General features: G+C 42.6%; 1 long non-coding RNA gene across 1 annotated transcript; it reads right to left on the reverse strand.

Annotated features, from left to right (window-relative positions):
* Nucleotides 1-18,523: 18,523 nt before the first annotated feature.
* LOC131381031 (uncharacterized) lies at nucleotides 18,524-73,445 on the reverse strand. Its single transcript, XR_009209444.1, has 3 exons — nucleotides 73,341-73,445; nucleotides 64,808-64,941; nucleotides 18,524-20,448 (listed from the first exon to the last, which is right to left on the reverse strand). It is a non-coding gene; the product is annotated as an uncharacterized LOC131381031 (long non-coding RNA).
* Between the last annotated feature and the right edge of the window lie 70,734 nt (nucleotides 73,446-144,179).

The raw sequence follows: 144,179 nt of genomic DNA on the forward strand, positions 1-144,179 counted from the left end.
TTCCACCAAACTTACATAATTTCAAAATCTACCTGAAAATTCCGGGTTTTTTTTTTCCTGGCTCACCCTCTCTGCTGCAGTGACATAGTGGGTGACTCTGCCATCCCAGAGACTCCTCCAAATGCCCTTCTGACCAGATGATTGGAGTGGAGTGCCCTTCCCTACTGGACTTCGCCACTTGTTGCCCCTGAATGCTCATCATCCCTGGACACTCCCCTCTGTCTCCTGCTCACACAGTTCACAGAACCTAAGCCTTTATTTTTCCCACAGACCTTTAAGCTTCTATATCCATCTCTTAGCTGGATATTTTCGCCTGAATACCCAGATCCCACAGATCAGTGAAGACCACCACGTGAGAGGAGAAAAGAGACAAGATGGCAGCACCCACAGCACGTTTCTATCCTCCATGCTGAGCACGCTGTGTAGTTAAGAAATGTCTGTTGAATGAATGAATGAGTGAATGAATACATGCATAGCCAAGTGAGCTCAGAAATACTCAGAGGATACCTTTTACTGGTCCCTATCTGCCATCGCTGTGACTTTCCCCAGCCACATACAGGGAAAAGTGTAATGTATCTGCTAGGCAGTTTCAAAGCAGATGAAATTAGCCAGACTGCCAAAGACTGCCTTTAGTATAGGTACACTTTTTCAAGTTGTCATCAGTTGATGTATTTTCTCCTCTCTTGTAATGCAGCGTCTAGCTTCCAAAAAACTGTATATTTCAGAAAATGTTCCTGAGGAGAACAGGACTGCTCATACGAGACCACCTCAGCTGAGCTGTTGTTGGTAAGCCTGCAGCCTGCTCTGCTCTCCTGAGCTGCTTCCGCGTTGAACATCTCCACTGAACCCTTGCTCTATACCATCAGGCGGCCGCTCTGGAGAAAAATGAAGGATTTGCTGTATAATGTATTTTTTCAAAGATATTATTTAAGGCACGATTTCTGTTTATAGTCCCAAGATAAATTATAATCACCTTTGTTTACTTCATATTCCTTTCTTAATTAACTGACAACCTATTAGCATACATTTTTTATCCCAGGAGCATTAATTATACATAATTTATATCACAGGCATTTATTTCATATCAGTGGGATGAATAAAACATTTACCTGCTTATAGCTACTTGAGGTTAACATTTTTATACAAAAAACTCACCTGAGACTTCCAATCAAATTATCAGATTTTTAATTTTCTGTTACATAATGATACAGTACTGGTCATTGTAGCATTTTATTCCACTCCAGGCTAAACAATCGTTTAGCAGAGTGCCATGCTGGCAGCATTAATTAACCAATGATACATGCTTTGCTGCACAATCAGATGCAAATAATAAAAGTGTAAAATTTGCTCATAGGAGAGATGGAGTCCTTCCTGGAATTGTGATACCAATATCAGCCCCAGTGAAGTTACAAAGATCTCCAGGCCTTTTGTGTCATAGTTTGTCAGACTGCAAAGGATCATAGAGGTCAAAGGGCACATCATATTGTCGTTTTAAAGGTGAGGATTCTGAGGGCCAGAGAAGGCAAATACCTTGTACAGCCCGATGCACCAGCAAACAAGTGCCAGAGATTTGGACACGGTGCGAGCACACTGGCCCGGTGCCAGGACAGTTCCAACTGTCGACACAGGTGTGCTCTTGTCTCTCAAAACATGGTAAGCTTTGAATGTTTGCATCAGGTGGAATATCGTGCCCAGGTGCTTTAAAATGAGATGTACATAAATTAGTCTTTGGTTCAGAAATGTCACAATCTTTCCTGTATGGGGTGGCTTAGGGGATGTCAACAAGGGATTTTTTTAAGCCTCTCAAAAGATGAATACATTGACAGTAATGCCATAAGAAGCCCTAGTTCCAGCCTCTAGGCTTAAAATTAGGCTACACTTTTCTCTAATCATCATATCCCTTTGCCACCACACTTCTCACTGGCTGTCTTCTTGCTCTGAACAGATGAATTTTCAAGACCACGGATCCTGTCCTCTACCATCTCTGTAACTATTTTGTTCACCAACTACAGTTACCCAGAAGCCAGTGGCAATGTTAGTTAGAATACAAATGGACCTTTTTACCTGAGAAATCCTTTGTTGCTTAGAATGAAATTCAGAGGATTTTGCTGTTTTGTTTTTTTTTTCTTTCAACAGGAGGAAAAACGCACTATACTTGCACAGAACTGAATGAGCTTGCTAAAGATCCGGGCTGTGGATGGAGAAGAAAGGGACTCACCAGAGATCATTAAGCACCTGCTGTGTGACAGAGCCTCTGCCTGGCCCTCGTCCGTGCCATCTCATTTGATTCAATTCTGGGAAATAACACAATTATCCTCACCTCGTAGATGAGAAAACTGAAGTTTAAAAAGGTTAAGCCATTCGTTCAGAGCCACAGCTGCAGCAGGAGACAGTGCTGGGATTTGAACCAAGGTCCATATACTTTTAAAATCCAAGCTGTTTCTATGACACCGCACTAATAATACGGCAGATGGTAACAGGCATTTAGGTAGAACTGCTGAAAAACCCTTTTCCCATGTTTTTCATCTCCTGATTTTGGGGTACAAATGTGGTTTCTTTAATCTATTCTGCCATCTTGCCTGGAAAGAATGTAGCATATTTCTCTTGAAGAAATCTTTTTGCATCACTAATGAGTCAACGTGGAGAGAAAACACTTGGTGTCAATGTTGGGGCACAGTTAGAGTAATCTGTTTCTTGAATCTCCTCTCATAATGTGGAAATGGTAACAAAGGCAGAAAGAAAACCATACAAAGCAAAATATGGGGGTCCCAGAGTTCCCTGGTAGACAAAGCAGCCCAGCCCAGTGAATTCTCCGCAGTGACCCTCGCAGATACTCGCCTGCGCCCAGGGGGCCCAGTGACCCCGCAGCCCCCCTCTGCTCGAGGTCCATCCCGTCTCATGCATCCAGAAGCCAGGCAGCATCCAGGGCTTGCTCACGAGCCATGCCTTCAGCGGCATCACCTTCTTACACTCAGCAAGGAAAGGCTGGACTTCTTCAAAGGCCTTCCTGGCTCCCAGCTCTCTTCGTGTTGTCTTCATAAGAAATCTCATCTTGGGCCCACGCCATCAAATACCCGTGACTACTTCACCACTCCTCATGCATGCGTCCCCTGGTACACAGTCTGAGATGTTGCACTCAATGGCTCCCTTAGGAAATCTCAAATCCACCTGAAGATAATGTGTGTTACACCACACTCATGATCCCTCACACAAAAGGTAATATTAGCTCAGTAAATGATATCCTCGAAATACTTGCTCAAACAACAACAAAAAAACCTTCTCCCACATCCAATCTATTGCCTGTCTATTTTGCCTCCTAAATGGATCTTGAATTCATCCCTGTTTTTCCACTTTCACTGCCATCATCATAAGCTTGGCTGTTAATTTCACTCACATGAACTTCTACAATTGCCTTCTAATTGTTATCACCTCATCTAATTTTTAAACTGTAACTAGAATAATCTTTTCAAGATGAAATCTGATTAGATCAAATATCCATTAAAATAATGAGAACAACATCTCAAAGTTTAGAACAGGAACAGAAACAGAAACCATAAAGAAAAGTTTGATAAAGTAGGTCGTATAAAAATATTTCTGCGGACAAAACCACACTAAACAAAATCAAAAGATAAAATACACGATTGGAAAATTAAAGTACTGATTTTCTTAAACTATAAAGACACTTTAAAATAGTCAAAAAAGTAAAAAAACTCAATAAAAATGGGCAAAGAACAAGAGAGGCAGGTGCACACACAGACTTGCACACACACACTCGCACAAGCACAAATGGCTGTTAAACATTTTAAAAGATATTCAATGTTATTTATAGTAAGAGACAAATTAACAACAAAATATGATACAATTTTTTGCTTGTCAGATTAGCAAAAGTTCAAAAAGGTGAACTTTTCTAGTAATGGTACAGGGAAAACAATCACTTACTCTATTGCAGTAACAAAAGAAACAGAAGAAACTGGCAACTTGATAATATGCGTCAACTCTATATGCATGTATTCTTTGATCCAGCAACTTTATTCCTCATAATTTATCCTTGATATATAATTGCACACACATACACACACAAATGCACACACACTGAGATAAATTGCAGTATTATCATAATAAAACAAGACTAGAGATAAATGAAATGCCTCTCAATACTTAACTTGTGAAGTATATTGTAGCTCATTTCTATAATGGAATAATATGCAGTCATGAAAAAGAATGGAGAAGTTCTATTCACACAGAAATGAAACAGGTTCTCTTAAACATATCCTAAAATAAAAACAATATATAATATAGTATATATAGAAAGAAACTATATACACACACACACACACACACACACACTATATACATACTTGTATATATTGGGAAATATACAAAGAAAATTCATATTGGTGGTTTCACTTAGGAGGGCAGCTGAGTGGCTAGTGGCCTATACTGGGGGAAGCACTCATTTTTCACTGGATTCCTGTGCACCATTTGAACCTTTTGTGTTACATATATATGGTTTACTTATTTGTGTGTGTGTGTGTGTGTGTGTGTGTGTCTATGTGCCTGCATGTGTATGTAGAGTGAGAGAGAGAAGGGAGTGTGGACAATGCTTTTAGAGGTTTGAACATGAAGGGAAGGTAAGCACAAGGGTAGTAGCTGGAATAGGATGAGGCCGAGCAAGGGTTTTATAAGGTGCAGGACATATTGCCCATATTTAGACACTGCTGAGCATGAGACATAGAGACAGTACTTGAAATTACAGGAATGGAAGGTGTCATCAGACAGCTCTGAGGGTGTGGGCAATGAAGGCTGTAGCTTAGATGGAGACAGGAGAAGGTAGAAAGGAAGAAAAAGGTAGATACAAATACACCTCATTTACTTATCTGCAGTTTTAATCTTCTGAACAAGAGGCTATGTCATCCCAACAAGTGAAACCCAAAAAGAACAGAACTCCAGTGAGGAAGGAGGAGGTGACTGAGTGAGGTACAGCAAAAACTTCTTCCACAACACAACTGCAGCCAGAGAATTTCAAGGCCAGAATGTAAATAAACATAATCCTTTCCTGTGGGAGGATCTGACACTTGGGGCACCACTGTTACTCAAGACAAAGCAGGTTGAATACCTGTTTCTGAAAGATGTCTTGGGGGGCACCCCAGTGTGCAGAGCCCCAGACTGGCCCACTAGGTGCTGAGCCTAATTGTGAAGGTCAGGCAGAAAGTGGAGGGGCCCATCTCGCCAGTGCCCTCCACAGGCTCTCAGAGCACCACACTCAGCAAAATTGTTTTGGATTTCAGAGAGGGGACCATTTTCCCTTTCTTTCTTCCTCACAGACTAGCATCCAGGGTCAACCTCCAAGATGGAAAGTTTAAAGGAAGGTTTAGCGGCCGAAGTGCTAATGAGCCTACCCGTTCCTCCTACTGGGTCTTGGACTTTGGAGCTAGCAGGGCGTATTTGTCCATTCTTACATTGCTATAAAGATCTACCTGAGACTGGGTAGTTTATAAAGAAAAGAGGTTTAATTGACTCACGGTTCTGCAGGCTATACAGAGGGCATGGCTGGGGAGGCCTCAGGAAACTTACAGTCATGGTGGAAGGCAAAGGGGAGGCAAGTGCCTTCTGCACGTGGTGACAGGAGAGAGAGAGAAAGAGAGAGAGAAGGGGGAGTTGCTACACGTTTTTTAAACAACCTGATCTCAAGAGAACTCATTCACTAGCATGAGAACAGTAAGAGGGAAATCCACCCCCATGATCCAATCACCTCCCACCAGGCCCCTCCTCCAACACTGGAAATTACAATTCGACATGAGATTTGGGTGGGGACACAGCCAAACCATCTCCTGGGGCTTGCCACAGGTGTCTTGGCCATGCCCCTTATCCAGAGATAAGAAAAGGAGGATCAAATAGGGACTCAGAAGAGGAAGGCCTCTGAGGGCAAACTAGGAAGAGGGAGGTGAGTGGGACAAACTCCAGCCTCTGTCACTGCAGGTGGTCTCAACTCCACACTGGGACTCCTCCTCGCCCTTCTCTATTCATTCCAAATTCCTCTCCCACTCAGCTCTCAGCTCACAAGGTCTCATTGGCTTACCTGCCTATCAGTGCCACCCAAAACGTTGAGCCCTTAGCCATCACACCCATCTTCATTTAGAGTTGCTGCGCATGTCTGCTCACAGTTACATGGGTCTAAGTTTCCTCCCTGCTCACAATGTATAAAAACAATCCTACCCTATCCTGCTGGTCCAGGTCAATTCTCCCTGCCATCTGGTGACTCTTCTTGGCACAAGGAGGCCACAGTGCCTGGTGACAGTGTCAGTGAATCTCAAGTCCCCAGGAGCAGGTCTCCTGCGGTATTCCTGCTGCATCATTGCCCAGGAGCTGCCCATGGGAGGCAGGGCTGCAGGGTCTCCAACTATAGCAGCAGCAAAGCCCCCGGTCAATCACTCTGTCTGAGAGGCCTTTCTCATGGCCACCATAGGGAGAAAAAAAGAGACATCTGTGGATCCCAGAGCAGGGGCATTCTGATGCTGTTTCTGCCAGCACAGCTTACCCAGGGCAAGACAGGATCAAGGGAGGTTTCACAAAAATTTCTATACCCTAGCATGGCAGAAAGCTGCTGGCAGGGCCAGCTCGGAGGGCGTGTGGTCTGTGCAGTCACACGAGCTCTGTACTTGGAAGGGGCCACGCTTGGCTGATGCTCCAGTGGTGCCATCTTGGAACTCTTAATGTTTTTATCTTTGAATTTGTGCTTTGTAAGTAAAATCTGATGGGACAGTGGAGATGTGCCTGTCCCACAATGATACCCACCATGTGCCTGTCCACAAGGTGCTTCCTGGCCACCAATTTACATACAGAGCCCATAATGCCCCATAAAGACAGAATGCTGGGGACTCCACAATGCCTGGGAGGTCAGGGAGACTCAAGGTGATACCAGGTAAGCCTGTTAGGTCCACTGCTGAGTCAGCAGGAGGCCTGTGGCCCAGAGATATCATACTTTCTTTTTTTTTGAGACGGAGTCTCGCTCTTTCACCCAGGCTGGAGTGCAGTGGTGCGATCTTGGCTCACTGCAAGCTCCACGTCCCGGGTTCATGCCATTCTCCTGCCTCAGCCTCCCAAGTAGCTGGGACTACAGGCGCCCGCCACCACGCCCGGCTAATTTTTTTGTATTTTTAGTAGAGACGGGGTTTCACCGTGTTAACCAGGATGGTCTCGATCTCCTGACCTTGTGATCCGCCCGCCTCGGCCTCCCAAAGTGCTGGGATTATACTTTCTGACTGAACCAGAGTTTGTTTTAAAAACAAAAAAAGAGGCAATAGTGTACTAAGAAACACAAACAACTAAAGAACCCAATTATTTCCTTTCTTACTCAGATTACTTCCCTGACATCCACTTTTACAGAAAATAATGACATACAAGTAAAGGGAAAAATGAGGCAACGCACACTTCCTTTCCTTCTTCCTCCAGTAAGCCAAAAGGAGAGGATATTGGTAGAGGTGGATGCATCAAGAGTGATATAAAAACATTTGAGTGAGTTTTGTGTGGAGCTTTCACTGTTTTGATAAGAACCAAATATATACGCACCTACAAACTACAAAATACATATTGTATAATTTTGGTGATTCTACATACAAATTAAATGCTATTATGTTTATATTTAAAACTGGTATTGCGCAATATAAAGATGAGTGGTAGAATGCACACTATTTGTTTAGATTTTTTATTTTTCTTTACTTAGAAAGATATTGAATGGCAAATAAAAAACACCACAACAGGATGAAAGGGAGACACCAGAAGAAAGAAGCTTTATATTTTAGGACCCTTAGTGGCCCCATGTTTTCTGCTTTTTGAACAAGGGGCCCACTTTTTATTTTGCATAGGGCTCTGCAAGTTTCGTATCCAGCCCTGGCCACCAAATCTAAGGGCACCATAGGCACCATGCAGATAAGGACAATGGCGATTTCTGCCATACGGAGAAAGACCAGAGGAGCAGCCGATATTTATCACCTCTTAAGATCCTAAAATTGTGACCTATACCCAAGAGGTGGGACTATCAAGAAAGAAAGGAACTCCTAGGATGATGAAGTTATGTTTTCCGACAGCTAGGCAGAAACTCAAAGGCCAACTTGTTATACAACATGAAAGGATAATTGGAACACCTGAACTGCAGCCTGATAGTCACACCTACCATTTCTTTTCAATCCATTAGGGGCAATGCAGATGGGAATTAGATGTGGACCTTCCCCTCAAACAGCTCATGGTGAAATTGACACAAAGGCATGAGACACGAGAAGATAAGAATTGGCATAAGGATTCCATTGAAAAACGATAATACAAGGGATAACAATCAAATAATTTATTTGAATAAGTGATTTGTCCAGTTAAGAGAAGGCACAAAAAATGTAGCTACTTCCTGATATAATTGCTAAATTTTCATTTTCCTATTTATGAAATATTTTCCACAGATATATCATTAGGGTTGTCTTAGTCTGCTCAGTTTGCTGGAACAAAATGCCATAAACTGGGTGGACAACAGAAATATATTTTTTACAGTTCTGGAGGCTGAGAAGTCTAAGGTCGAGGCTCCAGCAGTTTCAGTGTCTGGCAAGGGTCCGTTGGCTGCACCATAGACTGCACCTTCTCACTGCATCCTCACGTGGCTGAAGGACAGAGGAGCTTCCTTGAGCCTGTTGGATAAGGGCACTTATCCCATTCCTGAAGGCTCCCCGATTATGACCTAATCACTTCCCTCAGGAAACCCCACCTCTGAAAACCATCACATTGGGGATTAGGTTTCAACATGTAAATTTTCGGGGAACAAAAAGATTCAGGCCACAGCAAGCATATGTGAAATAGGCAGTGCAGCCTCCAACGACAGCAGACATCAATTTCAGTGCCTTCCCTCTTCTTCACCAGTAAACATGGATGAGATCTGCTGAGCTGCCTGCTGGGCACGGCGCTATGAGTTTAAAGGAGAGAACTCAATTCAGAAATGACTTGTCTGCTAAGTTTTCTCTGAGATGATAGAATTTAAGCTAAGCCCAGAGGAAATGGGAAAACCCAAATAGGTAAGGAAGTAGGACCATTCTTAGCAAAGAAAACACTTTTCATTTAACAAGAAAACTCTTTCCCTAAATCTAGTATTTTATTTGGCTCTTCCCGCCTCCCTGGGACTCTAGGCCTTTACTTCTCAAAACGTTTGTCTTGAGTCCCTGAGAGGTCAATTCTCTATTTTTCTTGGGATGGCAGTTGTTCTGCTGAACCTGACAAGATTCTAAAACAGAATTTATAAAGTAAGACTATAAGAGCAGATTTTGAAGCCATCTAAATAAATAATATAACCTACGTCTGGCGTGGTGGCTCATGCCTGTAATCCCAGCAGTTTGGGAGGCTGAGGTGGGCAGATCACGAGGTCGGGAGATCGAGACCATCCTGGTTAACAAGGTGAAACCTCATCTCTACTAAAAATACAAAAAATTAGCTGGGCGTGGTGGCGGGCACCTGTAGACCCAGCTACTCGGGAGGCTGAGGCAGGAGAATGGCGTGAACCTGGGAGGTGGAGCTTGCAGTGAGCCAAGATCGCACCACTGCACTCCAGCCTGGGTGACGAGCAAGACTACATCTCAAAATAAATAAATAAATAATATAACCTGAAATCTGTTTTATGTGTTTTTTATCAAAGAAAGAGAAAAGACACACACATGCCTACAAAAAGATCCTCCAAGTAGGAGCAGTGATATCTCTGGGCTGATGGATTATAGAGAATTTGTATTTCTTTTCCTTTCTGCTTTTATTTATGTTTTACTTTTATTCATTTTCAAAATGCTTCACAGTAAACATACTTGTAGTAGTATAAGTTACAAACTCATGTATTAACAAATTAATAGTGATAAATATGAATAGTGATATAACTGTGTTTATTGTGAATCTACTTTTTGCCAAACCTAGCACTGCAGACTGGCATGGTCTGGTGCTCAGTAAAGACAATGGAAGAAATTACACTAACTTGTCGGTTTGCTCAGCCAGCCAGCCATTCATTCAACTCAGAAAAGCACTCAGACCGTTTAGCCATGCAAACTGGTCAGTAAAGAAAAGGGGATAAACTATAAAATGAGTGACTACCAAAAAACATGGTATGCCTTCCCCTCATTCATAGCATTATTTATGTAGTTCTTGTTAAAGGTATTTCAAAGAAAGAATGCGCTTTGTTAATTTTGAAGTCTATCTCCTCTGAATCTTTTCTGGTGTTCTCCCTTCCTTTGCCCAGCTACTGAACTCTAATTGTCTGGGTCATAATCCGGGTCCTAGTCAACAGGCCTCAGCAATGTTGCATGTTCGACCATAATTCCTTTAGTGTCATCAGAGTGCATGGAACATGCATTCCAACATCCCCGCTCCAGCTGACCCTCAGCTTTTCTGACAGAGCCTGCAGCGGCACACTTAACCTCTGCTTAGGGATCATTAATCTTGTCTAGTCTTGTTAGCGCAGTGCTCCTTACAGAATCCGAAGGAACCACTGCCTGCTTCCCGTATCTCACGCCTTGGACCCCTTTCCTTCCCCACTGGGTTCCCCACTCTGCTTCCCTTGGTGGATTCTCACATCCGTGCAAAAAAACTTATAATATTATCAAGAACAATACTTCTAGGAGCTTGCTCCTGGACTTGCACATGTCACTCTAGAGGCTATCAAACTTTTAGGGAGGTTAATATCTACTCAAGTTTTTAGTGGAAATAATCTCATCCAGCTGTTTCAGGCTAATATTTACCAGCTGCTATTTTCATCGTCATTATTCTTATTATTTCCATTGTCATTTCAATTTGATATATATTTAATACCAGGGCACCATTAAAAATGATAACGTATAAAATATGGTCCTTAACTCCAAGGAAATTATGATTTATAGTAAACAAGTAGGAGATATTTTGTTATGCTATTATTATAGTTAGCAGATATATGCACACAAATGTTATAATTTAAGGATGTCAAAACAGAAATGCCTCATATAAAACTATTGAGGACATAAGAATAGCAGTTTTCAATTTTATAAATAAACATGAGATTTTAAAGAGATATATTTGAGAAGTGATATATTACCCTTCTATCAAATGAACAGAGACAGTTACTATTTTTCCTGCAATAAAAAATGTATAAATGTCACATTCTTTTTTTTTTTTTTCTGAAACAGGGTCTCACTCTGTTACCCAGACTGGGGTACAGTGGCATGATCTCGGTTCATCACAACATCCACTTCCCAGGTTCAAGGGATTCTCTTGCCTCCGCCTCCCGAGTAGCCAGGATTACAGGTGTGTGCCACCATGCCTGGCTAATTTTTGTATTTTTGGTAGAAATGGGGTTTCACCATGTTGGCCAGGCTGGTCTCGAACACCTGACCTCAGGTGATCCACCCGCCTTGGCCTCCAAAGTGTTGGGATTACAAGCTTGAGCCACCACACCTGGCCAAAAAAAAATACATAAATGTCTTATTCTAACTGGAAAAAAGTTTGAGGCAAAATTTGGCAAATTAGAAAATCGGCTTGTTAGCTCACTAGCTAATCCTTTCCTCAAATCCTGCTTATTTGTGATTACTCTTCAGGCAACTGTTGAGCCTGGTGCAAACCTTTCTCTAATTTCCCAGATAAAGCCCATCCTCCTTCCTCCACTCCCCACCTCCGCTTTACTGAGAACTCCTTTGCAGCCTTGTTCCAGCATGCAGCAGCTGCATCCCCTCTCTAATTCCCTGCAATGCCTTGCATAGGTCCGCCATGTAGTGCTCAATACCCCATACATGCGTGTGAAGATGAAATGGACCAGTTTTACTTCCACACAATGTAGACAATTAAGTTCTTGTTGGATTTAACTTGGTTGCATTTGCTCATTTCCCCAACAAGATTGTAAGCTGCCTAAGAGCAGGGACCACATCTTATATGCATATGAAACCCAGCTGGGATTCCTGCCTATAGAAAGTGTCCTGGAAGGTCCGGGGAGTGAGTACCATGGCAGTTTCTGAGATTACCCTGTGAACTCTTCGAGGATATAGGAAATGGTTTGTTTTCATGGTTGTTTCCCTGGTGGCTGGCAAGTTACCTGGCTCAGAGATACTCTCCATAAACATTAGTTCCATAAGAAAAGCTCCACTCAATCCAAGCTTTCTTTCAAAGGCATATTCAGGCAACAGTATCTTTAAGTCCCTGGGAGCCTGGCTTATCAGGCTGGAGTCATGGAACCACACCAAGTCCTCTTGAAAAGAAAGGGCTTAATCTTTCCCATGTGTTCAAAAGTTAAACTGAGTTGCCTCTTTCCACTAACTCCTGTTCTTCAGGCAATCTGAAATCATCTTTATTCTCTCTGGACTACAAACTAGACGGTTCTTCAGCCAATATTAAAAAATAATCTCCAAGCTCATTACTAAATGAGACACAAAGGAGCTGAAGGTAAAAATAAAATGATCACCCTGTCCAGATGGCTTGTGAATTTATAGACTAGCCTCAGAGCCCCCTGGACCTGAATTTAAAGTGAAGCAAGTTTACTTACATCATTTCAGCCTCTTTTAAGGCCATTAGTACCATATTATAATTAGCACTTGGTATCGAAAATGTGTTTCGATGGGTGAGTGCAGAGTTTTAAGTGGAGATGAAGGTGTAGTAATGTGGCTTAAGAACCAGCCCTAAGAGGTGTTTTATAATTGGCATTAATCTGGCTCCACAAGCATTTCTGCACACTTCGAGATGGACTCATCAAAAACCAAAAAACAGGAGCTATTCCCATCTATATGAAAGAAGTTAAAAAGAATTCCCATAAGATATTTTAATAGTATTTCTATAACATTTACTATTTTTCCTGCAATAAAAAAATGTATAAATGTCTCATTCTCACTGGAAAAAAGTTTGAGGCAAAATTTGGCAGTTTCCAACTTCAAATAATATAATAGTATTAATGATGAAGTGCAAAGTTGGCCTGAACTCAGGACTTTACTGCCGATGAGTATTTGAGAATAGATTGTAATATATTGCTGTAGTATGAATGTGGAGAAGAAAAGGAAGTTATCTGAAAGTACATAGGTAACAAAATAAATACAGGAAGACATACTTTGGAATCAGACTGCCTGAATTCAAATCCCAGGCTTGCCAATAACGAAGAGCAAATGCTGGCAAGCCCCTTAACCTCGCTGTATCTCATTATCTTGCCTGGAAAATGGGAATAATACTAGTACTGACCTAACCGGCCTATGAGAAGAGAGGAAATTTGTGAATATAACAAATGTAGAAAGGTGCTGGCCCATGGTGAGCTCTGGGAGTGTGAGCTCTGGGAGTGTCAGCTCTGTCGTGAGTGACAATGGGTCATTGCCATGGTGCTCAGTACACAGGGAGGTATAGTGAAGGCACTGAATTGAAACACCTGAGGTCTCATCCAAGTTGTCACTGAATTGGTGAAGACATGTTGGTCTCTGACTCCCTCACTGTGGACCACAGCAGTTCTCCCTGAAGAACGAAATCAGCACGCTGGAGTAAATAATCTCCAATTTCCTTTCCAATTGGTGTATTCTATGCTTTCTTTTGGAAGTAAAGGGCTAATTTTCAGAAATTACCAAAAACTTCAAGGAACCCATATAGTCTTTAATTTTAAAAGTCAACAGAACTCATTTATCACTCTCCCTTTTATCAAAAGGATAGAAAGCAACTCAGGTATTGAGCCTGGTGAGTAAACATGATGAGTGGTTTGCTTTCTAGCCCAAGTGTGGTGCCTTTCAGCTGAAGCTCGGTAACACGCTTATCTCTTTTGCAGATTTAAAAGGATGCATGTAGAGAGAGGTACTGTTAGAGTGGAGCAGTGGCACTAGTGGAAATGTGGTGAATTCACTGTTAATGAAGAGGGAGAGGGAGAGAGAAGGAGGAAGGAGATCACGCCGCCTTCAGAGCTGGAGATCACAGCTTACGTAGAATGGACATATGCTCTTGCCCTATTAGTTATATATTGCTGCATAGCAAATTGCTCTAAAACTCAGTGGTTTAAATCCACAAGCATTTATGATCTCACACAGCTTCTGAGGGTCAGAAGCCTGGCTTAGCTGGGTGGCTCTGGCTTGGGGTCTCCCATGAGGCTGCAGTCAGGCTGTCAGTCAGATCTGTATCATGAACATCCTGGAAGGGCCAAGGATCCATTTCCAAAATGGCACACTCACAGGGCTCGTGGCTACAGTCCTCAGTTCTTCCTGGCTGTTTCTTTGTGGGGGGTGGGGTGGGGGTCTCAGTTTCTCCTCATGTGGGCCTCTCCATATGAAGCCTCCTGGGAGTCTTCAAGACATGGCAGCCAGGTTCCCTCAGAGCAGGTGATCCAAGAGAAAGAACCCTAGATGGAAGTTCAGGCCTTTCACATCTAATCTTGTAACACACCATCAGCTCTCCATGTCCTCTTTGTCCTACAGACCAACCCTGGTACAGCGTGGGAAAGGACAGCACGAGGGTGTGAATGACTGGGATGGAGGCATCAGGACACACATTGCAGGCCAGATACCACACTTGCCAAACAAATGGGAGAGGAAATAAAATCTTTCACTCCTTCAATCTTACCATGTTGTGAACCTCTCACAGAGACAATTATTCTTAGGTTGTTTGAGCAACAAGGTGAACAAGGATACCTTGTAGTGAGATGGGGTTACTGGGTAGAAATAAATTTGATAGAGTTTTCAGAAAGAAACCATGACATCTGTTTTGGAAATCTTTAGTTTGAAATGTCTATTACACTTTTATGCTGGATGTGATTATAATGCCTTAAAATGTATATTCCCTTCAATATGACTGCTAAGTACAAGCCAGTGTGGCCTCATCAAAGAAACTGATTAAAAAATGGTTAAATGTTCGAACATCAGAGGAGAATACGGCTGTGCTGGACTAGTTAGAGATGGTATGTCAGTCCCATGCAAGGCATTTTTCAAAATGAATTTCAAGTGCAATTTTGATTAGACTTTGGGAGTGCAAGGCCAAGTCTAGTAATTAATATTATCTTCCTGGATAACTCAAAATTACATCCCAGCTCTGACTTGTCCCCTGAATTCGAGATTTTTGCATATAATTGCCTACTTGACATACGCTATGCACTTGAGTGTCTAATCGGTCTTAAAACTTAACATTTTCACAGCAGAACTCCTAATTTCTGCCTCCCACCACTACCAAATCTGTTTCTTCTGGAGTTTTCCACATTGCAATAAATGGTACCACCATCAATGTAGTTGCTCAAACTAACAACTTAGGAGTCATTTTTAATTATTTACTATTGTCCGTACTCCAAGTAGATTCACCATTTGATTCAATTGGTTCTACGTCCAAAATAGAGGGTGTTCACCTTTATAGTCACTGAAATAAATGTAGACCAAGCCAAGTTGCTGTCTCACCTGGACTGCTATTGTTGCTACTAACTGGTTTCTCTGATTTCAATTCTGGAATTCTCCTTTAATTCACTCTGTACCGTAATCAGAATGATCTTTTTTTTTTTTTTTTTTTTTTTTTTTAAACAGAGTCTTGCTCTGTCACCCAAGCTGGAGTTCAGTGGAATGATTCTGGCTCACTGCAACCTCCACCTCCTGGGTTCAAGCAATTCTTCTGCCTCAGCCTCCCGAGTAGCTGGGATTACAGGTGCATGCCACCATGCTCAGCTAATTTTTTTGTATGTTTGTAGAGACAGGGTTCATCAAGAAGGCTGGTCTTGAATTCCTGATCTCATGATCTGCCTGCCTTGGCCTCCCAAAGTGCTGGGATTGTAGGCGTGAGCCACCGCGCCCGGCCAGAATGATCTTTTAAAATGTCTAAGGAGAAGCTCAGCTGAGATCCTTGCTTAATCTTCTCCAGTGGTTTTCAATCAGAATACATTCCAAGCCCCACCCCTTGACTGGGAGCTCTGTGTGATGGCCCCACCCTCTGCTCCACTGTCCTGACATCACAGACACCCCGCTGTGCTCACTGTGCCCTGGCCCACTGGCCTTCTTTCCCACCCTCCTGCATGCCATGCTTGTTCCCACATCAAAGCTTTTCCACTTTATCTGGAATCTCTCCCCGGGTACTTGAGTAATTTTATATGCTCTTGATTGTTCAGGTCTCAAATAAAGTATCTCCTAGAGGTTTTCCATGAGAATCTACATATGTGGGCCCCAGTACCTAGCACTCTCCAGCACAACCAGTCTGTGTACTTTCTTCATGTCACTGGGCAGTACTAGAAGCTGCAATTTGTCCCATGGGATATAGATTTTAGGAGAACGTGAATATTTTCTTTCTTACTTATCATCAGTTCCACAGGATCTAATACAATATATACTTGTATTGTATTTAGCATGTAGTTGGTGCTCAATAAATATTTATTAAATCAATCAATAAATCATTATGAATTACACAGCTGTCAGGGTTGGGGAAATCCTTTCCTAACACAACTGAGTGCTTGTATGCGTTCTCTCTAGGTATAATGATTGGATAATGTCTTAGCACTGAGTCCTGGGATGAAAGAGGTGTGGAAGTGGTGCAGGCAACAGGGGTGAATACACACAGTCCTGAGTGGCCATAAAGTCATACTTGTTTCCAAGCTGGAGGTTCAAATGGAACTGGAGATGTGGAATAACACAGGTCACATGAATAAGGATTACAAAGGTTCAGCAGAACACCAAATGCGTGAGTTAGGGGAGCACCAAGTATTCTGGCCAAGAACCTTTGAAAATATTGAAATTTAAACTTGAGGGTTGCTTGGGTTTGATGTTCATTTTGACAACTTTTCTGCTCTTCCTATCCAGTGCCCAGGAACAGTGCCTGATGCATAGTAGGAGCTTAGAGAGTACTTCAGGACTCACATGGAATGACGGAGCTGAACACTAACATCAGAGTCAGCTGAAAGTCTCCATCTGGGGAGGCAAGCAGCAAAGAAATTCCTCAGTGCTCAAGGCCAATGAGTGCTTTAGAATCCAGACTGAGAAATAACAAATGGATGAGATAAGTAAATGTGATGTCAAAACCTGACTGTGGTGTTACAAAAGACATTACAGACAAATATCCCATATAAACATCGACTCAAAGTTCTTCAACAAAATATTGGCAAATTAAATCCAAATACGCGCACACACACACACACACACACAGATGCATAAGTATACATATGCGTGCATGTATATAATGTAGTCACACATACGTATACGTATATGTATACAGGTATATGTATGTGTGTATATATGTCTATGTACGTGTATATATTTATGACACACATACATATACATATATAAAATGAGTACATTATGACCAAGTGAGGTTTAGTTTTGCAGTAAGAAGTTTTTTATGATATTCAAAAATTAATCAATATGTTGGAGTCAAGACAAAGATGCTTACTCTCATTACTTCTTTTTAAACATTATACTGGAGGTTCTAGCCAGTGTATTAAAACAAACAAATGAAAAGAAACAAAAATTATGAAGTTTAGAAAGAAGTAAAAATCCTTTTTCTTTAGATGGCACAATTATGTATGTAGAAAATCTCAAGGAATATAACAATTACTAGAAGTAATGGTTGTTTCGGAAAAGTAGCAAGATACATTCTAAATATATAAAAACAAAGATTAGGCTATATCAGTAAAACCAAACTATATTTGGAACAATTAGATTAAATACATAAGCCTTTGGTAAATCCAATGAACATATAAGAAGAAACGACATTGATGAATAATGTATACTCCAGAGAGACTGTATAATTCCACATTTGGAAAAGCTCTATTAAAACTGCAACTTTCTATTTTATTAATTGTTACCAAAAATTAAAACTGTTAATCAGTCAGTAAAATATGGACTGCAAACATCTACCAAAGAAAGAGGTTGTAAATTAAATAGTGAATAGGACAGAGCTAATTATAGATATGTCGATATATGTAGATTAATTTACACACATATACGTCATACCTCCGTCCAGCTGAGAGGGCCTAGAAGCAGTGACATCCTGGTAGCAATGAGCATACCTAATGCCCAGATCTTGGTTTCCAAATACCACTCTCCAATAAAAGAACCCAAAGCTCCTTAAAGAAATGGCTGATTCTAAAGATGGAGTAAGAATAATACAAACTAAGCCTGGAACATCTTGAAGTGACAAAAGTAAGAAACTGCTCAAAAAATTAAATAATAATAATGATAGATGGGGGCATGTCAAAAGGACACAGAAGTCAACCTGAAAAAGCCCAGTGGTCAAAGCTGGAATACTCTGAGCAACAAAATATATAATAATGGATTATTCCAATAAAATGAGTATGAGTTCATATTTATAAAAACGAATACATGAAAGCATTAAACATGGAACTACAAGAGACAAGTCTCCTTTCAGAAGAATGTTTTTTTAAAGTTCATATCCCCTATGCAAAAAGGTAAGGTTTAATTTCCCTATTCTTGAGTGTGAGCTGGACTTCGTGACTTGCTTCCAAAGAATTGAGTATAAGAATGAAAAAATAGAAACTTTCCTTGTGGTAATTTGGCAGGTGCTTCCTTAACCATAATGTCAAGATTAACATCGCCAGCAATAAGTTAAGTTGATATCCTATATCCATTGATTAGATGAAATGAGAAAGACATTCCCTTTTTGTAGAGTTCTTCCCCAAAACCTATAAGCCCAGTCTAACCAGGAGAAAACATCAGACAAGCAAAATTTAGTGACAGTTTACAAAACACTTAACCAGGATTCCTCAAAAGTTCAAAGCCAGACAATACAAGAAAAGAATAAGAAACTGTCACAGCCCAGGAAAAACAAAGGAGACGTGATGAACAAATGCAATGTGGTACCCAGATTGGAACCTGACACAGAAATAGAATATTAGTAAAACATTTGACAAAATCTAAGTAATGCCTGTAATTCAGTCAATAGTATCGTACCAATCCTCATTTCTTAGTTTTGACAAATGGACCACAGTTATGTTAACATTAGGGGAAGTGGGGTGAGGGGCATGTGGAGACTTTCTCTGTTTGGAAATTTTCTGTAAATTATTATTATTCCAAAATCAAAAAGTCTTAAAAATATACAGAAGCAATCCTAAATACCATATAGCATCTGCCTTAGCCTATTAGGCACTTCTATAACAGAATGCCGTAAACTGGTTGTTTATAAGCAACAGAAATTTCTTCTCCACAGTTCTAGTGGCTGGAAGTCCAAGGGCCAGGTGCTGGCAGGTTTGGCGTCTGGTGAGGCCCTGCTTCCTGGTTCATAGATGGTGTCTTTTCACTTTGTCCTCACATGGTGGGAGAGGTTAAAAAGCTCCTTTTGCCTTATTTGATAAGGGCACTAATCCCATTCGTGAGGGCTCCACCCTCATGGCCTGATCACCTCCCAAAGGTCCCACCTCCTAATACCACCACCTTGAGGCTAGGATTTCAACATAATGGATCTTAGAGGGGTACAAACATTCAGTCCATAGCAGTATCTGGACCCCAGAAGAGACACCAAACCTACTGTGTTTTATAAGGTAAATTCTACCAAATACGCAAGGAACTGATCATTCTTATGTTTTGCAAAACACTCCATGGCATGGAGAATAATGGGCGAATTTCCAACTCATTCTAAGACGCTAGTGTAATTTTGAAACCAAGAGATAAAAAGGATATCAAGAAAGGACGGAAGGAGGAAATAATGAAAACAAAACAGTAAGTCATTATCACGTATGAACTTGTACCTCAAATCCTAAAAAAAAAAAAAAATTAATTAAATTTTTCAGTACATTTAAGGAACAAAACATTATAGAAAACAAGCAGTGTTTAATCCAGGACTTCAAATAAGTTTCATATTTGAGATCTTAATAAATAGGAAAAAAAAACATGATTATCACAATAGTTACTGGAAAAACCCTCTGATAAAACTTAGCATCTCTTCCTGGTAAATGGCTTTAGCTTGAAACAGAGGGAATTTTTTAACCTGCCAAAAGGAATTGCCCAGTAAACCACAAGTCCCCGTATGAAAGGTGAATCATTAGAGACATTCCTATTAAGGGCAGAGACAGGAAAGTGAGGCTCACTATTACAAAAACTATTCAGAATTGTTCTAGAAGTTTTAAACCATAAATGAGGTGAGAATTTTTAAATATATGAAAAAACATAGTACAGCATTTCTCAAAGTGTGGTCGCTGGACCAACAGCATTAGGTAGTTAGAAGAACAAATTATCAAGCCCTACCCCAGACCGCTGGAATCAGAAACTTGGAGTGGGAAATGGCAATCTGTGCGTTAGCAGCCCCCAGGGAGGCTGGGATGTGTCCTGAAGATGGAGAAACTCGCTGTAGTCAATGCTGTTGGTTTCAATGCTACTGGAAGCCAGAGCACTCCAACCCCCAACTGCTGTGAGTGTTGGCTTCCAACACTTTGCACCTGTCCCCTTCTCCTGAGGACTGTGCTCAGCTGAAGGAAGTCCACTTGCTCAGAAATGCCCAGAAGATTCTGCTTTCTTTCTGTGGGAGATTGCTCTCCAGACCCTCGAAGATACAAGATCCACAGATGCTAAAGTTCCTGCTATAAAATGGCATGGTATTTGCATATAACCCAGGCACATTCTCCCACATACTTGAAATCATCTCTATATTACTTATATCACCTAATACAGCCTGTAGCCAATGACTGACTGATACAGGGCAATGACTGACTGATATTGAAGGCAGCCCTCTTGCTTCAAAGTAGCATAACTCTATGATGCTATTTGCAAGCCAGAAGGCCCTGTGGGGTTAGGCTGAGGTTGGGCCACAGCTGAGGCCACACCTGCACAGCTTTCCCCCTGCCCTGGCCTGCTGCCCTCAGTCTCTGACAGGTTTCACCTGAGAACACATTTTCCTGGAACCCACTGACCCAAGAATCCTGTCTCACGCTCGGCTTCTAGGAAATCCAATCAGGCATAGAGTATAAGTTGAGAAGAGGGGGTGCTTAATTTTGAAAACTATCATTTTCCACCTAGAGCTTTTTAAATAACCAACTATGAGACTATTATAATAGCTCATACTTAAATAGAACTTACTATATGCCAAGTCCATATATATGTATATATTTACTCATTGAATATGCACAACATTCCTCCAATGTAGACATATTATTATTATCCTCATTTTATAGATGAAGCAACCAACACACAAAGAAGTTTAACAATTTTCATATTGCCGTACAGTTAAAGTTCTTTATCAATTGAATGAAAGATGCAGGTTCAAGTACAATTTAAGAATTTGCAAATAGAGAATTGAAAACTATTGGAAATTTAAATTCATAATTAAAGTTTTTAAATAAAAAGAGTTTCTCAAGTGTGGACATAGTTGATTATATTTGCAAATCACTCTATTTGGTTTTCATTGCATACATTTACTTATTTTTATAGATAGCTCTGGCAGAAAAAGCAACACTCACCAAATACAGGTATCCTTTGCTCTTCCAATTCTTGCTTTCTAAATTCAGACACTGAATAGATTTAACCAATTTTTGGATTACCCCATGTTATATGAATTCTCCCTACTTGCTATTCAAAACTCAGGATCAAAGAGATTTGGAGAACAGTTTTTTCCGCACTATCTGAACTTGCTATCGAATTCTCACTCTCCAGCTTTAGAAATGGAATAGATTGAATTTGGAGAAAAATATGCATTCCATCCTATTCTCTATGTCTTTACTACATTAGGCAAGGCCCTCATACTAGCTTTGGCTAAGGCAATGTAAGCAGAAGGGACCCAGGATAGCCCTTCCCAGGCTGAGCTTCAGAGAACCTGGTAATCCTTCAGCCTCACCGATATTGTAATGCTGTGCCCGGGAAAAACACACATTGCCTTTGGAGCAGCCTCAGGACGGTGGGACCTTCATCACTCTGGCTTCCCAAGCAGCTGTGCTGAGCTGAGCCCATGCTACCTTCAAAGGACATTGGTATGCGTAAGAAGAAAGAGCATTGCCATGTGGAACCACTGAGATTTTGCAGTTAATGTATTGCCATAGTGTATCCTAACCTATCCAGACTAGCACAGCAATCATTTATTACATCTCAAGTAAGAGTAAACTAAGTAGTGTTGAAAAAATTGTCATTATACTTAAAGAAAGATAAAGTTAGACTTCTTTCATATAATGCAAAAATAATGCCCTAATGAAATTAGAGTTGTCCCTCTATATCTGTGGAGAGTTTCTTTCCAGACCATCAAAGATACAAGACCCACAGATGCTCAAGTTGCTGAAATGAAGTGGCATAGTATTTGCATATAACCCAGGGACATTCTCCTGTATACTTGAAGTCATGTACTACATACAATACCTAACACAATGTAAATGCTATGTCAATAGATATTATACTGTATTTGTATTTGTATGTTTAATTGTTGTATCATTATTTTTATTTTGTAAATTAAAAAAATAATTTTGTGTATATTTGGTTGAATCTGCAGATGTGGAACCCAAGGATACAAATGACTCACTATAAGAAAAAAGTATAAGAAAATATGGAGCCTATTTTAGGTAACATTTTGGTAAAACAGGCATTTTTATGCAAGGTATAAAATACAGACATTAAAGAAAAAAAAGACAAATATGCCACGTAAAAATGTAAATGTTTCTTATGGAGAAAAACAAATTCAAGATTTAAAAAACAATTTTTCAGTTGTAGAAACACCTTTGTTATATACCTGTGCATACACACAAATGCACACACACAATATGTGTATCCAAACTATTTAAAAAGAAATTTTATATATCAATTAAGAACAAAGAATCACCTAGTAAATTTTAAATAATAATAAATAAAGGATATAAATTGACATATTACAGATGACAAAAACAAATGAAAATGAGTAAGATACTATTTTCATTCTTTAAATTGGTAAAAATTTTCAAAGAATTATAATATATAAAGACAGAATGTGAAAAATCAGACTGTATCATGAAGTGTTGCTTTCTGTAAGTAGAATAGGCTTTTAAAGGACATTTTAATTGCATATGTTGATTTAAAAAATACTTCGGCTCACCAGTTCTATCTCTAGCAACCTCTCCCAGGGAAATAGTTACTCATGTTTATGAATATTTGAATACTGTTTTTTGTAACATTGTTTGTAATAGTCCACAATTAGAAATACAATGTCATTAAATGAATAATAAAATTAATTATATTACATCCATATTAAAGAACATCATTTATGTATTAAAAAATAAATTATTAAGACATGTTTAGTGACATGGAAGAATGTCTCATATATAGTAAAAATGAAAAAGCAGTGAGCACAGAGCAATTTTTTATATAAAAAGAAAGGATACATGTATGAGATCACATGTTACCTCTAAGGATACAAAGCGGCTCTTTAAATTCTAGGCTATATGCATTCTTAAATTTATTAAAACGAGACTATATGTAGAGCATTCTATTCAATCAATTGCATACGTATATCCTGGAACACTGTTCCAAAATCTAGTCATTCTCAAGTTTGCAATATTTATTCATACTAATATTTACATATTTTTAAATTGATTAACTTTTATTCTCAAATAAATTTACTGGTAAACATTTATGCCATCACATAAATGAAAGATAAATACACTATTAGATGCAAAAAAGTTATTCAGTTTACAAGAAAATTGTACGATTAAATACTGCGATACATTATGTCATGCAAACATAATAAATCCAAACTTTTTAAAAAATGAATACCTGAAAATAAATTTCTCAATGAAGAACAGAGAGATGTTTCTGGTCAGTCATATAAAAGATATATGTAGCTGGATACTTGGGAGTCTATATCCATACGACAATTTAGTTTTGTTAGTTTTAGCTAGTTAGCACCAAATTAACTTACCTGGGTTGAAAAGGGTAAATTATCTTCTCTGACACTGTTAAATACTGAGATTTAATTGTTATTCTGAAATAATTGAGTTACCTAATAAACTGTTATTTCTGAAACACTCAACAGAGTCACTTCTTCTGCTGAATATGTTTTGTGTTTGCGTGGCAATATCCCAAAAGAAGAGGAACAGCAATGTCTGCCAGTCACTGTTGCCACCTGACTTAGAGAAACACCCATGGATACCATGTATTAAGTCTCTATTGTCTTTTCATGATGTTCCAAATTGTTTCAGCTACTTTATATGAGTTTATAACCAGGTTGGTAAACAATAGTGTTTTAGGTATTTGACTGAACGAGTGAATTTCATCAGCAGACTCACTCCCAGGATCTGAGTGCATTTGTGTGATGAACAATTAAAATAATTGCTGGCCCTGAGACATCCTGTAAAATAGCATGCACACATTATCTCATATAATTCTCACAATCTTTTACATAACTGGAATTCCCATTGTACAGTTAGGAATTAGAGGTTCAAAGAGGTAAAATGCCCTGCCTGGGATCACATAGCAGTGTAATGATAAAAATCAAAATATGAACCTCAAGAATGTTGAATTCCAGAATGTCCTCTTAACTTCTAAATTGGAATCAGAGGCTGCAGCTACACACCCCGATGTCCTCAGCACAAGCAGTCTCATGTCCCCACCATGGGCCTTATCTTGGGGAGGGGAGAATCTCTACTCAGGCACCAGGGCCCCTAGAATGTGCAGGCAAGGGGCTACCTGGCACCACTGTTGAAAGTGCCACAGTCGTACCTTAAGTGAGCTGTTGGCCGGGGCCAGCAGGGTGCCTGTGAGGCCAAGCATGTGTGTGTGTGTGTGTGTGTGTGTGTGTGTGTGTGTGTGAGCTAGTTAAATGTCAACATCAGAAGCCTGGAGGCACAGAAGTCACCCATGAGGAGCTGCCCTTCCTACCTCCTGTTTTCCTTTCCCATCCCTTTCTTCATCTCAATTCCCAACCTGCACACCCATACAGGCAATTCAACCCTAGCTCTGTCTCTTCTTGCATCCCAGTTCAGTGGAAAATCACCCTGAGATTGCCATGGTAAACACATTATACTTTCCGAAAGACTAAACAAGATTAAGTACAAAAACATTCTAGGGCCGGGCACGGTGGCTCACATCTGTAATCCCAGCACTTTGGGAGGCCAAGGCGGGCAGATCACAAGGTCAGGAGTTCGAGACCAGCCTAGCCAACGTGGTGAAACCCCATCTCTACTAAAAATTAGCCAGGCATGGTGGTGCCCACCTGTAATCCCAGCTCCTCGGGAGGCTGAGGCAGGAGAATTGCTTGAACCCAGGAGGTGGAGGTTGCAGTGTGCCAAGGTCACGCCACTGCACTCCAGCCTGGGCGACAGAGCAAGACTCCGCCTCAAACAAACAAACAAACAACCACTCTAATGCCCGGCCTTCCTGGCAGATGCATGATTTAGATATGTTTCCCAAGTATATGATTGAGTTTTCTGCATTTATGTTTCAATAATCTCTTCAATCTCCACCGAAATCATCAATCCCTGTCAGCAATTAATGTACTCAGACCTGCCTACGTATATCTGAATTATCCACTTGCACCCTCTGCATTCTGGACTCCAGAATCTGTCTGAAGTTCCAGGTACTAATTGCCATGGTCTAGATCTAGGCAGGACGCTGAGTTGACAATTCGACCTCGCTTCCTCCCTGCGGCATCCACAGTGTGCTCCAGCCCTAACCCGGACTCCACATGGAGAAGCAGCCTAATGCTCTGATCTGCTGTTGAATTGTGCCATGTGGTCTTTAAAAGGCTTTGTCTTTTTCTTTTTCTCCAAACAGTCAAGATGAAATTGGCTTCTGGTCAGCAACTCGCTTTCTTTCCCTCCTCTAAGGTAGAGTCGCCAAAAAGGATTTTGTTTTGTTCCATTTTGCCTGCAACGATATGGATAGCCAAATAGGACTACAAATTATCTACATTGTTTTTATGAAGAAAAATATATTTATTTTCCTAGCACTTGGAATCATCGCTTGCTAGGGCCAGGGAACCGATGTTGTCCCCTGATTTCTGTCCCCCTCTCACCCTAATTGGAGAGATCTGAGCACACCAGAGGATGTTTGTGGCTAAATTGGGGTATTATGAAAATAGTTCACAAAGCAAGTGGAAAGCTATATATAAAAATGATATTTACTTCTCATTTTAAATGAAGCCTAAGACAAAAGGCATATAGGTAAACACAGCTGCAACATTTTTAGGCATATAATCAAATGCAAAAATAATATTGGAAAACTATGTTAATTATTGTAATTAAATTGTGAACGGTATTGATAGAAAAATATCTTTAAAACATATAAAATCAAAACGGAGCTTATCACATTATGGGAGTTTGTTCTATTATATATGATGTGCCTAGATGGAGGTGCCAGTTGGAAAACTGCCCACAACTCCCCAGCAGTAGAATAGAGGGAAGGAAGGGCTGAGGGACCAGAAAAGAACTCTAGACCTTTGCATAAATCTTAGCCCCAATTCCATGGTTTTAGGGAATAAGTTTGCCTGACCAACTTCTGAAAGTTGGTAGAGAAGAGTCAAAAGGGCCTAGACTTTGGAGTCAAGTTTATCTGTGTTTGAAGCATGGCCCACCCACCTCAACAGGGTGTTTTTAGGATCCACAGCCCCAGCTACAGCGGGAGACAAGGGTCTTGAGACCTATAGAAATCCAAATTCCACTCGGATGACATAGTTATCCTGGGCAAAAGGAAATGTGCCATGATCCCAGCATTGTTTTCCTACACTGTTACTACATGGCTATGAAGTTTTTAGCCTTGCTCCTAAACGTCTGGGGGTTTAAGGAATGGTTCAGCAAACGTGGCTCAACCTTAAAGCCCACCGTGTCCCCAAAGTCTAGAAGACTCTGTCTTTGGCTGCCTTTAATCTTAGAGTTCGCTTTCCTCCTGGATACCTGTGTTCAGAAGACACTTTGGCCCCAACAGAGGTGTCTAAAGCAGTGTCTGACTCTTCTTCTGGTCTACCACGTTCCTCTCAAGGATCCTTCTGAGTGCAGAAGAAAACTGGACATTGACCAAGAGGTTAACGGGTGCCATTTCTCCTCGTTACTTTGCATCATCCAAGAAAAAGAAATGCTTCTTCAAGTTTTCCAATCAATTGCACTCACAGCAAAGGTTGGTTGAGGAGCCACTCTGGAGGCTTCCCATCTGCTGCTTCGTGGAAATGTTTGTACAGGATCTGGGCTTCCTGCCGAGCCCCGTTTCCATCATAAGTCGTGTGTTTCCTGTGCATGTTCTCACTCCACACATTAACCCCCTTTTCAGTTTTCACTTAAGTCTTATCTCTCACTTGATGAGCAATTTTTTCACTGGCTGGATCATTTGCAACAGTTTCACAAATGTCTTTTTCTCATTTCTGTAGAGAGAAATTGGTGAACTTGTTCATTCCTCAGATCTGAGCCACTGCTGAATTCATTTCTCTCTTTAATTTACTCACTTTTATATTCTGGCGAAGAAACCTACGTGCCTTAGCTTGTCTCACTTTTTCTTCATTTTCATCATCTGCACTAGCAGTTGGCCTTTTTTGGGGGGAGAGATGGACAATTATTTCACAAAAAAACTAAATTTTAAATAATTGAATACAAATAGCTGCATATACAGCAAACAGAGACACTCCAAGCCACCCAGGAGTGAGTCAGCTGTCACAGTAGGGGGGCTCAGCCATGGACCCCAGCTGCAGGGGACAAGCAGGTACTTACCTTAGCAAATTATCACAGTATTTGCTGAAGGCCTGCTCGGAGTGGCAAAGCCAGATAGATCTGTTGAACTTCACACCCTGGGCACCTCCATAGCACATTGGAAGTCACGTAAGCCAATCAGCCTCCAATAACCTAGCTGTCAATTGAGAATCGTGATGATAATGATGACTGCTTCACAGTATTGTGATGATTAAATGAAATAATATTTGTAAAAAAAGTTTGGAAAAGTGTAGATGCTCTGTTATTATTTTCTACTGTCTCACAGAAATCCCATTTAGAATATCCCTCCACTCTGCAACCTGCCAAGGTGAATTTGTGGTTTAAAGGTGATACGGTTTGGCTGTGTCCCTACCCACTTCTCATCTTGAATTGTATTTCCCATCATCCCCACATGTTGTGGGAGGGACTCAGTGGGAGGTAATTTAATCATGGGGGTGGTTACCCTTGTGCTGTTCTTGTGATAGTGAGTTCTCACAAGATCTGATGGTTTTATAACGGGCTTTTCCCCGCTTCACTCAGCACTTCTCCTTCCTGCCACCATGTGCAGAAGGACGTGTTTGCTTCTCCTTCCACCATGATTGTAAGTTTCCTGAGGCCTCCCCAGCCCTGTGGAACTGTGAGTCAATTAAACTTTTTCTTTATAAATTACCCAGTCTTGGGTATGTCTTTATTGGCAACTTGAGAATGGACCAATAAAAAAGGCTAGAACTGAATCTATGTGGAGAAAATGTAGTGGGGAGGGGGTGTGCAAACTCTTAGGAAGTGTTTTCACACCCAATAGAATATAATATAGTAACCCTTGTGCTTTGCTGGTAGACACGTAAAATGGTTCAGGTTCTGTACAAACAGTGTGGCCATTCCTCAAAATTTTAACCACAGAGTTACAATAAAACCCAGCAATTCCTCTTCTAAGTGTTTACTCAAAAGAATGCAAACTGAGGACTTGAACAATATTTGTACTCCAATGTTCTTAGTAGCTTTACTTACAATAGCCAAAATGTGAAAACAATCCAAATGTCCGTTGATGGATGAATGGATAAACAAAATGTGGTAAATACATATAATGGGATATTATTCAGCCTTAAAAAGGAATGAAAATCTGATGTGTGCTACCACATGAATGACTCTTGACATTATGCTAAGTGAAACAAGGCCAGACACAAAAGGATAAACATTATATGTGAGGTATCCAGAATAGTCAAATTCATAAAGACAGAAAGCAAAACAGAGGTTACCAGGGGTTGAAGGGAGTGGAAATGAGGAGTTAGTGTTTAATGGGTACAGAATTTCACTTTGAGAAGATGGAAAATTCTAAATCTGGATGGTGGTAATGGTTACACAGTAATAGCAATGAACTGGACACTTAAAAATTGTTAAAATGACAAATTATATGACATTTATATTTTACCAGAATAAAAAATAAATAAAATATTAAAGCTACCTATAACAAACAGATCAATACTGTCATACTAAGAATGCTAGCTGAGTAATAATGTGTTTTGCAAATTAATTGCCTTTTATCACTCTTTAGACAGTCTCAATAATCATTTTTGTGGTGTCATTAAGACGGTTGTGAATTCGTCTGACTTCGTTGTAGATTATAAACAGACTAGAGGTGATTTATTTTGCCTTCATCTGGTCCTTCATCAAAACACTCCATAAATGGTCTTATGTATGAAAATGTCCTCCCTTTTGCACCCTAGGTTATGCCATAACAAGCAAAGTTTTGTGGATTTGTGAGACATAAAAAGGTTTGTAAGTATTTTTCACCATTTTCCTGGATTTTACTAGCTTTCTCCTTGTAAGCCCATGTTAGAGTGTGAGTCATGAGATCCCTGTGGGGTGCCCCGCTTTGAGGAACCCAGCCATGCAGTGCCACATCTAGGCTGCCATCACTCCATCTTTCCTTCCTTCTCTCTCTCAAGACCTCATTGCACAAGTCATATTTTTCAATGTCCTCCATTCTGTTTGTTTTTTCTGTTGATAACGTCTTTGTCCCTCTTTTTTTGCAATTATTCCCAATACAGATAATCTGCAACTCTAGGCACCAGGAGCCAACATTCTTTCAGTGGATAAAAAGGAGTTCCAATACATTTTCTTACTAAGGAAATGGATTGCAAGGGATGGTGAATTATTACAATAGTAAGTGTCCAATAAATGTTTGTCAATTGAAGTCAAACTGTTCTGAGAAATAATGACGAGGCATCATTCTGAGGTTTAATTGAAGAAGACTTGTCTCAAACTCCACTCAAACGTGAAGGAAGGGCAGTATAACCCAGCAGTTAAGACCGTTCACTTTGGAAACAGCCATAGTTGGGACAGAATCCAGTCTTTACCACTGACTAACTAAAGGACACTACATTTTAGAGTCTTCTTCCTGGGCATACTACTTGTGAAGTGAAATCAGGCTTGCAAAGTGCAAGGTCTATGTTTGTTTTGGACATAGTAATTACTATGCTTATGATAATAAAATGGAAAAGTATTTTTCTCTGTGTTTTATTACCAGGAATATTTTTACCCTCCATCTTACTCCTTTATAAAGTATGTTTGTGAATTATTTAAAAATACATTACTACTAACCCACATTTGTTGCCTCTAGAGCCTAAAGCTATAATATGCAATTGGTATTCCCGGAGCCCCTCATCCAAAAGAGTTGAGTGAAGGCCCATGTTGTAGGGTCACACAATTAGTGATTTTATCAGTCTCATCCCAGATTTCTACCACCTCTGGGTCCAAGCTATTCCCTGAGATAGTCTTTACTTGCACATCAATGAGTATTAATGGATCCATGTTTATGGTCACTACTTGGAGGGAATGGGTCCCTTGAATTACAGATATCAGCACGTAGCCCCCAAAGCACCTTCAAGAGGCATCTGAGGCTCCATGAGTATAGCGAATGGAAGGAGCGAGGAGATACGGTTGGTTTCTCCTACCCCCTTCGTCTTTTTAACAATAAGTGTATATTCAATTAAGTAGGCTCTCATTACTCAATTTGTGCGAGTTCAAGTCTGGGCTAAAGTGAAGTGGAAAAATAATACCAGTCTGATTACCTTTGAAGAAAGCAATGAGCTTTGCATTCCTGTCAGAGATTTTCAAAGACTGGTCCAGGACTATATAGGTAGTGAATGTGTGAACTGAGTTTGGAGCATGACTTTTCTTACTCTTGACCAGGCCCCATCCAGTAGCATCTGCAGATTGGGCCCCATGTGATGAATGCTCAGAGTTCAGTGGCTGTCTAAGCAGTGTACGGAGGGGGCTGGAACTTGGTTGGGTGCAATAGGAAAAGGGCTTTATTTTTCCTCCAATTACTGCTTTCAAACACGCTTTGGAGCAGTACTCTTCCTGTTCATGTTTACACTAATTTCTGGCCAGTCTCTTTTATGATCTTCTAATTTGGTAATTAGGACTTACTTTAAGGTTTAGAAAAGTCCATTTCACCTGATTCAAACCTTCACCCCATTCCCAGTTCAGGCCCGAACCAGCCATCAGCCCTGTGCATTGTGAGGGGCAGCGAGCTCAGAACGGAGCGCTCTCCGCTGGTTCGGAGTCAGCACACCTGCACTCCCTTTCACACGCCCACCCAGCTGTGTGTCCTCCGCCGAGGGCGAGCCTCTCTGTGACTCTTCTGTAAAATGCACCCCATTCTGCCCACTCCTGCCACAAGACCCATCCTCAGCGATCCCGCCAGGCATGTGTGCGTGAATGCACGTGCAAAGCTCTCCATCAGAAGGGTGGTGTGGGCCGTGTAAGTCCTACCCCTCGGCCTTGAAGCTCCCTCAGGCTGCAGACTCTGGCCTCCTGGGTCTGAGCGTTAGAACCAGGAGAGGGGTGTCCCTGGGCAGAGCCAGGGGTGCAAACAGCCTGCAGCCATCTGGCCTAGCTAGAGGGCCTTCAGTGCAGAAGGGGATTTAGTCTGTTCTTTTTTTTTTTAACTTTTAATTCCAGGGGTAAATGTGCAGAATGTGTTCTACAGATAAATTACATGCTGCGGGGGTTGGGTGTACGGATTATTTCATCACCCAGGTAATAAGCATGGTACCTGATGGTAGTTTCTCTATCCTCACTCTCTTTCCAACTTCCATCCTCAATTAGGTCCTGGTGTCTGTCATTCCCTTCCATGGGTGCTCAATGTATAGCTCCCACATATAAGTGAGATCACGTGACCATTTAATTTTTCTCTTTCTTCATTAGTTCACTTAGAATAATGTCCTCCAGCTCCATCCATGTTGCTGCAAGGTCATGATACTCTCTTTCGTGGCTGTATAGTGTTCCATGGTGTATTTGTACCATATTTTCTTTATCCAGTCCACCATTGATGAGCATCTAGATTGATTCCATGTCCTTGTTATTGTGAATAGTGCTGTGATATTCATGCTCTTGTCTGGTTTAGTTGCCTGCTCTTACTCCTGAGACTAGCACCACAAAGGTCAGAGTAAAGTAGAAGATGACCTAAGAAAATATACAGAAGTCTTAACTGGATTGCTTTTGTTATGAGATGTTCACTGAAGTCCTTCTCATGACTGACATTCCAATACTGGAGTTTTCCTTGGAGGCAGATGTACAAGTTTTTCAGAAGCCATGGGCAACATGAATACTGCATGCTTCCCAGAAACACATGGTGAACTTGTCAACCCCCTTTTGGTGCCCTCCCTCTCATTACCAGCTCCTGCACCTGCGACTCCACCCCACAGCCTTGTGATGCTGGCTGCTCTCTTGGTCTTGGTCTCTTCAAAGCATCCCAAGTTTGGCTACTTTCTTCAGCATCCGCATAGCCCAGGGGAAGCTCCATATCATGGCCAAGGCTACCACGTGCAGCCTCTTCAACATCCATCAGCTTCTCCCTGCTCAGACTACATGGAGTGGAGGGTGCAGCGGCTGTGCCAGCTGAGCCCAGGTGTATTTGGCCCAACAAGGATAAATCTAGCACCTTCCTCTTTAAGGGGAGGTGGAAGGATTTAGCCCAAGAAGGATAAATCTAGCACCTCCCTCTCAAAGGGGAATGGGAGGATTCATTGCTGCTTCTCTTTTCAAGCACTTATCAAATATATCTAGACCAGTAAAGTTTCATAACACATTTTTAAATATATCAAAATAAGCTTTCTGTGAGTATGTGTGGAATGGACAAATGAATAAATGAAGATATTTTCATGGGTGGAGACATCTCCTGTGCATGTACTCTGTTCTCAAGAAGATCAAAACTTGCTAATGGTAGAAAAAACACGGCATCCTATGGTTCTTTTAGTCATATGAACGCACACTGACATTAATTTATACCCTATTGAATTGCTTAAATATTCCATTGATATATTTCTTGCTCCCCATTTTGATTATCAATATTTTGAAGTTATTTACTCACTTAATACCATGACAAAATTATTGTGCTGATAGGCCAAATTAGAAGTATGAAAAGGATAAAATAGCATACAGAGATAGGCTTGGAGTTCTCAGAGAAGACGGGAGGAGAAAGGCCACTGGCATGTATTGATCACCTAACATGGTAACAGCTGTGTGACATCTCTCTTATCTCTTATAACAATACAGCAAGATGGCTAAATTATGATTGCAGAATCCTGGGCTGCAAGAAATCAAATATGTGACTGTGAGGATGTGGCTGCCTAATAAGTTGCAGAAGGGTTCAAATCTATATATGTTTCAAAAACGCCTTTTGCTTAGTCTTGGTGAGCACTGAGGTGGGAGAAGGTTGTGTTTTTGCATGCTCTGGTACTAAACTGCTCTTCTGAATTTCTGTCTCACTGGACTCATTTTCTTATGAGAATACACAAAATAAATATTTTCCCACTTGACCCTGAGTTCTATGAGACAGGGAATATATGTTCTATAGATCTCAGCTCCCAGTGTTTAGATATTACCTTTGCTGAGCATTCAGTGAATGCCCTGTATCTTTAAATAAATTAATAAGCAGAATTAATAAACAGTATGTGGTGAAGCTCAGTGATACCCAAGAAAGAGTAGCAAATACGTAAGTGAACACCTTGAATGTGATCATCTAAAGACAGGTTTCAGGAAATGCCCATCTTTTAAAATTTTTAAAAATTCTGAAATTTGACACCTTTATTCTTTTGTGAAATATACTGGTGCAAAAAAGAGAGATAGATTTTCATTTGAGAATAGTTTTCCTTTATAAGACAGGGATGAGCAGATTGTGGCAGCTGAATGGAACATCCTGGCAGACTGCATCAGGAGAATGATAACATGAGAAGCAATGTTTAAAACATTCCCCTAAAAACCAACTCTCAAAAAAAATTTTTTTTAAATAATCTCAGAAATGCTGAAATATTTGGAAGATATGAGCAGGAATGAACAACTACCTTCATCTTATTTAAATCTTCCATTTCCTAATTGTTCCTGGTCTGGCTCATAAAGATCTCTAGATAAAGTTAATTGACTTTAAATATGAGTGGTAAGCTCTTTTACAACTTCTTAAAAATATATCTTTTATGTTCCTGGATAACCTGTAATTTTATAATACTGATCTAGAAACCAGGAGCTGCCACAAATGATGGTGCTAATTCTGTGCTTGAAATGGTGGGACAGACATGCAAGGTGACTTTACAAAGGATGGATGATTTGGGTCTCACATCCTTGCTTTGATTGTGCAAAAGAAGTCCTTACTACTTCTCCACCCACCAATTCTGGTGACCGTTCAGGGGTTTGTGGGTCCAGCCTACGTTATTCTCCCCTGCTGGATGCTTCCTGCTCTTGAACACCAGACTCCAGGTTCTTCAGTTTTGGGACTCGAACTGGCTCTCCTTGCTCCTCAGCTTGCAGACGGCCTATTGTGGGACCTTGTGAGTTAATACTTAATATGCTCCTCTATCTATCTATCTATCTATCTATCTATCTATCTATCTATCTATCTCTATCTATCTATCTATCTATCTATCTATCTATCTATCTATCTATCTAATCATGTATCTATGTATCTATCTATCTATGTATCTATTTATCTATCTGTGTATCTATCATCTATCTATCATCTATCTATCTATCTATCTATCTATCTATCTATCTATCTATATCTAATCTATCTATCATCTATCCTATTAGCTCTGTCCCTCTAGAGGATTCTGAATAATACAGTGGGCATGCTGATTTGGGTACAGAAATATTCTTACACTTGGCATTACACTAGTGGGATGTTTCTTACCTTCTGGTGCAAAACCCTCCAAGAGCGGAATTATTAGATATCTTATGATTGTGTTCTTCATCTGTTTCTCAAATTGCTCTGGACTTGATATCACCTGGGCAGAATTTTATAAGGGGCAGCTCTGCCTTCCTGTTTACATATCTGCATATCTGCTCTCTCTCTGTTAATCAGACTGCTTAGATAAAAATTTCAAATACAGCCCCGAAGATTCTGCAATTAGGAGTCCATTAACGATGCTGAGACAGTCCGTTTCAAATCCAACTATCAGTCAGTAATACTCCCACCTCACTTGTAAACCATGTTGAGGACGCACTACCAGCTCTCACCTACCCAAGCATCTGCATTCCTTGCTCCTAAGAAGGCAACAAGACCAGCTTTTAACAAAATAATAACAATAGTGTTCATCATCATCATCATCATCATAGCAATACTAATATGTCCAGGACACATTGTAGGTAAAAGTAGCTTGAGCAATAAAAGCATTCATTATCTGCATAAGATACTCAGAGAGAGGAGAATTCCTTGACTAGTCCATTCTCCTGCTCAGCTGCATTGCCAAGAACTCAGGTTCATTCCTCCTCTCTGCTCCCCATACTTAATGTGCTGATTTTTGTCCTCAAGCTCACTTCCTTTGTGATCACAGGACAGACCCCTGCAGCACACATCCCTATACAGCAAATAAAGTCAGAGGCAAGTTCACTTCAATTTTTAAATGAGAGAAAATTCCCACAAGCCCCCTGGCTTGCATTCTTTCCATGTCATTGGCCATATTGCCAACATGTGGGCATGCCTCAGCCAATCAATCAGCAGTGAGGGCAAAACATTTACTGTGATGGGCTTGGACCAATCATGACACACATGAGACTGGGCACTCTCCTGAAGCACGTGGCTAAAATGGAGGACATCAAACACAGGTAGCCTCTACAAGAAAGGCAGAAGGTCAAGGGAGTGGATCCAGATGCTACATATCTGCTTTAACAGAATCATGCTATGTTTGTATTTCATGATGAAGCCTAAAGCCAGTGAACAGAAATTAACCCCATAAAAGCAGTGCCTCATTCAGCAAATGAGCAGATATTCTTCAGTACCTATGGAATGCAAGACTCTCAGCAAGCTGCTGGGGAAAACATGATCAATTATACATTATATCGAACATGTTTCAATTCACTTATTTTTTCATTCATTTACTCAATGAATATCCATGCAGTAAATAGTAGTGTCCTTATTACTATTGTTAATTGGTAAACTACTTCCTGCCCTACAGAGTCTTGTCATCTGGTGAGGTAAACAAGGCATTCACATTCTTATTTAAACATTGTTTACACAGTCAAGTATAGTGGTATGCTGGGGCTGGCTCATACAGGCTCCTGAGAACCAATTCTATGTATTCCTTTCCAAATTTAGAGTAGCTTACACCACTGAAATTAGAAAATGCTACAAATCAGAAGACACACACACACACCCCACAGAGGCTATCACTAAACATTAACCAGCACGCCACTGGTTATGTGACAACAAAAGTTGAATCATAAATCATGAACTGTGAGTAATACTCAAATGACGAGTAAAACAATGGGCATAAAAAGAAAGCCCAACTAGCATTGGCCCCTCTACATGGTAGGTGCTCAATACAAAAGTGTGCTAGATGGTCAGATTAAGGAAGGAGGGAGAAATTGAGCTACCAAGAAAATTTAGGGGGAAAAGTGTCATTTGGGCTGGTTTTTGAAGAATGGGTGGAATTTGGATAGTCAGAGAAATAGGAGAGGGCTGCTCATGGAGAACAGGATGAAGACAAATCTTGAGGTAGAGAAAGGTCTTACGACTGTGTCCATGTGGCCGGAGTACAGAGTGTGCTTGGAAGGCCAGGGAGTGAGGTTACAGCTTACTCAACCTCTTATGAGCAGGACTATGCAAGTCAGTATGCTAAGGCTTGGAGACGTGGAGACGGACAAAATACTGCCTTAGAGGCAATTCAGCAGAAGCGCCCTGTTCCATATTTGAAGTTTGGATCATTCCAGTTAGTCTCCTGATTGTATTGGTCATTAAATAGCTTAGCTTCATTTTTACAGGAAGTATATTATATTTCTGCATTCTAGCTCACATGGATGTATTGATTACTTGATTAGTTATTGCCTAGTTATTTTACTGCAAGATGAGATTGACAATTTACCCAAGCCCTGTGATACTAGAAAACAGGAAAGAGTAAAGAAATCTCCTCACGTTTTGTCTTCTGGGAAAGGCTTTTTGCAAAGAAACACTTCTCCTCCTGTGACTTAGAGAAGACTCATAGGTGCCGGTTTATTTGCCTGTGACACAGCCAGACATAGACCCTCCAAATTCCATTCATTGCCCCATAAATGATTGACTGAATTATTTGTACCCATTGACCAATCTGGACAAGACACCTGCTAACTTGCCTTAATCAAACTATTTAAGCTTCCCTCCTCCCCTACAGGACCCTAAATTTGGCCCACCCCCAAGTGCTGGAACCACCATGCTACCTGCTCACACCTATACCCTGTACCTGGTTCTTTCTAGCCTTACTTACATTCTGCTATAAAAGAAAATTCGTTTCTGACTTATAGATATTACAGTTGGAGCACTCTGTCTACAGCAGTAGTCTCTTCCCCACTAATTGCAAAAATCCTTCTGAAAAATATCTTTTCTTACCTAAATGCGGATTTGTTTTTATTCGACAGAATTATGTTTTAGTCTGTCCCTCTGTGCCTGAAAGCCAGGCTATTATAAGTCCTTAGTGGTCCCAATAGAGACCGAAGCTCTACAAGATAAACAGAAAACTACTCTATCCAGGGAAAACAGCTCATGCTCAATGTCATCAAAGATGACAGGCAGGTTAAAGCAAGGGGATAATCTCACATACACAAAAGAAATCTAGGAAGTGTTTGCATGTGACATCTAAAGAACCTTTTCTGACTTTGACAATTGTAAGGAACATGTGTTGAGAGTCTTTGAGAAGGGTAACCAGTTCATTAATTTGACATTCCTCCACAACAAATAAAAACAAAAATTAGCATCATTATCTGATAATGAATATATTCATGTGGCAAGAAAAAATGCTTATTGGTACCAAAGATAAAATATAGTCTATGATTTTAGAATCATCAGTTGGGACTTCTCTATGTAAGGCAGTATGATACTGGAACCAATACTAAAGTGGGCTGGCTGAAATTTACAATTGTTTCAGACTGACTTATTAGAACTATATTGATTGAAAAACATTTGAAGTCCTACAAAAGCATATTATATTTTAATTGGCAGCTTGAAGTGCATTTAAATACTCATATAACTAAAAATGATGTATTTTACTAAAATTACTCTGATTTAATTATTAACCTGGTTACATCTACTAGAATATGGTTTCTTATGTCAGTTTAAGTAACTTTATGTATTTGAAATTAATAACATAAAAGAAAGACACAAACAAAAAACTAGATATGAGATCTGAGAATGCAGAGCTTTGCTGCCTCTTTCCCTCTCTTCCCTCCCTCCCTCCCTCCCTCCCTCCCTCCCTCCCTCCATCCCTTCCTTCCTTCTTTCCTTCCTTTCCCCATACAGCTCAGACAGCCACTTTTTGTGGTTGTTGTTTGAAGCAGTGAAGTATTAAAAATACATTGTTTTCATTGTAGTATTTCTAAACTTAGAAAGGAGAACTAACTTCCTCCCAGTCAACTCGGTCATTACCAGGAAAGCTTAGAATTCAAAAGAGTCAACCATCCCTCTTCTCCACTTCTCTAGCCATTAAAGTTGCATGTTTTGCACTGAATTGGGTTGTCAGAAGCCGTATGACATGTTCTTTCATGGCTAATAGAGAAAAGAAATCAGATAACATGTCCTTTATGTCAGTAAAATTTATAGGCCTTAAGTATCAGTGAGGTAGAGTTGCCAGAGTTAGCAAATAAAAATATAGAACACTCAGTTAAATTTGAGTTATTTCTAATTGCCTGTACATATGTACACTGAAATAAAAGAAAATGTTGCATGAGACATATGAATATTAAAACATTAATTGTGGCTAATCTGAAATAATTATATTTTATACTTGTTTAACTATGTTTATTATATGTGATTTGGCTCTTCTTAATAGTTCCTTGCTTTACAGAACTTCCTTACACAATTCCTTACAGTTAAAGTCTCTGTTTCTTTACCTCGAAACATAGCTTCTGCACATCTAACTTATTCTGTTGTTAATTGAAAATTATCCTCAATATTAGCATCATAGACAAGTTTACTGACTATACATTGGCACTCTGAGAATTGCTCTTCAAATTTGATTTGTTCAAGCACAAAATACCATGCTTCATGGTATAACTTATTTTTTCCACACTTCAGGATTATATTGAATTTCCTGATCAACTTCTTGAAATATTATTTTCCGGCCAAAACCAGCAAACTAACATAAAAAAAAACTAACTAACTAACAAACAAACAAAAAAACCATGTTGTCATCAAATTTTATCATCTTCTTCAACCCTACACATGAGTTTCCTAAAATTTGCTTTTGTTTCTGAAATCGCCTTTGGAAGGGTGTTCACATGAGAAAAAAAATATTACGAAAGCAAAGGGAAATTTGTTCTGCATTTTGATTACTTGTACCCGCAGTTGCCATAAAAGGTGAGGCATTTATATCTTTGATAATCTCTATAATAGTTAGTGGAACTATTACATTTTTAAATTATGCAAGTAAATATTTACCTGGCACTTAAAATATTTATTTGCAAATTTGGAATTAGACAGTGCTTCTGAATGGTAGAAGGACACAAAGTGGTTTAAGCTGAAAGATGGATGATTGACAGACAATGTGGAAGGCCATCACAAGGTCTGCTGCCACTCATATATCAGTTTCATTTGAGTTTCTCTCACACAAAAAATGTATTATTGTTTTCACTGGCACTGGTAAAGGATATCACGCACCTCCCATGCTTAGCTCTTAGTATTTGCTGACTTGTATCTTACTTTCCACCATTTTTAGTATTGAACGCACAATTGCATACTACACAAAGAGCTTCAAAAAGACATACTTGTTTGGTAAATATCCACTGCTCATTAAATTTATCATGATATTCACACTTGCCTTTTAGCATTTTGGGCACTCAAAAATACACAAATAAAAATGGATAATAGCAACCGTCACAAAAATGGAAAAAATTAAATTTGAGCATCTTAATGTCCATCTTTGGCAAGTCTGAACTGTGAACAGGGGCTGAATGAACTGTCACAATGGTTGCAAATATGTAAGCTAATGATAAATTACACTCAATATCTGTTATGGAGGGAAACTTCTCATTTTCCTCCAAGGAAGAGTTGAAATTGTAAGGGAGGAACAGTCTCTCCCAAATCAAGCCTGAGCTGATCTTGGAGGAGGTTTGAAGAAGCCCAGCCTGGAGAGGCTGGTGGGTTCCAGAGGTGAGAGTGTGGGCAACTCAGGACGTGAGCTGTGCCCCTGGTCACTGGAGTTAGCTGACTTTCAGAAGCACTGTCACCGGGATGAAGACCGGCAGATTGGCTGTTGTCTATAAGTGAGGGGCTGTCACTGACAGGCTGACTTTCAGGAGCTGGAGCTGTCATTGATTGGCTGATCTTCAGAAGAGTAGTTACTGGAGCGAGGCTGTTGCTGACTGGCTCCTTTTCAGAAGCACAACACAAGTGAGGCTATCAGGGATTGGCTGATTTTCAGAACGTGTGCACTGATGCGAAGTTATCTCTCATTAATGCTGGGCACTTGTTCACTCCTTGGGACTCAGGCCAGAGAGTGATCTTTTCCTTTCTTGAAGGTGAAAAGATGTACTTTTAATTCTTCTCAGTCCCCTCTTTTGGTCTTCCCTCAGCTGACCCTATGGGAAAGACTGGAAGAGGTTGTCCAGATTTTTGTGTGTAGAGATATGATTGTCAGCTAGGTAAATGACTGAAGCACCAATTACCATGGCAGAAAAATAGCTCTATGTGCCAGTTTTTGTAATTTATTGGTAAAGGCTGAGTCTGGGACATTTAGGGCTTCCTGATAAAGTCAATATAGGACACAAGACAAAACTCATTAAATTCACGGCATATCCTGTACATGCAGATGTCCGTCACCCCTTCATAGGCACTGACTACAGAGGATATGTTATTACTTCATGACTCCTTGCCACATGGACAACCACGAGTAGAATGAGCTAAAATGTTAAGATTAGGTCTGATTATTTAACAAATGCAGTAGATGAGATCCTTGTCCGTGTCTACCCATCATTTCCAAATCTATTCATTAGACTCACGTCTGTGCTTTCTTGGAACTTAACATTTTCACACTTCGTGTTTCTCCTGAAGCACATGTGTTTGAGTGGAAGATTTCCAACATGAAAATCTCCAAGATGACACTCCACAAGCTCACATTTGAAGTGTAGGAATGCAGACATTACAATATCTGCAAGTTCTCTCTGCATGGTCTACATAGTGAAGGCTTGAGGGATGTCCAGAGATGGCATTCATCCTGAAACAATATAAACAGGAGGAAAGAGAAAGACCATTCACTTCACCACATCGCATTGTTTTTGAAATCTAATTGTAGATTTAATGACCTCTCTCTTTTTGCCTTAACTATTGCCTGGTAAGCTATTCCACATATTCATGATTCTCTGCATGGGGAAAAAAAAAATAGAAGAAGAAGAAGAAGAAACACTTCCTGACATCTGTTCTGAATTTGTTTTTCTTTAATTTTCATTTATACCCTCTTGTTCTATCATCTGTGTTGGGCTCAAAATAGGAAACCATGTTGACATTTTCCAAACCATTTAAATTTTATGTTCTTTAATTAAAATCCCCCTCTTAACTAGATAGACATCTAACCTGGTGGGTAGATGCCGTAATACTACATCTAAATGAAGACAATTTTTTTTTAAAGAATCTTCTCCCTCCTACAGAAAAAAAAATAGAGATCTTGAAGTTATAGTATTTCTGTGTCATCCAAAGCCAAAGGAGCTTTACCTACTTTTATTTTTGCCCTAAACTTGCCTGAAACTGTTTGAAATAGTAAAATAGAGCTTCATGTCCCACAGCACTGGCACCACAGGCTGCTTGTCATAAGCTGTTTTTCTGTTGTTTTGGGACAATAGTATTTGTGTTGGTCAGAAACCCTGGCTATGCAGACTAATTCCAGATTTCTCAGCTCATATATCCTGTTCACAACCTTGAAAGCTGATGATATAAGCTCCTCTACTCTAAACCACTGCATGAACTACATAAATAAGAGGCTTGTATTTTTTTTATGAGACATAGGGGTCATATCAAACTTAAGTAGAAACAAGTAAAAGGCTCTCTTCAGGTGAGATTTTTAGTGATGCTGGAACCCATGTGTTCAAGACTAAATTATTTCAAAGCAGAGCCATGAACCTCATTCTGTTTGATATCTGTAGGCCCCTCCTTAAGACTCTAGAAAACTGCCTTGCAAATAACTGATGTTCTGTGGTTTTTCTTATTTTATTATTTAGATCAGCATATGTACCTTGTGTATGATAAAGAATGGCAGAATATCTGAGAAAAAAATTAAATTCAGAATATCTGAGAAATGTCTGAGAAAAAATTTACAATTCAGAATATCTGAGAAAAAAATTAAAATTCAGAACTGTAATCAAAATATACTTGTTTTTAAGTACTATGCTAGAAATTAGACCTATAGTAGCAAACTGAGCAGATCTGGTACCTGCCCTCATGGAAACTTACTTTCTAGGATGAAGCTAGACAATAAACAATAAAACCAACAAATACATGCCATGAATCATAATGAGTTCTATGAAGGAAAAATTGGAGTATTACAAAAGATTAATTAGGAAGCTCAAACTTTAGATTTGGTTGTCCAGGAAGACTGCACCAAGTCTATGACACTTACGGTAAGACCTGAAGGATAGAGTGAGAGGAACAGTGTTCCCAGAGGAAGGAACAGCAGGTGTGTCATAATACTCTGTTGTCAAGGCACTGCCCCACTCCCCACTGTCTACAGTGGGAGCAGAAGCTGGGAATGATGCTATATCTTAGGATCCTTTTTCCCATGAGGTTCCCGGTTTGCTAACAAGAGAAACCTACACGGATCTTGAAGCAGAAGTGGCACTGACTCCACAGCTCTCTAGAGCTGGACACGGCCAGACCTGGAAGTGGAGAAGGGCTTCACACAGGTTACTGGGCAGGCTGTGTGGGTACACATGCCTGGCTGATGCAGACTGCGGCAGTTGGTGAGAGCTTTCAAAGGCGCTCTTGAAAATTGTAGCAGTTTCCTGGCAAGCCTGTGGAAACAACCACCACTGGCGTTTCAGGCTAAGGTCCCAGTGTCTGTTCTCGTCTTTCAACTGGAGTGCACCTGACCTTTTCTCCCACGTTCTCCCAGTGTTCATGAAAGCCTAATGCTCATAGTAAGCCCCGTTTTCCCAGAATACTTACCATAACTCAATTTTTCTATACAAACTCACGTTGACATGGCATGGGAAAGTCTTAAGGAGGGAAGGCCCTCCACATAGTCAAAGAGGTCAATACCAGTGAGATGTAAAACAATATTGCCTTAGAAAATAATTCTGGGAAAATCCCTCATTATAGCAGGTCTACTAGCATTGGGCATTTGTAAGTTTGTGTACACGTTTCCACCCACCACACAAGTTTTCTGTTTTTGTCAGCTGTAAAGATCCAACAAGCTTGAAAAGTTCAGATATTGTTGGCCTTTATTACTCTGATCATTCTGAAAACAGGTGAGATGTTAAGTAGAAACAAACAAAAAAATTGCTCTTCACTCCCTCTAATGGTACTGTTCAAGCTCTGGAATGGGCTCTGAGACAAACTGGGAACGTATACCATGTCAAGGAAACTGTTCCACTATTCTCAAAGCCCTGACACAGCAGGATGTTGATTATTTCAAAATTACAAATTAGATTCCAATTAAAATACATATAATTAAGTGATTAAATATGGGGAAGTAATGTCCTGCAAAATATTTACAGTCTACTAACCATAAGCAAATTGTTTAAAAAAGCAAACACACAAACATAGTCCTCCTCTCTAGGATGGACTAAGATCACAGATCAGAGGATTTTTGTTTGTTTTTAATCAACTCTAAGTCTGATTTTTTCCCGATAAGATTGGGTTTTCAAAGGTACCCAGCTCAGGGGATGAGAGACAGAGCAACTGATGATCCTGTCCCTCTAATGATGATTCGCCTTCCCCTGATGGGAACCCCAACTCTGCTAAGCCATGAGGTCAATCATCACAATCTCTTGTTTTTGTTTCTCAAGACATAGAAATTATGAGATACTTGTTTCTATTTTTATAATTTATGTATAGGGAAATTCCCCCTTCCAATGTAGAGTTTGTACATTTGGACAGTACAGAACAATCAAGACAGTAGCTCCACCATACTTGGCCTCCTCACCCTTGCAAATAAACCCAAGGACTTTAATAGGTGGATCTGAAACATAAATTCAAAGCCATCTTTGGAAGAGTGTGCTGAGGCACTTCCCCATCCCAACCAGCAGTCTCTCAAGGTTTCCAATGAAGGAAGACAAATGGATGACATTCGGAATTCCGGCAGGTGTGTCTGCCCAGCCCTGGAGTCACACAGGCCAGGGTCTACACCTGATCATACCAAATTTCCCAGTGAGTTCTTAGGAAAATCCACTGGAGTTACTAATTCTTAGTTTTCTCTTCTGAAAAACATGATGGGGACAATGACACGTATGACACAGTGCTACTGAGAGCAGTAAATGCAGAGTGAGGTGTTTCACACATAGAAGGCATGGAGTCAGTGGTACCTCTGGCACTCAAGACTTATCCCTGGTGAGTCCAGTGTTTACCAGCGGTGGACTGAATCCTGCATCCTCAAATCTGGATGCCTCCATTGCATCTGGAAAGGAGGATGAAAGGAAAGAATCCGACCACTCAGACGTGGACACGTGACGGAAGAGGGGGGAAGAACAGCTAGCCAGAACATCTGGCCTTTAATGCTTGCACCGTTTATCAATCTATTCACATAAAACACGATAAGGTGACTTCATTTTATTTCATCTTTTTCTCTCATTTCAATCTTGGGGCTTTATTGTCCTCTTGCATTTGGTTTTCTTGGTATAATTACTTACTCTTTCTGAACTGCCTGTCCTTTCAAAGTGCTTACTTTGTGCTGTCACAGAAGTACACATTTTTGGCCAAAGTGATGGAATTTGCAGCCAAATGAAAAAGAATATGTGCAATTAATGAAAAAACAGCAATGGACTATAATTTACAGATTATTTGGCAGGAGCTAAAAGAGTGAGACATGGCCCGTTTTGTTCTCAGCCCTGGTTCCTGTAAAGTCTTCTTTCCATTTTATGCAAATAATGTAACAGAGAAAGGAAAACTGGGGATTATAAGTGTGGGAGAATTTCACAATGCCCTTTCACCCAAAGGGACAAATATTTGATGATCTACAAGATCCCGCCATGCCTATTACATGCCCCCAAATGCTACCATATTGAACTAATTCCTCCCTAATTGCTCTGTTACAAACATAATTTTCCATGTAATTAAAAAGACTTGCACAGCATCTTCAAAGATGTTACACAAACTAAACAATTAACTTGATATTAAGGTAAGTTTTCAAGGAATTTGGAGTTTGGGGTCATTTGACACCCATTGAATTAGATGGAAGAAAGATATATACAGTCTTCCAGGGTCTCTGAAAATGATCTTGCCTTAAGAAAAATTGTATGTATGGGTTTCTGTGCTCTGATTGTAGATAAGTTAGTGAGAAAAGAAACCATATATCCTATGAAGTGAAGGAAAGAGCAAAGATTTATGTAGTCAGAAAGATTTCAGTCTCTGCTACATTGCTTATAATTTTGTTATTTAATGTAAATTATTTAACCCAGGTGAGCCTCAATTTCCTTCCTGGTCTATAAAATGAACCTACTAGGTGATCATCAAATCTCACATTGGATACATAGACAGGGCCAGATTGTCCAGCACCCTGCAATGCTTGGATTTTATTCTTAGCACACTGGGACACCACTGAACTCATAAGCAGAAAAATAATGTTTCCTCACTACATTCTCAATAGACTGCTGGATTGGTTAAGTCTTTCTGATTAAAAACAAAAGGATTTAATTCTGGCTAAACGAAGAAATCTGAAAGGATAAAACCTCTGAAAAACCTGCTCTTAGAAAGGCTCTCTAAGCACCTCAACAGCAGGAAGAAGCTGATCCTCAGCCCCCAGTAGTCCCAATTCTTGTCATCCTTGTTCAAGATTCCAATTTGGGAGTCAGCATCTGAGTGCTTAGCTTGGATCACACACCAACCCCTTGGCAGAAGTGTGGGATCAGGGGTGGATCCTCAACCTATAGCCCCACCAAGGCTAATGCAATGGAGGAAAAACTGTTCTCAAGGGACGATGATTTTGTCTTCACCAAAATCAGGACTTTGATCCTCAAAGGGCATAAAAAGCAACTCCAGCTCCACCACAGTTACTGGTTTGGGGGCATCAAGAGTGGAAGAGATGAGATTAGTTGGAAATGGCTGCAGCGACCCAGGCAGGAACCAAAGGTGGCCTGGACCAGACACAGCAGTGCAGGGAAGGACATGAGGAGAGACCTGAAATCGAGTTTCGATGTAGAACCAGCAGCACTTGCTGATGGGCTCCGTGTCGGGGTTAAGAAGAGGGGAAGAATGAAGCTTTCAGGTTGAGGATGGCACTCAATGGGCTGGATGATCTGTGATTCATCCTCATCGATCACCAGGAGTGCCTTATTAAAGGAAAGAATAGATGCATATGGCATAGAACATGCTGAGCTTAATATATGCATATAGGGAACACAGATATGCACGATGCATATGGGCTATAGCATCTGCAAATCTATTTTAATAAGCACTTTTATTAAGCTTAAAAACAGCCTTCTTATATATTTTTTTAGTTTGATGAACATATTTTAAATTATTTCTTGACTCAATGGAACACTTTTTAATTTATACATATTTTGAGGTCTTTTCTTTCTTTCTCTCTCTCTCTCTTTTTTTTTCTACTTAATGGAGCCCTAATCCAATGTCCCTGGGTGCCAGCCCTCTGTGTGCCGCCCCCCACTCCACCCTTGGTAAAGCACATAGCTCAACAGGCAGCGTGAGAAAGAGTGATGGAGGGAGGGAAGGGCACCGTTCATTTCAAGACTAAAAATATCTTCTCAAATTCTAGGATATTGGTTCACTCCTCCTTGAGACTATTAGAATGAGTTTCAAAAGTTCAGAGACTATTTTGGTCAGAAGCCTGAAGTTCTTCGAAATAACAGCGAGCAGCTGCTCCTCTCCGCTCTTTCCAGCTATAAATACAGGGCACTCGGAGACATTTTTGAGTCAGCCACAGAGGGTGTGAGCACTTATTTTCTTTTAAATTTTTCTCCCATTGTGTCATATTTCTCTATAAAGCAGAGGTGGAAAATTAATCGGCCCAGTGGAAATCAAGTTTCTTTTTTTTTTCCCCCAAGGGAGAAGGAGCCTTATCAGCCTTATTGTTCTGCTTTGGGAAGCTCTGGTGTCCCACTGAAAGAGGAAGGGAAAACCTCTCCAAATCACCCTCTGTACTCAGGGGTTTTAAATTATTTCTTGACTCAATGGAACATTTTTAAATTTATACATATTTTGAGGTCTTTTCTGTCTTTCTCTCTCTCTCTTTCTTTTTTTCTACTTAATGGAGCCCTAATCCAATTTCCCTGGGCGCCAGCCCTCTGAGTGCCGCCCCCCACTCCACCCTTGGTAAAGCACATAGCTCAACAGGCAGCATGAGAAAGAGTGATGGAGGGAGGGAAGGGTATCAGTGTGATAGTGGGGAGAAGCCAGGGCCTTGGGGTCTGTGGTACCTGAAATCTTACCCTGGTTCCCATATCTATCAGCTGGGTCACTCAGAGGAGATCCTAGGTCTTGAAGATCCTTTCCTGGAGGCAATGAAGCTGAGGACGCCACCTCCCAGGGCGGTGATGAGAACAAACGTGGCCACCTATGTGAGAGCATCTCCCAGGCCATGTGACACCTGGTAAGGGTGGAACTGAACACATACTGTGTTCCTTACCCTTTTCTCCACGTATGTGAGAAGTAGTGGAATACACAGGCACGTCTTGGTATACATGTGGGCCCTGTGCCCATCAGGAATGCTGACTGCTTTCTGTTTAGACCTCTTATTATAGGAGGGGGGGGCCATAGCTGGACAGAACAGATGCCCTCAGGGAGCCACAGGGCCTGTGAGCAGGTGGACACCATTCACAGAGAGCCCTGCTCAGCTGGTGCAGCGGGCCCAGCCCCCGCCGTGGGGCCTGTACCATATGCGCCTTCGTCCACACTTCAGAGGTGACTCTGGTTGGGCTAACCTGATTGGCATGGCCTCTGTCCCACTGCAGAGCATCCTTCCTGGTCACCAGCAGTGGCTTGTGCCCAAAAGACAAGGAAGGCCTTCTCTGGAGCTGTTTTTAGGGAAGCCAAGCCTTCATGGGACTGGTGAAAGTCAGTTTATAAAGCTTCTCCTGGGGGCTGCTTCCAAGAGCCTCCAGGTTTCCTGCAAATCCCACAAGGTAGAGCTACTTCCCTCCCAGGGCAGGGAGAGAGGGCCACGCTGTTCCTCCTTCAGCTCACCGCCAACAAAGCCACCTGCCATCATGGTCACCGTCCTGGAAATGGTGTAACTCCATTTTCTCTTGAAAGACAACATAGCAAAGCTGTTAGGAGCACGGACTCTGAGCCAGAACAACAGGTTGGAAGCATGATTTTGCCATTTACTAGCTGTGTGACCTCAGGGAAGTAGCTTAACCTCTCTGTGCCACTGTGTCCTCCTCTGTAAATGGCATAATAAGATCTGTCTCATAGGGTTGTTATGGAAATTAAGCAAATGAATGAATGTAAGGTACTTAGGAGAGCGAATAACATAAAGCAAATGTTGGCTATTAGTATGTTTATTTATTTAATTTCAGAGAAAACTGCAGGGAGAAATAACCCTGGATTGAGGTTTTTCTTTCTTATCAAGTTGATATGAGCGCATTTTATTAAGAAAAGCATTATGACAACATGGGATAATGTAGTAAGGAGAAGCCAGCCCAGCCTCCTTCCTGTTGCCCATTGCTATGGAAATCGTGGACACTGATCTTATTATTCCAAATTACATTTTGCAGAAACAATTTTCTAGGTGGACCTTGGTCAAAGCCGGCTGTGTGGATTCACAAAGCAGGAGATGAGAGTCCCGAACTTTCCAACTCCATGCACTGCGAAATCACGACCTCGGCCTGCACCTCCCACCCCTTCCCTGCTCCCCGCCAGATTTCAGCCCTGTGCAGGCTTCTCAGAGGAGCCTCCACTGCCGTGGCTGAGTGCCCTGTGAGGCTCAGCCCAGGCGGGGTGAGGTGGCCAACAGTGACTGCATACTTCCTGGCCACATTTCTAGAAACAAACAAAAAATGGGGGGTAAAAAAGAAAACAAGAAGGAAAAAATGATATCAAAATGCCGAGAATGCAGTTGTTCAAGGTCTTCAGGCGGTAACCCCAGCGAGAGCCTGGGATCCTCATTTCTTCGGCGCCCCTCCAGGCTGCTGATGAATCTCCACTGAAGTCAAGCACTCACACAGCCCAGCGACCCCTCGCTGCCACATATCCCTGGCTCACAACAGCGCTTTCATTTCTTCTTTTGTTTATTTATCCATCTCTTCCCAGGTCACCACATCCCAGACGTGGCAATGCAGAGGCAACAAGCTAAGTTATCCGTGCAGCCAATAGGGACGTTACACAGACAACGCCAGCACGGTGTGGGTGGGTCACCCCAGGGATGCACAGTCACTTAGCATTTACAAGATATTACAATAGCCAAAAGCAGCCACTGAAATAATGAGAAAGAGTTGAATTTTGTTCATAGTCAATATTCGAGGTAAAAGTATGCATTCAAACTAAAAGAGGCTACAACCTCCTCATCTGGGAACTCCACATTTTTCTGCTGCCCAGAAGGGTGAGCACCCATAAAGTAGGTTATGGAAGCAACAGAAAATCAAAAGAACACGTTCTATCTACACATGTGAGCTGAGGGTGTGTGGAATTGTCCGTCTTGAAGCTGAAGCCTTCTGAACAAGTTGAATTCTGTCTTGGCATCACTGAGAAGCCATGGATGGGTGGCATTATCAGAGGTACATGTTAGCAGAATCCTGTGGCTCTCATTATGTTACAAAACGTCATTAATGAAATGCCAAGAAGGTGCAACCCATTGTCAGCTTTGTATTGATATGAGTGAGGGCAAAAATTCCCTTTAAATTCTCTTTAATACTATCTCTTTAGACTTTAATGCTACCCTGTCTCCTATCCCTGCAGGAGCCACGAGCCAACAGCAGGGAGAGGGGGCTTTCAGCAGCTGCCAAACATGACATTTCTGGACAGGCCACCTCACCCTCGGCAGGGGACATCTGGAGAGCAGCCTTTCATCTGTCAGCCTCTGCACGTCTGGCTACCTGCAAGGGGCCTGGAGCTCAGGGTGTGTGTGTGGCTGAAGCCTGGCTCTTATGCCCAGCTGGGTCCCAGCAGCGCTAGGCAGTGAGGGAAATTTCCTCGCTTCCAGCAGCAACATCTGTTCTGGGAAGCTTTTGTCCGTTCCTCTCTGAGATGCACGTATGGCTCCAGCCAGCCTGGAGGAGTGGTCTAATCAATGACAATGCCTGCAATCTGACAAGTGCAGGTCCCCCAGTGGAGCACCTCCTGTGGCTTGGGACCAAAGCATTCCAGGAGCAAAAAACTGCCTGTCATGAGCTTGCCACCTGGCTCTGGGGTTTATGGCATCAAAAAGAAGCAATGCATTCATTATTCACCGATTCACAGGGGGCATCCTTTGCTCCCAGGAGATGTGAGCTCAAGATGGATGAACCTGTCTCATGGGGCAACAATGTGGCCTCCCCTCACTCACAGCTAACCCTGGCCATGGATCCTTGGGTTAGGATAGTCTCCTGCTCTTTTGATGGAGGAAGCTTTTGCCCTAGAAATATAGAAATAATTTTTGGCTATGTGGGAAAGTTAAGTTGGTTTAAAAAATGGAGAGAAACATTGCTTTATCTGTCCATTTATAAGCCCTCAAAGGTCTATTGTGTGATTAAAGAAGACATAGATGAAGTGTGTATATATAAGTATATTCATGTCTGTTTTGTAAGTGCACAAAAAAGACCTAAAAGAACACAGAATGCACTGCGAGCAGAGGTCGATCCTGGGTAGAGAAGGGAATCAAGAGGGTTGCTGATGGTGGTCCTCTACGCTTTTCCCTACACAATCTGTATTCTTTGTTTCCAGTATAATATAATGTGCATATTGAAAATTATTACTAGATGATGGCATGGATGCTTGGCTCATTAAAGTGAGATTACGAAGCAAAAGGAATATGAGTCTCTGATTTGGGGAACTCTGTGTTGAATTTCTACCCCTCCCCATTCATCCAGAGTTACAGTGAGCTGGACTGTCCTTGGCTTGGAGCCAAGTCTAGGTTTGACCATAGCTCTACCACTAGTAGGTGGCATGTAGACTTTGAGCCTCACCTTCCTCCTCAGTAAAATTGAGATAATAAAATGTACTTCACAGGTGTGTTAGCATGGGTTAAATAACATAGCTTAATTTTCTGGTGCCAAAGAGTGTTTCCGCCAGTGTTGCCATAAAGCACTGCCACCCTCCCAACCTGACTGTTCAGGGAGGGCCACACACGCCTTCACATCGGCTCCTCACACAATGCACTGCAGCCCACCTGGCTCATGCTGATTTTCCCACCAGTCCCTGAGCGACGCGAAGGCAATGTCTCTTTCTTATCTCGGTTTCTGCAGAGCCTAATTCAGTGTGGGGAACTTATTCATTGACAAATAAGGAATAAAGACTAAGTGACTATGTCAATGGATGATTAAAAGAGTAGACAAAGAAACATACAAGTGAATCAATAAAACATTCAGGTCTACATGTTTAAAAGACTATTATCCTTTAAAAATACATCTTTCATTTATGGAAGATGAAGATGCTGATGATGATGGTGGCTGGAAAGGAGCTGGAATCTGGCCTAAATAAGGAAAGTGAATCTCTTTGCCTTGGCAAGCTCAAGTTGGAGTTGACCACAGATCCCTTTCAACCAGGGTTGTTCAGGATGACCCTCAGGAATGATTGCTTGGGTCAATGCTGGAGATGTGCAGCTTGATTCTAAAACGGGTCAGGAGATGGAAGGTTGCCCAGGCCCTGTCCCTGTAAGGTAGAGAATAAATGCTTGTCCTCGACCAACAGGCACAGACAACACTATCTCTCTCCCTCATGTCAGATGCTTATGATTTCTTTGAGAACAGCAGAGAGTTCAGATGCACAATGCAATTCTGTCATAAATCTTGCTAATTCAGATTGGGTAGGGCATTAGTCATTAAGCACTGGTAAATGACCAATTTTCTATCACAGCTGCTTGCAGCTATATTTGAATGCAGAACAGGGGCTTTCAGGCCCACGTAGCAATGAAATTTGCAGTTGCTGGTGGTAATATTCGAGTGGCATCAGACCTCCTTAATGACCAATTTGGACAGAAATCTTGGCAACTTCTGGTTCTTCTCTGGACAACTAAGGAGAAGCAATTGCCATTTAATTTCAGGGATTGACTTTTTCAACTCTTGTAAACTTTCCTTCTTCTTTACGCTAACTTGGAAGCAAGAATCGGCATTTTCACACACTGCTGTCTTCCCCTAGTGCCAGGTAGGAAGTGATTGGGAAACACGGAGGCAGCTTGGGAAAGGAAAAGGGGGCAATCTGTTGCATAGAGGTGGGCACACATACAATTATCTGATGATCAGAATGTTAATAAAAATATTCTTATTTTGACGAGCATGTTACTTGATGGGAGAAAAAAAAAAGTTCTTTCTCTGAAAAATGGAATGAAATTATCACAATGAGAAGAAAAACTGCCTTCCCTGCTGTGGGTGAGGTAGGCCAGTAAACGTGTTTTCACCTTCTGCTGCTCCTCCTCCCAGAAGACAACGAGAAACTATCTTCTACCAAACTGCATTTATTAGATAAAATTTGTTTTCCCATGAGATGAAACATTGCATGGTGGTTAAAGCAGGGATAAAGAGTTGGACCTGTGGTTCTCAACTGAGGTGGTTCAGCCCCCAGGGATGTTTTTGGTTATCACAACTGGCACAACTGGGGACGGGGACAAGCTCCTGCAGATATCCAGTGAGTAGAGGCCAAGAAGACTGTTACATACTCTACAAGACACAGAGCAGCTCCCTCTCTTTTTATCTCTCTCTCTCTCTCTCTCACACACACACACACATGCACGCGCACACACACCCCAAAGAATCATCCAGCCCAAAATGAACAGTGCTAACTTGAGAAGCCCCTAGGAAGATAAGCCTGATTCATATCCCAGCTTTACTCCTTATGAGCTGTGTCATCAGGGGAGCACATTCCTTGACATTGCTAAGCCTCCGTTTTCTTACCCTGAAAACACTGAGTGTTAGAGAACTTCCCTCTCAGAATTGCTGTGAAGGATAGAGGACATAATGAAAGTCAAGGAGGGCTTAGTACACTGCCAGGCAACCGACTGCATGCCTCGCAGGGGCAGGTACTTGGAAATATTTGTCAAATGAGGAAACAAGACTTATCACACAAGGGTAAGCACACAACAAAGAAACTTGAAGTATCAGTTATATTGCCTTCCCAAGGGTGAATCGATACTGTCCGAAAGGCTCTGGATTCTGGTCTCCAGCTTTCAGCTTCTGACGCTTATGGCCCTGGAGGAATCAGGACCTACCCTTTTATCTAACCGGAGTCAAAAGCAGAGGAACTCATTCCCTAATTCCAAGCCCTTGCCCATTTGGTATTCTAACAGCGACTTTGGTAGCTGCTTTTAGGAAGTTGACGGGGGCAAGAGCTCATCGAAATCAGCAAAGCTGTGGGCTGCAGGGCATCCAATGGTCTCTCTGCTGCCAACACTGTCCTTGAAGCACTCACCAAAGCCCCAGTACCACACATACTTCCCCTGTGTTAGAAAGAAAAGCTAACTCATAAGCCACCTGAGAAGACACCTGAGTCTTGAGCGAATAGAAAGGGCATCTTGTAAGGTTGTTCACTGCAATGTCATTTATCACAGAAGAAAAAAAATGGACACAACCGACACAGCCAACGAAAGAACTGATTAAGTAAATCATATCAGTAGCTATTCTGAAAACGATTTTTTACACAGACCACTATTCGTTACACATTTATGAATAAAACACATATTTATTATGATCTGAAATTTGTAAAAACAATTATAGAGATGTAGAAACATGAATAAAAGATACATAAATAGAGGACAGGATGGCTAGATAGATAGAAACATAGATGACAAGAGACACAGACATATATAAATAAGCGAATGTATAGAGATTACTAGTAGTTATTTGGGGATGATGAGATAATGGGATTTGTATTTTCTTCTTTAGAGTTTTTGGTATTTTCTAAATTTCCTACAAAATGAGCACATATTACTTTTACAATGAGGAAAGAAAGAATTAAGGCATAACTGTTATGCTATCGGGAAAGATGCCCCTGTGAACATGGAGTTGAAGATGTGTGTCTCCTCCTCATTTTCTGGAGGATGCTGGGATGAGGTAAACAAGTGACCTCTGAGAGAGGAAGGGCGTGAGGAGGGAAGAGAGAGACCGTGAGGAAAATAATAAAGACAAAGCAATAAACAAACATAAAACCACACCAAAGTGCATATGGTCAAAATAAATGGATGCTAGTCTTGGCTGTCCTGGTTCCTGGTTGTGTGGCCTTCAGCAAAAGTTTCCTCCAGGTCGGGATTAAGAACAGCGCTGTTCACTTTGTTGTTAAGCTTAAAGGAGGATTTCAGAAATGTCAAGTAAACTGGGAAGTGCTGCCTACAACCTAAATGTTCACTTATTATGTTATAAGTGTTATTTCTTGGAAATAGTCTAATGAAGAAAGCTGAGAGCTGCGTTCAAATTCAGGCTCTGTACTGCATTAGGGGTATGACCTTGACCCAGTCACTTCATTGCTTTAGGCCTCAGTTTCCCTATTTTCAAAATTTGATCATCACGCAATTCACTAAATATGGTAGGTTCAAAGCCACTACATATAAAAAGAACTGTGTTCTTTAAATCAGTATACCTTAAATTTTTACTTTTAGGCCAAAGATGATATTTCTGAAATGAAGATCTATGGTGACTATGTTTAATGGGCATGTTTGAAATCTTTACAATAAAAAAACAAATATCATATATATGTGAACATGTACAGTAAAATATATCATGTAAATGTATATAACCTCTTGATCGAATAACACCTGCAAATGTACTTTAGCACAAAGGTCTTGGGGAGGTGCCGCATTGATTACAGATGGTACACAGAAAGTTGTATGGTGTGAAAATGAAAATTAAGGCAGATTATCTGAGATGTACACTGATAATCATGTGAATAGAACATGATATACAGAAAATCTAGGTGGTCTCTGAAAGCCTGGGACATCAAGGGGCAAAGTGTAGATGATCTCAGATAAGCTTTTTCCAAAGATGCCAGAAGGAAAAAGATAACAGGCAGGGGTTTATGGAGCAAGCAGGATGAAATTTGTGTTTCTGATCATCAGATATGTTCTAGAATGCGGAGGTGGGAAAATGATAATGGCTTAGTCCCCATGTTTGCAGGCCTCCTCTTCACGGGAGGGCAATGAGGCTGTCCCCGAAGATACTTCAGAAGCTCAAGAACAACATGCGTGTAAACAATGTGTCCTGCTGGCTCCAAACCAGCATGGAAATAAATCACAGCCACTTTGAACATTCTTATTAAATACCATGAGACTCTAGGACACCCTGCTTCTGCAGGGCCACCTTTCCTAGCAAAATCTCCAGAAGCTCGTGGGTGATTTTTAGTGTTCAAAGTTCACTCTGGAAGCTCCCATCTCATTGTTGGGGCTGGAAACCAGAAATACACCTTGCAGTAGAGGAATCGTCATGACCTCCAAAGCCAGTTCCTTCCAAGGCATCCCGGGGGGATGCATCTGAACCCCAAACTCCTGCTCTAAGCCATACTTTATTGGACCAGACACTGTGGTTCTCTTCAATTAGAGACAGAGAACAATCTTGCCCACAGAAGCTACCTCCACATGCATACCACACCGACACCAGCCTGGGCTCCCAGCAGAGCTGCTTCTGAGAAGGTTTGGGCACTTACCTCCTCCTAGATGGCAATCTATATTGTCCTTGTAATGGCAGATTCTCCATGGGATTGGCCCACTGGTTGTCTCTCTATATCCCATGATGCTTTTATTTCAGGAGGCTCATCAGACTCTTCTTCCGGGAAGCCTTGGTCAGAGCCACCCTGGGCTGACTTTCACTGCACCAAGCACCATGCTAAGACAATCAGTAAGTTTTAGTAACTGAGCCTTGGGAGTAAGGTTGGGCTTTCAGTTTCTGCTTTCTCAAAGGATCCTGGAACTCTGCTGTGCACGTTTGCTCACCCGCCCTCCTTCTCCCCCCACCCATCACAGGTCAGTGCTGTCTCACACAGGAGAAGGTGCTGGTTTGTCCTTTCCTGGCTTGTCCTCTCTGGGTAGACTCACAGGAGCTCTGCATTCAGTGATCATGTGACGAGGATCAGGAATTTCAAAGAGGAATTTCAGCACTGCCTGCACTGAAATAATCAAGTTAGACCTCACAAGGAACGGCAGGTCGGGCAGAACATTAAGTGTCAGGCAGCATGACAGCCCACACGCAGGGCACGCAGCCTGGGACTGAACCAGAAGAGGGTCTGCCATTGAGGGCTTAGCAAGGGGAGTAGCTCACGATGAGATGAGAAATGACTGTTTCCGGTCAGGTCCAACAACCTCCCGGAGGTAATCACAAAGTCATTCTAATACCTGGACTATAGAAATCCAAATTTCGTCTCCATCCTTTGGAGCTAAATTTCTGACGCCCCTTTCAACAAGATGAGAACCTGCCACTTTGGTCAGAACCAGGCCTGGGGCCTCACTGTGAAGGCTGAACAAGGATGACCAGAGCCGGGACCTTGGACACACTGGGAAGTGACCTTCCAGCAGTGTGTCAGCCCCAGGGGAAGGAGGAAAGAAAGCAGCCGGGGGAGGCCTTGGGGCAGAAAAGAGATGGACATGGAGGCCATTTAAAGCAGGGGAGAGACTCAAGGTGTGAGAACACAGGCCTGAGGTTCCAGGTGGATCTGTTAAGGTCCGTGGTTACAGCCCACTGCCCCAGGTGAGGGAGGAAGCTACTGAAGGATGTGGAGTTTTTTAGGGAACTACCATGCAGGTTTTCCCTCGATCACCCCTTGATTGACCTTACCATTCTCCTTTCAGGTAAACTGAAAAAAAAAAAAAAAACCATAATAGAGGGATACTCACTCTCCACTCCGGTACATATTCATATTTCTTTTAGACCCTTCTCACAGGATCCTACATAGGGAAATAACTTCAGACAAAACTTGGAACAAGACTCCTATCTTCACATAGCTGCCCAGCAGCACATAGGTAAGTCACCTGAGACCCAGAGAAGTCAAGATTGTTTGTCTAAGAAATCTAATAACTGGCCAGGAGCAGTGGCTCACGCCTGTAATCCCAGCACTTTGAGAGGCCGAGGCAGGCGAATCACGAGGTCAGGAGTTCGAGACCAGCCTGGCCAATGTGGGGAAACCCCGTCTCTACTAAAAATACAAAAAAAATTAACTAGGTATGGTGGCAGGTGCCTGTAATCCCAGCTACTTGGGAAGCTGAGGCAGGAGAATCCCTTGAACCCGGGAGGTGGAGGATGCAGTGAGCCAAGATCACACCACTGCACTCCAGCCAGGGCGACAGTGTGAGATTCTATCTCAATTTAAAAAAAAAAAAAAAAAAGGAAACAAAAAAAGAAATCTAATAACCCAAGTCGGCTAGGACAATTTTCTTTATACCACATGCAAATGTTTCTTCCTCCCAGAAAATGTACCTAACCAACAATTAGACTTTGTAAAGAGCTACATGAAACCCCCAGCCCTATTCTCTTATTTCTCATTGTATCCATTTAGAGGTTGAATCTGTGAAATCAAAATATTTCTCCTAGCATTAAGAGAAAGGGAAGGCAGATGTTAATCTCAACAAGATTTCAAGTAGTCCCTAATAATCCCTGGGCTAGGTGCTTAAAAAGCTAGCATAAGTTATCCTGCTCTTGGACTCCTTCACATTAAGGAAGTGTCTATCCCTAACTTCTCCAACTTCTCCCTTTCTAGGAGGAGTTGGAAGTTAGCATGGGGATCAGGAAACCCACACCCACATCTAACACTTGCTTCTCTCCAACTCTTTGGAACAAATCTTACATGTACCACTAATCCATGAAGACTTTTGATTTCCCTTCCCTGGGATAGAATTGGTATATAGAAGACAAAGGGGACCAGTTCGGCTCACGGTCTATGAAATCCTATAATTTGGAGATAGACTGGATGCTAATTTCTCCAAATTTTGGCTCCTGATAATCACAGCTAAATTTTGAAATGCAAAACTAAGCTATGACTAATGCTTTTCTCTCTGACTTTCTCTAATAAGAACACTGCTAGTAGGAGCAGGGGAGAAACATGGAAAGAAGGAATTTTAAAATCGCAGAATTTTATTTCAAATACTACCCCCAATGCTCTTGTGGAGACTGCACTGTCATGAATTTTATATTTTTGCGTGTTCTAATGATCTCCATAAATAGAAGTTGAGGAACATTCTAATCTTCTTGAAATAAGGGGTTCTAGTGGAGAGATCTTAAGAGTCAGTCTGACCAAAAGTCAAGCCTCAGTTTCAACATTTGTGAGTCCTGTGGCCTTTGACTAATTGTTTACTCTAAATTACAATTTCCACAACCGTAGAATGAGTCATAACTGATTTTGCATTTTTATGAAGATCAGAGATAATATATTCAATGCATTGATGTGTAGGTAGATTGATAATCACTAGTCTCCTTCTTTCTCATGTTTTCTGAATTTCCTGAAGACTCAAACCTAGTCTCATCATTCACCTCCTGAGACCTTAAAGAAGCATTCTTACTGGATTTATTGATGGTGCTTTTATTCTTAGATTGTATTGCGCCTGAAAAACTCCAGACTTGACAAATTCACCTAAACATGATGAGCACATTTTTTACCAAATATCTTTTTGATGACGCTGTTACAGAAAGCATGGCCTGTTCAGTTTCAGGGGGTAAAATGTGTCCCTTTCAATGTGGAGAACTGTCTGAGGCCCTTTCTAGGACTGGCTCTGCATGTGCTGAATGATCCACACCAATAACAGGATCTGGTTCTAGAAGGTCTCCTCCACTTCTGTGGAAGAAGCCCACCCATTACCCTTGTCATTCAGCATCTGTTGTCTGAGTCAGGGTAGAGAGCTGTTACTCCATGGGGACAGTCACAATACTTCTCCCAGCCTCCCTGCTGCGGGATGCTCCATTGTGCCCCACTAAATGCTAATGAACTCAGATTTCTGTCAACACCATCTTTACCCTCGTGTAGTTCACCTGCTCCCCAGGACCCAGGAAGTAACAGCCTAGCTCTCCAGCTAGGCATTGAAAGCCAACACCTGTTCACAACTCATCCTATCTAAAGCTCCTCTTATTTCCCCTTCTGGCAGCTTACACTCTTGCCCCAGTCCTTAGCTCAGGCTAACCATTTCCTTTCTTTTCATTCTGGATCTGAATCCTAATAAAAGATGAAGACGCAGTTCAAATGCCTCTTCTCCTTGAACCTTAGCTTTCCTCTGCAGTTCTAAATGGGCCGTTCTCCGCTTCCCTTCCACAGAAATGGGCTCAGCCTGTCTGTGGCCCTGGTCACTGCGTGTCTAACATCAGAGTGGACTCACACTCCCATTGTCTCAACCTCAGTGGTCTGGAAGGAGCTGAAGGTAGACTTCATGTGTGAATCATCTCTGTGGTCCTGCTGAGATCACATGGCATCCCAAAAGACTGTTGGATGTTTAACACGGTGGGCATTGGGACAAGTTTATCTATTTTAAATACAGAAACAAACCATTCTGATTTATTTTTAAATTAATTTTCCAGTGTATATATACCATGAGTATAGTAACAGATGTTCCTTGGATATTCCAAAATGTATACTCATTAACTATATGTAAATTCAATTGTTTTTAAATTGTTTCCTGCCCCAGTCTCTCATTATCATGTCATTCTTGGCCATTCCTAAAGGCCCACCCTCACCCCATTAACCAGAGGTTAAAGGTCAAGGACGAGGTGAGGATTTCTGCTGCATACATTACTTCATAATTTATTTTTCTTGGTAATAATTTAAAGTGATTTTTATCTTACATAATGAAATGGATGTAAATATTAAAACTCCCACAGAATCAAAGCAGCTTTGTCTTCACAAACACATCCACCAAGAACCCTTTAATTCGGAACTTATGTTACATAGTAAGTCATTAAATGATAATAACTAATATTTCTTATTCTTCATCTTAACTATTTTCACTGAGGCTTAATTTGATGGCACCTTGGGGTGCCTTGTTGGTATCTTAAACTATTTCTCTAGCTATTATAGAATGAGCATTAATCACGGAATCAAAACTTGTGGTAAGCTTTATAATTCATCAGTGGTGTCTTCCCTAGGAATTCAGCTAAGAAAGGATATTTAGTGAATGTATTAATCCGTTCTCACACTGCTATAAAGACATACCTGAGACTGGGCAATTTATAAAGAAGTTTAATTGGCTCATGGTTCTGCAGGCTGTACAGGAAGCATAGAGGCTTCTGCTTCTGGGGTGGCCTCAGGGAGCTTCCAATCGTGCTGGAAGGCAAAGCGGGAGCAGGTGTCTTACATGGAGAAGCAGGAGCAAGAGAGAGCAGGGAGGGGCCACAAGCTTTTAAACACCCAGATCTCATGAGAACTCACTATGACCGGAACAGCACCGAGAGGAAAATCCACCCGCATCATCCACTCGCCTCCCACCAGGCCCCAACTTTAACAATGGGGATTACAATTCCACACGAGATTTGGGCAGGGACAAGATCCAGGCCATGTCAGTGAGGAATAATGATTCATTTGTACAGAGTAAGCAGGCTTCGTTACAAGTTCTGCTACACTGAACTCCAACTGGTTTTGATGGTATGACTGTTCCCACTGGAAACGAAGTCTGTTCAAGGTTCTTGCCCCGAATCTCACAATTAACAAGCTGTAGAAATGAGATTTGAACCCAGGTCTGTCATTCCTCTGCTTTTCCTATGGCCCTGGTTGGCCTTCCTAATTAAAGCCATAAATCTGAGTCGGTCAGGGAAGTTGCTTTACTTCTTAAGTCTAATCTGTTTCTTGCACTGTTCCTACATTCTTCCCTCACCTTGTTAAGGGGAACAGAAAGACTTCTGCCTACTCCAGTGTATCTCTGATGAAAAATGAGAACTTTGCTCAGATCCTTTCTAAAATGAAAATATTCCAGCCAGTGTTCACACGCAGTTACACTGTTGAGAGATCATCCCACCTCCCTAACAGTGTGAAAAGCAATTTCACACATGCCTGTCTCCAAGCGGCCTGTTCCATGGATTAGCCAGAGAGAGAACACCTGCCTGCTCCTCCCGCGTGGCCAGGGGTCATCAGACACAAAATGGATGTGATCAACACTCGAAGCCTTGTGAGGAATTCAGCTGCCCCTGGAAGACCTGTTTGCAAATGGTCACCTGCTTTGCATTGTTTACTTGAGCAGCATCATTTTGTAAAACGCCGTAAGAAAAGATGAAGGAGTGATTGCCCGCCCTACCTCTGCTGCTCCAGGCCCACTTCCTTGGGCTGGGATCCGGAGATGGGGCAGGGAGACCTTACCTTCCTTCTCCCCAGCCACGAGTCCTCTCCCACCTGATCATCCAAATCCCATCTACTGAGGATGAATGGGACCCAAGAGGCATATTTCTAAACTGCTGCTAAAAGAGGTATTTATAATGGATGGAATTTTCACAGTTGCTCTATGTAGGTCTGTTTAAGATATGAAAAAGCTGTTTGAGTTTCATTTGGCGACAGAAGCTGGAGCAATAGAAACCCTCTCAGGTCACTTCATCTATCCCTCTGCCAGCACCTCTTGTATATTGGTCTTTTTAAATGAAACAAGTGGCCGCTACTGCCCGGGAAACTCATTCCGCTGTCTAATAAAGTGCCACGGGGAAAAATGTTCCCTAGTTTCCAACTGAAATGCCCCTCTTCCAACTTGATTTTGTTAACTCTCAGTCAAAGTAGATTTCCCCATAAAGTGATTTTTCCTTACCGCACACACGTCTGATACTTCCCCCAACTGTAGGGCAAAACTTCAGCTGGGCCTGGCAGCAACGGTGGGGCAGGAAGAAGGTGCTGCTCCAACTGCCACCGATCTGGCCGAGTGGCTGCGACACCAGGGGTGTGGCCCGGCAAGGCAGCATCACCTGAGGACGGACTCGTTCCCAGCAAGGACTTCTCCAAGGAAACCAGGCTTGTTTTTCCGAAAATTAACTCTGAAACAAAGGGTCTTGCACATGTCTAAGGTTTTACTCCCCAGTGGGGGAGTGGGCTGGGGGCCGGCTGCATCCACATCCACTGCAGCTCGTTACAAATGTAGACTCCACCGGGCACGGCGGCTCACGCCTGTAATCTCAGCACTTTGGGAGGCCAAGGAGATTGGATTACCTCAGGTCAGGAGTTCGAGACCAGCCTGGCCAACATGGCAAGACGCTGTCTCCACTAAAAATACAAAAATTTGCTAGATGTGGTGGCAGGAGCCTGTAATCCCAGCTACTCAGGAGGCTGAGGCAGGAGAAACGCTTCAACCCAGGAGGTGGAGGTTGCGGTGAGCCGAGATCGCGCCACTGTACTCTAGCCTGGGTGACAGAGCCAGTCTTTGTCTCAGGAAAAAAAAAAAGAAAAAAAAGAAAACAGGAGAGAAAGAAATGTGGACTCTCAGGTCCCAGCTCACAACTACTGAATCTGAATCTGCATTTTACCCTGGCTGCACTGGAATCGCTTGGGGAGCTTTAGAAATTTTGGATGTCTGAATCCCACTGCCAGAAATTCGCATTTAATTGGCCTGGCATGTGGCTATGCATGGGGATTTTTAAAAGCTCTAATATTCAGCAAAGTATGGGAACCACTGCTTTAAGACACACCTTCACCCTGCAAAGTTCTTCTAGTAGTCCACCAACCACACCAACCTTCTTGAGCTCACACTGGCTGCACCCTGCTGCACACCCCCTGGCCTTAGCCCACTTTGCACAAGGAAGCACAGTGGGGGCTGCTGGGGGATCCAGCCTGGCTCTGCCTTTTATAGCTGTGCTGCCTTGGCAAGCTTCCTAACTCACAGAGGCACACTTATCTTTTAAATTAGATTAATAATATTACCTGCCTTTCCAGGATGGAGTGAGGGTAAAATGAGCAATGCAAAAATATGACAGACTGGACAAACCCTGTTACCTCTCCTCTGCCTTAAGAACTATTGAACTCACACTCAAAAAAAAATCCATAAACCAAAATTGTCCCAAAAGGGAAGGAGGAGGGATTGACTGTCAGCCAGTATAGAACTTCAGTCAACTTCTGAAAGATGACACGGCTGGACACCCGTTGACAATTGAACCATCAGAGGAAACTGATGCGGAGAATACCCACAGGGAGATGGTGGGATGCAACCTCATCCTCCCAGAACATCCTCTTGGAGGTGCTGGCCTGAGGGTCCACAGGACCAAGAGGGGCATGAGAAGTGGAACTGGATGTTAACTACAGAGCCCACTTCCTCACCCAACCTGCCAGGGAGAAGCTGTCAGAGTGGGTTCAGTTGGCCTCCCAATCTCTTCTTATGTGGATGATCAGTCAGATTGCCATGTCTCATGCTGGTACCTGTTGTTGGACTTGTCCTGCAATTCTGGGACCCTCATCTGTTTCCCACTATATAGTGACCTCCTGGAGAACATGATAAAGCTGTTGTCATCTTGCTAAGCCCACTTCTCCACAGTCCACTCAAATAATGTTTTTGAAGAAAAGTGATTTTTCTAATTTGTCTTTCATCCCCACTCACAGCGTGGAAGCTTTACTCCTGCCCAGTATATAAAGCATGCAAAATTGGGGCTGCTTTTCCTCAAACGTCTAGCTTCCACACTCTTCTTCTGGCCCTACTATTCATACATGCCATGCCCACATGCAAGAAATCCTACTTTTTAGACACACCAAATAGAAAAACTCAAAGTAAATGGATATTTTGCAAATAGCCAAACCATGGCATAAGGGAATAGCTAGCTGGTCATTTCTTACGAGGTGGCATTTTCTTTGTAAATTATCCTCTACCCTTAGTTTGCTCCTTACCAGTTTGAAACCTTAATTTATCATCATCAAAATAGAAAGGTTGTATCTTTCGTGACAGTCTCACATTAACCAAGCAAGCAAGACTGATTTATAAACTAGATGCCAATCCATGGCTGATCCACCCACCTTTTATGTGCCAATTCTGCCTCTGGATATGTTAATGCAGTCAATTAATGAATTCACTCAAGTTCAAGCTAAGATTGGCAAAGCGGGAGCTATTCTGATCTGTGAACGTGCTCTTGACTGTCTGCTGCTCCTGACCTGTGTTGATTTCATGAGACAGTACCACAGAGTCACGCACCACACATATCACGCTTTGGTCAATAATGCATCACATATAATCTTATGGGACAGTGGTCCATAGTGCTGCACCTTTACCGTACCTTTTCTACGTTTAGATACACAAATACTTTCCATTGTGTTATAATTGCTGACAGTATTCAGTACAGTAACATGCTGAACAGGTTTATAGCCCAGGAGCAACAGGTTTATAGCCCAGGTTTATAGCCCAGGAGCTATGCCACATAGCCTAGGTATATACTAGGCTATACCATTTAAGTTTATGTAAGTGCACGCTACGATAAAATCATAGAGAGAGGCATTTCTCAGAATGTATCCCTGTCATTAAGTGACTAATGACTGTAATTCTACTGCTAGACTTTTGGGTGGGGAAAGAAACACCTTGCTGTAGTCCCCAAGCACCAAATTAATTGCTATGCTCTAAATGGCTTACTCTGTATTTTTACACTTATTTTTTTCTATTGGAATGCACTTTCCATACTTACCTATTTGACATGTTTACTTGGGTTTTCGCTTCCAGCCCAAATGTTACTCCTCTCATATGCTTTTCTTGAATCCCATAGGCAGATCCTAGGAACATCCATTACAGTTTGCTCAGGTTCCCGTGTGAGAACTTGTTCTGTGAAAGATGTCATAGGGCATTGAGTTCTAAAGCAGTAGAAATAAACAAGGCACCATCCCTGATCTCAAAGAACCAACAGATTAGTGGAGGAGACAGAAATTTAGATTTATGATTTTATCTAGCTTTGGTCTCTGGAAACAGTTGAAATAAAAAAACCTCTATTTTTTGTCCAATTATGTAAGTCAGAGTACTCAGTTGCAAGACAAACTGAGTGTGGCTGAGTTAGACATAAAGGGATTGTATTAAAATGTTGCAGATTAGCTTGCAAAATCACTGAGAGGGTTTGAGCAGCAGATTTACAGGTGGTTCACTGGGAACAGTTCCCCTAAATCAGGCCACAGAACTGGTCTGCTGAAGACAGCCCTGTGACCCAGCAGCAGGCTGCATCTTGCACCTCAATTCCACTTACCTGGTCCCTGTATGCTGGCACCAGCACCACTGCCCAAGTAAGCAACTGGGCTACAACCACCACAGCCACACGATGGCCACACCACGGAATCTCTGTGGTCCTTGCCCCACTGAGGACTTACAGCCCATGGCATATTTGTCTGGTGGTGAGTTCCAAGTCTGTACCCAAGGTGTATGGGAGGTTGTCAAAGCCAAGTACCTGGCATTTGAAATTTCAGTGATAGGAGGTGGCTTCTCTGTCCCATCAAGGCTCCCAGGGCCCCCGTAAAAGTAGCAAAGATCTTGAAACAGAGAAGATATGCTCAGGTGCTGGCAGCCAAAAATATGAGATGGATTCATTATGATAAATACCTTGTTGAAAAAGCAGGAAGTTTGGAGGAAGCTCTTAGCAATAGCCTAGGCCAGTGTCTGCCTGATGACAAGACCTCCATAATCCCTTAGATTGGGGGAAAAAAGTGAACAGGGAGAATGTAGAGGCTCTATCTTTCTCCTTTTCTTTAAAAGGAACTTAACTAGAAATGCACATAGAAGTAAGCAAAGGTTGTTGATGAACCTTTAGAAAGTATTTATTATAAGAACCTTTCTAAAACACTTGAAAAGTATTTTATCCAACTACTTGGCCTTACAGATCAAACTGGCGCCTTGAAAGGCTAGGGTTGTATTTCCAGGGATGCATGGCTGGTTAGGAGGCAAACCCAAATTAGAACCTAAATCTCCAGCTTTCTATCCAGTTATCTTTCTACTAATTCGTTTTTCAAAAAAATGTACACTCTCTAAATTACCTCTGAAAGATTCTTGGCACAATATAGATTCCTGGGCAGGTTGGACTATGGCTGGTCAAAATGGTATCAAGTGTGTTCCATAACAGCTACGTTTAACTATCAGACTCTACAAGAGGTAATTAAATATTTCCCAGGAAATTTCTAAGGTCCTCCAGGACATTGTTTTTATAAGACAAAAGGTAAGAGTTTAGGTTAATTTCACTTCCCATACATGTAAGTTTAGAACTTCAACAATTTTGCTTTCCTCTGGCCTAATAGAGATCTGGACACTCCGGTTGGTTGATTAGTACATTTTAGGGGTTCATTTTGGTTGAGGGTGAGATATAAAAAGCATGTGTGGGACAGTTTTCTAGCAACTAATGCTGTACACAGACTGGGTGATAGATGTTGCATCTGAAGACAGCATTAGATACTCAGCTTTCAATCTCTCCTCATGAGCTCTTTAAAATCCAAGCTGTGAAACAGCAGCTGGGGCTTTATGTTCGGCCACTGCAGCCAAGCCCACACAGAACTGGGACGGGCATATGTGCAAACCTGGGGAGGGCTGCTGTGGGTGGGGGCCAGGCTCTGCTGCATGGGTCACACTCCAAGTCTGTAACTTCTGCTTGTTTTACAGGACCCTGAGCGTCAAAAGGAGCTACCTCTCTGTAATTCAGAATGGCAGAGCCTCATGGGAGGGGATTAGAGAGAAACAAACAAATGCTTCCCAATGACTAACAGTCAAAATGAGGAAAAGGCTTTCCTCACCTCTGCAGAAGGACAGAAAGTTTCAGGGTGGAAGCAAACTTCTCCAAGCTTTGGAAGTCATCACATGATACCATGGATGTTCCGTGGGAAATTCCCTTGGAATTGTTTCAAAACCAAATTTCCCACTGTCCCTCTAAACCCATTTTTTCTCCAGGATACTTCCTCAGTGGCTGGTGCCACCTCCCATCCAGCCTCCTTTGCTGGTGTAGGGTGAACATTAAAAATCACGCTTTTCAGACTGATAGAAACACTGATTATGGTTATTTCAAATTCCTAGAGAACTGGTATTTCTTGGAGTCTATAATTCTTTTGCTTAGCAAAATACCTTAGTGGCCTATTTTCTAAGTTGAAATCCCCAAGACTTGCACCGGAAAAGAAAGGATGAATTACTCAACAATACAAAAAGAGAGGATTCCAAGTAGCCTTGGTACCCAAAGAGGGAGTACAATGCCTGGAAAAGGAAAACCAGAGAAGACAGGAACAGATAATGAGTCATGAAGAGCATTTTTGTAGATAGTGGTGAAGCCAGAGGTACAAATTGCCATGAATAACCATCAGAAAGAGTTGTGCTAATAGCCTTGTGGCATTCTGAGACAAAGCAGGTCTCTTGGGGACAGATACGAGGCTGGAGCCAAGACAGCACCTGGACAGGGAGGGCAAAGCTCCCAATGCGAAAAGGGCAGGTAGGTAAAACCTCAGAAGAGACTTTACTTGCCCCTGTGAATGAAGCAGACACAAGTCATTCTAGGCAGATGGGTCTGATTAGAGGGACTGAGAGGACCATAGGGTGGGGCGCAAGACTTCTGAGTGGCAGCTGTTATCACAGTCATGAGCAGCATCTGACTCTGATTGGCACCTCCACATCCTGCTGTCAGAGTTTCTAAACGAAGGAATATCCACTGGACTTCCTTTGCTTCATCCTGTTTGCTGTGGAGTCCGATCTCCTTCCAGATGGCACTGGCATGTGCAGATAGAGTTGTACATTTTTCTTGGGAAGAGTGATAGTTATTGAATCCTTCTCAGAAAAGCTCCATGGGTAGAGAATAGGTACAAAAATGGAATGCTAGTCAGAGAAGTATGTGAAATGTTCAAAGAAAATTTCTAGGCCTGGACTGTGTTATTTCCTAGCGCTATTGTCTAATTTTCAAAAGGTTCAAAAACACAACTCTCACACAAATATGAACATAATATCCAAGTTCTATTCAGCTCATGAATTAGTGAGGAAGCCACTAAGATGTTAATAGGGGTTCAAAGGAGAATTTGAGGAGCTGGATACTTATGGAGAGTTTAATATGAGGATATTAGGAAAAGATTGCTTAGGTGAGAGACACAATTGATTGATATTTTGTGAGGTCATAAACCGTATTTGGGAGGAGGTTTCCCCCAGTGGATGGTAATTATTTGCATCTCTACCAGATGAAAATCTGTAACTTTGCCCCTAACGAAGCTGTAAAATAGCTCAGTCAACAAAAAGTCAAAGACGCAAAACCAGCTCTGCACTGAGAAAATACTTACTAATCTTCTTTGCCTATTTCCTAACTTCAGATAACTTTTCTGATATTAGAAAGTTCTCAGACAGCTCCTCTTAGGATTCTCAGGCAGAACTATATTAACATGAACTACAAAAGACAGTTCACGGATCCTATTAATTTCTCAATATACCTTAAAATAAGGGTAAGATGAGGGAATAAATGTCTCAGTGAATGAGACTCCAAGAAGAGCCTAGACAACATTTGGCCAAATTAAAAGAACAGACTGCTCAGTGGCACGTGTGTGAAAGGATATTTCTTCCCCTTCTGTCGCATATGGAAAGACTTCTTAGAGTACAAACTCCCATAGGAATGCATTCTTTTGCTAGTTCTCTAGTGGATGAAGAGTAAAGCTGATATTTTTTCCATATAAGATGAGTACACTAAGCTACACATCTAGAGGAAATTGCCCTATTCATATATTTTTGTTTTCTCTTTCTGAGCTTGCCCAAAGGAATTTGGCAGTCTATCATCATAAAGGAAGAAAGTATTGGGTTCTAAAATGCTAGCTTCTGTTTCTTTTTTTATTTTTTTAAATAAAGTTGTTTTACTATCTTACCCTTCAGAGGAAAGTGTTTTCTCAAACACAGGTGATATGGTTTGGCTGTGTGTCCTCATCCAAATCTCATGTTGAATTGTAATCCCCATGTGTCAAGGGAGGAACCTGGTGGAAGGAGATTGAATCTTGGGGGCAGATTTCCCCCTTGCTGTTCTCGTGATAGTGAGTGAGTTCTCACAAGATGGTTTAAAAGTGTGGCACATCCCCCGCTTGCTTTCTCTGTCTCCTGCCACCATACAGGACATGTCTTGCTTCCCCTTCACCTTCTGCCATAATTGTAAGTTTCCTGAGGCCTCCCCAGCCACGTGGAACTGTGAGTCAATTAAACCTTTCCTTTATAAATTATCCAGTCTCAGGTAGTTCTTTCCAGCAGTGAGAAAACAGACTAATACATCAGGTATCAGCATAATCTTTTATTTCAGGAGACTATTTTAGCAGTTTCATTTGTAGCTAGTCCTCCTGCACTGAAATCTTAAGTAGACCTATATAATGGCCATGCATGAAGAACTCTTTTGTATGACAAGGAGTGGCCGGCCGGGTGCTGAATGGACAGCTGCACCTGCCCCGCCTGGGGGAAGTTTGTCAGTCCACAGCTCTGGCAACCTAGCAGGATCTATGCTCTGCTCAGGCTAGGCTGAGATCATCCAGTCCTGATCCCACTTCCGTGAGAAACAAAGCCAGACTCAGGGACCAAATCCACCCAGGGAGCTCTAAGAGTTCTCGAAGCTTGTTTGCTTGCTGGATGAGCAGTGAACAGGTGTTACAGCAGCTTCCTAGGAGCTGCCAGTGCTCCCATCCTGGACTCATGACCAATTTTGTGATCTGACCCAGCTCACCAAACAATCTGAAACTTTTATACTTCATTCCCTTTCCTGCTCTAGGAATGAGAATCACTGAATACATTAGCCAAGTATCTGTATAGCCAGACTTTTCAGTATAACAAGGTTTCCAAGTCCCAGTCACATTTAGATCAAGGCGCATAACGCAACAGATTTCTAGGTCTAACTCAAGAATTTTGATGATCTATTACAGTTTGTCATAATGAGATTTAGCCTTTACTATAATTTAGGGCAAGAAACACTGAATTGGAACCTCAAGTCCAAAATTGTTGTGTAGAGGAAGCTCTCTCCAATCACTTTATAGAATGCATTGATTGCTGGAAATATCATCTTACTCATTCCATGTGTTTCTAGATTTCAGTTTTCTAAGTGCCATAAGCCTACCTAATTTTACCATGGGGCATCTGTAGATATATTTCTACCATGGAATAAAAACTTCCATAAATCTATCCTGTCAGCTGTAGATGCCATTATAGCTTGAGGGATTTTTTTCTCCTTTTCCTAAGCAAGTTAATAATATTTAAATTGTTTAAATGACCCTTTTCCTGTTTCCAAGCAGAAATTCAGAACTTATTTGTGTATTAAGTTAAAATTCAGGCAAATAATGCCTTAGCCTGGCATCTCTAAATCTTCCACTTAAATGAAAACTGATACCTTCAAGGTCATAAAACCTCTGCCTCAAGAGAAACAAACCAAGAAGCCCTAATGATGCCCATTCAGAAGGCAGGACCTTGGTCAGGGCATGAAGACTCGAAAAATCAAATCAATACGGCCACCAGAGTAATACAGAAAGTGGGCCAAAGAGAAGTGCCGGCCTGAACTCCTCTGTCGGGGATTATACGAGCAGTTTTGTGACCATTTTAAACATTTCTCACATACTTTTGGCTTTGTGGAAACACATCCCCTCTCTTTATATTCACATCTGTTTCCCATGTTAGAATATAAACATATTCTAGAAGTATACAGAAATACTTTTCTATACTTCCATGTATTTAAGATTTGAATGCATTCAGTTGCAGGCACCAAGTGTACTTTAGGAAGGCACAGTTGATTCTTTTTTGGTGAAAAGTACTCACATTAGTGTTTCCTAAGAAGAATGTACAAGGAGGAATGTATGAAATGAGCCTTTCTCTTGCCATTTGGGGCTCAGAGTAATAGTAAACATGTTGTCACTTTTAGCCGAAAAACAAAAACATATGAGAGATGATGGTGAAGGGATGACTTCAGAATGTGTTATCTGAGGTTTCTATTTTATTCCCCAACTCCTATACACATGTGCATGGGCGTGCATGCATACACACACACACAGAAACACACACCTGAGCTGCATGTACAAAGCTGCAGAGAAAAGTTTGGGAGATTGGGATGGTGGGTCTTTGGAATCCAGGAAATGAGGGCTGGGGATTCTGGAAGCCTGTGGGATCCATGTGGGCCTTTCCTGAGAGTCGGGAAGGAATGTGATCTTGATTGACAGGGCCAGACGTAGGGGCCTCTGTTGGACACTGACTTTGGCTGCAGATTCTCCACAAGTGATGCTGAAAGAAGGCTGGGATGTCTGTAGGACATGCTTAGACTACTTGACCTGAGAGGTGTTCTGGTATAATTAAGGAAAAAGACCATGGCACAAAGAGAAAGAAGGTGTTTTTTCATGAAATATTAGCAAAGCCGAGAATGGCTAGAGATGGACAGGGCAGTGTGGAGGGGCTGGCAGGGTACTGGGGAGATGGGAGACTCTCACATGGAGGCTGTGAAAGGCGGCTTAGATGGGGAGCTCCTGGATGCTGTGTAAACCCCAAGTCCTGTCAAGATACACATCATCAAGTCAGTAGCTGCTGCGGAATGCATCTTGTGCCTTCACCACTTCAGAGCCAGCTTTTGGGGAGAAGGTGACCCTGGGCCTCTGCTCTTGGTCTCCTCTCCTGTCCTTTCCTTCCTTGACCCCCATGCAAGCCTGCTCAGTCCTTTGTCTCTGGGGTGATCACATGAGTACACGATTGTTGTCCAAACTGGGACCTTCTAGGGACAGCAAGGGAGGCATGATGAACTATGACGTGAGACCGCAGCAGGAGCTGGACCTTATCAGGCAAATACGCAGCCACTGATTTTTGCTCCAACATGAGTTGACGCCAGTATTTTAATCTTTCACTGGAATTTTTCTTTTATAGATTTTCTTCATATTACTGCAATTTTAGGAATTAGAGAAAAGATGAAAAGATATCTTTGGTGACATAGAAATTCCCTCTACTCCTTAGAAGACAAAAGAATAATTTCCCTAGCTCTAACATGTATTTATTATATGATTTGTGGAAATTCCTATAAACTTTCTGTAGCTCGATTTCTTCATTTGCATAAGGCAGTAATAATACTGAATGATACTAACAAGAAAAGTTGTGAATATTTCATGAGAAAATTCATGATGAAGGGGCTTTGCCAAATGTAAAATAGCTCCTAAACGTCTATTGTTTTAGTCATCATAACTGTCATCATTATCAGCTTCTACTCTAACGAAAGCTAAGGGACACTCTGAAACTACATGCTGAATTATTGATCTCTGTTCATATTCATTTTTAATGTCATCAAATTGTTGATAATATAACATTTAACCCTTTTAACTTCACTTGAACAAAGGGTAACAGGGAGGTGTGAGTTCAGAAAAGAGTGGGCACCCAACATAGACTGACTTATGATGAAATCCACATTCCAATATTTATGAGGCATGAACATTTTCCAAAGAGTGACATGGGAAAATTTGTTTTCTTGATTTTATATGTTCAGCGCTCCAAAATCTAACATGGCAACAGGGTAAGTGTGGGGGCATCATTGAACAAACATGCATGAAAATGCATTTACAATCTCATATCTCAAAATACGACATGATGAAGTTGTAAATGGGCAATTTATTCTCAATTATAGAAAGCGTTGGAGAGATTTTCTTTTGTGATTTTAGAATAGTGGAGTGGAGGAGAGGTCCTGGGAACAAACACTGCAGGAGGAGGTCTGTGCCGGGAATCTATGTCAACCCACACTTTACGACCAGGGGAAGTGATCTCAGACTTCTGGGTGTGACGAGGAAACTGGCTGAGCTAGATTATCTCTAATATTCTTTCTAACACTCTAGCATCTTGTGATTATTCAAGAAAGGAAACACGATTAAACGTAGAGCAAAACACAGCTTAAAACCCCATTTACCATCACGTTCTTGAGTGACTGAGGAGGGAAGGAGAGCCTCTCCATTGTACGCTCCTCTTTCATGTCTTAATGATGATAATGTGACGATGATTATGTTGATAAAACATGCTGAGAAAACCTTTTTGTGTATAGAATAAAATGTTTTCTATGGCATTTTTCTTTCCCAGTGAGAATTGATTTGAATCATGATGCCTTACACACAATTTGCTTATCTGTAAAATAGTCATAAGAATGAGATGAGAGATTTGGAGTCAAATAGAACTAGTTTCTATCTGCCAGACAGAACTCTGCCAAATTCCAGAAAGTATCCTTATTTTCTCCATCTGTAAAATGAGATGATTACCTTATCGTGGAGCACAATGGGCGTATTATGTGCAGAGCACTTAACTGGATGCCTGGAACACGGTGAGGCTTCAGGCCACGCATGCTTCCTTCATTCAAACTGGCACTCACTGCTGCACACTGGCCCTTTTTGAGCACCTCGGTGCAATGACAAAATGAACAGTCATTGCTTTTGCTGTCAGAAATCTTAAAGGCTAGTGTAAGGATATTAATTAAATAATGGCACTAAGAAAAATATAAGTGAAAACTTTCATAAATACTCTTATCGAAGGAAAAAAGAAAAAATGGAGGTCCATAAAGGAACAGATGACAAAGAGCTAATTTGGTCTAGGGAGTTATGAAGTCTTCTCTGATGAAGTTGTATTTGATATAAAATCAGAAATAAAAGAACTAATAAAGTTGATGTGGAGAAAGAACATGAATAGCTCTGCATGCAAGCAGAATAGGAGGTGCAAAGATGCGGGGCAGGAGGTGACCTTGGGCAGGATGACTGGGGCACAGTGAACAAAGGGTAAGTAGCAAATGACGAGGCTGCATATGCCTGAATCACAACCATGGGTATGGTTCAAGTACATTCCTGCTGTGTTAAAGAAAGCAGGGAATGAGCTAGCTCAGGGATTGGTAAGGTTTTTCTGCACATGGCCAGGTAATATGTATTTTAGGTTTTGCAGACAATGGTCCCGGTCACAAGTATTCAACTCTGCCATTGTAGCATGAAGCAACCGCAGATGATACATCAACAGGTGGGTGGGGCAGTGTTCCAAAAAGCTGAACCTTGAATTTCTGATAATTTTCACATGTCAAGAATTACTGTTCTTCTCTTGACTTTTCCCAACCATTTGAAAATATAAAAATTATTCTTAGCTCACAGTCTATAGTTTGCTAAACTGAGCTAACTAATTGTTGGATTTTTTTCTCTAGACATTTCATGTTATGTCCAAGACACGCCAAGGACATAGGTAGGAGTTGTAGGGGTGAGTACATACCAGTGCCGGCTTCCACTGTGCCCGCAATCTAAGCTCTGATCTAGCCAAAAAGTCCGAAAGAATTAACAACTGGCTAATTGAATGAAAAAGTGAATCAAATATGAACTGAATGAATGAATGAAGTGAGTGGTTACAGGAAAGAAAGTCTGCCTGCGTCCTAGGAGCAGATGAACTGGATTCACCTTACCCATCTTCTTGCACTTACATTTGCCGGACAGTTTTTACAAGAAAAGCCTCACTTTGCCTAGATAATTAGAAACATTTTGTGACTTAAGAGGGAAGAGAGGCTGGCCTGAATGTTATTATGGGGCATGGGGACATTAAAAAGGATCCAAAAAATAAAGGCTGCTGGTCTGTGCTGAGAGAGGCATCTTCCAATCCCCCCAAAACTGAGTTCAGCCACGTTGACATATGCAAAAGCTTCACCATTTTATCTTTCAAAGAAGAAACACGTCAGGGTAAAAACAAGAAGCCTAGCGGTTCAAGAAAAACGGAAAGAAAACACACAATTGCTCTTAGTCTGTCATTTCCCCCACAGAGTAGTAAATAAGAGCTTTGATACATAAAAGCAGTTATCAAACAGTAACAAATTAGTTCTTCACCATCTGTGATCCACGAGAGGGGGTGACAGTTTTAGTGCAAGATTTTAGAATATGAAATCGACTATTTATGAACTGGGTTCAGAGTCTCCGTGTCTACCCGGCCTCTTCAAGCACAGCCACAAGAAAGCACTGAGGTTTTCAGCTAACAAAAGCCATCAGTGGTGGCTCCTCTCTTTAAAATAGGCTAATTACCGCCTGACATTTGTAAACAAGATGTTTCCTTCCATACTGCAGCTCACCATACTCACATGCTTTCAGTTCCTTTAGAGAAACCAGCTTCACACAAAAGGCTGGTTATCAAAAGACCCTCAAGGCACAGGAAGTGCAGCTCCCTGGCTACCTTGATCTGGGTTCTGGCCAGATGCTCCTTGATCAGCCAGGATACTGTGGTGCCCCAAGTCTTGCCTTTGGGCTCCTCAGTAATGTTACTAGAGCCCACCACCTTCCTGTCAATCAAGCCAGGCATCCTCAGTTCTCCAGGATCGTCTGTGTTGCTTGGCTGTGGCTGACTTCAGGCAGGGCCCAGGCAGGTTTGACCAAGCAGTGGGTCTCCCAGGTAGCAGGGAGCACCTCATCCCCCTCTTCCTCCCCTATCCTACCTGAATCTTCACTGGAGAAATCAAAGGGTGCCAGACCCTGATCCTCAGCCAGGGCTGGACCCGCAGTGCCGCCTTCATCTTACCTCATCCTGTTATGTGAGTCACTTCTGAGAAGGGTTGCATGTCCTCAAAGCAGCTGCTGATTCCTACTTTGGGATCTGGGCATAGAGTTAATAAATGAAAGTATATGGTTTTCCAGAAACTGAAGGGGAGAAAACACCACCGGATGTTCAATCTAATGCCTCTTCTATAAGACGTTTCCTCCCTCCATGAGTTATTGTAGATTTCCAGTACAGTTCCTTGCCTCTATCTCTTGTTATCCTCCTCCTTTTATTTCTCCTTTGTTCTTTTTGCCCAGTGGGAGCAGCATGAAAGTAAGTAAATAACAATTTACAACAGTTGCTATTTACTGTAACATTATAATAAGAAAAAAACCAGGTTTGCAATCAGAAAGAGGGTGGTGTTCAAGTCTTGCCTTGGTAATCGCCTCAGCGTGTGTAGCCAGCAAGTGACTCCAACGTTCTCTGCCTCCATTTTCTTGTCTGTAAAATAGGAATGGTCAAATAGATCAAATGAGGGCACATATATGAGCATGGTTATTACATGCCTGGCACATAGAAAGTGTTTGTATTGATCCATTCTTGCATTACTATAAAGAACTACCTGGACTAGGTAATCTGTAAAGAAAAAAGTTTAATTGGCTCATGGTTCCCCAGGCTCTAGAAAAGGCCTGGCTGTGGAGGCCTCAGGAAAGTGACAATCATGGAAGAAGGCAAAGGGAAGGCAGGCATGTCCTACCCGCTGGAGCAGGAGGAAGAGAGAGGAAGAGAGAACAGGGGAGGTGAGGAAGAGAGAGCAGGGGGAGGTGAGGAAGAGAGAGCAGGGGGAGGCGCGACACACTTTTAAACAGGCAGAGCTCATGAGAACTCACTCACTATCATGAGAACAGCAAGGGGGAAATCTGCCCCTGTGATCCAGTGGCTTCCCACCAGGCCCCTCCTCCAACACTGATGATTGTAATTCTACATGAGATTTGGGTGGGGTCACAAATCTAAACCATATCAGTGTTCAAAAAATATATAAGCTAAATTTGGTTGGACAATGAGAGCCTATTTCATGTGAGCAGGTGACTTAATCTCTCTGAAGTTCAAGCGAGATCCTGTAAATGGGAACCTTTTACAAACTGCAAAGTGCTATACAAGCAAAAGACAGCGTGACAACTCTGCTAAGTCATTTGATACCTTACAGTATTGATACGGAAGTGGGGCAGGGAAGTGCTGGGAAGGGCAGGGCATGGTCCCTGGCTAGGGCTCCACCCCTGGGCCTATGCCCATTAAGCTAGGTGAGGACAGGCACTCCTGTTTTCGAGCCCAAATGTCACATTTCCCAAGACCACTGTGGCCCGCCACACCCCCATCCTGTGCCTATAAAAACCCCAAGACCCTAGCAGGCAGAGACGCAAGTGGCTGGACATCACAAGGACACCGGTGGAAGAGCACACCGACAGACGCTGGCAGGCCACTGACTGGCAGAACAACGTGGAGTTTGGCCGGGGCAGGCGGGGGAAAACCTGGGCAGCTGAGCAGCTTGACTCCAGGGGAAAACCACCTTCACCTTCCCACTCCATCTCCCTTCTGGCTCCCCCATCTGCTGAGAGCTACTTCCATTCAATGAAACCTTGCACTCATTCTCCAAGCCCATGTATGATCCAATTCTTCTGGTACACCAAGGCAAGAAACCCCAGGATACAGAAAGCCCCCGGTCCTTGGGATTGAACGGTTAAACACAAGCCACCTGCGGATGACTAAGCTGAAAGAGCACCCTGTAACACACACACACCCACTGGGGGTTCAGGAGATGGAAACATTCATCACTAGACACTGCTGTGGGGTCAGCCCCACAGCCTGCCCATCTGTGTGCTCCCCTAGAGGTTTGTGCAGTGAGGCACTGAGGAAGCTAGCCACTCCCCCTGTCGCACACCCTGCCTGGGGAACAAGGGAACTTTCACTGTTTCAATATCAATGAGAGGTCCATATCTGACGGTTACTAAGGCCATTTCTTACAGTTTTATCAGCTGATGGACCCAAATGCACATTGGTGATGACTTGTAAAATTCCTTAAGAGGTTTGTGACACTATGACTTCTCCACATGGAGACTTGCAATGATTTGTTCTTTGACCACTGTTTGGCCAGGTGCTGGCTAAAGAGATATTCCTATGCTGGCTGGTTGACACACAATCAGACTATTGGAAGAGGCCTGATTTTCAGAAACTCTGTCTGGAAACTGGCTGGCTGCAAATCCAGCACAAAGTGTACTTTTCTTCCTCAGCTCTGAAATTAAAGGGTATCTCTGTTATTTATTTACAATATTTATTTTGTACTAACATAATTCAAACCAAATCAAACTCAAACCCAGAAACAATAGCCTGATGAATTTTTAAAGAAACTTTCCAAAATAAGTCAATGTTCTTGGCTTGGGTTACGTTTGAGAAGTTTCCACCCCTCAGGAAGAGTTTTGATTTGTTTCTTTGCTTGGTGAATGTTAGAAGGCATTTGGTAAAAGCCATTACACGGGGGATTCCATTGCCTCAAATTGGAGATGCCGCTGACATCCAAAAATTTAGAGAAATGAATCATAATGAGAATTATTTATTAGGCACTGAACAGTTTATTGTATGCCAGGCACCAGGTCATACATAATTAAAATATTTTAACTCTAATGTTATTATCTCTATTTTACAGATGTAGGAACTGAGATTCAGATAAATTTTATAACATGTTAGATCATACCATAATTAAGGCAAAAATAAAAACGAAATATTTCTACTTCATACCCCATGTCCTTTTAATGAATACACCAAAAAACTGTTAGAGTTAATAAATGAATTCAGTAGTTTCAGCATACAGAATCACCATACAAAAATCAATTAGTCCTATACACACTAAAACAAACTATCCAAAAAATAAATTAAGAAAACAGGCCGGGCGCGGTGGCTCACGCTTGTAATCCCAGCACTTTGGGAGGCCGAGGCGGGCAGATCACGAGGTCAAGAGATCGAGACCACGGTGAAACCCCGTCTCTACTAAAAATACAAAAAATTAGCCGGGCGTGGTGGCGGGCGCCTGTAGTCCCAGCTACTCGGAGAGGCTGAGGCAGGAGAATGGCGTGAACCCAGGAGGCGGAGGTTGCAGTGAGCCGAGATTGTGCCACTGCACTCCAGCCCTCTCAAAAAAAAAAAAAAAAAAAAAAAAAAAAAAAAAAAAAACCCATTGAAATAATAAAAAAAAAATACTTAAGAAACATTATCAGATATTCTGTATTCATGGATCAGAAAAATCAATATTGTAAAAATATCCATACTATGCAATGGAATCTATACATAAATAATCTCTATCAAAATTTCAATGGCATTTTTAAATGGAAAAAATAATCCTAAAATTAATATGGAAACACAAAAGACCCCAAGTAGGTAAAACAATCTTGAGAAGGAAGAACAAAGCTGAAGGTATCACACTTTCTGCTTTCAAATTATATTACAAAGCTATTGTAATCAAACAGTGTGGTATTTGCATAATGACAGACACATAGACTAATGGAACAGAATAGAAAGCTCAGAAATAAATCCATGCACCAATCTTCCACAAAGACACCAAGCATAAACAATAGAGAAAGGATCATCTTTCAGCAAATAATGCTGGGAAGCTAGATATATACATGCAAAAGAATAAAGTTGCATTTTCATACCATACACAAAAATAAACATAAAATGAATTAAAAACTTACCTGTCTTTTCTTTTCCTGATACCCTCCCCTCATTCCTGAACTGAAGGAAACTGAGCCCCTCCATGCTTTTGTGACCTCATCACTGGGAGTGTTTATTTGATGGTTGATTTTGCTGTACCTGGAACCTCCTTTCCCATTTTCTAATCATTTTGTAAGGCGTGCTGACTCTTTTCTCTTCCGTTTTCCTTTCCCTGGGAAAATACAATGAAAAAAGGCTGATTGGTACTGAAAGGAAAAAGAAAGAGTCGTATGTAAGATCTGAAATTGCAAAAGTTTTAGAAGAAAAAATAAGGAAAATCTTCTTGACAGTGGTCTTGGCAGTGACTTTTTGTATACGGCACCAAAAGCACAAGTAACAATAGCAAAAATAAACAAGTGGGACGCCATCAAACTAAAAAGTTTCTGCACAGCCAAGGAAACAATCAGCGAAATGGAAAGGCAACCCACAGAATGGGAGAAAATATTTGCAAGCAATATATCTAACAAGGGGTTAATATTCAAAATATGTAAGGAACTCATACAACTCAACAGCAAGAAAAACAACCTGATTAAAACATAGGCAAAGGACACGAATACACCTTTTTCCACACAATACATACAAATGGCCAGCAGTTATATGGAAAGGTGCTCCACACCACTATTCACCAGGAAATGTAAATCAAAGCCACAGTGATGTGTCACCTCACACCTGTTGGGATGGGTGTTATCAAAAAATGAAAAGGTAATAAATGTTAGGGTGTGGAGTCATAGGAACCCTTATATATTGTTTGTAAGAATGTAAATTGATACAGACATTATGGAAAAGAGTATGGACATTCCTCAAAAAATTAAAAATAGAACTACCCCATGATCCATCAATTCCACTTTTGAGTATGCATTCAAAGGAAATGAAATCAGTAGCTAGAGAAGATGTCTGCAGCTCCATGTTCATTACAGCGTGATTGACAATAGCCAAAATATGGAGAAAATCTAAGTATCTGTGAACAGATGAATAGATTAAAAATGTGATACACACACACACACACACACACACACATACATGTATGTCATGGAATATTATTGAACCTTAGAAAAGAAGGAAATCCTGGCGTTTTGCAACAACACTGTTGAAACTGGAAGATGTTGTACTAAGTGAAATAAGCCAGACACAGAAAGACAAATACTGCATCATATCACTTCTATGTGGAACCTAAACAACTTGACTTCTTGGAAACAGAAAGTAGGATGGTTACCAGGGGTTAGGGGACAGGAGAAATGGGGTGATATTTATCAAAAGGGCACACACTTTATGTTATAAGATGAATAAGGGTCGGGCACGGCAATGCCTGCCTGTAATCCCAACACTTTGGGAAGCTGATATGAGAGGATCTCTTGAGTCCAGGAGTTCAAGACAAGCCTGGGCAACATAGTGAGATCCCATCTCTACAAGTTTTTTTTTAAATTAGCTGGTCATGGTGGTATGCACCTATAGTCTCAGCTGCTCTGGAGGCTGAGGCAGGAGGATCACTTCAGTTCAGGAGTTTGAGTCTGCAGTGAGCTGCGATCATGCCACTGCACTCCAGCCTGGTCAACAGAGAGAAACCTTGCCTCAAAAAAATAAATAAATAAATAAATAAAAGATTAGCATTACCTAGAGTTCTAATGTACAGCAGGTAACTACAGTAAATAATAATGTGTTATGTACTTGAAATTTGTTAACAGAGTAGATTTCAAGTATTCTCACTGCAAACAAATGGTAACTATGTGAGGTTTTACATATGTTTATTAGCTAGATTTTGGCAATCATTTCACAACATATACTTATATCAAAACATCACATTGTACACCTTAAATATATACAATTTTAATTGCCAATTAAACCTCAATAAAACTGAAAAACAGAACAAAAGGAGTTCTTCCCACTTAAATTCATCACTCTTCTGTCCCTCATGCACACACATGCTAACATCATGTTTTCCTTTTTTTTCCCCCTCATGTATTTCCTAATGAATATTTTCAGTTAGCTCTAGTAGACACTGTGAAGTAGTCAAGGTTCTTCCCAGGGACACTGTTCTTTTCCCAGTAACTTATTGGGCACCATCTTGCCTGTCTTTAATATACTTTTCATTCAGATGTATTTACATCAGCCCTCAGCATGCTACATGCATCTGAGAAAATTCATTGAATAAGGTATTATATAACCAATTATTATGTGTAAGAGAATTATTTTCATCATAATCTCAAATCAACATCCCAACTAAAAAGTCCATTCAGAACCATTAGAAATGCATTGTGTGAATGAAACAAGTGAAAAAATTAAAACGGAAAATATGATTCAAATATAAACACTACTTCACTTAAAAACCAACAGAACCTCATTCTCACTTCTAAACTAACTCATTTTCACTTTGCTCCTGTGGTTACTAAGAGACATGATTTATTGTAAAGTGTATCTTGGGGCTGCTTCCTGAGCCAGAAAGAGAAGTTGTCTTTGACATTCCTTCCCCTTCATTCTACTTTGAATTAAATACCAGACCTGTCGATTGTACTCCTCTACAAGGGTCCACTTCTCTCTGCTGTCACTACCCCAATCCCCACTTGAATTCCCATGTAGCCAGTTGATAGACTCTGCTTCCACTCCAATCCAGACTCCCCGTAGCAGCATAAGCGAGCCTTCTAAAACACATCTGGACACACTGCCCCTGCAGGAAACTGTTTAGTGGCTTCCCCTTGCTCTTAGGTCATGTTGCATCCATGAGAAGGGCCCCCAGGTTCTTTCTCACCTAGCCTCTACCTCCCTTGCAAACTTCATCTCTCGCTGCACACTACCCCACCCTCTAAGTTTTAGCCAGAATGAGCTTCCTTCCTTCTTTTCTCCCTTTCTCCTTCTCTTCATTCCCTCCCTTCCTCTCTCTTCCTTCATCTTTCCTTCCTTCAATTTTTGTCAGAGCAGAATGTGTCTCTTGCCTTTTCCTTCAGCCTGGATTAGCCATGCCTCCTAAAGACCTAGCCAGCTGAGATGCAGCTTCCAAGCTCTGGACTCGAGGTGTCCTTCTCTGGGGAGCCTTCCCTGTCCCCTCCTCTAGTGAGGTGAGACACTGTGGACCTTCTCTGTCACAGCATCTGCCTCGTATGATGGCCTTTGCTTGTTTGGTTGCTTGTCTTCCCCACAGACCCAAAAACTCCATGAGACAAGGCTCTGTGGCTTTCTCACCATCAGCGTGCTACATCTACCTGTAGGAACAAATGGATTTTAAATGCATAATACCATTTATAAAAATGCGATGTGCTATCTAACTTGAAGGTACACCACCAGCAACCCCAGGGAATTTGGGATGGAGCTAGAATCAGAGCCCTTCTCTTGAGACTTCTCATTCAATAGTCTTGTAAGTTTGGGTGAAAGAAAGGAGCCTGTCATCTCGGATTGAGTCTCAGCAGCATCATATTCAAGCCAAGTGACTTGAATTAAATAACTTCTTAAGCCTCTGTTTCTTTGTCTGTAAAATGGGGGTAATAATACTCACCCTGTCTACCTCTTAGTGATGCAAGGGGGATCTATTGAGATAATGTGAAAAGGCATTATAAATTTTAAAATGTTTTAAAAAGGTAGATATATATTGGTTAGAGAAATAAAAAGAGAAAACAATATCAGCAGCCCCCACTCTATGGAATAATAGCTAACACTTAGCATGTGTCTCCTCCAGCCTCCTCTTCCTTCCAACCACCCCAGGCTAATGAGGTGTCTTCATGTCTACAGCAGTGTGGAGGAAGAAAACTGATGGGAAGAGCTCAAGTTTTCATAGACCCACACTTGCATGGCAGGAAGCCAATACAAAAACAGCCCAGCAGACACCTCGCTAAGTCACCATGTTGAAGAGCAGTGATGGTCATTATGGTAATGGAACAGCAGTGGATTAGATTCCTGGAGCTGCCATAACAAATTGTCACAAACTAGGTGGCTCAAAACAACAGAAATGAATTCTCTCACAGTTCTGGAGGCCAGAAGTCTGAAATCAGGGTGTTGGCTGGGAACTTAGGGGAGAATCCGTTCCTTATCTCTTCTGGCTTCCAGTGGTTGCCAGCAATTCTTGGCATGCCTTGGCATGTAACGGCATCAGCTCAGTCTCTGCCTCTATCTTCACTTGGTATTCTCACTCTCTCTGCCTGTCTCTGTTTTCACTTCTTATAAGGACACAGGTGATTAGATTAGGACCCACCCTAATCCAATATGACTTCATCTTAACTAAACACATCTGCAAAATCACTACTGTACTTCCAAATAAGATCACTGCTATGGACTGAATTGTGTCCTCCCAAAAGTCATATTTTGAATCCCTAACCCTGTTGTGACTGTATTTAGAGACAAGGCCCAAGGAGGTTATTAAGATTTAATGAGATTGTAAACATGGAGCTTTGACCCTGTAGTGCTGGTGCCCTTAGAAGAAAAAGAAATGCCAGAGCTCTTTCTCTCTGCCATGTGAGGACACAGCAAGAAGGCGGCCATCTGCAGCCCTAGGAGAGAGCCGTCACCAGAACCCAAGCCTGGTACTGTACTTCCAGTATCCAGAACTATGAGAAGTAAGTATCTGTTGTTTAAGTCACCTAGTTTGTGGCATTTTGTTATGCAGCCAGAACAAACTAATACAATCACATTCTGAGATTCCCAGTTGTCATAGTAATACTGAGTGTCAACTTGATTGCACTGAAGGATGCAAAGTATTGTTCCTGGGTGTGTCTGTGAGGGTGTTGCCAAAGGAGGTTAACATTTGAGTCAGAGGACTGAAAGGCAGACTTACCCTCAGTCTAGGTGGGCACCATCTAATCAATTGCTAGCGTGGCCAGAATAAAAGCAGGCAGAAGAATGTGAAAAGGCTAGACTGGCTTAGCCTCCCAAAATACATCTTTCTCCCATGCTGGATGCTTGCTGCCCTAGAACACTGGACTCCAGGTTCTCCAGCTTTGGGACTCAGACTGGCTTCCTTGCTCCTCAGCTTGCAGATGGCTTATTGTGGGACCTCACCTTGTGATCGGATGAGTCAACATTCCTTAATAAACTCCCCTTTCTATATACATCTATCCTATTCTGTCCCTCTAGAGAACCCTGAAAAATACACCAGTGAACATGCATTTTGGGAGACATTAGTCCGCCCAGTGGTGTTGGTGAGCTCCACTAGCTTTTCTTCTTCAGAGACTTTGTTTAAGAAGGCAGAGAAGACAGTAGGTTATTTATAACGATCTTCATTGACATTTGGAATGGAAAGCCTCATTTATCAGAAAAAGTACTTTATAAGGGCTTCCTTGTTTCTCAGTAATGAAAGACAAATGAGAAATCTATGTAATAATGAGAATAATGGTTGTTCTTATTATTATAGTTCAACTGATTTGGGGGATAAGATTTGGTTTAGAAACGTTTGCCTTTCATGTGTTTGCAGTTTTGCTGGTTTGGAAATGTTATTTTTGTTGAAGTCTAGTGCTGCTGCCTCTGCACATGCACTCATTATCCCATTCTTGAATGGACATATGGCACAGAAAGTTTAGAAAATACTGCCCAATTTGTCTAAATACCAATTCATGGCCTCATTCACCATGGGGCCCATTGTGCTGGGAGAACACAGCTGTATAACCTTATCAACACTGGCCAGAGGAGTGCCCATGAGTTCAAATGCTAATCCAAAGCCTATATTTGCCTTGGCACAAGGTTGCTGCACATTTGGAATGCGCAGGTTGGTGAGGGGCTTTGAAATGGTTGGAAGACAGAAGGTGAGAAAGAGGGTGTTCCTATATCCCTGATCCCTACCTAATTTCAAAACCTGTGGCCAGCTTTCCTATGCCAGGAAATTGGAAATGAGTATTTTTTTCTGAAATCTTTTTTCCCATTCCCAGCTGATTCCCATAGCTCTTATTTCTGAGGTACAATAATCAGAAAATTACTGAACTAATACTTTCCTCCAAGGTGAAAGTGGTGTTCCTTTCTTAAATCCTATCTCCCATGCATCTTGGGAACAGGAGAACAAACACAGAGAAATCAAGTCTGGGACTGCCTGCTCTTCATCCTGGATCTGCAGAAACTGGGGACTGTGGAGCATTCAGTCAATTTAATGAATGAGTCACTTCTAGCAAACAGTATGTGACAAAGCACTAGAATAATATAGAAAGACCTCCTCTCCTTAGGAATTTATTAATTCAATCAGTGAACATTAATTGAGCATTTTCTATGTGCCAGTGACTATGGTCCCCAAGAAAAGATTGAAACCATCGTTCTACCAGTAAAAGAGCTTATAATTATGGGAGGAACAAACAGCTTTATTCTTTACTACCTCTTTAACCTGGGGCAATTTACTTAACTTTCTGAGCCTCAGTTTTCAAATCCATACCATCAAGATATCGATAATAATAACAACAACAACAGTGTAGTACGGAATTGTTATGAGGATTGAATGGATTAAAATTAAAATAGCAGGTAGGACAGTTTCTGGAGAAGGAGTCGGAAGGCCCCTTGGAGGGATACATGGCATATGATATCCCACTAAAGGTATAATTGTGCTCAGGCAAACATGATGACAAAAAGTAGGTTGGTGCAAAAGTAAATGGCAAAAATCACAATTACTTTTGTACCAACCTAATGAAAGCAGAAGGTTTCTATAAGGACATGAGATGCAACTGAGCCCAATATTATCACAAGAGTTGACCTGAGTGTAGGGCATCTGCGAACAGGCCTCAGGGTGGTCCCGCTAATTCACAGCCTCAGATGACCTGTGCTTCCTCACCTCTAAACTCATCTGTGTCCATGCTTCCAGAATGTCCAGCAGGCATTAGGGGCCCTCAATGTGGAATCCTTTCTGCTGTCTGAATGTTTTATCATGAACATGTTTTGCATATGTGTTACTTTTCAATAAAGAGGATGTGCTACTGACGTCTCTGGGTCATTTCCAGCTCAAATGCACTTTATTGTCTTTGTCAATAATGGCATTTAGTTCCCATTTCCACTCATATAAAACATAGCTGGTTTGTGTGTGGGGTGGGGGATAGAAAATGAGAGAAGCGTGCTTCAGGAGTCCGCAGACCAGCTCTTCTCTCTGGCTTCCCTCCTCGTGATAGGTGTTGTCTCAACCTAGGGAACAAAAGGGATTTGTTTTGTTTTGTTTTGTTTCTTTCTGAGATGCTATATCAGCCAAGAAACGGGGACCAGAAAACGTCAAGAGCCACCACGGTGTCAGCAGTCAAGGCCTCAGCAGGGCACATGTTACACAGCGTGCTGTCATGGGTCACAGTCTCCTTGGATGGGGAGCCTCCCAAGAGCTGGTGCTGTATTCATCGGAGGCCCAGAATGTGAGTCCTGTAGAACATCTGACATGTGGCAGGTGTCTGGTAAATGCCTAAGGGACAAGCGATGCCAGATGCCAGGGGCCGAGTAGAGCTCTGGGACTTGGGAGGCAACTGGCCTGTCCAGGCAGAGCTGGGCAGGTTTTCTTCCCAGAGTCTCAAGCAGCTACCTGAGAGTAGAGGTTACTCTTGGACAGATGCCACCCTGGCTCACTGCAGGGCTCACCCCGTCCCAGAGCCCTGAGCAGAGGGCATCCACGGTTGTGAGAGTGTGATCTGCTCCTCCCAAGAAAGGCAGGCTTGCTCTGAGGGCATGGAAGGCCCCAGGGCTTGCAGTTTCAGAAGCCAGGAGGAAAAGCTTACCTCTCCCAGTTTCAGAGGGGCCCCTTCTACTTCGCCCCCCTTCAAGGCAGATGTGAAGAACGTCCAGTGTTCTCAAGTCCACCTCTTCACCTCCTATGAGATGCTTGAGAGAACAGCACAACTTTCAGGTGTGCAAGTCTATGTTACAGAGTGAACAATGAAAATATTCCCATTAATTGTGGAGGGAAAGAAGAGGAGCGATGAGGGAAGATTCTGGGTCTATGGCTGGGCCTGCCATCAACTTCCTATGTATTTGGGGAGAATCATTCAGCCTTTGTGGGCCCATCTCTCCATCTATCAAAGGTGAAAGCCACCTGGATGGTGTACGAGGCAGCTTCAGCTCTGGTTTCGTGTGCTCTACTCCCCAACATGGGATCATCTTCCCAAAGATGTCTGCTGGTGACTCGCGCCATCCCTCTCCATATTTCTCTGCAGTTCACTTCCTGGGGCTTTGACCCAGAAACTCTAATGTGTAAATGCTTCATTTTTTATCTTCCGACAGATGTGCTTATCTGGTTCAGCTCTAATTGCAACTAAGAAGAGCCATGGCAAGTTCAGTACATTCTGTTTCTGCTTCAGAAATACCTGGTAGTCTCAAATGCAAAATTATGAAGAATTCAGATATTGAAGTGGCCAAACCATGTGTCCTGTATTACTAGCCTATGTTCTCTGTATCTACTCGGTGATTGGGTTTTAAAAATTGGTTGTAGTTTCTGTGGATTGCAGTAAAAAGCTGAAGATTACCTAAAATTGGGATGGTTTGTATTTAGTTGCTAAAGAAAGTTCTCCTTAACAGAATAGAATAATTACAAACAGCTCTTTGCTGTTATTTCTTTTTCAAAGACTGTTTAACTCTTAATAATTTTATTCAGTTTTAAGCCCTAAGCAAAAACACATGGAACAATTAATAATATTTATCTGTTAAATGAGCTTTCTCCCATGCAACCAAAACTTTGAACATATAATTTGTATGACATACAGTTTTCCCTAACCTAAAATTGGAAAACCCTTTAGCTAGTACACCAAAATGTCTGAGCTGGAGAAGTTTTCATTAATTTGCACAAGCAAGCATGAACCAATTCTTGTTTGGATTAAATTTTTTATAACTCTAGTGGAAAAGTTAGAGGAGATCTACTCCATTTCTTCAAATCCCTTTGCATCCAACTTACATTTCTTAGACCTTTCAGAACATGTAATATAATCCTTAAGAGTAGGGAGCTGGTAAATCAAGATAATAATTTCTCTCCAACTCAACTAATTTCTTTTTTTTTTTTTTTTTTTTTTTGAGACGGAGTCTCGTCCAAGTGGCGCAATCTTGGCTCACTGTAAGCTCCGCCTCCTGGGTTCACGCCATTCTCCTGCCTCAGCCTCTCCAAGTAGCTAGGACTACAGGCGCCTGCCACCCCGCCTGGCTAATTTTTTGTATTTTTTAGTAGAGACGGGGTTTCACCGTGGTCTCGATCTCCTGACCTCGTGATCTGCCCGCCTCGGCCTCCCAAAGTGCTGGGATTACAAGCGTAAGCCACCGTGCCCGGCCCAACTCAACTAATTTCATAGTAAATATGGACTCTTACTATTCTCTTGGCTTTGGCTGCTATGTTTATGTACATATTTCTTCAACTCCAGCAGTACTTTTATTCTCACCAATAAGTTTGTGTCCGTTTCTTGAATCTTTTATGTAAAAGGATATAGCATCTTCTTCACATACAGAAGGAGAGGGTTTCCAACAGTTATTTGGAAAGATAGGCAGGGGGATTGTGTCCCTCCCATCCTCCCCTCTCAGATCTTTATAGGAATAAATATAGGGTCTTCCATTCACTGCTTCCAAAAGCTCATGTTTTCCTTTCCTTTGAAGGTATTTCAGCATTGCCTTCAGTCCCCTTCACTTCCATTTGAATGAGATGGATTTCGTCATTCTCCCCAAGCTCACTTTCCCACAAAATTCTCAGTTAATGATTCCTCAGATTTTATCCTATCACTCTTGGTTTTCTTCTCCCTTTATCCCAGCCACAGAAAATCCTATGTTTATCCAAACCAATCTCAAAATGTGGAGAGCATACAATAAGAAGCATGACAATTAGGAATATAATGACTTGGACACATTTCTTGGCTTCTGTTGCGTATTTCAAAACCCAGTACATAGAAGACTCTTCTTCCATGCACTGGGTTTTGAAATATGCAAGAGCACCTACTTCAATGTTTATGTGTTATGCACATTTGGAGTTAGTCACTCATCCCCAGTCTTTTCCCACTCTACCTTTCAGGCCTGGTAATGCCTGCATGTTCTACGAATTTCCACCTGCTCCCTGTAGTCAAGTTCATTTTTGCAAATAAGCTAGTAAAACAGTGTTCACCACCAACTCTGTGTTCTTGGATGTGCAACTTTCTGATTTTCTTATTTTGCCTTTTTCTTCATATTCTCTTACTCAGTTACTAAGGATTTTGTGGTTCCTTTTATCATTTGACATGCACCTGTGGGATGGTCTCATTTCTTTGTTGAGCTGGGTAAGAGATGAGTAGGAGAAATGTTCTATCTTCTTCATCGAGATCCAATTCACTCAAAATGCATTCCTGTAGCTAATAAATGATCGTTCTCTCAAGTTGATGATCTCATGCATGTTCCAGAGTTTGCCATATTTGCAGCATTAGACTCAAAATACTAAAAATTTAAAAAACATAAATACAAAACCCAGTGCATGGAAGAAGGGTCTTCTATGTACTGGGTTTTGAAATACGCAACAGAAGCCAAGAAATGTGTCCAAGTCATTATATTCCTAATTGTCGTGCTTCTTATTGTATGCTCTCCACATTTTGAGAATTAAAGTCACTCATTCTTTCCACAAATATTTACTAAGCAATTGCTAAAATTTGCACAGTGTGCCAGGTACCAGAGATGCAAAGATAGAACCCTCAAGGAAGACCCAGCAACATGGCTTGTAACTAATGATTGCAATGCAATATGTCACTCCACTGATGGAAGTACTTAACAGGGTTACTGGAACACAGTCAATGTGCTCAGAGGTGTCAAGAAGTAATACATGAAGGTGGCCAGACTTGGACTGAGACTCCCTGGACAAACAGGAGTTGACTGGATGTACAAGTGAATAAAGGCATGAAAGGCAAGATAAAAGGCATAGACTCACCGAAATAATATCAACCCAGCAAACTAACATCCTGAAACCAGATTTCCCAAATGTCTCTATAGTGATATGGTGATGGGCAGGATGCTCAGATAACTAATTAGCTGCATGTTCAGTTTTCTTAGGTTCAGTTTATGTCAATGCTAAAACCAGATCACTGGATTCCTGCCTCTGGCTTCTTTTCATGTTCCTGAAAATTACATTTAATAAACCACAGACCTTTGGAATCTCTGTGCTGCTCAAGTTAGTCACTTTAGTTGCATTAATACTTTTCTCATTGGGTATTTATGATATTGAAATATTACATATCCCAGATCCCAAGTGAAATAAGCTAAAACACACCGACAGCTGAAGAATTGCTTTTGCTCCCTATATATATGTTTTTCCACATTTTGCATATTCTTTCATTGTTTCGACATTCAGCAGTTCTCAGTGAGGATACTGTTGGTGAGTCACAGAAGTCCTTCTTCCTGGCTCCAATTCTAACCACCCCTTCCTGGCCTCGTGATGGAGCCATGTCACTTCATCTCCTTAAACTTCTGTTCCATCAACTGTAAGATGGAAACAATAATAGTAGCACCCCCATGGTGATTTTTGGGAGTACAACTTGAGTTTATCCATGTGAAACTCTTTGAATTGTACCCGAAACTTAGAAAGTGCCCAATAAATGTTGTCTGTGATTTTTGTTTTTTTTTATTAAAACAAACAATGTGGATTTACTTTTTTGAGATTAAAATGCTTCATATTAACTTCAGACTTTATGGCTAGGGAGTTATTATAAACTCTAAATGATCCAATACTAGTGCCCAAGGGACATTCTGCTTTCACCCAAGTGAAGATTGTGTTACAAAAATGCATTAGGCATAGGAGATTAAACAAACAGCCATTTAATCCTTGCCTTCCCTGACTTCATCTCACTCCCAGGTCTTCTGCCCTGGATAACGAGGGGCTCCTTCTATCATGGGCACTTGTGCGGCTTCTCCTTTCAGTGCCAACCAACTCACCGACTAACTGGGTATCCTACAGTTCAATTCCATCCTGATACTAAATACCCAAAGTTAGGCTCCGAGTTCCACGAGACTGCCCTCACGCCAGACACCAGACACAAATGGGATGTCCAGGTCACCCACCCTCTGCCGGCCAACTACAAATTCAGGGTTGCCCACAACCCCCTCTTTAGGTTTGATAACTTTCTAGAATGACTTGCAGAACTCAGAAAAATAGCTTTACTTATGTTTATCGGTTGATTGTAAAGGATACCACCCAGAAACAAACAGCCAGGCAGAAGAGCCTCACAGGAGAAGGTTGGCAGAGGGCACGGAGTTTCCAGTTCTCTGCAGGGGTGCCACCTGCCTGGTACCTCAGTGTGCTCCCCAATCTGGAAGGTCCCTGAAGCCTGTTGTTTAGGGGTTTTATGAAGGTTCCATTGCCACTGGTGACTGAATTCAATTTCTCATCCTGAAGCTATCTGACCCCCTTTTATTTCTCTAAAAGTCCTCTCACCAGAATCTCCAAGACAGTAAATTCCAAGGATTTTAGGACCCTGTGTCAGGAACCACGGAAAAAGACCAAATACTTATTTTCTACTGAACCACAGGGCATCAGCTTTAAAGCTGTGCTGGCCCTGTCCAGGCTGACCTGATGCATGAAGCATGGAGAGGAACCCAGGACAGGCCACAATACAGATATCTCAGCCCCATCCCGCCCTGGCAGAGCCATGCCACCTGGGACGGAGCACTTATCTGCCTGGCCATGTGCCAACCGCAGAGACTTCAGCCACAGCCATCATGCATCCGTGCTCCTTTCCTGGGAACTTTGTATGCATAGGCACCGTGCTGTGATTACACAGGAACTATTGCTATTCCTCCCCACAGCTCAGCTGGGCGACTGTGGTTATCCTGACCTCAGCAATGGAGAGAAAGGGATTCAGACAGGGGAGCTTCTAGTCAAGGACACCCTGCTAGGGTGTGAGGGTCAGCTTTCTGCCAGCAAAGCATTTCTGTCTCACTGGTAGCACAGAGACACAACAGCAGTTTCCACAGGTAACCTTTGGGGGACAGTCACACGCCTTCTCTGGGACCCCTCCACATTCCCTCTCAGTCAGATGTTGTCAGATACCACCTCTACCCCCTCTCCCAGAGTTTATCCTCATTCCCATTTTCTCATGATACTTTAAGTCCTAACTGCAGTTGAATAAACAACAGCAAGAATTTATATGCCCCTTTTTAATCGTGCAGAACACGATTGAGCCAGATGTTGGTTTCTTTTGGACGAGCAAGGTTTTTCCAGAATGAGTGTGCCTTCTTCCACCTTCCCTGTGATCTACCTGGTGGACTGACCCCTGAGGTTGCCCGGGCAGCAGGTCTCTCCCACAGCAGCCCCCAAGCTTGTCCTGGCCAGTGCACATCCTAACACACGCAGCCTTGTGGGGGCTGACCATCTGTCTGCTTCAGGCCTGCAAACATCCACTTCCTCAGCTCTTTCATCTGGCTGATTATTTTGAAGCATTTTCTAATTCAAAATCCAGTGGAGGCCTCTTATTCCCTTCCAAACTCACCAAAATCCTAAGAGTCCTCCTGTCAGCAATGGGCCTGCCCCTGCCTGCCCAGGTTCTGTAACACCAAGGCCACAGTGCCCAAAGGTCCCTTTTCCTCAGAGTTTGTTTTCTGGCTCCAAGTCCTGGGGCCTATTTTACAAGTAACATCTTGTCTCTGTCTCCTAATCTCTCTGAAAATGTTCACATGTTCTGGGATAAAAGTTACACTTTTCCCCCAGCAGGTACTAGAAAAGCTAAAGTTCAGAAACATTGAAATCTCTCCTGTGCCTCGGTCATTTCTAATCTTATCCAGGCAGGAACAGAGATTGTTGCTGCATGTGTAACAGACACTAATTAGTCTCAGCTAGAAGCTGGAGATTATTTGAAAAGAAAGCATAAGCGTAATGGTACCAGGCAATCACTACTCAAGCAACTGGTCATCAATAATCAATATGCATTTCCTGCCAATACTCTCCTCTCAGGACAGAATGTGATTCCTAGGACGCGTGCTCTATCCACGCTGGCAACCCACCCCCTCCCACTGCCTTTATCCTGGAGCTTACGGAGGCTGCCTCTACCCAGGACAGCCCCACGGATGCTGCCAAACCCCTGTCCCAGCTCCTGCTGTCAGCAGGGAGGGGACCTGGTTGAGGGCAGGTCTCACTTTATTTTTGTCCAGATCTTAGAAGATCATGATACACATTGACAACTACACATGCTGGCATGAATCCATGTAATTCAACTTAGGATGTTTTCATACCACTAAATAAATTTTCTCTCTGGTCCTGAAAGGATGTGAAGCAATTTCAACAAAGGAACAAAGTCAGGTGGAGATAAAGTTTTAATGAAGTAAGGGTAGAAAATTAGAAAAAAGAAAAAGAGCAGGAAGCCACACAGAAAACAGCAAGGGTTTCACTTTAGCATGCTGTCCTTGCTTTGTTTGTGCTTTAAGTGACGGATTCCTTACAAAAAAAAACCCAGCCATTTATAAAAACAAATGCAGTTTGATGTAAAATTGTCAAGAAGGTGCACATTCAGCCTTTCAGTTTCACTTCTATGATGCTGAATGTGAGAAACGGCTTTTCAAATGTATTGCCAAAACAATTTTGGCTACTCAGGTTGGTTGTTTTCTTTTTTCTGATCTTGCATGCCATGCAAAATTGTGTGTGTGTGTGTGTGTGTGTGTGTGTGTGTTTCCCTCTGGCAGCCAGGAAGCCCAGAACTAAATCTCATGTTTGTTTGCAGCAACTATGCTAGGACCATTTAGTATTCATTGTGTCTTTCCTCCTTGCTATGGTCTGATTTGATTAAGGGACAAGGTTACTGCATGTTTAGACCGTCTTAAGAATGCTTTGGGGAGCATATAACAAAATAACTGACCAGCTGTGACTTAAGCACAAAGACATTTGATTATTTCATGGGAAATAAGGACCGGATAGAGTTGGTAGCAGAGTTGGTTCCGAAGCTCAACAAACTTGACCCAGGTTGTTTCTCCTTCCTGCTCCTTTGTCCCAGTACTGTCAGGAATGTCTCCTCTCAAAGTCACAGCTGTTGCAGCTTCTAATACCTTATTCTCACTGAGCAGCTCCAAGTGAGATGCAGAAGGGCTGGAGCCATAGCGCCTTCTCCTCCAGTGCCTCCCTCAGTTATCAGGGAGCAAAATCTTTCCCCAAAGTCCCTAAGAAGAGCTCTTCTCACATCCCATGGGCCCAAACCCCATCACACCATGAGAATGGATGGGAAAGAGTAAGACAGCCAGGACTGCCTTAGTCCAACCATAACTCATCCCCTGGGCTAAGGAGTGAGTGACCATCTGGCAGGAAAATGATAATATACCACGCAGAGGAGGAAAAGTTCCAATTAAAGTGTATATGGTACTTATTACAAATTAGAAGTAATTACAAACATTTGCATTTACCAGTTTTTTAATTCATTCAACATCTCTCTGAAGTGTTATTTTATTTTAATCCCCAATTCAGGGATCAGGAGACAGAGATAGGTTAGACAATGTGTCCAAAGCCACACAGCTAAAGAGTGGTCGAGCTGGAACTGAAACCCAGGCCACCACGTGCCACCTGGTCTCGCTGTATACGTTCATTCACTTTTATGGAAGGAAGTGCCAATACAGACTTTTTAGAAATGCTGATTCTCATAGTTTGGCTTTTGAGAGACCAAAACTACCGAAGATGTGAAGGCATAACCTGAGATTACTGTAGAAAGACTTTAATAGGACCCAATTCTTTATAGAAGGGGCAGCATCTGTAAAGATGGGCTTTTAGAGCTGACTAACCTGAGTGATTATAAAGTACAATTTCTGCAAGGTGTAGATGAGAAGACTCCTCTAGAGATGGATGCACCTTGTGCACACTTCATAAACTGACAGAGCTGGGGTTAGGGTCGAGTTTTTGTCTACCAACTATTCTGAATATATATGATTAATATTTTTTCCTTCGGCTGGGTGTGGTGGCTCATGCCTGTAATCTCAGCACTTTGAGAGGCTGAGGTGGGTGGATCACAAGGTCAGGATATCTAGACCATCCTGGCTAACCCAGGGAAACCCCACCTCTACTAAAAATACAAAAATTAGCTGGGCGCAGTGGTGTGCACCTGTAGTCTCAGCTACTTGGGAGGCTGATGCAGGAGAATGGCGTGAACCCAGGAGGTGGAGCTTGCAGTGAGCCGAGATCGTGCCACTGCACTTCAGCCTGGGCCACAGAGCGAGACACCATCTCAAAAAATAAATAAATAAATAAATATTTTCTCTTTCATCTATATTCTCCAAAAGCTGCCATTTTCTTCCTCATTTTAACCAAAGACGACGTGAATGGACAAAGCCCGTATTGCAATTCATGTAGCAGAGGGTAGCTGTGTGTGAAACAGTGGGGATCTGGGGAAATAACACCATGGTTCCCTGGGTACCATTAGCCCAGATCTCATCCAGCAATGGCCTGTGCGTGATTAGAAACCGAGCTCACCATGACAATGTACTAAATAAGAATCAAAAACAAATAAAGCATTGCCTGGGTTCTACTCTTGGCTACGCACAACCTCTTGGAGGCTCAGTGTTTAATTTGTACAACGAGATTGTTATATCTCTTAAGATTTGTGAAGAATCAAGGAGATGATATGCATAAAAGCATTTTTTAACTATAGAGAAAGTCACCTATTCACTTCCATTATTTTTACATATTATTACACAAATGTAGGCTCTGGAAATCCCTTAAGTATTTTCTAAATCTGCATGGAGATTTTAGGATTTTACTAATTGAAATACAATTGGTCAAATTCTCCAGGTTGGAAGCAGTTTGCCGATGGCAATGGCAAAGAAGAGATGTCAGGGCTGATACCTTCTGATGAGAGCACCTCCCCAATACCAGTGGGTCTTCAGTGGCATTGGCCTTCCTAGGAGCAGATGTCATCAGGTCCTTTGTAGGTGATGATACAGTGGAACCCAGAGAGTTCACCCACCCTTGTAAAGGGCAGAGCCCATGGCTATGTGCAGGATGCTGAAACTTCTCTAAAGCTTCAGAAGCTGAGTGTCTATCTTGGGAAGAATTCTAGGGCTTATTTCAACTGGATTATTTTACTGAATTCATTCAGAATCTTCTTAGTCTAATATCAGCAGCAAAGCTAGATATAGGCAGAACAGCACTGCCCCAGAAAAGAACAAGAGAACCTATCTCAATAATGAGGTCTTTAGCTAGAATTCATTGAGTACCATGTGCCAGCAAACGTGTTCAGTGTAATAACAAAATGATCTCTTCTTACAGAAAAATAGCATGAACAGTTCCCTCCCTCTTGATGTTTTCTCTAGACCATTGAAGTGTAAAAAGACAAGAAAGAATTTGGTGGTAGAAAGAACCGTGGATGGGCGGAAGTCTGGAGATGCCATTTCTGTTTCTGGCTGTATCAGTGACGACGTGGCCTGGTTGGTATTGGGAAAGACCCTTTTCTGGGCCTTGAATCCTTCATTTATAAAACAATGAGACCTGATAAACTCACTTTAAGACCCCCCCAATGGATAGCATTAGGAGATATACCTAATGTAAATGACGAGTTAATGGGTGCAGCACACCAACATGGCACATGTATACGTATGTAACAAACCCGCACATTCTGCACATGTATCCCAGAACTTAAAGTATAATAAAAGAAAAAGAAGAAAAAAAAACTATAATAATCCTAAAAAAAAAAAAGACCCCCCCCACCCCCGGGGCTGACCTTCTCTGAAACTAGCTCCTGAAAAGAGGGGTTTGGGTTTCAGCTCCTTGAAAGAAAAAAGGAGAGAAAAAAAAAACCAATGCAGGGAGGGGCATGCCACAGGAAAGCAGAATCTGCTTCTGCCACTGGTCCTGCTGGTGACAATAAAGATGTTCCCACTTCATGTGCCAAACCAGCTTGTCACAGATAGAGCGTGGTGTGAGCCAGCTTCTCCATAGACTTCTGGCTCCTGCCCATCGGCTCAGAAGGAGCCCAGCTACTGGAGAGCGCAGCTCATGACTCAAAATCACGTCCTGCTGCTAATGCAGCAAGACCTCCATCCAAAGGCAAGAGTGTCATTAGGGGACCCTGGAGCTTGTCTTAATCAATAGGGAAAAGATTTCCACATGATTTCTATCCCTTGAGAAATTTTCAGTGGCGCCAATGCTGCCTATTATTTAAGGCCCAAGTGTTTCCTCATCTGCAAACATCAGCTTATATCATGCTTAAGCCTATTGGCTTGTGCATGTTCATGCAAGCACACACATGCTCAGACATGTAAACACATGCACAAACTCCTGCACGCACACATGTTCATGCATGCATATGCACACTCATGCATGCACACACACACTCAGGCATGTGCACACATATACACACACTCACGCATACACACACATACGCCCACACTCACTGAACAATGCTAGCTAGCTATTGTCTCTGGACTGATTGATGACACACCAAGTCCTTCATCCTACAGTCTTTGACTTATACATTGATGAATTCTGGTGACTGGTGACTACACAAAGAAGATCTACTAGGTAACTTATTCTTTATTCGGGCTCAATTTTTCACTTATATGAAGCAGAAAAAACAAAAATAAGTACATATCTGGGTGCTAGAAATTTTCACTTTAAATGTTAAAGAATATATTTGTCCCCAGAGCTAAAATATTATAAATCTAAAATCGAATCCTAAAGATTGATGGGCTCATATTGAAGGCACCTGATTTTTAAAATCTATTTATACAACTAATTGTACAAGTCAATGATGTTAAAACATAATAAAGACTAAGTTAGCCCTTTAAATGATTATATTTTCATATACTTTCATGTTGCTAAAACTGAAATGCTAGTCTGGTTAACCTGCTAGATTTTTGCTACTAGTCAACAAACTGGAACATGATAGGTGGTTAAACCAAACCCAAACCAAACATAAATCAAAACTCTTTGATTCCTGGTCACCGTTGAAGGTCAAATGTCTCCTTATAGCAACAAGCATACATCTGTATTGAAGCAGCAGGCAGAGAGCTTGCTGACTGTGATTTCAGGTGCTTTAAGTGGTATAATTCTTTTACGACAAACTGCACTACGCAGTATTATCATCAGGATTCCAAAGTGCAAGGAGACCTCCTTGAGTTTGGCCTTGACCAGCAGGCAGCAACAAGCATGGAGATGGGTTTCTGTTTGGGTTGGTGACTTGTTTGGTTTATGTTTCTTTGAGTTGAGTTTGTTTAAATGAGGGAGGATCATGGTGGAGATACCATCAGTAATGACAAGGACAGCAGCCTTAGAAGGCAGACAGAAGCCTATAGAAGGCAGATGCCGTTATTGTTCCCATTTCACAGGTGAAAATATTGAAACTTAGGAACCTAAGTACTTTCCCAAAGACACTAGTCTGGTCAGTAATAGAGTGGATCTGTGAATCCAGCTTTGCCTCACATGCCCAATCTCTTGTTCTTGGGCATGACTCGGTTCCCTGGAGCACATCATAGCATTTCATGCCTCTAGCCAAGCCTGGGCTGTGCTGCTTTCACTGGTTAGAACACCCATGGCCTATTTATCTGCTATTCTTCAAAGCCCAAGTTATATATACTCTTTTTCACTTAAATGTCTCTGGTGGCCTCAGACAGAATTATCTGTTTCCCCATTTATGTTCCCATAGACTATTGTGAGTACTCATCATTTGTCTGGAACGTAAAGCAGGTAGAAGTGAGTGCCGAGGAATGAAGTTGCTATGTTAAGATCAGAAAAGGAAGGGCTTTCTACACCATGGTAAATAACTTACTGTGTAATTGTTACAGACTGAATGTTTGTATTCCCCTTCTTCCTAAAATGTATATGTTGAAGCCCTAACCTCCAATGTGATGGGATTTGAAGACAGGGCCCTTCGGAGGAAATGAGATTCAGAGGAGGTCATGAGGTCAAGGCTCCTTGATGAGATTAGAATCTATAAGAAAAACAGGCCATGTGTGGTGCTCACGCCTGTAATCCCAACATTTTGGGAGGCTGAGGCAGGAGAACACCTGAGGTCAGGAGTTCAAGACCAGCCTGGTCAACAAGGTGAAACCCCATCTCTACTGAAGATACAAAAATTAGCCAGGTATGGTGGGGAGTGCCTGTAATCTCAGCTACTCTGCAGGCTGAGGCAGGAGAATCGCTTGAACCTGGGAGGTGGAGGTTGCAGTGAGCCGAGATCATTCCATTGCACTCCCGCCTAGGCAACAAAAGTGAAGCTCTATTTCAAAAAGAGAAAAAAGAAAAGAAACAGAGACCAGAGGTCCTTCCTCTCTCTATGTGAGGACACCATGAGAAGGCAGCCATCTGTAAGCCAGGAAGAAGGCCCTCACCAGGAGTCAAATTGGCCTTGAACTTGGACTTTCCAGCCTCCAGAACTGTGAGAAATACATGTTTGCTGCTTAAGCCATCAGGCAGTCCATTGGTGTTCTGTCACAGCAGCCCCCACACACTCAGAACACTGTAGTTAATGAACATGCAGGATGGATTGTAAACCAGAAAATATCATGGTCACACAGTACCAACAGGTATTCCCAATTTTAAAAGAGAAAACTACACTTTTTAATTTATATATTTATACAATTACAAGCATCAACAAACATTTATGTAAAGAACCAGAGAGTACATATTTCAGGCTTGGATGCAGATCCACAGTTTCTGTCTGTGGGCTGCAGGCCGTGGTTTACCAACCACAATATAATAAAATAGACTTTCCAAAAGAAACTTATAATTTCTCAAACACTTTTGTTTGCTTGGTAGACATCCAAATAATTCTTTTTGCAAGAATTGATTTAGGTATCATTTTATTGCTGATATAACTGATTAGACACATATGCAAATAGCCGTAAACAGTGTGTTTTAGCCTCCTCGTGAGGGAAATACACTAAGAACCCATTGCTGTTAAAGCATAGACCAATGCATGTGTATTAAGAATCTCTCAAATCTCAAACTTGACGTTTCAGGGGAGCCTCAACTCCTGGGGGGGCTCAGCCTCATTCTATAGAAGTCACCAACCCATTATCAAAGCCTCAAGCTAGTATCATTTGATACAAATAGACAAGAGAAAACAAGATCCCACATGGGAAATGTTGCCACCACAAGAATGTGGTCGCCTCTGTCTCTATTACCTTCTACCTAAAAGCCCATATTGCTGTGGGACCTTTTTCAAAACCTTCTCATCTCACATGAAGGTTTCCCCACAAGCGCCCTCTATTTTCAGCAAATCTCAAGGATGTTTCGCTTGCCTTGGGTCAAAGAATCACTCTGACTTGTGTAATTGAAACATAGACTAGGAAAAAGGGAACTGATTTTTATTTGTCGCTTTAAGGCAGGCATTGAACTAGACCTTTTGTCTTTATTCAGGTTTGTATCCTGCCCAACAACTTAATGCGGTCATCACTCTTCCCCTGAATTTATAGATAATGAATTTGAGCCTCAAAGACTCTCCAGGCCACACATCTGGTGTAACAGATGAGTGTTAAGATTTAAACCCAGATCATATCTTCCAAGGTACATATCTGTTTTACCCCATCAGATCTTTTCTCTCTTATGCTTAGTGCTTTTATCAGAGATCTTCTCTCCAATTCAAAGCAACCCCTCATCTCTGAAGCAGAACCGTTGTCTGCAGGTTTCACATTAACATGGATTCCTCCTTCCCTTCTTCTCCAGCAAAGCATCCTGAGTAGAGGGGGCTCCCTGAAGGAAGCACAAGAGGGACTCCTCTGGTGGCTCTCCAAAGTGCACAGAGCTGGGATATGGCAGGGATGGGGGAGGCTGGGGGACCAGGGGGTCAGGCAGCTGAAACTGATGAGGCAGCCCACCAGCTATGTCAACAGAGCAGGGCGCCGGAGTGTTGGAGCCCTGGGGCTGATAGAGCCCTGGGCTGCGAGCCTGCCCACAGAGCCGCCAAGTCTAGACTCCAGATGTGTGTTCACTGCTACCCAGCCAAGTCAGATCCAGCGGGTAAATATTCCTACCAGATGACAGTGGGCTCCGTTACAGCAGTGATGACAAAAGACAAAAATAGGAACAGAGTGAATACCAGGCACCGCTGCTGCTCCTTGGGGAAGACAAACACACACTCACACACACACACACGTGCACACACACACTACAGACCTCTCCAAGACGCTATTATGGCAGTAAATCGTATATGTTCTTATATTTTCTTGCTAAGTCGAAATAGTTCCAAGATGAATTGAAGGCTATTTAAGTAAATCAAACACTTAAAATGAGCTGAAATTGGGTGCATGGAAAGGACACAAGCAATTTACCTTCCGATTTTTAACCTTTTGAGAGATGGAGAGCTGAGAAAAAGACAGAAAGCAAATTTTTAAGAAATTGTTTTAGAATACAGAGCAATGAAATGTTCATTTGTTTAGAGAGTTGAGAGGTGCACAATTTTAAAGAGACTCAAGATAAAACTGCATAATAAAAATCTAAAAATAGATCTGTCCTCCAGCTTTCTTCAGGCCAAATGTTTATCACTATCTCCCACATCAGCCCTACCCAGAGAGTCATCAACTGTGTCACCTCGATTACAGCTAGTTCTGATGACGTCATTGGCAGATTTCAAAATGTGGCTTTCAAAATCTGCCTCGAGCAATTGCAGGGAAAGAACATAGGTTTTCAGTAATTCCCGAGTTGTAATATCTCTTTGCTTAAAATATACTGACACCTGGTAGGAGGTAAGGTTTCACTTCCTTGTGAAATTACAGCCTTCCATATATCAGAGACAGCGGCTGAAAATGAATGAAATGCTAGAATTTTTTATGAACTCCCTCACTCCATTCACAGTATCCCAGGAGACATTTAGGTAATATTATAGACATCGACACTTTCACTGTTCTCTTACTTTACTTCTTGAGAGGATAGGATTTTATTTGGGGGGAAAATAGACCCAGAACTGGAGTCTAGATCATCCCCTTTAGATTAAAAAAAAAGGATGACCGCTGACAACCAGGGAAGGCAATTACTACTGACCAATTAACCACCACTTTCCAGACACTTCACTTACTTTATCCCCTCTAATTTTCACAAGCAGCCCAAGAAGTTAAGTATATTATAGAATAAACAATTTCCACAGAGTCACAGAGATGGTCCGTACAGAGCTGGGATTTGAACTCATTCTGCCTGAATCCAAGTGGAAATCTAATATATGCTGGGGAAAGGATCTGCGTGGAACGAGAGGCTCCGGTGATACTGACCACGCCATCTTCTGGATAAAAATGCATTCTTTTCTTTTCTTTCTTTTTTTTTTTTTCTGAGACAGGTTGTTGCTTGTTGTTCTGTTTCCTAGGAGTGCAGTGGTACAATCATAGCTCACTGCAGCCTCCAACCCCTAGGCTCAAACAGTCCTCCCAGCTCAGCCTCCCCAGTAGCTGGGATTGCAAGTGTGAGCCACTGTGCCTTTTAAAACTTTTTTTTTTTTTTTTTTTTTTTTTTTTTTATTGTGTGTGCATGTGTGTGTGTGGAGACAAGATGTCGCTATGTTGCCCAGGCGGGCTGGTCTTCAAATCCTGGCCTCAAGTGATCCTCCTGTCTCAGCCTCCCAAAACGCTGGGATTACAAGTGTAAGCCAACGCACCCTGTATTTCTAAATGTAAACTTTCTCATATAATTTGATGAGTCCATAAATTATAAAATATTTCCATTCATTTTCAGATCAAAAATAAAACTATGTCTGCCAGATTTGCTTGAATGAAAAATTAACAATACGTTGAATCTCAGCTAAAAACAAACAAAATCAATAGTATCTCATAGATTCAGTACAGTCATAGGTCCTCTGACTACAGTTGGCTACATCATTGACTTAAACTTCATGAAAGCACCCAATTTAAATCTGTAATAATATATCTGAGTCTTTCTTTTATCTCAAGGTCATTATAATACAGCCTCATTTCTTATTATATCACATCAGAGTCTCTAAAATTCAAATTATTTAAATTTTATTATTTTATAGTCTATACATATAATTTTTATTATTTATTATTCAAATTTTTTTATTGATTGGATACTTAACGAAAGGAAGTGCATGCTACCCACTTTTCCTTTATTTATGAAACAGAAAATTCGAGTCACCCAAAGAGGTGAGAAAGATATGGAGGCTGTCCAGATGGTTCTGTCCTCGGCCTTTTTTCTCTGCTTTCGCATCATCCAAGATTCCATTCACTGTCATCATTTCAGCCGCCTCTGCTATCTAGTAAATGTTCCTGATTGTGCCTTTGGCTGTAGATATGTGTGACAGTTCCACCCTTCACCCCAGGAGGGACAAACCAGGTTCTGCCCCTTCCTTCCAATGACCCTCACTCCTTCCCCTCCTCTTCCTGCTTCCCCTTGTCCTCCTCTGTCTTCTCCCGCATCCTTCTTTTCCTCTTCCCTCTCCTCCCCCTCCTCCTCCTCCTCTGAATTCTCTAAGGACAGCAAAGCCAAAGCTGGCTACTCTTCTCTCTTGCTCCACTCATCTAATCAGTTTAGAAACCACACACTCTGCCTCCTCTCTGTCCCCTGGCCCGCCTTTCTCCTTCCCTGTGCCATCACTCAGGTGGAGGCTCACTGTTCTCCTGGGGTCCATACTACACCTGTTCTGCCCATTTCCTGCCTTTCTGCATTCCTTTTGCTTGATATTCTCCTGTAATTGACTTTCCATTTGTTAGGGATGGCATGTGTGTGTGTCCCCCACAAATTCATATGTCAAAACCCTAAGCTCTAATGGGATGGTATTAGAAGGTGGGGGCACTGAGAGGTGATGGGTTCTGAGGTTGGGGACCTCGTGGTGGATGTGTGCCCTCATAAGGAGAGACAGGAGAGAGCTTGCTTCCTTTCTCTTTACTGCCTCTACCATGTGAGGATACAAAGAAAAGAAGGCCATCTTCAAACCAGGAAGCAGACCCACCACACGTTGAATCTTTGAGGACTTTGATCTTAGCCTTCCCAGCCTCCAAAGCTGTGAGAAATCAATGTCTGTCATTCAAGCCACCCAATCTATGGTAATTCATTATAGCAGCCCAAACTGACTAAGACATCATTGTTCTTCCTACAAGGGAAATGCACTTCATATGGCTTTTAGGCTTTGTATGCACCAGCCCAGCCTCATCTCCTGTCCCAATGGCCAAGCTGCATTCAGAGGACCTTCTTTTTGTCCCTTGCACTTGTATGATTTTGCCTCCACAGAGATTTTGTTCATGCTGTTCCCTCTGCCTGCATTGTCCTTCCCTTCAATTTGGCCTTGGCAATTACTGCTCATCTGTCAGTTCTTGCTTAATTGCTAATGCCACGAGGAACATGTTTCCTATGCTCTCTGGCTAGACCAAGGCAACTACTATACACGGTCATGGTGCTATGGGGTCTCCTCAGTCATCTAAAGTGTAGCTTTTCATGTATCCATGTTATTTGATTTATGTCTATCTCCCTCGTCATATTATAAACTACGTGAGGGCAGAGACCTTATCTGGCTTTGCTGGCCGTTGTATCTACAGTTCCTAGCACATGTTCTAATATGTGAATAAATGCTCAATAAATATTTGTGGACAGAAGGAAAGAAAGATGGTAAATGAAAAAGAGGGAGGTTTATTAGTTTTCTATTGCTCTCTAACCAATTACTGTAGACACAGTGGCTTAAAGCAACACAGACTCATCATCTCAGTTTCCATGGGTCAGGACTCTGGCACATATTCGCTGGATACTCGGGTCAGCGTCTCACAGGGCCAAAGGCAAGGGCTCAGCCAGCTTCGTCCTGTTGTGGAGACTGACCAAGGAAAGATTTGCTAAAGGTCAGCTGGTCGCCAGAGCTCATGGAGGCTGAGTTCAGGTCCTTGCCAGGTGACCCCACACGTAGACCCTCTTACTTTTCCAATTACTCTACTTCTGAAAGGGTCATTTTAAGCCTCCTTAAGGGACCACCTGATCAAATCAGGCACACCTGGATAATCTGCCTTTTGATTGACTCAAAGTCACCTGATCAGTAGAGTTATCACAGCAGTGATAACACCATCTTCACAGGCTCTGCGGGCAATCCAAAGAGGGAGTCATGGGAGGTATGCACCTCCAGAAAATGAGGTCTTGGGGAACGTCTTGGAACTCTGCTGCCCACAGAATGATGCGAGTTGTGGCAACCAGACAGGTGAACATCATTTCTCCTCAAGGTAGGATGTTGGTTAGAATAACAGACTTTCAGAACTTTGCCACATGCTGGTTGAGAAATGTTGAATAAGTTAGAAACTTTCAAAGTCTTCATTTCCAAATATATATGATTATAATAACAGTAACATCTTCTTCAGGAGTTTCTATGAAAGATTAAATGTCTTCAGCCACAAAATGCTTTGAGCGGTGTCCCTGGGACATAGGACATATCCATGAAAGAGACCTATCTCTGTTGGGATTCTTACATGGCTTTTGGGAACAATGGATCCAGGATTTGAAATGCAGATTTTTCCCGGAATACCTAGAACATATGGTCTCCAAAATTAGAGAGGCAACATCCAATAAGCAATATATTTCCTTGGGAAAAAATCCCCTTGGAAACAGGAAGCTAAAGAGAAGACAAAAAAAAAAAAAATCAAATCCAGGCCTGGTAGTTACCTATTTCATTAAGGAGCATTTACACCTTCCTTAATCAAAGAGTTTTTAAACCTTATTTGAGAGAAAATTATATTATTTTATAAGTTTTGAGTAATATACATAGCAAGTGGAGCAAAATAAGAGACTTTGAACTGACTGCCTGTCTTTATTTTGTTTTACACCAAGTTATCTGCTCCTAAATCAAAGTTAATAATATTTCCCATTTAAAATGCCCCCAACATCCTACCGTAGTTATTTCTCATGTTTCAAACTCCCATTCTTGCTGATGAGGGCTTTCTTTTCTATCTAATTTATTTGGATTCTGTTCTCTCCAGTATAATGTAGGAACTTCCCACAGAGTTGATGAGATCACTTCCTGCTGCCTCAGCACAGGGCTGGAGCTGAGTCAGGCCTGGCCAGGCCACCCATCACAAAGGCTGTCATTAGGACCGATTGTCAGAGATAATGTAAAGCCTCAGGAAATGGCACTGACACCCAGAGAATGGGAGCGGAAACCTACCTTGTAGCACCATCCGCTTATACCCTGTGATACCACCGAAACGTCCTCCTGATCTATGGCTCTCACCTCCTTCCTGTCAGCCCTCCTTGCTGGTGATAGAATGGTACCTGTACCCTGGAGGACAACCCTCACAGGCCATGCTTGGTCCCTGGGGTTTGGGGGCAGCTTGGGTTCATGAAGAGAAACCATATGGAGAGAGAAGACTTAGTCTTAACCTCTGGCATTGCCACTTGCTGGCACCATCTGTTCCTTCACCTCCGTGGGCTCTGGTTTCTGCTTCTGCACCCCCGCAATGGGACAGTCCCAGCATCTGCCATACTTAAACTCGCATCTGTGTTGTTTGTGGAATCAGATGTTGGATGGGACTTTCTCCGCTTGTGAAATCGGGTTAGAATCTGGAGCGAGAGCTTCAGGCCATTTCCATGATTTCTGCAAGTGCCCCCACCTCGAAGCCTCTGCCCCTAGTTCTGTGCTCATTCATTCTATTCAGCTGTATCTTTTAATCTAACGACCTTTGGCATTTCAGCCTCACAATTTTACTAAAGGTGTGGGTGCTGTTTGGAAGCATCACATCCTATATCATATAGTCTCTGCTATTTGGTTAATTGCACCCCTTTCCTCTAAGTCTTCCTGCAGTCGAGTCTTCTAGGCAGTGATGTCCAATTCCCCAGTCTGGGGCTTTTCCCAGGCCAGCAGGCAGCCCACGCAGCCTGCCCTGCCTTCAGGAGAACTTTGATGGATGGAATAGTCTCCGTCTCATAATAGTAGGGTCTAGTGAGTTATTATATTAAGGTCTTTGGGAGCACTTTGATACTGGTGAAGTAAATAACAAATGTCAGGTATAATTAGTGTCTTAGACCATTCGAGCTGCTATACAAAATAGCATAGACTGAGTGGCTGATAAATAACAGAAATTTATTTCCTACACTTCTAAAGGCTGGGAGGCCCAAAATCAAGGTGCTTTGCGATTCAGTGTCTAGCGAGGGCCTGCTTTCGGATCCTTAGATGGTACTTTCTTGATGTGATCTCGTATGGTAGAAGGGGTGAGGGATCTCGCTGAGCCTCTTTTATTCAGACCATAGCAATTCACGTTATTTTGAACATGATGGGGCATAAAAACTTCTGCAAGCCCAACCGAATGGAACCTGCAGCAAATCTTAGTGATGGCTGGCCTCATGGCAGAAATCAAACCTTCATGTTAAATGTGCATCTTTTAACTAAAGACATTACACGGTGGAGGTATGATTCTTAAATATGCAAGCCCTGCAGCCATAACTCCGTTCACCTTGCAAAAGCAAAAATCCAATTGTAAGTTGGGTCCAGAACCAGACCAGAAAGGATGGCTTGGTCAATGGCAACACAGTTTCATTGAAAAATAAAGCCAAGCATGCGTTGGATTACTTCTTTCTGTCTATTCTATCAGTACCATGAAAAGCAGGTTAAGTAAATATTCATTAAATTAATCAGTGTCTCTTGGAAATATTTTACTATTCTTTTTTTCTAATATTATACGAATGAGAAAATGCATACAAAATGATATAAAGAAATGAAGAAAAATATGAACAATAACAATGCACCTAAAACCAGCTGAAGAAACAAAATATTGCAAACATAGTCGAAGCCCACTTTCAATCAATTCTTCCCTCACCTCTCTCTTCCACCTTCCCCAGGGATAAGCTCCCAGAGGTGACCACTGGCTTGAACTGGATTTTTATCATTTCCATGGTTTTCTTTGTTTCTTTTCTTATTTGTTTCCTCGACTTTTCCTACATATGCATGTGCTCCTAAGCTATATTTCCATATTTCTGTATTGGAGAGCTTTCTAACCACTGTCCCGAGGCGCACTGGTGTGCCTGGAATGCCTTACAAGCTGCCAAGCGCCTTAGTCAGCCAAGGGCTCCATAACAAAGTGCCATGGACTGGGAATGTCAACAAGAGATGTTATTTTCTCACAGCTCTGGAGGCTGGAAGGCTGAGATCGAGGTACCCACAAGGTTGGATTCCTGAGTCTTTTCTCCTTGGCTTTTATATGGCACCTTCTGGCTGTGTCCTTGCATGGCCTTTTCTCTGTGCACCTGCATCCCTGTTCCTTCCCCTTCCCATAAGGACACTAGTGGGGTTAAAGTCCCACCTTTGTGATCTCATTACAGGAACCATCTCTAAAAACTGTCATGTTGGGGATTTGGGCTTCAGCATCCGAATTTGGAGGGACACAATTCAGTCCACAGTGTCATGTTAGTCATCTTTTCTGCCCTCCACAATCTTGCTGATTTATAAATAAGCAAACGTGAAACAATGTTTCATGAAATCACCACCCTTGAGACACAGAAGAACCGCCTGGCACATTTGCTCACCCTCCGCCACCCTGGCCGCATTTTTCAGAACTCAAGACTCAGAATTTCTTTGGGGAGCTTTTCTGATTTTTCACATTCCCCGTAAGAATATACTTGGATGATATTCTTGGATATGAGCTTGGTTTCTCTTCGATGGAAATTCAATGCCCGCTTTTTTCGTCCTGATCATTCACAAGAATAATGAGTATATGAGGGAGAACAGAGAGACTCTTTCTTATTTAAAGTCTCAACCTGTTTGGTGTACATCTCTCTAGCAGAATCTCTGGAATGTGGAACCTCCTGGTCCATGCAGATCAAATGCCCTTACCAGTTTAAAAACAAATTAGTCCATAATAACTCTTCTGAACCTGCCCTCAAGCAGCCCAAGCCCCTCAAACTAAGAAAGCCAGTGGCAAGCACGACCTTTTGGAAAGTCACTCCATGGTCCTCCCCAGAGGAGCTCCACCAACACTGACAGCTCAGGGCTAACTTATTCTCCGGGAATTATCCCAATTGCCTGCAATGCAACATAGCTGCCTCTGCAGGAGACCCTTTCCCCTTCCCTAGGGACAGCCTCCATGCTGTGTAGACAGCAGAAAGGTCTGGCCTCCTGGCCTCCAGACAGAACAACACTGAGTTCAGAACTCCCTGTGGGATCTGTGAGGCTTTTGCATTAACTACATTTCAGTTAAACTCTTTCATTTGTTCAGTTGTCCTCGTTTCACTCCTCCATAGAGGCCCACTGCCATCAACTTCCTGACTCAGATTTTTATCTGTATCTGCTGCCTGAGGAACCTGACTTAGAGCAGCTGGTGCCAGGCCTGGTCTCAGGAATTTGACTCTAAAATGGAATTCTGGAACTGAGCAGCCTTCTGGCCAACAGGCAGTTAAGACCCCATCACTGGGAGCCAGGGACAGAAGCATGAAGAGCCCCAGCATGCTGCACCGCAATTGTCTGTTTCACAGTCATGAACTAGGAAGGGACACACAGCAGGGCATGCACAGGGCACCAGACCCCACACATTTGAGAAATTCAAGGGATAGGATAATTCTGAGGACGTGAGACTCCAATGACCATTGCTGAATGTTATTGATTCTTTGGGGCAGAAAATTTGAGATTTAGGTCCAGAAGTTCATTGTCAGTGTGGCAGAGCTCCAGTGGAAGTAGAATCTCAACTTCAGCAAAGTAACTACCACGCCAAGGTTAAATCCCTATTTGGGAAGTTGGGTGCCGAGATTTGGGGCTGGAGCATGGACATCAATGCTTTTGAAAATTTCAAGCCCCTTCATCTGCCCAAACCTCTGGGTGAGCAGAAGTAACCCACTCCTCCCTGCTAAGATCAGGTGACCATTGCCTTACAAGACAATGAGAGCCAGAACCACTTCCTCCCTATCCCTCACCCCTGCTTAAGACCTATCCCACCAGCTCTCCTAGCTACCAGGTCAATACTTAAGTCTCAGCACAATACGGTTGGGAACACATTGGGTCTGCTGAAAAGGAGAAGGACTGTTCCCCAAAAGAGCTGCAGGCCCTTACCAACAAGTATCAGCAGGAGCTGGGAGAGTGGAGCCTGAAGGCCTGGGATCAAGGTGAAGGTGAGACGTAGGAGGACAAGGGCAAAATCTCCGGTGATCAAGGGTTGAGCACGCAGGCTAGGGCCATGGGGGAGGATGCTAACACACTGTGAAGGCACTAAGAAGCCAGGAGAAAGCACCAGCCTATACTAAGTGAGGCAGAAATCTCCGAACATCTCAGACATGAAAAAAGAAATCAAAGGTCTCAGAGAAATGCGGTTGCTGGCTTGAATGTGCTATAGAAGACCACTTGATTTTAACAGGGAGGAGTGGAATACCAGCCAATTAAGCATCACAAGAGGGCCTGGAGGCTGTTTTCCAAAGCGAGAAGGAATGTCCTGTTGAATAGAGCATCAGTTTCACAGGAAAGCTCAGTGCGGCTGCTTTCTACAAGTCAAGACTGACAGTAGGGAATGCTGATACAGAAATGTGTCCCCTGATATCCATAACACAATAGGATTCCCCAAAATCAAAAGCCAGGTGGCAATGCTTGATCATTAAAAGGAAGGTAGGTGCAATGATCGTAATGATCGGCAGAGTGGCATCCAGGGACCCTGGCCCACAGTTAGCTGTGGAGATGTTGAACCTGACATTCCCAAGGGCAAGAGAGATGGGCAGCCAGTGAGTCAGGAGGCAAAGAGATGGAGTTAGTTTATGTGGTATCGTATTGCTCAAGAGGAGGAGAAAAACATTTGTTAATATAGATCAATTAAGTAGTAGTGTTATAATTCTTAGGGTAGCCACTAAACGAATGCAGGAAAGAAAGGGAAAAGAAACATAGACAGATAGAAAGCACAAAGTAATATAAATATATCTGTAATTTCATTTAATATAAATGAACTAAATGACCCAGCAGAAAGATAAAAAATGCCACCTAGTGAAAAAAAAAATCAAATATAATCTATACATATAAATCATATCTTAAACAAAATGTACAGAACTGTCAAAAGTAAAAAGAAAGAAAAGCACAAACCATGCAAACATCAACCAAAAGAAACCTAGTATATTAGATATAATACATTTTGAGCAAAACTCACTCATAAAGAGGATCAAATCACAACAATGGAACATTAAACTCACCCAGAAGATAAAAAGCTATTCTAAATTTATATGCGGTCAATAATATAGTCACAAAATATGTAAGACAAAAATGGCTACCACTACAAGGAAAAATAGAAAAATTCACCATCATATTAAAACTTTTGGCACAACTCTCTCATTATTGATTGAGTCAAGCAGACCAAAACAACAACAACAACAAACAAATGAAGTGGAATATAGAGATTTAAAGAACTTGATTAATAAACTTGACTTACAAGTACATAGAATGTTATCTCCCAAACTACAGAATACAGAGACTTTTAAAGCACACCAAAGACAGTAACAAAAATTAACTATATACTGGATCATAAACAAATAATGACCAGTTTTTAAAAGAGTGAATTTATAGTGAGTGTGCCCTCTGATGGCAATGCAATTATGATAGAAGTCAAAATGAACAAAGAAAATTATAAAATACATATATGTTTCGAAATTAAGAATTCCATTTATAAATAATCCATGAGCCTATGGAGAAATCATAACTCATAATGGAAATTAGAAAATATTTTTAAATGAAATGTTAAAAAATACATATAAGAATTTGTGGGATCTTTTCTAAATACATACGTTTAAAAAGAAAAATATCATAGCTTAGCTCCCACTTACGAGTGAGAACATGTAATGTTTTGTTTTCCTTTCCTGAGTTACTTCACTCAGAATAATGGCCTCCAATTCCATCCAGATTGCTGCAAATAGCATTATTTCATTCCTTTGTACGGCTGAGTAGTGTTCCATGATGTGTACACACACACACACACACATATGTGTATATCATATATAATATATATCTTATATATAATATACGTAATACATCATATATTATATATGTAATATAAATATCATATATATGTATGTAATATATATCATATATGTTATATATAAATATCTCTATATTATACGTTATACATTGTATATACAAACATATATGATATAAAAATATAACTTAGCCCTCACTTATAAGTATATATCATATATATCATATATCATATAAATCATATATCATTTATAGATCATATATATTACATATAATATATGCATATATATTTTTATATGATATATATATCACAATTTTTTTATCCACTCATTAATTGATGGGCATTTGGGATGGTTTTATATTTTTGCAATTGTGATTTGTGCTGCTGTAAACATGCGTGTGTCTTTTTTGTATATGACTTCTTTTCTTCTGGGTAGATACTCAGTAATGGGATTGCTGGACCCAACAGTAGATCTACTTTTAGTTCTTTAAGTAATCTCCACACTGCTTTTCATAGTGTTTGTACTAGTTTACGATCCCACCAGCAGTGTAAAAGTGTTCCCTTTTCACCACATCCACGCCAACAGAAAACCACTTCTTAAACAACCCCTACATTATAGGGAAAAAATGGGTTATATTAAATTTAGGAGCTAGCCATGCTTTGTCCCAGCTCTAACACAGCTCCTTCTAAAGCTTCCTCTGTCTCCTCTGAGTATCTTAATGCTTGCTGTTTTGATCCAAGATCCTAATACCACCCTTATAACGTTGTAACGTTGTCTTATAATTTTCACACCTGTCGATTACACTGAACTTTGAGTTTCCTCATAGCAGAAACTCCATCTTATTGGTCTTTATCCTCTGAAACTTAGCAAACTGCCTGCCACCCAGAGGACGCACAATAAATGGATGATGAGTTGTTAAATGCAAGAGTGCACCTACTGATGACGTTGCATTTATCTGCTCATCTTACAGGGCATTACTAAGAGTTTAAGATAGTCTTCCTGCACTTATAATGAGAAGTTCTCCTTTCAGACTCCCTTCTACATGATGTGAAAGGCAGAATGTGTACAAAAATCCAGAGCAAAGTTTGCTAACAGAGTCCACTGCTGTTCACCAAGTCTTTGTGTTGGAATGCTTCTAGTGAAAACACAAATGTAGTTTATGGAAAAATGTGCTTTTATGTTGAAATCCTCTGGGTTTTCGTGGAAGTGTTTCGGCTGGGCACACAGCATGCACTGAAATCTCCTGTGAACTGCTTGTGCACTACTGGATTGTTGCATTTAATTGGGCAACAGCTGGTGATAATTTTCTGTGTATGGAGTGAGGGATTTAGTGACTGATTCGCTCTTTGCATTGTGTTTCATTATCTTCATTTTTGTCCTTTCAGCTTTTGTAATGGGCTATAAAGGAGTGTGAGGCAGAGGGGAACTGAGAACCTGACATGTGGCAGAGTCCTGAGATTTGCAAGCTGGGCACCATGCGCTGTTTCTTCAGGAAAAGCCTTTGTTAGCAAGTGCACAGACTCCCAATGCTTCCCTTAAAGAAACGTCTGAGATTCACTTAATTCAATGCCATCCTTCTCAGCTGGTGAAACAGAGGTGCAGAGAGGCAAAGAGGCCTACCTGTGATCACCCAGCAAGCCAGTTGCTGAGCAAGGATTCAGGTCTAAGCCCACCTCCAGCTCTGCGTTCTTTCCCCGGTACTATAGTCTCTCCCTCCACCTGCCTCAACTGTGTTTCTAAAACATTACTCCCACCCACTCCATCCTTGATCAAGCTATGAGAAGGTCTGAGAAAAGGGCAGAGCTGTGACCTGTGATGTTTGACCTTTGAAGTCCTCTAGCTCTTCCTGAGTGACTTCAGCAGAAGTCTGAAAACAAAACAGAACACCAAAATCCCTAAGCACAGTAGGAATCCTCTCCTCCTGAGAATCAATTAGTGATTGTTGTAAAGCATTACACAAATGTTGTACTATTATTGGACAATCATCTGGCTTGTGCTGGCTGAGCATGTTAATAGGAACCTGGATAGTCCTAAGAGATGGCTTGTCAATCTACAAGATGCCCAAGAGAAAAGGAAGTTCAAAGTTGAAGTTGTTAGAGAAAGAACAGTAGCTTCTCATCATTAGAGGGTAATGGCATTCAAAGGCTCTGTTATCCTACCCACTAGGCCCTGGTTACAGGCAAGTAGGCTTGGCCCTGACTGCCTTACTCTATCCTTTTGTGTTATCTGAAATTCTATGTCACTTCAAGTAATTTATGGAAACAGGCAAGGGATGGATGAATGGATGGATGGATGACAAACAGGCAAAGAGATAGAAAGATAATAAAAATAGATGCTGTATAAAAACTGTGAAGAAACAGCTGGTTTCTGCAGGGGACAGGATGCACCCTGCCTCAAGTCCCCTGAGCTGCCACTTGCACCTGGAGTGTTTTTTCTTGGCTCCTGGTGACAGACAGGGAGACAGGGCTTTCCTGCTGCCTTGTCGGCAGACAGTGATGGTGGCAGGGGTTGAATATGACAGGAGACCTTGATTCCCTGCCTTGTCTTCCCCTGCAGCTGCCAGGGAGCAGGGAACGGCATATAAACACAAGTAATGGGAGTTTCTTGCCTGTGTGTCCAGCTGTTCAGGCATCAAGGCAAATGTAAATGCACCACAGCAAACATGTCATGTGGCAGCTGCCATCCCTCAGTTCACCTTTGGCCAGTCTCTGAGGAAGGAACACAACCCTGGGCAGAAACAAGGAGGGAGAACAGCAAAGAAAGCTCAGGAGGCTGTGTTACCAAAGAGGAGCTGCCAGCCATTGTCCCATGGAGAGTGACCTCGGTTTGGAATAATGCCAGGGAATGGTTCAGCAGCCTGGATGGAGTGAATGGAAGGAAAATAAATGTACCTTTTGTTGAATGACAGATATGACATGTATGTCCTCAGACAAAAGAATAAGAGCCAGAAATAAGACAAAATGTGGCCAGGAAAAGCTTCTGAGTAATTGATATTTCTTTTATGGACAGTGTGAATCTTCAACTGTAGGCTTTCCCTTTTTGCTTTGGTTGCCAGGGAGCCCAAGCTGTGATTTTTCAATTCAACTTCACTAAGCAAGTAACACCTTATGGAATAAATTACTATAAATTCCCTCTGGTTTTATCATACCATTTTATCTATATTTTCTTGCATATTGACTTAAAACATCCATCTACATATTGCTATTTTATTGTATTATAGTCTCACAAGCTGCATCAAAAAATTTTTGGAACAAAGCAAGGCAGGAATATATCATGTAGGCCAGCAAGATTTGAAGATAAAAAAGCATTAATGAGTGTTCTAAATGCAACTGGAACCCAAAAATAGGGCATGAGAAGGAGAGCATGGGGTGCCAAGACACTTTTGTCCTCTTCCCAGTTGAGTGACCGGATGCCTGCAGCATTGAACTGATTATCTCATCTCCCATGAACCCAGTTTCACCAAGGGTAAAAAGGGAAGAGTTGTTTAGATTGTCAATAAGATCCCTACCAAATATAATAATTTATTATTTGAAGTTTGTACAGCTTGTGTGCACCTCCCGGGAAGAGGGTTGGACTTGGGAGAGGAGTTTAGGGCCAAAGGGTGCCACCCTGCGATTGACACACTGCTTGAGGAAGGAGGCACTGAAGGCTGACTGAGGAGGAAGTAGAGGTTCCAAGGACTCTGTTATTCAAATGAGGTAAGAGCTGGCTTGGGAATTGGCAATTGAAAAGTGGAGAGAGAAGAATTTGAATTTCCACTTTGTTGAACTCAAAAGATCTGTGGGAGAAGAAAAAGGACTTTGCTAAGGCAGGACATAAAGGAGGCTGAGGGCATGCAGCTCAAACCCCAGGGCTTGGGAGAAGTGTGGCTAGAGAGAGGAACCACATTCCTGATGGCTCCTCACAATGGTGACCTTTCAGAAATCCCAAATGGAAGTCAAGGGCAGCCGCCATATGTCCTGACAAGCGTAAGATGATTATAGCTTCAGGAATGCAGTTTAGAACCAGGCCACAGGGATGGGTGGAGCCTGCCTTGGCGGGAGTGGAGGACTCCAATTGTGTTCCATTAGGGCCGCCCAAATGCGTGCCATACATTCACCCATGGTGATGTAGCTCGGTAATGTGTTCAATATTCTCTAAAATCGTGGTCACATCAATGGAGCACACTGGCTCCTATGTGGCTGGAAAATGCCAGAACATGGGCAGAGAAGGCTAACATCTTAACCCTGATTCTTTGTGGAAACATCAAAGATCCATTCTGGATCTTAATAAGTGGAATCCAGTAAAAATTTGGTGAAACCTGATCTTACTGCCTCGTTTGGTCAGAAAATCTGGGATTTCTGCAAATTGGTTGATTAGGACAAATATACACCAACATTTCTGACCTCAGAGCCAATAACCACACTGCCAGTCAAGCAGGAGGTTTGTGAGTGTGTGTGTGTGCATGTATGTGTGTGAGGGTGTATGTGTATGTGCATGTGTGTATATGTGTGTATGTGTGTGCATGTGTGTAAGTGCATGTTTGTGTGTACATGTGTATATGCCCATGCTGTGTGCCATCTCTGCGTTATTGTGCCTTACCCCATAAACACAATATACTGTTGTTTCACTTAAATTGCTTTATCCTATGAGTGGGCCACCCAACCCAATGTCTGTGTGGCCCACAGCGGGGTCTAAAGAAAGAAAGATGAGTGTCTGTCTCCTGGGACACGTAGAATTTTAGAAACACAATGTCACGTGCAGATGTTTGAAACAATAGGAAGAACAGAGATATGGAACAAAACAGAGCTGCCTTCAATCCCAACTGCTCCCAAGCAGCGGGTCCCTAGAGAAGTCTGGACAGCTACCTGGGCCTTCACTTACCTACATGTAAAATGGCAGGAAAGCCCTGCCCTGCAAGTGCTGTGCAGAGCAAGTGCAGCAATGTCTGCAGAGGGCTCCCGGTGCTTAGCAAGCCTCCTGACGTCCTTCTTCTCTGTCCTGCCCGTTCTCTGCTGATAGGGGCCTGGCCAGTCAGGAGCATGGCCCAGCTTTCTCAACTATGTCATCCCTGTGGAATCAATGGGAGTGTGGAATGAAGGGAGACGTGGTTACGGAGCGGGGAGATGCCAGGAGTGACCTTATTGCCAGCCCTCGGCAGAGGTTCCTCAGTGATAAACCACGTATGGAAGAAGAATGGCATATCACACTACCCACTGCAGCATAGTCTGAGACTATGGGAGAATCCCGAGTTAGCCTGGCCTTGATCCCAGAGGGAAGACCCTGCCCAGAGGCTCCACTTTCCTGGTGCCCTTGTAGGGAGGGGCCAGGCCATGGGGGGACTCCTCGGGTGTGACTGGCACAAAGACCAGAGGGCCAGGTGCTTCTCATCTGCCAGGAGGGAAGCACCAGGGGCTGAAGATGTGACCTGTGAGGATGCTGAGGCCTCCAGGAGTTCTCCAGCCCAGGCCCAGCTCTGACACTGTGGGACCAGAGGAGAACTGGAGGCTCTCAGCCCCCGGACATACGCCTTCTCCCCACCAGCTTCTGCTCATTTCCACAGTGCAGGGGCCCCCCTGAGACTGAGTGGGGAGCCCCCAGCCTGAGAGTCAAGCTGCAGCCTCCCCTTCCTGATAACCACCCCTGCGGCCACCCCTGCCCTGTGATGAGGGGTGTGCAGCCTGGCATGTAGAATTTTAGAAAGACACTACCGTGGGGTGACACCAGTGCCATGGTTCCTCCTTGGGATGAGCTGATGCACGCCTCAGAGGAGACTTAGGGCTGGTTGGTTAGGGAATTCTGGAGTCACGGGGACTCAGAGCGTTGTCTAGAAAGTGGAGAAGATGGAGTGGGCTCCCAGTGGGCCCAGGCTCACATGTTTGCCTTATCAGGTGAAGAGGGGCATAGCGGGAGAAGCTGGAGTGGGATTCTCTAAAACACAGGGCCCAGAATAGGGGACTGTCTTACCTGGGCCAAAGGAATGTACCCTTCAAACCAGGCAGCACCAAAGACAGAAGCTGAGACAAGAAAGTGAAATAAGAGCTGAAGGAACGAGGGAGCCTGAGAGGCTGTCAGGAGGATCTTAATGCAGTGTGGAAGTCACCATAACTCCATGGAGAGGGGCACTCATGCACCTGCCCATGCGTTTGAGACTCAGCAACATTTGGATACACTGCTGAGTGAGGAACAAGGAGACAAGAAGACCACACTGATGCTGCTGGGCATCATCTGGGCTACATTTCGGAGATTCAGGATGGCTTGGACCTTGCCATGCGGTTGCCCAAGAAAAACTCATCATACTTTATCAATTCATTGCTCTCTGAAAAAAATGAATATGGAGCCCGGTGAGCCACCATAACGTCTGCAGTAGGGAGAAAACTAATTTTTTTCTCCCTACTGTAGGAACATGTCTGCTAAACCTGTTTGTGATTTTAAAATGTGGGAACCAGTTTAAAGTCAGGGATAGAACTTAGTATTAGAAACATGTGTAACCCAGGCAGCCTCTGCCTGTTCACCCCACAATCCACCTGCAAGACATTGGGGAGCGTCTCCTTAGCAAAGCAGTGACCCAGAAAGGTGAGGTCCTGTCTGTCTTGACAGTATGTGCTTCATGAGTGCTTTCTCAGCCCCAAAGACCTCCAAAAATTGCAGATTAAGTGAAATATACATTTCGTAGCACAGATTTTACTTTCCAAAGTTTTGGAAACTTGACTACTTCCTGCCAAATTAGAGATATATTAAATCCAGTAGGGTGTGCCATGTAAGTGTCCTGGTCAAATAATTTTTAAAAGTTTCCAATACCCAACAAAGATAAAACGCCCTCAAATTATTGTCTGAGATCTGTTGGAATCAATGTTGCTGACAGTCACAAGCCATTTATCAAAACTCAGTAATCTTTTCTTTGGCTGGATTTTCTTTTCCATCACAACAGTGATGAGCAGATCTTGATTAAGACAGAATGGTCCACACGCATAATAACCTTAGATTTTTTTTTAAGTATTTGGCAAATGTCAAAGCAAAGAATAACATGAACAATTCTATAAAAAATGTGTTCCTATGGTCATGTTCATATCCTTCCAGTTACAGGAAAATGAAACAAAGGAAAACATTTAGCCTTCTCAAGTTACCATAGTTTTGAACTGACTTAATTTTCCAAGTCTGTTAAGAAAAATTCTTAAAAGATTGAAATATGTCAGTATACATACCCATGTGCATGTAGGACTTTATGTGAACTAAATTATCCACTCAGTAAACAAATATTGGCAACTCACATGGGATAGACACTGGACTAGGTGCTAAGGCAACTATCCTAGTCACACAGGAGAGAGGGCATGATTCCAAGGAAAGATAATGGGCTCGGAGCTTGAACAGTTTTTGTGACCAGGGACACGTGACTCAAGCTCTCTGGGCCTCAGTTTCTGGATGGTATCAGACATCAGTTATCATAGAGTGTCATTGGGAGAGAGAAGATAATAACCATAGATGCTTCACGAAGACAGGAATTACCTTAACCACCATTGCTTTCTCAGCCCTTACACAAATTCCAGTTAGCTCTCCTCTTCTGTTGGGAGCCTAGAATTTGATCAGAAGCTCTGGGAGAGCAGGATATTCTCAGCTTTGCTACAATCTACAATCTTGTTATATTAAAAGCTGAGCTTCATCTGTATGATTGTAAAACCTTGGCGGGGGTTAGGGAGCTCATTAACCCTTTCCTCAAGAAATCTAAAAATACACATATCTGCTTGTTTTATGTCTTTTGGTTTCAACCTAGAACAGAACATAAAACAAGCTTTAGGGTGACATGAATTGAGAAGGAGCAGAGACACTGGCAAGTATGAAGCTGAAGGGATCCGTGCGTGCATGATATGGTTTGGCTGTGTCCCCACCCAAATCTCATCTTCAATTCCCACGTGTTGTAAGAGAGACCCAGTGGGAGGTAATTGAATCATGGGGGCAGGTCTCTCCTCTGCTGTTCTCATGATAGGGAATAAGCCTCACGAGATCTGATGGTTTTGAAAAGGGGAGTTTCCCTGAACAAGCCCTCTTCTCTGGTCTGCTGCCATGTGAGACATGCCTTTCACCTTCCACCATGATTGTGAGACCTCCCCAGCCACTTGGAACTCTGAGTCCAATAAATCTCTTTCATTTGTAAATTGCCCAGTCTCAGGTATGTCTTTATCAGCAGATGAAAACAGACTAACACAGTGAGATTCTAAGGGCCTGAACTCAGGCAGTTTGGGAAGTGAAAAATAAATAGTCAAATCCTCGAGCTATGAGGTGATAGCTCATAGTTAACTTTGTCATACATTAGGGACAGAAAAGAGGAAGTGTGTCCAAGGGGCTTGCACGTGGGAGAGTGAGCCACAAGGCAGGGAGTTCCTTAGAGGTGACGGGGGAGCTCCCTCACAGGCCGGAAATCACTATTTTGATTTTTGACATTAGTTTTCAAGATGAGTCACCCCATACCTTGTGCATCTGAAGCTCCCCGCCAGCAGCATAGCAGAGTAAATGTCCAGCTCTAAGAATCGGGGTGCACAGCCTAAACTGGAAACTACAAGCATGACATTACTTCAAATCTTTTCTTATTTAAAAAAAAGTCTAGATCGGTGTATTCTATATATACGTGTGTGGGTAGGGGTGTGTGTGTGTGTGTGTGTATAAAATTAAGATATATGTATATATATCTTAATTTAAAATTAGTGGCATTGCATTTCCCCCAAATTAAAGTAAATTTGACTCTCTATGAAGTCACGCAGCGTGTTTTCCGTAATTGCAAGGGTCTTGCAGGGACAGGGCGCGTGTTGCTCCCTGGTGAGAGGCAGACTGTGGACAGTTGAGAGGGGATGCAGATGAGATAGGGGTGCAGGTGGGGTGGGAAGCAATGAGGCCAGTTGGCTGGGAGAGTTTGGGGCAGAATGGCCATATGCAGAGGTCCCGGTTCAGGCAGCCTGGAAAGCTCATAGAGGGTCACCAGATGGCTCTGGAAATAAAGGGCAATGGTAGCAAGTGTTGACACTTGAGGAAAGCTCAGAGAGGGTGACCAGATGACCTTGAGGAGTGAGGACAGGTTGGGCAGTGTGTCTCCCAGAGACAGAATGAAGGGCTGAGTGGAAGTGAGGACAGATGCATGTGACTTGGTTGAGCCACTTAAATTCAGAAGTTATGGGAGGTGACGGTCAGGCACGGAGGGGTAAGTAGAGGCACTGACAATGTAAGCCCAAAGCTGCCTGAAGTCTGAGGTTCAGGACACCAGGGAAAAGCAGGAAGGACACAGCACCCAGGCTGAGAGTGCCTCACAAGACGGGGAGAAATGTCACATCTTGGGCAACTGCAGAGAGAAAGCGCCCCCAGGAAGACTGTATTTGGCTCATGGAATCATCCAGCAAATACCATGCCAGTCCCATGCTGGGTGCAGCTAATGTAGGTGAGGACCAGAGCCAGGAAACCAACAGTGAGTGACACAGCAGAGAGGCAAAGGGGTTGGGCAACCCCGAGAAAGAAAACCCAGGCAGCCAGGAAGAGGGTTTGAGCCATCTAGAGAATAGTGGATGCCCTTTGATGTCCAGTGAAACTCTGGGTATCCTCTCCATGCCTTCCCACCACCTCCACTCTCCACTGGCCTCTCAGGTCTCCTGGAAGCACAGAAGGAAGAACCCCAGTCACAGAGGCGTCCTTTTGCTGAGCGCTGACAACGGGCTGCATCACCCAGCTGAACCCCCTCGACAAGTCCACCAGGGAGCTACTGATGGTATCCCTGCTTTCCAGTGAGGGAGCTGAGGCTACCCAAGATTCAGAAATTTCACTGGGGTCCCAGTTAACAGAGGCACAGAAATGAGACCTAATTTGTCCCAGAGTCCAACTCCAACCTTCATAAACACTCTGCATGCTACTCAGTTTGTTCTCGAGGCTTTGAAAGGAGCCCTCCGTTGTAGCCTTTCAGGTACTTCATTGAGGTTTCATAACTGGCTGCATGGCTGTGCCTCTAAGGTCAGATCCATTACCTAGATGCATGTGTGCAGGTCTGTAGAGGTATCCTTGTCTGTGGATTTGGGTCACTCCAAATCGGCAGTAACACAAGGCAAGAAACAGCCTCCCCCATGTGATACATTCCAAACAATTTTTACAAACCGGAAGCCTCAGTCTCCTGGCTTGCAGATGTTTTCACCAGTGTCGTATTTTATTTTCATGCAAACCTGGATGTTTCTAGGTAGGATTTGCACTCTGTGGTTCCTGTCCCCACCATGCTACCTGCAGCAACTTCCTGCAATCCTGCCACTCTCTGTGCTCTGAAGGCATCTGAGTTGATTACCCATGATTATATTAATATCAATGGATTCATGACCATTTTTGTTGCATGCTTAATACAACTTAAAACAAGATCTTCCAGATCAAAAGAGTCCTTGTCCAAGTAAAGGAGGATAGTGATGTCCTGTGTACCATGAATTTGCAAAAGTTAGACCAGACAGAAATGCCTGTGGTGGTTTTCTCAATAATATACATATGAGCCACAATTAAGAAAGCTGCATGTCAGCTGACGCTAAAACAAACAGAATACTCCCCCCAAATAAACCATGATAATAGGTACAATTTTAGAATTTCACTGAACATATATTTTATAATGAGTGGAGGGAGAATTATGTGACAGAATGGCCTCCGAGGAGAGTTCGTTGTTAGAATTAATGTTTCTTAAAAAAAAAAAAAAAAGAAGAAGAAGAAAGAAAACAACTTTGCAAATCTAGAACTATGAAGATAAAACTTTGTTTACCCCTCTAGCTTTTGGTGCAATGAGCAAACCACACACTATTTGGAACTTTCAGGAAATTTGGGCAGTGAGGTGATGGCAGACTGAAGACCTCCCTTTGCCCAGCTGTGTTCTGATACCTGGAAGGGATCTGCAAGTAAGAGTAGAATCAAAATGCAGATTTAAAACCGATCCTGTCATCCGGGTGGGAGGAATAATGTTATTAAAGCATCAGCTACATCCTGGTCATCAGCGCACGTGGCCTCAGCTGCTTCCACAGCAGGTCTGTGGAGCTTCCTGATCCTGCCCTTACACAGCACATGGAGGAGCAGAGGGTGGGCACAAGGCTAGCTTGTGGTGGAGCAGGGTTGCAATCCGGCCCCACTTGGAAACCACACCCCACACTCTCACCATCTACATCCCCAACTCTATTTTGAGCCACTTTGCAATTTCCCGTAACTTTCGACTGCCTCCAGAGAACTGCACCTGAGATTCGCCCCCTGGCAATGATGAGCGGAATAGTCACTGTGAGTCCAAGGAGTTTCACCACGTGTGCTGGACACCTTCGCCAAGGCCCTCCTCTCTAGGTACCCTGGAATGCACAGCTCTGCATGCAGGGTGAGGATGGAAAGTGAGCCCAGAGGGAAGCAGTTACTAAGAAGACCAGGACTTCAAGTGTCAGCTCTCAGCCAAGCACAGACCAGCCATGTGTGCAGTTTGCTGTGTTTGTAAACCCACTGCTTTGGAGTTGGAGGCAGCTGTGAAGATAGAGTGGGATCAGAACCCCTAGAGTACACCGTGGGGGACACACATGGCCTTGGGGAGCCATAGCCAAGGTGGTCTGTGCTACTGTGGGTCCCTCTTCCAGCCACAAATCAGAGACTATTCAATTCTAGAGACCCTCCCCATGAATCATCACCCCTTTGTTCCAAAGGCAGAGTCTTTCAGGTAAAGCTTTTCAGGTGGAGGCTGGTGAAAAGTGGAGCTGTGTATCTTCATCTATTCTTCCAGGCAACAGTAATCCACTGGGTTAAGGTTGTGGGGAGGCCGAGGCTCCTCTTAGCGGCTGCTTTCTCCAGAGTCCATCCCTGACCATCCACCAGTGCAGACCCAGATGCTTCAGTAATCCACTGGGTTAAAGTCGTGGGGTCGCCAAGCCTCCTCTTAGGGGCTGCTTTCTCTGGAGTCCAGCCCTTACCCTCCACCAGTGCAGACCCAAATGCTTCTGTTGCCTTCATTGTACTCAAGACGGGCCCTCATCAAAGCCAGCCTTGGCACACCCTGAGAGTGTGTTCACACCTCTTTCCTGTCCACACTGAGCACCCCTTGTCAGCAGAGACGAGGCCTTTTCATGTCTTATCCTCAGAAATAGATGTCCTCCCTGGAGCAGGATCCCTGCTCAGTCAACGCTTGCTGTTGCAGAAGCCCCCACGATGCCCACCTCCCGCTTTCATGCCTTCCCATGACCTGCTCCCCTTGAGTCTATGACAGCTTCATGACTAGCTTCTGGTGACTATCACCATGGCAAAGTGATGGGATGTCACTTCAAAGATAAGGTTATAAGAAGATTATGACTCTGCTTGGAAGTGGCACTCTCATTCTCTCTCTCTCTTTCCCCCTCAAACCTCCCTCCAGGAGAAGCAAACTGCCACGTTGTGAGCAGCCCTCCGGAGACACCCATGTAACACTGAACCGCCGCCTCTGACAACATCCCTGAGGACCCGAGGCCTGTCAACCACGAGGGTGCACCTGGTCCTCCACAGCCTGAACCAAAGCTCGAGTCTCCCCAACCCCTGGCCACACAAACTGCGAGGCAATAAGTGTTCGATGCTTTCAGGCACTGGGTGCTAGGGTAATAAGTTAGACAGCATGAGATAACTACTGCCCACGTATCAAGAAATGGTGTGGATGTAACTGGGTGTCCCACTTTATGATCTGGAAATGTGTCCCCAGTTGTGGCTCTCCAGTGCTCCCGTGCTGAGATTGACAGGAAGTCTAGGATTCCTCCTGCCCGCTGGGTTCCCTGGCGGCGCCATCACACTCTAGCCGGGTCCCCCAGTGGCACCATCACACTCTAGCCGGGTCCCCCGGCTGCGCCATCACACTCTGGGCTGGGTCCCCCAGCGGCATCATCATACTCTGGACTGGGTCCCCTGGCTGCACCGTCACACTCTAGTGGGATTACCCAGCTGCACCATCACACTCTGGGCTGGGTCCCCCGGCTGTGCCGTCACGCTCTGGGCGCTGTCACACTCTGGGCTGGGTCCCCCGGCTGCACCGTCACACTCTGGGTGCTGTCACACTCTGGGTGCTGTCACACTCTGGGCTGGGTCCCCCAGCCACACCGTCACACTCTGAGCTGGCTGGACTTGTCCCTGATTATTGCTGGAGCCAAAACCCAGGGAGGCACATTGAGGTCCAGCTTCTCTGCCACAGCTGCAGGAGCTGGCTCCAGGGGACAGAGGGAGGGCTGAGACCGGGCAGTGAGCAGGACCTTGGTTTCCTCTACCGCCTCCAGGGTCTCCTGTCTCACAGACAAATCCTAAGCCTGGTTCCTACCCATGAGAATCTGAGCTCAGGTGGATCCAAGAAACATGGACTCCACGTGACTCGGTCACGACACAGCAGAGAGCCACTAAGCCAGAAGCCACTGAACCCCAGACAGCACAGCCCTGGCTCCCCCTGGCCTGTCCCAGCTGCCCCCTCTGATATGCAGAGCTCGGGGAAGAGGCTCATCCCTCCAGCTGGCTAGGAGCCTGCTCGGTGACTTCGGCCCCACCTCACAGCCTTTTGGATTTAATCACTCTGATGGCCTGAGGGTGAACCCTGCGCTAAAAGGCTGGAATTGGGCCACTTCCCTTGAAAACTGCCTCATAGACCCAGGATCACCTGTCCCCCTCGACCCTTCACAGGGGTGCTGGAGCAGCCCATGGCCCCAGCTCTTCCTCTGAAGAGACTTAACTTTGGGGGCATCACTGCCCTTCCCTGTCTCCCTGGCCAAGGTCAAGCAAGGCAAAAGGAGCTGTGACGTGGTCCAAGCCACAGCAGCAGAGAAGGCGTGGCCCAGGGTGAGGAGCAGCTGTGAGCGTGGCTAGACAATAGGATGAGGATCCTCGAGAACATGAAGAAGAGGCTGGAAAAGGCATCTGTGGCTGCATTGCAAGAGGCTTGAATCTCACTGTAAATAAAGCTTTGGGGGATTAGCCTGTGTGTAGCCAGTTGTCACTGGAGGAACTAAAGGCAGAACCTGTCCGGGTCAGAGGTGTCTGGAGATGATCATTCTTAATAATGTCCACCCAGTGATTATTTATGAAGAATCTACTTTGCTCCTAGCCTGTCACAAGAAAGCTAAAACCATAACCAAGTGTAGTTTCTGTGTGGATTAAACTGGCAGATGTCTCAGTGGCTCAGGCCCTGCAGAAGCACCTATTTGCGTGTGAACTCATTTATTATGTGGTCATTGCTGTCCCATATCAGTTTGGAACATATAGTTCTTTGTTGCTAATTTCTCAATATCCTATCTACCTGCCTAAGTGCTATACAGTTGTATTTTGTCAATTAGGAAGTGTTTTGTGATAAAAACTTCTTACTGATTCAGACTGGCACCTCTTCCCTAACTCTCACATCCAAACCCCTTTTATTGTGAATGAAAAGGGTTTAAGTACCTTAAAAGAATATTCTATATTCAGAGGATTGGCTCTGCGTAGAGGCAGCATGGCCTATTCCATAAAGCCCTAAACATTTACAGTTTCCAGCCCCAGTGCTAACAGGGTGCTTGAATTTGGAGATTTTGCTTAACCTGCCTGAATCTCAGCATCCTTACTCAAATCAGGAACAATAACCATCTCTACTCTCTGGGGACCCAGGTGGCAAGTCTAAGGCTGACAAGAAGGTCTGAGTTCTTAAAGACACCCCTCGTCTGTCTCTGAGGGGAGTCGTGAGGACACACCGAGGATACGGAATTCTGTCAGAATGCTAACGTGAACCACTGGCTTGATCAGCCCGAAGCCTCGTCATGATGATCCCTCTCTAAGCCACTTCTGTTTTGTGGGTCCCTCAATCCACAAGTTCTATATTGAGAACCCATCAATACCATTATTCCAAATGCCTTCTGGTCTTTTCATGGAGAACGTGTAATGTCATCAGTCAAGGATGTGCTCATCGGAATTAAGGAATGGAACTGGGTCCTTGGTGTTCCTGGGGAAAGAATGATGGAGGATTGTCAAATTCAGTGAAAAGGTCAGCGTGGATGTATGCATGCGAAGATTCCCTAAGTCCCAGCTCCAATGAATGGGCAGAATGTCACCTACAAAAGGGGACAGACAGCTGGTCAAATGACACAAAGGGCTGGGAAACAAACGCACACATTTTATTCAGCTATTTTGGAGTGATGAGGAAATCCATTTACTTGTCACTGAAGCGTTAGCATCCCACAATTTATATTTGTTGTTATCCGTTTTTATTTTGTTCCCCCAATTCATTTGCTCACCCATTTAATAACTGGGCCATGTACTTCCATGTACTGAGCATCTCCTATGGGCAGGCAACGTGTTCGGCCTGCAGTCACAGCAGTGGGATGGCTTTCATCCTCAGGACAAGCGGAGGAGGATGGTGGTTACTGCCTCCCAGGGAAGGAGGTCCGCTCACCTAATGCCCACAGCTGCAAGGAAGGCTGTATTCATCACCGTTCAGCTCGGCACAGACCCACGTGGAACCTGCTTCATTGCAAAGATTATATTTAAAGACTCCCTTTGCCTCTTTGTCTGCAAGCATTGCTATGATTTAAATCTTGCTATGATTTAAATCATGCTCTGACAGCCTCGGGGACTTGCCAGTCCCAAGCAGAGCTGCATCTTGCCAGCTTGCCAGGTGCCCCTTGCCTCTAACCCATTGCCCCAGCTGGATGAAGCCACTCTTGGTCCAAGATGGGGCTTGCACCACTGGACTATAGCACGGTTTGGTGTGGCTTGTGACAGCCTCAAACAGAAACCAGGAACACTGAATCACTTTCTCAGTCAAGCTGCACTGAGAGTCACATACACCCTGAGCTATCAGCCTGCCTGAGAATGTTCCAGAATGTTGGAGGTGAAAGCAGGCCTCCAGTGACTAATGGCTGAGATGGCATTCTCCAGAAGGATCTACATGTCAAGGGCAGAATTCTTCATTCCTCCCAGCAACTGCAACGACGGTGAAAATAATAAAACAAGAACAGCAGCAGAAACAGCAACAAGTCCTATCACTATTACTGTGACATTTACAGCTACTTCCAAAGCAGATCTGAGATAGAAGATCCATTTGGGAGGTGAAAGAAACACAGAGAGCTGGGGAAGGAGCAGCTGCCCAGCTAGGTGTCCTGCTGGTTTTCCGAGCTGTCCTAGCAAAGTGTGACAAACAGAGTGGCTTAAACATCAGGAACTTATTCTCTCACAGCCCCAGAGGCCAGAAGCCCAAAATCAAAGTGTCAGCAGGGCCGCACTTCCTCTGAAGCCTCTGAGAGAGGCTTCTTGCTTCCTCCTGCACATGGTACCCCAGGCCTCCCTTGGCTTGTGACCACATCACTCGATGCTGTCTCCATGGTCACCTGATGTCTGCCCTCAGAGTATGAAGCTCAAAGAAGCCCCCACGACTCAAAGTAGCAGAAGTAAGTCTTTCTCAGAGCCACACCTGCACTGACCCCAAGAACCCCCTTAGCCTGCACAAGAACGTGCCTCAGTGCACACTCCAGCCCTACCTGCCCCCGACGAGGCACCCTCCCTGTTAATTACAGAACAGAAGAATATCCAAGGCCACCTCTCCCAATCTTCGAACTTCCATAATGATGCAGTGAGCCCCAAAGTCGCAGCAGTGAGCCCAGGTTTCACAGACAGGAGACAGAGGGCTGAGGGGGGAGCAGAACAGCCGTCCTCTGCAGGGCAGCACAGCCCCTCTGGATGTTGCCCATCAAATCCCGACAGCAGCTCAGGAAACTGCCAGCTCAGCCGCACAGGTGAGGATGCTGACCAGAAACCTGCATTGCATTTGACCACTTTTAGTCACTAGAAAATGATTATTAGAAAATGTGGTTAACCAGACAGGATATAGTGGCTTACGCCTGTAATCCCAGCACTTTGAGAGGCCGAGGCGGGCTAATCACTGGAGGCCAACATGGAAAAACCCCGTCTCTACTAAAAATACGAAAATTAGGGCTGGGCATGGTGGCTCACGCCTGTAATCCCAGCACTTTGGGAGGCCAAGGCAGGCGGATCACGAGGTCAGGAGATCGAGACCACCCTGGCTAACATGGTGAAACCCTGTCTCTATTAAAAATACAAAAAAAAAAAAAAAAAAAAATAGTCAGGTGTGGTGGCAGGCACCTGTAGTCCCAGCTACTCAGGAGGCTGAGGCAGGAGAATGGCGTGAACCCAGGAGGTGGAGCTTGCAGTGAGCCGAGATCGTGCCACTGCGCTCCAGCCCGGGCGACAGAGCGAGACTCCGTTCCAAAAAAAAAAAAAAATTAATTAGGCGAGTGTGATGGTGCACGCCTGTGGTCCCAGCTACTCCTCAGGAGGCTGAGGCACGATAATTGCTTGAACCTTGGAGGCAGACGTTTCAGTGAGCTTACGTCACACCACTGCACTCCAGCTTGAGTCACAAGAGTGAAACTCTGTACCCCCTCCCCCCAAAAAATAATAAAAATAAAAATGTAGTTAATCATTTGGGAAAAAAATAATAAAGCTGTATCCTTTCCTCATCCTTTTTAACAAAATAAATTTCATATGGACTTAAGCAATAATGTAAAAAAAAACATTAAAATTATTCCCAAAAATCTGGGTGAATGTGCTTATAATCTTGTGGTATAAAAAGACATGGTATGTTATCATGGCTAGAAACATATTTTAGGGAAAGATTTATAAGTTTGAATATATGTTTTTTTAATCTACATAGTCAAAAAACACAACAAAAGAGCTTAAAGAAAAATGACTATTGGAAAAAGTATTTGTCATAAAAAGATAATATTCTTAATATGCCATGAGCGCTTTAAAAGTAACAAGATAAATATTTTCAAAAAGATGAATAATTCCTGAAGAAAATAAAAATTACACAGACAATAAATGTGTACAAAGATCTTTAACCTCTCTTTTAATTGAAGAAATACAATTCAAATAATATATTTGTATATATCAGAGAAAGTCTTAATGCTGGAAGAGGATTCAAAACATTGACACATTCATGAATCATTACTGCAAGTCTGGGGGTCTGTTTATAAAATTATATCAGTGTTTAAAACATGTATATCGCATGGCCCAATGATTTTATTATGTGCATTTATCCCCAAAAGATAGCCAATTAATTTTCAAAGATTTATGTTTAAAAATATTCACTGTAATGCTATTAGGGAAGAAGAAAATAAAAGAAACAGAAACATTAACAACTAAAACGTCCATCAATAATGGAATTAAAAAATTATGGCACATTCCTCATTTATGAGGTAGAAAGCAACAAATAAAAATAATAATATAAATCTGGGTTCATGGATATGGAACAAGCTTAACTGTGCTAATTAGGTTAATGCACAAAATTTCAGTGATTTAAGAAGACAGAAATTTATTTTTCACTCATACAAACTCAATAGAAGAAGTGCAGGAGTGGGAGCTTCCCTCCACACGGCCCTATGGGCCTCAGCTCTCCAGAGGCCAGTCACCCTCACCATATGGCTCTTGGGACACCCAGAATGGCTATCTGCCCAGCAAATAGGAGAAAGGGGAGGAGAAGGAGAGGGTCACGGGGGGCGATTGTCATGTAATGGGCCTAGAAGCAACATGCACCATCTTGACCCATAATTCGTCAACCAGAACTCAGTCCTGGGGACCCAGCTAGACACTAAGTGCTGAGAAAACAGCCCCTGACTTGGCAGGCTGCTTCCCCTCTGTGGCTCCACTTTATTTGAAAGGGAGGGGAGGGATTGAATTACGGTGGAAAGGAAGGCATCTCTGCCCCAGCAGAACATATCATTGACTGAAAGGGCACAGCTAAGAGAACTGCATCTGCTATGGAGCCATTCTGGGAAAGTCTGGGACAGGCACACACACATATCCAAAGCCTCTCTCATGTCAGGGGTTTAGATAGTGAATTCGCCTCATGAGAGCTGCCTTGTTACCCAAATCTACTTGGTTCCAGATTGGGAAAGACAGGGAGGGACACCAGCCATAGATCAAAAATGATCTGCATCTATAAGGTTTTTTGAGTGTGCTTAGCATGGGTTTGGATGTGTGTGAGTGTTTGTGCAGACGGAAAATCTAGAACAATGATCACCGTGTGCTTAACAGTAGTTATACCTGTGAAATAAGATTTAGGGTTGGTTTTTACTCCTTTCTTTTAAGTTTTCATATACAAAAAAAATGCCCTCATATTTAACACAGTAATTTGAAATTCAGGGGGAAAAAGCAATTAACACTGTATTTATTTGGGTTGGGGGTGGCAAGTATCGTCTTTATGCTTAAACACCCTAGGGCGGGGGTCCCAACCTCAGGGGCTGCGGACTGGTGCTGGTCTGTGGCCTGTTAGGGACCGGGCCACACTGCAGGAGGTGAGCCTGGCCACCCGAGCTCCACCTCCTGTCACATCAGCAGCAGCATTAGATTCTCACAGGAGTGCAAGCCCTGTTGTGAACCGCACATGCGAGAGACCTAGGTTGTGTGCTCTTTGTGAGAATCTAATGATAAATGTAAATGCACCTGAAATATCCTCAAACCATCCCACGAACCCCAATCCATGGAAAAATTGTCTTCCACAAAATCAGTCTCTGGTGCCAAAAAGGTTGGGGACCACTGCCCTAGGGGACTATGGGATGTCTTTGATGAGGGCAGATCCCCACACTCACTCGAGGTTTTTAAGCAGGGAGTTGAGGGGATGGGGGGAAATTTTTTTTTTTTTTTTTTTTTTTTGAGATGGAGTTTCACTCTCGTTGCCCAGCTGGAGTGCAATGGTGCGATCTCAGCTCACCTCAACCTCTGCCTCCCAGGTTCAAGTGATTCTCCTACGTCAGCCTCCCGAGTAGTTGGAATTACAGGCATGCGCCATCACGCTCAGCTGATTTTGTATTTTTAGTGGAGACGGGGTTTCTCCATATTGGTCAGTCTGATCTCGAATTCCTGACCTCAGGTGATCTGCCCGCCTCAGCCTCCCAAAGTGCTGGGATTACAGGCGTGAGCCACCGCACCCAGCTGGATGGATGTATTTTAAAATGTCACCTGGCTTCAGTGGGAACGAGGAATTAGAGTCACCTGGCATTGTGTGTGCCGTATAGAATACTTGCAAGCTTAAGTTGCACATGAGGAAGTAGGCGGCCTGGGTTAGCCTGTCAAGATTAAAGGGACAGGGAAAGGAAAGGGACCCTCAGAGGAAACCGAGAAATACCAGGGAGATGGAGAGAACGCCTGAAGAACAGGGTGGCATGGAGGCCAAGGAGATAAATTTTTTTTGGCAAACAGGGAAGTCTGACAAAGCCAAATGTTGTGGAAAAATGAAGTGAAATCAAGTACAGGCATATTTCTTTGAGTTTGCAAAAAGAACAAATTTTCTTAAAAGAACAGTGATGTTGGTGGTGGCCTAGTGCAAGCAGTCTCACGGCAGGGAAGGGAGGAAGGCTCCCAGAAGTCACTGCCACCAGACACGGAAGGTAGTGGAGGTGGAAACGCAAGTTGAGGTATGAAGGCAGGAGAGCTACAGGACAGGAGCGGAAGGTGAAAGGGGAACAAACAGGGAGTATTTGTTTGCTTGACTGTTTATTGTTGTTGTTTTGGGGGCTTTTTCTGTTTTCTTGTTGTTTTGGAGATTGGGTCTCATTCTATTGCCTAAGCTGAAGTGCCGTGGTGCAAACATAGCTCACTGCAGCCTCAAATTCCTGGGCTCAAGTGATCCTCTTGCCTCAGCCTCCTGAGTAGCTGGAACTGCAGCACCATGCCCAGCTTCTCTCTTCCTTTTTTCTTTCTTTCATTTTTATTTATGATGATGAAGGTTTAGACAAGCTTCAATGCCAATAGAAGGAGAGGTTGAAAAGAGAATAAGTTTCCTTGGTAAGTGGGGAGAGACGGTACAAAATCAGAAGAATGACCACTCTTAAATATAACGGGAAAGTAGGAGAAATAACGATGCTTGTTAAAGTAAATGTTAGAGTTTGTTGTCAATTCATTGAGGAGACTGCATCACTTAGAGTAGGCTAAGTGTTTTAACAATAATCCCTCAATGTCTCTGGCTTCTCTTAATAGTCTTTTCGTTGTTGTTTTCTTGGATCTCATCATAGTTGGTTGTTGGGACTGGAGGTGGTGGACATCATAGTGCTCCATCCAGGGCTGCGGGACCCTTTTATCTAGAGCTGGAGCTCCACAAGCCTCTGGGGCCCCCAGCACTCTTCCTTGGATCTGCTGAATCCAGTTCAAGTAACACTTGAAAATGGCATTCATCACTTCTGCCTACAATTGCACTGGCCAAAACCCAGTCATTTGCTGCAAGAGTACTAGGAATGTTTTCTAGCTGTGGGCCCAGGAAGAGAGGGCGCATAGATGTTGGTGAGCACTTGCTTTCTCTGTTACAGAGAAAAAGAATTTTATTATTGTTTTTGCTGTTCCTGTATTGATTTTGATAATAATTGGACATAGGTTAACTTTATGACCGGAACAGTAGGCCCTCAGTTAATCTTTGAGGAAGGAAAAAAGAAGAAGGAGGTTTCACAGAAAGATTGAGGAAGAGAGAGAAGGCTGTTTTTATAGACCCAAGGCTGGTTTTTTATACAGGTATGGAAAACGCCTGCTTAATTGGTGTGCTTTGAGCAGGGGTGTTTTTATAAATTTCTATAACAAAATGAAAACCCAGTTATAGCAGTTACCATGTCCACTCTGAAAAATGAAGTCAGCAGATCCAAAATTGAAGCCTATCAGAAAGCTGCCTTAGTTATGGGTCAGTAAGAAGGTACCAGAAGTCAGAAGGACATCTGATCTACCTCACACACACACAAACAAGCACTGATGTTGAGAGTTACAACTTTTATGCCCTTTGGGGTCCCATTTAGCTTTTTGCTTTACTTTCCATTCACTCACTCACTCATTCACTCATTCGTTCATTCATTCATCATTCATGCCCTGATGGCATCTCAGAATCAAATATTATTAGTGTTCTAGTATTCCCCATAAAGGTATAGGTTTTGGCCAAAGAGTGTCTGGTTAGTGCATTTTCATCTAGGGTAACAAAGCTGGTTTACTTATGATAATAGAGCAACTTGTTCCTCACCCTAAATTGTGCAGCAATATGTGGATTAGTCTACAAGGCTCAATATCTTACCAAAAATTTGCAAAGTCAGTCTGAACTGGTATTTACAAATGAAGAGATGTTATTAGTGGAACAATTTGGTTAAATGAATATTGTGCCAAATTATCTCAAATTTATAAGATAACACTTAAAACAATTTCATGGAAAATTGCTTCCAAATTTATACCCTTATGAAGTGCGCACATTAATAACACACCACAAGGACACATAAATTATATAAGAGTCATATCCTTTTGCAGTTGCATACATTGAATAATGTGATGTTTTTGCAAGAGCAAAAGGTATACTATGTTATTAAAACATACTGGCATTTTAAAATGTTACATTAAAATCACCATAGACAACTAGAAGATACAGAGGCACTAAAGACATAGTGTTTTGAGCAAGATGAGATTTGTTCCCCCTTTAAAGGGGAAAATAAAAATGCAAGACCACATATATGAAGAGAATAGATGAGCTTCAAATAGGAATTAAGAAGAGAAAGTCCCACCTGTAGCTATTTTGTAAAGTTTGCTACACTGAAATGAATCAAATTATCAAAAGTGTGAATAATTCAGTTATTTAGCAATAACATGGAAACACCTCTTTCCATGAACTCCTAGGAATTGTGATGACTGTGCCAATGGGAGAGATGAGAATCACTCATAAGGCTGAAAATGATGAGCCAACACCCCACTTGTTCAGAGAGCCCAGCCATGTAGAACGGCCCACAGTTCCATCCATGCACCACGCTGTTGTGTACATGTTCCCATATCCGACTTCTGTAGATTACAATTCTTCTGCTGCAAATACCTTTCCTTCTTGCCTCTCATTCTCTTCTTTTTTGGATCTTCTGGTGAGCCCAACTTCATCTTTCAAGATTTGGCTTTGGAGTAAAACCACTATGAAGCCCTTCTTGACCTGAATTACTGCATCTCCATTTGGCTCCTCCTGTATCCCCTTCAGGATACTTGTTGATTTCTGCATTACCTCTTCACTAGGCTATAGCTGTCTTCATCATCACTGTGAACCTAAGCCTCAGCATTGCTACTGTATCCGTCTGTTCTCATACTGCTAATAAAGACATACTGGAGACTGAGTAATTTATAAAGGAAAGAAGTTTAATGGACTCACCATTCCACATGGCTGGGGAGGCCTCACAATCATGGCAAGAGAGGAAGGAAGAGCAAAGGTTTGTCCTACATGGCACGAGGCAAGGGAACTCCACTTTATAAAACCAGCAGATCTCATGAGACTTATTCACCATCAAGAGAAGAGCACAGGAAAGACCAACCCCTATGATTCAATTACCTTCCATTGGGTCCCTCCCATGACACTTGGGAATTGTGGTAGCTACAATTCAAGGTGAGATTTGGTTGGGAACATAGCCAAACCATATCAACTACTAACACAGATGGGTGCATATTTGTTGAACAGTGAAAGGAGGAACAATATTGCTTTCTTATTGTCATAAGTAAGCCGGTTTTCTTCCCCTAGATTGAGATGCATGCACTAACCACACAATCTTTGGCCATAACCTTTGCATGGAATACTAGAACACTAATAATGTTTGACTCGGAGAAGCCATCAAGGCAGGAGCCTGTATCAAAATGAATAATGATTTGGCAGTAAGGTAACCTAGAATTGTGTGTTGGCTTGGCCATTTGGTAGTTGTTTTGTGGCTTTAAACAAGATTTGGTACTTCAATAATCCTTACTATCCTCATTGATAATATGAGGATCATGGAATGGGATTGGATGACAAAGGCTTCTTGGAGCATAAAATCCATTATTCCTGATTAACTTTAGTTATATATTATACTAAATATATAACTAAATAAAAATATATAATATAAATAAATATATATATTTAGTTATATATTATTCTATCTTTTTTATATCTAAGGTCTTATATATCCTAGCTCTTCAAATATATTGCAAAGTCATCTAAGACACGGTATGGACCATCTTTTCATTAATTTTGCAAAGCATTTAGACAAGCTTCTGTATTAAGGGCTACAACTGTAGAGCCCAGAGGCCTGTGTTCAGTCCTGGCTGCATCATGTACAGTTTTTAGGTCCTTGGGAAATTTACGTTTCTTCTGTGTCTGGTGCTTTCAGTATGTTGTGCAACCTCTCTGAATCTAAATTTCAGTTTCTTCACCTGTAAAGAGGAATGATAATGTCACACCTCAAAAAAGGTGTGTTGTTAAGAAGCCAGTGAGGGTTTTTTCCAGATGTGCCAGCGTCACACACTGCAAGAAATGCAGCCAACAGCCAAGCATGCAAGTGCTGAGGAAGGAGCGACCATGAGGAAAATTTTACTCTTTCCTTCTAAACCTAGCTTAGCATAGACATCACAAGGAACATTCTTTGCATCGTTGATAATCATGAATGAGGCATTTCTCTTTAGCTCTATCATGGTGCAATAGAAGCAATAGAAAAAAATATTTTTTAATTAAGTTGAGACCACACTCCCACTTCATTGAAAAATATACAGCTCAGATGGAATAGGCAGACACAGGCCTTCTACCAAGTGATGCGCTTTATTCAATCAGGACAAAATCATATCATGAATTTCTACATAATCGCAAAGCCACCTAGAAGCAGAAAATGCAAGCCACTGTTGAGTAGGATTCTTAGAACAAGGTGGTGGGCAGGTTGGGAGGCTGGCTGAACTCCCAAAGACCTTCAAGTCAGGCTGGGGACAGGATCAATGGCCTTGGTGGTTAGGACAATGACATCAATGTGCTAATTATCTCTGTGATTCTGAGTCTAAATGCTCTGGTCCCTGGAGTCCATCGGCATGACAGATGATGACTAATGGGCCATCTTCTCTCCCTGGCCTAGGCTGTGCTGACACCTAGCCAGTATCTCTACACCTCTGTTCCTATTCCCAGCAAGGCATGAAGTAGGGTGAGGGCACTTAAGGAATAAAATAAAACCAAGGGTACCCCCTCCAAGAAATAAATACAGGTCTTCAGAAGGGTCAGTGCTGGCCAACTGTCAATCAACCAGTGAAAATAACTGAGTTTCACCACCAGCAAGCAGCTAAGAAGACAGCATAGCCGTATAAATTATTAAGCTTGTGGTACAAAGAAGATGGCCCTGGATTGTTGTGTTTCAATACACATCTGCCCTTACCACCAGGTGAAAACTGTCTTTCACTCGGATCTGAAATTGCCTCTGCCAGTATGTTCACCATTCAATTCTGGGAGCACCAGGACATCAGGCAGTGTTTTACAAAGGAGAGCTTTAATTTAGCACCCCAAAATATGTGTGTGAAATCAACAGACCTCGACTTTCTAGATGCTTCTAACCATTGCATACTTTCAAGCGAAATGCTTTTAATAGGCAGGAGTGGAGTCAGGTATCAAGCTAGCAAATGTTTACTAAGAAGCCACTTTTCATCTTGCTCTGTAATTGGCTCTTTAAGATCAGGTGAGAATTTTAAGACAGAACTCCTGCCCTGAGATTATAATCTGAAAGAACAACACTAAAACAAACTACAAGAGAACAAACAACTTGAGTTCATATATACTTGACGCTCAGTTATGTGGTCAAATTATGAAAACAAAGTGGGGAAAAATGAATAAGGTTTGGATAGACTTGGGGCTGCTGGATACGTTGGTATTTAAGCTGGAGATGGACAGAAGGTTCCCTTCTTAATGTGAGACACATGCATTCTTACTTAGAAAGCTTTTCTGAGCAGCAGATAGGCCTCTGTACTGGGAAGCAGAAGGAAAGTGACAGCTGCCCAGACCTGGCCATGCTCCAGCAGACCACAGACACCCCACAGAAATCTGAGAGGGACCTCAAGGTTCTACTGCAGTGGAAGGGAAGGAGTGCTTCTTGAATGCTGATGCAAAAAAACAAAGTTATTCTAAAAGTTTGCAAAACCCCACCTAATTCTTTCACCATTTGACATAGGGTTGCTATGGTGGTAATGCCATAGGAATACTGAGAAGTCACATACAAATGCAACAATTATTCCAGTTTGGCGAACAGTCATATGAAGTTGCAAAACTAGGCAATACATTTAGCTTTCTGTGCAGATGAAGGTGGTCTGACAGCCAAATTTCACATGTGCCTGAGAAAAAATTTTCCCCATCCGTGATTCCAGTTGCTAAGCCAGGGCTGTCTTGGATGTTGAGTATTGAGGCAATGTTGAAGGCCACCACCATCGTGGCCCTGAAGGAAGAGCCTCAAGGTTAATGATGCTCTTAGCTGGGACATACTCTGTGTTCAGACCAGTGCAGAGTGCTTCGGTGCTGTTTTGAAACACGATTCTACCCCACAAACCCATATTGAGCATCTATTGTGTGCCAGGCACTCTGCAAGACACAGGAATCTAGACATAAATAGACTCTATTTCCTGAGAACCTAGTCTGGCAAGAGAAACATAAGCAATAAGTGTAAGTATGTGACAAATATTGTAAGAGAATTATACAAATGAGGTGAAATGCTTCAAAGCACCACTTTTTCACCATCCGTGCAGGTATAAGGCAGAACCAAACTACAAAATTATTAAATTTTATGAAAATATTTGCCCACGATTTTCTCCTTCATCAAAAAATCATTAAGTATTTGTATACAATGTAGAGTTTTTAATGTGATATGAGCTACAATCACCAATTTGTATAATCCCCAAAGTCATTTCTCATATTCAGTACCATGATCATCCTTTTAAGAGCAAACAAATTGAGATGCAGAATAAGAGACTATCAAAGCCACATAGCTAAGAACTATCAAAATGAAATAATTAACCTTGGACCTTAGACTTCAAGTGTAGCATTTTTCTCTTTACAGCATATAATTAGTTCCATCATAACTGCAATTCTATAATTTTCTATGATCCAATTATATAAATAATTACATTAAATGTAAATGGTCTAAGTTCATGAATAAAAGATGGGGATTGTCAGATTAGATTTAACAAAAAATAGGGGAAAAGAAAAAAAACAACTAACTGCATTTAATGTTGGATTTAAAAGGTGAGGGTCTTGTGGCTACCACTTAGGATCCAGAAAGCTGGGAAGAGCACTGCACCTCTCCTCAGTATAACCAGAAAGGTAGTTCTGCAAGTTCACAACACTTCTAGAACTCATTAGAGACCTGAGGTCTCAGTACAATCAGTTAACCAAAAATGTAAGGAAAGCCAGGTAACTAGAAGTGAGAGTGGATATACTTGCTTCCTGGAGTGGAGACCAATGCCAGACAGGCCAATAAGAGGAATTCAGCGATCATTGAGAACTAAGTGGGGGCTAACATGAGGCTAGAATCCTGGGGACCACAAGCTCAGAGCTCAAGTCCCACTTGCTTCTCCATGAACCTCTCCAGGTACTCACAGGAAAGCTGGGGGAAGAGCAAGAAGCCGAGGAAGCCACGTTGGCAGCTCCTGAGAGGGAAACAGCAGCAGAAGAGGTACAGAGCCCCACCCAGATCTTTCTCCCCTACCTCCTTCATGGAATAAAAGGCTGAAGCCACTGGCAGAAAGACACAAACCTGATTGGCCAGGTGAAAATTCACTGCAGGTAGAGAAAGGAACAGAAAACAAACAAAAGCAAACTTGCTCTTACTGCAAGGAGGTACAAGAGAAAACCCAGGTCTTAGAAAATTAGACATGCCCTACTTCTGGGGAGGGGATGATTGCTGAGAGGTCCCATCCCTGAGACTAGGGACACAGGACACAGGACCTGCCCAAAATTGGGCCTGACCCAGGATAACAGAGAAAACACCTTCCTGCCCCCACCACTGGCATGAGTGGGGGCATGTCACTGGTCCCTGATATGTCTGGAGGACTTCAGGGGAAGAGAGAGGCTGGGAATGGGGTGGAACGCATAGCACAGCTCCTGGTTTCTTACAATGTGCCAGGAAAAACCCAGATCATCTCTCAGAGCAGGATTGCATGATACCATCAGGAAGAGGGCAGAACATAAGCCTGGAGGGGCAGAGGGGCCATGGGGCAGGGGTGACAATGAGCATGGGGCTCCAGCAGCAGGGCCTGAAGAGGCAGGCAGAAGGTCACCCGGGCAGAGAGCCCTGGGGAAGCTTGGGCACCTAAGTGAGTTCTTCAAGTTAGTGCCTGAGATGAGTCTTCTTGCAAGGAAACACAGACTCCTAGATTTATACAATAAACCACATATTTATTGGATTGAAAATCAGGATCTGAGAATGATTCGTGATATTATTGATGGGAGACATGTAACAAAGTTACATGAATTAAGTTGCAGTTAGCAGATTTACTGAAAAGGTGTATCTGCTCTACAGGCTGACTGGAAATTGGATCCCTCTGTGTGACTAGATTTCCTGTTGGCCCCCATCCCATCAGCCCCTGAGCCTGTGGCTGGACACCTGTGTTACCCTAGGCTCGGTGCTGCCAGGACACGAGTGAGGCAGAGCCATGCCTCGGGATGGGGGCTAGGCCTCAGCTCCACTACTGTTTTTCTTTACTGCGTTGCATAGTACTATGGTCTGATGTTGGCGTGTCCCCAAAATGCATGTTGAAATCCTAACTCCAAGAGTGATGGCATTAAGAGGTGAGGACTTTGGGGGCATCAAATCCTGAAGGTGGAACCCCACAAATGGGATTTATGCCCTTATAAAATAGGCCCAAGGGAGTGGATTTGCCACTATCACCTCGGGGATGCAGTGAGAAGATGCCATCCATGAACCACAAAGTAGATCCTCAGAAGACACCACCAGTGCCTTGGTCTGAGATTTCCTGGCCTCCAGGACTGTGAGAAATACACTTCTGTTGTTTATAAGTTCCCCAGTCTATGGCATTATTTATAAGTTCCCCAGTCTATGGCATTTTTATAACAGCCAAAAAGAACACATGGGAGTCCCTCCTGAGGCTCAGGGGGTCTTCCTGGCACCCTGCCCTTTCCACAGCTCAGCCCCACACTTCCACCCCTGCTGGCAACTCTGGTCCTACTCTTTTGTCATCTCAGATTCCTTCATCCCATGACAATTGGGATGGAGAAATCCACCTAGCTCTCTGTCCTTGCTGCAGCTGAAATCAGTCCCACGGGATCCTCACGCCCCACTCACCTCAGAGGCATGTGCTGGGCAGGGAAAGCAGAAAAGGGAGAGCTCTCAGCACCCCTCAGGCTGGGCTCTACTCCCCTTCCTCCTTCTCCCTTCCACTCTGTGCTGAGAGCCTCAGGCCACCTCTGCTTCCCAAAGCTCCTCCACTCAGCCAATGGGACACCCCATGCATGCTGAAGATGCCCAGTAAACAGCATCACTCTGGGGTCCCCTCAGATCCCTCCCACCCCACGCCCCAGTGAGAATCTGGAGCTCCAGGGGCCCTGCAGGCAGGCTGACGCCCACATCTGTGGGTCCTGCCCCATGGAGGAACAGCTCCCTGGGTGTTTCCGCACACTTTCAGCACCACTTTCTCTCCACCTGGACCTGGGTGTCCCCACCTGAAAGGCGAGGGAGTGGACGGTTGACAGGCTCTCTGAGCTCCACACTCCGAGGCTCACTTCAATCTGGCATCTGCCCCATCTTCATACCAAACCAACTTTTACAAAGGCCATCAATTACCTCCGTGTTGCTAAATCCAGTGGACATATTTCAATCCTCTTCTAATTTGAGCTCTCAGCAGCATTTAAAACTGCTCGCTCCCTCCTTCTTAAAATAACCCATTCCCATGGCTTTCAGGATGAAGCCGGCCTTCCCTCCCATCTCTACGGGCCCACTCTCCCTGACACGGCCATGGCGCTTGGACTGGAGTGTTCGTTTTCTAGCCTCTTTTTAGTTTCTATGCTCTCCCTGGATCATTTTGTCCAGACCTTTGTCTTTCTTTCCCAGGTATCATCAAATGCTTGTTGCACCATAGCTCCAACTTGGGTCTCTCCTCTGAATTCACAAAGCCAGTTTCCTCCTGAAGACATTTAGTGGGATGTTTTAAAAGTATCTCAAATCCATCACATCAGATACCAGCTTCATAAATCCTTTCCCTGCAAACCTGGTCCACTCCCAATGTTTCTCATGTCATCTAAGTTCCACCAGTCATCCTTAGACATAAGTCAGAAACCTAGAAGTGATCTTCCATACCCTCCTTTTCCTCAACTTTCATACTCAACATCTCATAGAATCCTACCGATGCAATCTCATAAATATCTTTAAAAACCACCCACCTCCGCCCTCTCCATCCTGCACCCCAGGCCCAGCCACCAGCATCTGTGTTGTGGACCTGAGCAATGATCCTCCAGCATGTCCACACAGACCCCTTCTCCTCCCTGAAACAGGCCACCCGAGTCAGTCACCGGAAGTCCACATCTTGCCACCCCGGATCACTGCTCTTACAATGAAGCTGACATGTCTATAGGTTCTATATGGTCTGGGCCCCCAACTGCCCAGCCTCATCTTGTAAGAGACCACCCTGGCTCTCCCCGACTCCAAGCATGCTGTCACTCTCAGTACTCAGGACTGTGTGACCTCTCCCATGGGGCACTGCTCATGCTGATTCTTCAGACAGAAATGCCTCTTATTCCTCCTCTTCATCTGCGTAAATCCCACCCACGCTTCACATCTCAGCTCTGAAAGTTTCCTAGGGGACAATGCCTCTGTTGAGTACCTAGTTAGTAGCACTTGAAAAGCTCTGTTCTTCTCTTTCACAATGCTTTCATTTGGCAATTCTCCATTCATTGCTTGTTATTTAATTAGGCGTACTCTTCCTTACTAAAATTCTGTCAGGGCAGGGACTATATCCGAAGTTGCTCACATATCACAGTGCCTGGCACATTGGTAGACACTTAATAGAAACCCATCTGAATGAATGAAAAATGCTACGTCACAAATTAGATTTGATATCTTTACGTCAATTGGCATGGCATTGCAAAAGTAACAATGGGTTGGGAGGAATCGATGTGGCTTCAAGCCTCACCTCTTTGGGTGTCTTGCTGTGTGGCTGTAGGTGAGTCCCTTCCACTGCCAGTTTCCTCATCTATGACATAAATGTATTGTTCAGCTGACCCCTGAGGTTCTGTCCAGTTGGTATTACAGGATTTCCTGATTTGCCTTGGAATGGACACAAAGCATGCAATGCTCAGTTGGGGAACCTGGACCAGAAGAGCCAGGACATTCCTAAGATGCTCCAGGTTGGGGTTTATAAAGCCCTGGGGTGTCATCTTTTTAGTCAAAGCCACCCACGGGAACCTTGTTGAAATGTTGCAGGTGCTGAAATCTCAGTGCCTCATGGAAATTTTCAATGCCATACAAAGGAACCCCGCATACGAGGCATGCCTGCCAATCTATCTTTTGGTTTTCATTTAACCCCTTTGATTTCACTTACAGCCTAATCTCCAGAAAAACTGATGTTCAAGTGAATCCAAGACAAGCAGGAGTTTATTAACTGTATAACCACGGGTCAGTTTCCTTAATTACTAATGGAATCACTGATAAACTAGGTATAAAACCACGATGTACATCTAAGCCAGTGCTGCCTAACAGAACTTTCCACAATAAGGGAAATGTGCATATCTGTGCTCTCCAAAATAGGAGCCCCTGGCCACATGTGGCTATTAGCACTTAAAATGTGGTGACTGGGATTCAGGAACTGAATTCTAATTGCATTTAATTTAAATTAAACTTAAATAGCCAACTGTGGCTAGTAGCTATGCTATTGGACAGTGCAGAATCTAAATGATGTGAAGGATACATATGAAGTGGCTGGCACATAACAGATCCACAGGAATTATAGCTATCTCCTACCCCCAGCTCCACCTTCATGAAAGTGACTAGATAATCTTCCTAAATCTGCCAATCCCCTGAACCCTGCTTAGGTTACTGCATTCAAGAAATCCAGCTTGTAAAAAGTAAGTCCCAATAATGTTATAGAAGAGAATCATAAGTCCTGACTTCTGTGAGCCCCAGGCACAGCACACATTCCTTCATTCTCCATGCATGTGTCCACTCAACAAACTCCCGCCAAGCGTGTTCTCTGTGGGGAACCAGGAGATGGTGAGGAGGCTCCTGCACTTCCAAAGGAGGCAAGGGTGAGTCCTGAGCTGTAAGTCCCTGCTTCTTAGTCATATTTCCTTAAAGAGTTTCTCCCCATCTCCCCAAGATTAGGCCACTACCGAGTACCAAGTCTCTTTCTATGTTGATTCAAGTTAGCAGCAAAAAATGAGGTAATAGTGATAGACCCCATTTATAGGTCATAAGTAAAATGTACG

Source organism: Hylobates moloch, unplaced genomic scaffold (assembly GCF_009828535.3).
Source record: "Hylobates moloch isolate HMO894 unplaced genomic scaffold, HMol_V3 SCAFFOLD_13, whole genome shotgun sequence".
NCBI classification, from domain to species: domain Eukaryota; kingdom Metazoa; phylum Chordata; class Mammalia; order Primates; family Hylobatidae; genus Hylobates; species Hylobates moloch.